At 40.5% G+C, this 144,179-nt stretch overlaps 3 protein-coding genes and 1 pseudogene across 7 annotated transcripts; all 4 read left to right on the forward strand.

Annotated features, from left to right (window-relative positions):
- Nucleotides 1-40,675: 40,675 nt before the first annotated feature.
- Nucleotides 40,676-41,211, forward strand: LOC118828662 (annotated as a pseudogene).
- Nucleotides 41,212-77,867: 36,656 nt separating this feature from the next.
- On the forward strand, nucleotides 77,868-94,787 carry SPATA5L1 (spermatogenesis associated 5 like 1). Of its 4 annotated transcripts, none has more exons than XM_036735979.1 (9): nucleotides 77,868-78,953; nucleotides 81,185-81,370; nucleotides 85,967-86,125; nucleotides 87,653-87,862; nucleotides 87,989-88,217; nucleotides 89,439-89,443; nucleotides 89,656-89,790; nucleotides 93,130-93,255; nucleotides 94,556-94,787. In XM_036735979.1, the coding sequence occupies exons 1-9, from the start codon at nucleotides 77,868-77,870 to the stop codon at nucleotides 94,718-94,720; spliced, it is 2,301 nt and encodes a 766-aa protein (XP_036591874.1). In that variant the 3' UTR covers nucleotides 94,721-94,787. The 4 variants fall into 4 exon arrangements, with proteins under 4 accessions (XP_036591874.1, XP_036591875.1, XP_036591872.1 ...); XM_036735980.1 differs by lacking the exon at nucleotides 89,439-89,443 and adding an exon at nucleotides 89,387-89,405 and having other exon boundaries at nucleotides 87,989-88,173; nucleotides 89,671-89,790; XM_036735977.1 differs by lacking the exon at nucleotides 89,439-89,443 and having other exon boundaries at nucleotides 87,989-88,210.
- A 5,564-nt stretch (nucleotides 94,788-100,351) lies between these two features.
- C8H15orf48 (chromosome 8 C15orf48 homolog) lies at nucleotides 100,352-109,897 on the forward strand. 2 transcript variants are annotated; one of them, XM_036769659.1, is made up of 5 exons: nucleotides 100,352-100,517; nucleotides 104,465-104,527; nucleotides 104,655-104,740; nucleotides 106,245-106,305; nucleotides 109,412-109,896. In XM_036769659.1, exons 2-5 carry the CDS (start codon nucleotides 104,492-104,494, stop codon nucleotides 109,478-109,480), a joined length of 252 nt encoding a protein of 83 aa, XP_036625554.1. In that variant the 5' UTR covers nucleotides 100,352-100,517; nucleotides 104,465-104,491; the 3' UTR covers nucleotides 109,481-109,896. The 2 variants fall into 2 exon arrangements, with proteins under 2 accessions (XP_036625554.1, XP_036625553.1); XM_036769658.1 differs by having other exon boundaries at nucleotides 100,435-100,663; nucleotides 109,412-109,897.
- A 5,637-nt stretch (nucleotides 109,898-115,534) lies between these two features.
- On the forward strand, nucleotides 115,535-121,050 carry LOC118830291 (normal mucosa of esophagus-specific gene 1 protein-like). Its single transcript, XM_036737225.1, has 5 exons — nucleotides 115,535-115,599; nucleotides 115,784-115,843; nucleotides 115,962-116,047; nucleotides 117,026-117,086; nucleotides 120,798-121,050. Exons 2-5 carry the CDS (start codon nucleotides 115,808-115,810, stop codon nucleotides 120,864-120,866), a joined length of 252 nt encoding a protein of 83 aa, XP_036593120.1. The 5' UTR covers nucleotides 115,535-115,599; nucleotides 115,784-115,807; the 3' UTR covers nucleotides 120,867-121,050.
- Nucleotides 121,051-144,179: the final 23,129 nt, after the last annotated feature.

The following is a 144,179-nucleotide window of genomic DNA, read 5'->3' on the forward strand; positions in this document are numbered from 1 at the left end:
TCACATTTGTTAGCACTTTCAGAAGAACCCTGTGAGGTAGTCAGTACTATTTCCATTCTTCAGAGGAAGAAACTGAAGCTCAAAGAAGTTAGTGAACTTACCCAAGGTCAAGTATCTAAGTCCCCTTCTACCATAACACAGCAATTACTAACCTGTAGTCCCAGTAACAGAAAGATAACTAGGTGAGAAAAAGTGGGCGGTGCAGTTTATAACTCACCAGTCTATGAGAAATAATTCAAATGGAGTTGTCCTGTTCGATTCTTTTTTTTACTAGAGTGAGGGCTGGGGAAGAGGATCCACTGGAGCATCGTTAGGAACAACTCGAATTTGTTTAGAGCATTTTTCCTTTGTCCCTATCTCACTCTTTTTTGCATCAAGCTTATTTGTCTATCTGTCTTATTCTTCCATTAGACTATAAACTCCTTGAGGGTCAGGCCTGTTTTGTTTTTCAATTTTTTTATCCTTAGTGTTTGCACAGATATTGCGGTATTTGCATATATCCAGTGTTTGATACATGTTGGTTGAATTTGAGCTTTTCCCATTCCCCTTTGGACTGTCCCACAATATCTTGTTTGTACTCCTCTCATGATCCTTACATTCTGCCTTAAGTTAGTAATTTGTCTTATCTACATTATTAGATTGTAAGCTCCTATTACTTTCCGTCAGAACCTAAAATCCTACTTGCCCTTTCCGTCTGCTAAGACCTGAACATGGACTCTTTTAGATGTTGTTAACCCCTAATTAGAATGTGGGCTCCCAGGAGAGCAGGGTCTCTCTTGCTTTCCTATTTTCATCCCCCATACTTAAAAAGGCACAGTCTGGATACATGGCAAACACTTAATAAATGACTTGACATTCTCTTCATTTCAGGACTGATGGATGGCAACATGGGAGGATGTCGGGGGGGCAAGGGATTCTAGAATGGTAATGAGTACCGATCTCCGATTGGCTGACCCTGGAACTGGCCTCAATGGACAGACCCAAGAAGAGACTAATAGACCGGATAATACAAAGGTGAATGTGAGAGGTCATGATGATGACCAGGAGCAAATTCAATAGGAGTCTCTGGGAGAGGTAGATATGCCTAGTAGGTCATTATCAGAAAAGGAAATGATTGTGAGCTCTATGGTTGGGCCATACTAATGGGTTGCTAAGACAGAATGGATATGAGGGTTACTACAATTCAAGAAATTATATGTTCAGGGTGTTAGGAAGGTCATCAAATGTTGACCATGCAATAACTATGCAGGATGGTAGGTCACAGATTAGAGAAGTTGGTGCTTAGAGGAAGAAGGAATTGAGGAAGCTATGTTGGAAGTCAGTAGCCAATGGCAACAAAGATGAGGAGTCTATAGTATAAGGTGATACTGTGAACTTCCAAGAAAGGAGAGGCCCTGGAAAGATGGTGGCAGAACAATGGTTAGGCCACAGCAGTGGGGAGCAAGTAAAATGTCACATCCTCCTTCTTCCCCAGGGAAGGGGTGTTAGGAAAAAGGGTTCATTTTAGGTGAAATGGTTAAAGGAAGGAGTGGTAGAGGATATGTGGGAATTTGTTCACAATAGAACAAGTTCCCAAGGGCATAATGGAACGAGAGATAGAGGAACTAGGGAAGGGGGAGTATTAGACTGGATAGGGATGGTACTCCTGGAAGAGATAGCAGAAGGGAGGGATAACAGTGTATGATTGTTAATTAGGAAAGTGGGAGGTGGGGAGGTAGGCTGGAGACACATGTTGGCAATAGAGAAGGAGGAGAGCTAAGTAAGTAGAATTCTGATATAGGAGTGTATAGAAGCCAGCCTCAAGGTTGCAAAAGGAATGCTCATTTGACAGTTTGTGCCTCTGCAAAATTTGTTCCCAGGGAAGTAAAACTGGCCTGATGGCTTTTTCCCAGCCTCTGGTGGGTGGGTGGAGAGAGGATTGGTGCCCTGCCTCCACAAAAATGAACAAACAATGGAACCTTATTATAAGACTATTTACTACTTTACAGATTTGGATATACCACAGAGCACACCATGTCCCCTGAAATGTGTAGGCTCCCAGAAAGACGAGCATAAGCTGAAGATTCATGAAGGGGGAGTGAGGGAAAGGGAGAATAGTCCTAGCTCTTTATGTAACAAGCTGTATGACATTAAACAAGTAAATCACTTCACTTTTCTGAGACTCAGTTTCCTATTAGGTCAAATGGGGCTGATGATAGCTTTCCTGCTGTCATGAGGTCCTTTAAGTACACAATCAGGAAGCAAATCACAGTGTTATTAATGGAAGGGACCTCAGAAATTACCAAGTCCGGTCAGACAACGAGCATTTATTAAGTGCTTACTATGTGCCGGGCACTGTGCTAAGCACAGGAGATACCAAGAAACGCCAAAAAAAAAAAAAAGTCCCTGCTTCACATTCTAGAGGGGGAGGTGGGAAAAAGCGGTGAAAAGTATAAAGGTCCCTAGAGGTGTGACATAGGACCTAGCTCCAGATAGAGGATAGAGCTGGAAGGGACTTCAGTCCAACTGCCTCATTTTATAGAAGAAGAAACCAAGGCTTACTAAAGTTAGATGACTTGACCATGGTCATAGAGCAAGTATGAGACGTAGGACTCAAACTTGGGTTCTAACAAGAACCAGTGATTGCTCCACTGTACCAAACAAAGTTGTCCATACCCCTTGACTACTAACCAGCTAGGCTTATACCCCAAGGAAGCCAATAATAGGAAGAAAATCCAAATGTACCCCAAAATATCTATAGCCACACTTACTGGGATAGTAAAGAATTAGAAACAAAGTAGATGCCCATCAGCTGGGAAACAGCACAACAAACTGGATACTTGAATGTAATAGAGTATTTACTGTGCTACGAGAAATGAATATGATGACCACAGAGAAGCATGGAAAGATCTACATGAACTGATACAAAGTGAAGTGAGCAGGGCCAAGAGAACAATGTGCACATTGACTACTAACAATGGAGATACACATACACACACAACCCACAAAAAAAACAAAAAATGAATGTTGCAAAATTAGAAAGAACACACATGGCTCCAAAGAAGATTTAGAAGAAACTACCCCTTTGCAGAGGGAGAGATCTACAAGTTTGGTACACTACATATGTTTTCCAACTTCTTCAATATATTGTTCAGTTTTGCTGATTTGTTCTCTTCTTTTTCTTTCTTTTCTGTCTTTAAAAATATGATTTGTTATATGGGATGGCTCTCTGGGAGGGAGAGGAAGAGGAGGAGGAATATTTGATGATGGAAAAAAACCCAAAAGACATCCATAACAATTTTTAAGCCTGATATAATGGGGTTAGAAGATCAATCCAATACCACAGAGGCTTTCCTTCTATTCTTTAATTTTGCCTGGATACCTGTGAATACTTGGGCTGTCCATCTGTTCCCCCATGTATAATGCCCATCTCCCCCATGACTAGAATGCTTTTCTTCCTCCACGTCTTAGAACCCCTGGTTTCCTTCAAGGCTCAGTTCCAGAGCTACCTTCCTTCCCCCACCCCCATGCCTCTTGCTCTTACCAAAATCACTGTGTAATCTGTGAACATAGTGTATCCCCCTCTTTGAGGACAGGGACCATCTCACCTTTGTATTTGTATGCCCTGCAACTAGGACATTGGCTGGCCCATAGAAGGCACTTAATAACTGCTTGATTTATTAACCTTCAGTTTCTGTAAATAATGGACCCACCTACTTTTCTGATCATGCCTGCCCTTGACTGTGTATTTTATGCTTATACCAGTCTTCATTAACAATGCTTTACAGCAGCTACTTACCAATGATAAGATGGCATGTCAGTGAAAGACATCATAGAGAATATTTATGATGAGAAAGAAGTAGGCTGGTCACAGTGAAAATGAGAGACATCAGGAGAGTCATTCCAATGGTACCCTGGTATTCTCAAGATACAAAGAGGATGAGAGGAAGGCACCCAGCTCTTCAATGGAAGATCCAGGATAAAATAGGAATAAGTGGCATACAGGATGAGAAGACATAGAGATGTTGTAGTCTGCTCAAAGTAAAATATTTAATTTTAACAGTAATAATAAAGTTCATTGCAAGCTGTCAAAAAAGATGAATTCTGCAACCTATTTATACTTGCTTTGTCTTTTTTTTAATCTCCTGCAATTTTGATTCTTCTGAGACCTGAATTTTCCATGATTCATAGCCAAATACTGGTATTAAAATAATAGCTTCTTAACAAATGTTTGCTTAGTTGAATGGAATCAGCAATGTATTATCAGGTTTTCCTAAAATGCTGAAAATCTGTTCTGACAAAAATGATTATTATTAATTAACATGGGTTCTCAGGCAGGGTTGGGGAACCCCACCCCTGGTACAATGTATTCTAAAAAAAAATAACAAATATTAGTCTAGTGGGATTTAAATAAGCCTTGAACTAGTGTATCATTGGTCCTCAGCATCCCCCTTTGAGGCAGATAGATTGTTCTCTCCAAATATATTCAGAACTGCTGTTCTGCGAAATAGCAATTCAAGCCTCAGATTTCTGTTCTTGTAAGCAGAGCCATAACTAGAAATTTGGGTGCTGGGGCAAACTTCACAGAACATGCCCAGGACAAGCAACATGAAATATGCTCTCAAATCAACTGTTAAAGAAAATTTTCTAAAATTTTAAAAAATCATTTTACAGAGCTGGATAAAATAATAACAAAATTCATCTGGAAGAACAAGAGGTCTAGAATATCTAGGGTATTAATAAAAAGAAATGCTAGGGAAGGTGGCCTAGCCATACCACATATTAAACTGTACTATAAAGCAGCAGTCATCAAAACTACCTGGTATGGCTAAGAAACAGAGCCGTGGATCACTGGAATAGGATAGGTACACAAGACGCAGCAGTCAACGACTATAGCAATCTACTCTGATAAACCCAAAGAATCCAGCTTCTGGGCTAAGAATTCACTTTCACAAAAACTGCTGGGAAAATTGGAAAACGGTAGGGCAGAAACTGAGCATAGACCAATATCTCCCACCATATACCAAAATAAAGTCAAAATGGGTTCATGATTTAGGAATAAAGGCAGATACTATAAGCAATTTGGGAAAGCAAGGAATAATTTATCTGTCAGATTTATGGAAAAGGGAAGAATTCATGACCAACAAGAGATAGAGTGCATTACAAAGTGCAAAATGGATAATTTTGATTATGTTAAATTGAAATGTTTTTGTATAAAAAAAGCCAATGCAACAAAGATTAGGAGGGAAGCAGAAAATTGGGAGAAAATCTTTATAACCAGTGTCTCTGATAAAGGCCTCATCTCTAAAATATACAGGGAACTGAGCCAAATTTATAGGAATACAAGTCATTGCCCCAATTGAGAAATGGTCAAAAGATATGAACAGACAGTTTTGAGAGGAAGAAATTAAAGATATCTATAGGCATATGAAAAAATGCTCGAAATCACTACTGATTAGAGAAATGCAAATCAAAACAACTCTAATGTACCACATCTCTCCTGTCAGATTGGCTAAAATGACAAAACAGGAAAATGATAAATGCTAGAGAGGATGTGGGAAAATTGGAACACTGTTACACTGCTGGTGGAGTTGTGAACTGATCCAGCCATTCTGGAGAGCAAATTGGAACTATGCCCAAAGGGCTATAAAAATGTTCATACCCTTTGACCCAGCAATACCACTTCTAGGGTCATATCCCAAAGAGATCACACAAGTGGGAAAAGGACCCATATGTACAAAAATATTTATAGCAACTCTTTTTGTAGTAGCTAAGAATTGGAAATCAAGGGGATGCCCATGAATTGGGGCATGACTGAACAAGTTGTGGTATATGAAGGTAATGGAATACTATTGTGCGATAAGAAATGGGGATGATACGGATTTCATAATAACATGGAAAAACCTACATGACATAATGCTGAGTAAGCAGAGCAGAACCAAGAGAACATTATACACAACCACAGATATATGGATTCTGTGATGACTAACCCTGATAGACTTCTCTCTTCTCAGTAATACAAGGTGCAAAGACAACTCCAAAGGACTCATGACAGAGAGAGCTATCTACATCCAGAGAAAGAACTATGAAATATGAATGCAGATTGAGGCACACTGTTTGCTCTACTTTTTTTCCTTTTTTTTCTCTTTTGTTTCTTTTTTGTTTTTTTGGTTTTGTTTCTTCTTTCCCCTGATTCATTCCATTGGTCTTAATTCTTTTTTATAACTTGACTGTTGTGTAAATAAGTTCAATGTGAAGTTATATGTAGAAGATATATTGGATTCCATGCTGTCTTGGGGAAGGAGGTATGGAGGGGGGAGGGGAGAAAATCTGGAACTCAAAATTATGTGGAACTGAGTGCTGTAAACTAAAAATAAAAAATATTAATTATTAAAAAAATTAATTTATGGGTGGGGCGGAGCCAAGATGGTGGCTGGAAAGCAAGGACTTCCTTAAGCTCTCCCCCAGGTCCCTTCAAACACCTATAAAAATGGCTCTGAACAAATTCTAGAGCTGTAGAACTCACGCAATAGCAGAGGGAAGCAGGACTCCAGCCCAGGACAGCCTGGATGGTCGCTGGGAAGGGTCTATTGCACGGATCTGGGAATGGAGTGGAGCAGAGCTAGTGGGCTGCACCAGGACCAACCAGACCGGGAGCTGGGCGGAGCAGGCTGTAGGGCCCTGAATCATTGAGTTGTGGTAGTTACCAGACTTCTCAACCCATAAACACCAAAGACAACAAAGAAGTTAGTAGGAAAGCCTGCTGGGACAGAGTGAAAGGAGTTCGGGTTGGCCACCACCCCAGGGGGGTGGTGGAGGTAGCGCAGTCCTGAGGCTGCTTCCAGAGCTACAGCTGCAGTTGCTTCCAGCCCAAGGCCCACTGTGGGGGAGGAATTAAGCAGTGGATTAAAGCTGGAATGCAAAGCCTGCTTTGCCCTGCCTGGATCTGGGCCACAATCCTGGTTGGCGGTTCTTCGGGGAGAAGGAACGCTGGTGTGGCTGAGCTTGCTGTGTAGAAGTAGCTCTGAAAACATCAGCACAGCCCTTCAAGCTTGGGACAAAGTACTCTCTACTCTACAAGCAGTCATACCCTGACAAAAAACTCAAGGGTCAAGTAGTTGGCTGGGAACATGAACAGGCAGTGAAAACAGACTCAGATTCAGACTCAGACTTTGGAATCTTTCTTTGATGACAAAAAAAAGATCAAAATATACAGCCAGAAGAAGTCAACAAAGTCAAAGAGCCTACATCAAAAGCCTCCAAGAAAAATATGAATTGGTCTCAGGCCATGGAAGAACTCAAAAAGGATTTGGAAAAGCAAGTAAGAGAAGTGGAGGAAAAATTGGGAAGAGAAATGAGAGCAATGCAAGAAAATCATGAAAAATAAGTCAATGACTTGCTAAAGGAGACCCAAAAAAATGCTGAAGAAAATAACACCTTAAAAAATAAATTAACCCAAATGGCAAAAGAGCTCCAAAAAGCCAATGAGGAGAAGAATGCCTTGAAAGGCAGAATTAGCCAAATGGAAAAGGAGCTCCAAAAGACCACTGAAGAAAATACTACCTTAAAAATTAGATTGGAGCAAGTAGAAGCTAGTGACTTTATGAGAAATCAAGATATCATAAAACAGAACCAAAGGAATGAAAAAAAATGGAAGATAATGTGAAATATCTCATTGGAAAAACCACTGACCTGGAAAATAGATCCAGGAGAGATAATTTAAAAATTATTGGACTACCTGAAAGCCATGATCAAAAAAAGAGCCTAGATATCATCTTTCAAGAAATTATCAAGGAGAACTGCCCTGATATTCTAGAGCTAGAGGGTAAAATAGAAATTGAAAGAATCCACCAATCGCATCCTGAAAAAGATCCCAAAAAGAAAACTCCTAGGAATATTGTTGCCAAACTCCAGAGCTCCCAGGTCAAGGAGAAAATACTGCAAGAAGCCAGAAAGAAACAATTTGAGTATTGTGGAAACACAATCAGAATAACACAAGATCTAGCAGCTTCTACATTAAGGGCTTGGAATATGATATTCCAGAAGTCAATGGAGCTAGGATTAAAACCAAGAATCACCTACCCAGCAAAACTGAGTATCATGCTCCAAGGCAAAATATGGATTTTCAATAAAATAGAGGAGTTTCAAGCTTTCTCAGTGAAAAGACCAGAGCTGAATAGAAAATTAAATTTTCAAACACAAGAATTAAGAGAAGCATGAAAAGGTAATCAAGAAAGAGAAATCATAAGGGACTTATTAAAGTTGTACTGTTTTGTTTACATTCCTACATGGAAAGATGATGTGTATGATTCATGAGACCTCAGTATTACAGTGGCTGAAGGGAATATGCAGATAGATAGATAGATAGATAGATAGATAGATAGATAGACAGAGGGCACAGGGGGAGTTGAATATGAAGGGATGATATGTAAAAAAAATCAAATTAAGGGATGAGAGAGGAATATATTGAGAGAGGGAGAAAGGGAGAGATAGAATGGGGTAAATTATGTCACATAGAAGTGGCAAGAAAAAGCAGTTCTGTAGGAAGGGAAGACAGGGCAGGGGAGAGAGAATGAGTGAATCTTGCTCTCATCAGATTTGACTTGAGCAGGGAATAACATACACACTCGATTAGGTATCTTACCCCACAGGAAAGAAGGAAGAAGGGGATAAAAAAGGGGGGACAATAGAAGGGCGGGCAGATAGGGGGAGGAGGTAATCAAAAGCAAATACTTTCAAAAAGGGACAGAGTGAAGGGAGAAAATTGAATAAAGTGGGACAGGATAGGAGGCAGCAAAATATAGTTAGTCTTTCACAACATGTGTATTGTGGAAGGGTTTTGCATAAAGATACACATGTGACTTATGTTGAATTGCTTGCCTTCTTAGGGAGGGTGGGTGGGGAGGGAAGAGGGGAGAGAATTTGGAACTCAAAGTTTTAAAAGCAGATGTTCAAAAAAAAAGTTGTTTTTGCATGCAACTGGGAAATAAGATATACAGGCAATGGAGCATAGAAATCTATCTTGCCCTACAAGAAAGTAAGGGAAAAGGGGATGGGGGGGGAGTGGGGTGACAGAAGGGAGGGATGACTGGGGAATAGGGCAACCAGAATATATGCCATATTAGAGTGGGGGGGAGAGTAGAAATGGGGAGAAAATTTGTAATTCAAACTCTTGTGGAAATCAATGCTGAAAACTAAAAATATTAAATAAATAATAAAATATTTCTTTAAACTTAATTTATTAATTTATTTAATTAAAAAATAATTCAATTGGAGTAGGAGGGTAACAGAGGTCCAAGGAAGTTAACCAGGATGCCATTGTTAGGAAGTAAACCAGGTCTGAATCTTAGACCTTAAAAAAAAAATCACATTTCAAAAAGTTTAGAGAAATAATAGAAATTGGCTCATGAGCAAAGATTTGAAAAGGGAAGGTGGCTCAAGGGGAAATGATGTATATCAAAATAAAATCCTTACAGTACAATTGCAAATGATCTCAATGAGGAAGCAAATATTGAGGTGAGGGAGCAATGGGCTTTTAAAGAGACTGATGTGGCTCTTACCCGGCGTTTTCCTACAGGCTGAATGTCCCACAGGACATTTATATTCATGGTGCCCCAGAAATAGTTACAGGCAGATAAAAATGCTATAGGAGGAAAGCACTCCTGCCTCTTTTCCATCATCTTCATCAGCTGGCAAGCTCTCACTTAATCAACAAGAATTTATTAAGTACCTACTATGTGCCAGGCACTAGGAACTAGGAATACAGATAAAAAAATTAAACAGTCTCTGCCCTTAAGGATCTTATAGTTACAACTGGTTATCAAGCTATTACTGACAGGACACATTCTAATTTTATAACTCAGCCAGTAATAGGTTATGCAGGAACACTGACATATGATGAATTTTGATTACACGGGAGAGAAATTCAATAAATATTAAGTGTATGCTATGTATATGACACTTATGATACAAAAAAAAGTGACAAGGTCCCTGCCGCCAGGGACTTTACATTCTACTGAGGAGATAGAATGTGGAGGCACTGGAAGTATAACATGTAAGGCATGTAAGTATAACATAAGGTAATTTGAGAAGGGAGAAAATATTAGCCACTGGGAGGGGCAGAGTGGGTAGGAGGGACTCAGGAAAGGCTTCTAGGAGAGGGAGGTGCCTGAGCTGAGCCTTGAAGGAGAGTAAGAATTTTGAAAGAGGTAGATGAGAGAGTGAGTGTATTCCAGACAAGGAGGACAGCATAGGGCACAGCTAGTAGTCCAGCCAGTAGGTCCTGGCCAGTAGTCTAAAGATGTGGAATGTCTATTGTTATTGTGAAAATGGGTAGCAATAGCAGATGCTCCTAGATCCTCCTGTCTCTCCTCATCTCCACCTTGGGACTTCCCTGGCTTCCTTCAAGTAAATTCTGCCTTTTGCAATCCCAGTCCCCTTTATGACTAGTGCCGCCTCTCTGAGACTACTCCCAAGTTCTCCTCTGTATATGGCACTTGTACATAGTTGTTTGTATGTTGTCTTCTACATTAGATTGTGAGCTCCTTGAGGGCAGGAATTATTTTCACTTTTCTTGTATGCCCAAGAGTTAGCACAGTATCTAGCAAATGGTAAGTATTTAATAATACTTCTCGACTTGGCTAAATCCTCAGACTGCTCCTTGGTTTCTATCTTCTATGTTAGGAGGAAGGTTGTGAATGAAGGAGGACTATCAAGTGAACTCAATTAGGAAACTGATCTCAGATGTTGTAGTGTGCTTACGGTCCCGCTCACCAAATAATCAAGGGCAAATTTTCAAAATAGTGCAGCCTTGTGAAAATAGTGCCAAGAAAGATAAAGGCTCAGGATTGGCTGATGTTTGCAAAAGTGATAAGAACAATGAAAGTGGCTTTTTGGGGTTTTTTGTTCAGAAGAACAAGGATGGAACAGAGAGTGCAATGCTAATTAATGACACAAAGAAGGCATAACTTGGCTGCATAAAAGGATACTTAAAATAGTAAATTTTATAGAATCATTGATGTGAAGCTGGAAGGGATCTTAGAGGTCATCTAATGCAATCCCCTCATATTACAAGTGAGGAAACTGAGGCCCAGAGACATTAAGTGACTTGCCAAGGTCAGAGAGTGGCAGAGTCAAGATTCGAACCCAGGCTCAGAATTCAAATTTAGCCCTCTTCCCACCATATCTATGGAGTCCTCACTCAATTCTTTTATCAAGAAGTACCATCCTCAATCTGGAAAGTGTCAAACAAACATGATCACAAAGGAAGTAGAGTTCAAAATAGGCGAGGAGATAGGAAAGAAAGATTGCAGAGACAGGTGTCCCAATTTTCAAATATACCGACTGTCTGACAAGACAAATCGCTTTAACTTCTCAGTGCCCTAGAGAATTCTCTAAGACTTTTTTTTTACTTTGAAATAGTATTTTATTTTTCTAATCATATGTAAAGAAAATTTTTAATGTTCATATAAAAAAATTTTGAGTTGCAAATTTTTCTCCCTCTCCTCCCCCCTCTCTAAGATGGTAACCAATTAGCTATAGGTTATGTATGTGCAATCATGTAAAACATATGTCCACATCAGTCATGCTGTGAAAGAAGAAAAAGACCAAAAGGAAAAAACCATGAAAAAAATAAAATAAAAATAGTTATGCTTCAATCTGCATTCAGACTCCATCAGTTCTTTCCCCCATCTAGGAATTCCTTATATCAGTGAAAACTCGGGCCTATAAGTCACATTGCTCTCTTCTAGAGCTTACTGTTATACATTGGGAGATACTAAGGGCAGGACTGGAACAATGGGCTGAATCTAAGAAGTTCATCTTTTTAGACCTGGAAGATACCTTAAGAGGCCATCTAGTCCAACTCACTCATCTTAATCTCCAGGACACTGGGCCACACAGATAGTAAGTTAAGGCAGTAAGTTAAGATACTGACTCGAGTCCTGCAACTCCACAGGCAGCAGAACCAGAACCACTACACCGAGCTGATGACATGAAACAGGGCCAAACATGAAGTCCCTTACTCATGCTTAAAAAAAAAACAAAAAACAACAACCCTAAGTACAGGACCTGGATGAACAGCAGTTCTTGTGAAAATGTCCTGGGAATTACTGTTTTCTGCAAGGTCAGTGATTCCACGGCATGTTATGGCTACCAAGGAACTTCACGCTGTGTTGTCATAATTATAGTACCAAGGCAGAATGCCTGGAAGAATGGAGTTAATAATATCACTGCATTTCTTTGCCAGACAGGTCTACAAAACGATCCGGTTCTGGGTGCCATGCTTAAGGGAGGATATTGACAAGCTGGAGTGCGTCCAGAGGATGGCTGCCAGGCTGGTTAGAGGACTTAAAATTCCTGATGGAGTAAGGAAAGTTAATGTTGGAGAAGATGCAGGGGAGAGATAATCACTCTCTTCAAATATTTTGAATTGCTATCATCTGGAAGAGGGAATTGGAAGAGGGATTCGATTTAGGTTGCATAACCAGTTCCAGGAGAGAACTAGATCCAATGGACAAATGCTGGAGAAATTCTGATTTTTATTCTATATAATGAACTTATAGATCACAGATCTAGAACTGGAAGGGCCCTCACAGGCCAGCTGGTCCACATTATTCTTTTCACAAATAAGGAAGCTGAGAGCCAGGATTGTTAAGTGACTTGCTGGAGGTCACCCAATTGATAAGTACCAGAGGTGGTATTTGAACCCATGTCCTCCAGCTAGGGGGAGGGATAACAAGTGGAGAGTGCTCCTTCTCCTGTATTATGGAAGAACTGCCTAATGACTGGTGATGTACCAAAGTGGAACAGTCTGCCATTTTAATGAGTCACTCCTCACTGGAAATATCAAAGCACAGTCTAGATGCTCATATGTCGGAGATATTAGAGAAGATATTCATGCAATGGACAAGAATACCCAGTGTGACTCTAAGATGTTGCTGTTGTTCTAAGTTGTATCTGACTCTTCGTGAGCCCATTTGGGGTTTTCTTGGCTGTGGTCTGGAGTAGTTTGCCATCTCCTTCTCCATCTCATTTTACAGATGAGGAAACTGAGGCAAACAGGGTTAGGTGACTTGCTTAGAGTCATGGAGCTAGTAAGTGTGTGAGGCCGGATTTGAACTCAGGAAGATTCATGTCTTCCTGACTCCAGGCCCAGCACTCTATCTACTGTGCCACGTAGCTGCTCCAACCTCTAAGAAACTATGAAATTAAGAAAAGAAATCTGAACCAGAGAGTTTCTGCTGTTTTCTCATTTCTCAGTTCTCATTTTTTTTTAGACCTGAATCTAGCTCACTTTGGGGGTTTGTCTAAAAGCAATGGATACTATCCTGCTCCTTTAAGACTTAACTAAGTCTGAACCAAATGGCGAGGTAGGGCCTTCTCAGCTAAGAATACCTCAGACTCTGACATGACAGTACTGTAACCTATTATTTTCCCACAATTCATTGTGAATTGTGAATGAATCTGAACGTAAAATGAATTTGTGATCTCATCAGTTTGAGTATTCCCCTCCAATGATGCAAATCATAACAGTCCTCCATAAATTCTTGACATGGGAGTCACATACTAGTAGACAGTGCTGCCCTCCACCTGTTATTATTAGCTCTTGCCAGGGGATCTGCCCTTCTTGTTGAATTTTATGTTATTACATGTTTTTTATCATTATTATTACATAATTACAAATTATTACATACAATATATATTATGGGTATTTTATTCTGGTCCCTCTTCTAAATTCCTAATTTCTTTTCTCCAGAACCTCATCATCCTCCAAGATTACATCAGCCCTGAAACACACTTCCTCGCTACTCCCTGTCCCACCTTTTTTCTTTCTGACTAGAGAGGGTGAACTTGGTTGGGTCCTCCCAGATCCTCCATTTCAGAAGGGCACCAGGCAGCCTTCTCCTCATTTCCTAACCTCATCATTCCTCCCCAACCCACACACCTGGACTTCATCATGGCCCCAGCGAGGCACCCCCCCTTTTCAGCTTCTTTTTATGTGCTATCTTCTCCATTAGACTGTGAGCTCCTGGAGGGCAGGAACTATCTTTTGCTTTTCTTTATATGCCTCGCCCTTAGCATAATGGGCCTAGCCCATTAATGGACACTTAATAAATGTTTATCGACTGACTCTATTTTGCAGCTTGCTAGTTTGCTTACACCACCCACATTGTGCTTCTCCACATGTAACATCACTGGTAAGGAGACTCTATGACCCATAAACCATAAGAAGAATATTCATGTTTTAAGAGATGGGCCTTTTTGGAAGAAGCTTAGGGTCTTCAAAAGAGCTTTGCAATTTCCTGAAGGCAATCCTTTTCAACCTTTTCTCCTGCTCCAGCTTAATTCTGGACCCAATGAATGTGTCCATTTCTGTCCCTACGCGCACACACACTCACATATACATATATGTACATATACTTGTGTGCATGCACACATGTGTACATATGATAGTTCAATTATAGACTAATATATTATATTGATGGACAAGTTCTATGGGTTGTCCAACTAACTACATGTCACAATGTGAGATTGGTACCCAGAAGTACTAAATGCTTGTTGATTGAGAAGACAATACATATTCTTCATCCACTTGGCTTATCTATATGAATGATTAGGCCAGAGTCTTTTGGGTATTTGCAGATCTCTGTTCAATGTCTGAGACTGATACAATTAGCACAATGTCATCTTCAAAGACAAGTATCTGTAGGACCTCATAACCCATAGAAAATCCCTCTTAAATTTGAATTCTACACTGGATCTTTTCCATCACAATGGTTAAAACTTTGGCGAGCATGTCCCCCTGTTTTATGTCTTACCTTATATTTATGACTGGAAGTCATTTAACAAAGTTTTCTCTGTTGTTACATCTTTCAAGGAATCAAATAATTCTGATGTATGGATACGAATCATCTTGTTGGAAGAAAACCTTTAAGGCAGTATTTTCATCTACCAAATCAAATGCTTTTAAAGTAATCAACAAACAAAAAGCACCATGCCTGGTGCCTCTTTCAGTCAGTTAAAAAGAAAGCAGAATACTGCCATATAAGACTTTCATGACATTTTACTGAAATCAACCACATGGCCTGGTCAGTGGGTGACCTTGGATCAAGATGGAAGCCCCTGGGAATCTGAAGAGGAGGAGAAAGGAAGGACCAGGACATGTAGAAGGAAGAGGAGGAGAAAGAGATGGAGGAGAAGAAGGGAAGAGAAGGAAAAGAAGAAGAGGAGGAGGAGGAAGAAGAAAAGGAAGAGGAGGAAGATGATGATGGTGTGATTTAAGCTGTGTGGGTACCGCATCAAGGCAGATTTCAACCCCAGTATGCCTTAGTGAGTGATTGCCTTGGCCAACAAATTCAACATCTGGTGACTAATCTTTTGGTTATGAGCTTCTCTGAAGTTTTCTCAACTGATCCTTAGACAACAGTCTGTTTGCTGGGGCGCTCCTCAATGCCTTTGCAGTTTGGAAGGATGTTTCAGAGCTTAGGAACTCAGGGCATAGCCTTTAAGAGCCCAGGGTCACCCTCCTGACACAAGGAGGCATTTGATCAGGATGCTGAAAACCCTGCTGCACTCTTCTCATCGAAACTTTAAAAATTTCTCAGATAAAGAAAAATAAAGTTTAAAACTCAAAGGGAGAAAAAATTACCATATGCAGTCCACAAGATATTAAAATTAAAAGTCTTTATTCCCCCTTTCTTTAAAAAAACCCCAAAACAAAAATATCACCACCCCAGAGAATGACCTCGGGAATAAATGATCAAGAATAAAAATGTTCCTTTAGCCTAGATAAGCAGGACAAAATGGCTATTCACACTTAAAAGAAACAATAGGCTTTTCAGGGACTTTATCATTAACCTTGCTCTGTCTTTTAGAAGTTACCATTCAGACTTAAACAGAGCTTTGTGGGCAGTGTAACAGTTTCAGATCTTTTTGGTTAATGCCGTCATTTGGTACAAATGGATCCAGAATTCACACATGAAAACCTCAATATGTGTGTGTATACAGATGTACACAGATACATATAGATGCCTGCACACATACACATACATAAAATAAATTGAAGGACCATTAATTCAATTCAACAAAAAATTCAACAAGTGCAAGCAGAGAGACAGCATGGTGTCGCTGCTAGGGAATGGGCCTCAAGGCCAGGAAAACAGGTTTTCATTCTGCCAGTGACACACACTGGCTGCGTGACCTTGGGCAAGTTTATCTAAGACTGTGAATTGGGAAGAAGGTGCAGACCTGCCTTGGTGGAGGGACTTTCCTCACCCGGGAGTTCCCAATGCCAATGAATTCACAGGTTCAGTCCCTATCCCTATATATCAAGCACTATGCTTGGCCCCCGGGGTATGAAAAAAAAATTAAATGGTCCCTGCCCTGGCAGAAGTATTTCCCCCTAGGACTCGAAGAGACATAGTACCCGTATCTAATTCCCAGAGCAGCCATGGTGGGAGTGGAGAGGGCAGCCAGTACTGACTCATTAGCCAACGTATCTCACAGTTTTGTGGCATGTTTGGTACTTTGGTCCATTGTCAGGTTTGTAACTTCATCAGCACAGGAACTCCCTTCACTGATGCAGACTGCAACCTCCCCACAACTTCTTATTCTGTGCGGTTCCTGTAGGTGTTTTTGCACAGATTTTTCAGAGGATCCACCCTTCAAAGTAATATCGGAGTCCTGGTGTCCTCCCGTGGACATTTCCTAGTTAGTATCACTCGGGCATGTGCGGAGGGAGAGAGGGTAGCTGTCCTCTGAACACCAGAGGTGGACTTGGGAGTCACAGAGTCCAAACATCTCATTTTGCAGGGGTCCCCCATGTCTAGAACGCACTCTCTCCTCACCACTGCCTCACAGCATCAAGCCCTAGTTTCCTTCAAAGTTCAGCTCAAACGCTGATTCAGTAATGACCCCCTCCAGGAAGTCTATCTTGATTCCCTCCCCCTCCTCCCACATGGTGGTCAGTGTCCTACCCTTCCGAAAATGACTTTGTGTACATGCTGTGTTGACTTTTCTGCATTCGGATTACTGACTTCCATTAAAATGTAAATTCCTCAGGGACTTCATCAGTCTGTGTAACCTAACACACTGGATCAATAGCTGACATTTTATAGCACTTACTATGTACCAGGCAATGTGCTAAATGCTTTATAATTACTATCTTATTTAAGCCTCACGACAACCTGGACGGTAGGTGCTATTATCATCCCCACTTTATAGATGAGGCAAACAGAGGCTATATGACTTGCCCAGAGTCACACAGCTAGTAAGTGTCTGGAGGCTGAATTTGAACTCCAGACTTCAAGCCAGGCACTCCCGCTACACAGCCACCTAGTTAGTTAGTTGAATGAATGAATGAATGTGAACCCTGAAGAAAGCATTGGGAGTTTTAGATGCATCTTTCATAGCTCTTGCTCTTTCCCTGTCCTGCTCTGTTCCAAAGACAAAAAGGCAATGTCTTGGAAGAGAAGCCTCCAACACCCTTCTTGAACCATCTCCAATTCCCACATTCAATATACTGACAGAAATGGTGGGAGATTTAGCGGAAGAAATCACTCCTGTCTGTCTCTTTTATGCTAATTGACTGTCTACTTAAGGCATGAGCTGGCTCTCTCTCTCTCTCTCTCTCTCTCTCTCTCTCTCTCTCTCTCTCCCCCCATCCCTCCCTCCCTCCTTTTCCCTCTCCCCTCTTTTCCCCACTTTCCTTCTCCCCTCTCTACCCCTCCTCTCTCTGTGTCTCTTTGACTTTGTCTCCATTTCTCTCTCCATCTCTGTCCTTCTGTCTCTATTTTTTCTTCCCCTTCTCCCCTCTATGTTTCATAGTGGTTGTCTGTGTCCCTGTCACACTGGCTGGCTAATTCTGTTTCTTTTTCAGCCCTGGGCTTGTTGCTAATATTTCTTTCACTGTTCCCACACCTCTCAGCCTGGACTCGCAACTCCCACGGAAGAGATCTGATTTGGCAGGTTTTGCCAATCCCCAGGTTGGACTCCTAGGAAGAAGCATTTTTCTCCTGGTAGAGGAGACTGAAGAAGTAGTTCTCTCCCATGTCCTACCACCATTTCCCCTGGCACACTTCTCCCCCAAGCCTTGCCCTTCCTGGTCTCTGGAATTCTAGGAAAAGGTATATACACACAGTGCCACTAAGACAATCTTTCCCTTCAGCAGCAAAGTTAATAATAATAGTTCATACACAGGTACCATTTTAATGTTTACAAAGTGCTTTATCTCCATTTTACAGAGGAAAAAATTGAAGCTTGGAGGCTAAATGCCTTGCCTGTGGTCACACACATAGTTAAATGTTAGAAGTGGAATTCAAACCCCAGCCTTTCTGACTCCAAGTCTGGCACTCTCTATGGTGTGGCTTGACTCTCAAAAAGGAGTCTCTCCAAATTAAATTATGATTCCATGCCTGAAATGCTGGCGTCCCCAAAGGGTAGAGTGAAGCCCTTAATCACACACACTATTTGTTAAGTACACTCAGAAACTGCTGCCAGGGACTGAGAAAATCATTTATTTTGCTTAGTTGGCAAGCTTAGGGTCATGATGGAAGGGGGTGGGGGTGGGGTCCTTTCTCTCTTTCTGCATCTCTTCTTAGGAGCCTGAATGTTCTAACTATGCCACTACATTATATTTTGTGTTATTTACACATAAGCACACACACACACACACACACACACAGACCCTTTGCTAAGTAAAAATTAGCACCGTTCAACAAGCCAGAAATGCTAAGCTGGATGATGAAAGTGAAATTAGGGAGTGAACTCATCATGAAAGACTGATTTAGTAATTACAGACATTTAATACATTGCCTTTTCTAGAAAGCTGTGCTGTGCACGTGACGTCAATTAAGCCCCTACCATGAGACACATGTCATTTACACTAACCTTCCCTAGAGAGGCTGTACTAGAAACATGAGAACCCTGTGCATCCCTGGATCAGTACTGCAACAACCAGATTTTCTATCCCTGATGCCAGTCTTTCTCTGGGCTTTGGGAGTGTCTGAGGATTATCCCTTCCCCTCAAATTCTCATACCCAGCCAATAAAAATATGGACTTCCTTATTACAGCATTAAGTCTTCCAAGCCCCTGGGTAGGTTAAGTCATAGTACTTTTATTGTATTTCTTGAGCTTTCCTTGTTCACATCTAGCCTTAAATTCTCTTTTTCCTTTAGTACTGACACTTAAAGCACTTTGTGGCCACTAAAAATGGAAATTATTTTTTTAAATGCTCTAAATCATAGAACTGGAAGCGCCCCTATAGATCATCTGGTCCGGCCTTCTTCAATACTAGTAAAAAGAAGGAGAAGTCCAGAGAACTTACATGATCTTCCCAAGGCCATGCTGCTTTTCAGTGTCATAGCAAGGGACTAAATCCCTAATTTCCTGACTCCTCTTTTAGTGCTTCTTCCATGTGATCATAATGTCTTAGTTATTGTCCTTTTATGTGACTATTGCAAAACTGCCCCCTGGGATTGAAAAAAAGGGAAAAGACATTTTTGGAACTCAAAACCAGGCCAACCTCTAAGCTCAAGATTTACAGAGAGAGCAGTAGTCTTCATTTATTCATCAACAAGTATTTACTAAGTGCCAAAGATAAAGAATGAGGCCATTCCTATCTTCATACCACAGTTTTAGAGCTGGAAGGCACTGCAGTGGTATCTGGTCCAACCCTCTCATTTTACAGATGGGGAAACCGAGACCGGGAGAGATTAAGTGATTTGTCCAAGGTCACACAAGACATACTTGGTAAAGCTGGAAATGTGTCCTGTACATATCTTATTCGTACATAGTTCTTTGCATGTTGTCTTCCCCATTAGACTGAGCTCCTCAAGAACAAAGACTGGTTTGTTCCTTGGTTTGTTTGTTTGGAGGGACAGGGATGGGTTTTTTGGTTTTGGTTTTGTTTTGCCTTTCTTTGCATCTCTAGGGCCTGGCATGTAGTAAGCACTTAATCAGTGCTTGTTGACTTGACTGGGTCCCCTGTCTCCAAATCTAGCATCTGTTCCACTGTACCACACTGTCTCTCCTCTAAACCCTGATTTTATTAGTTGGGATTTGGCATCTTAACCTTGGAGTCAACAAACTGGTGTCCAAAAATAATCATGGTGTTAACCCCGTGATGATTTTAAAGGGGAAGGGGGAAATGGAAGGGTCAGGAAAGCTTTATCTCTTGGCCCCCAAGCCACAGGAAATCATGGGACCCAAATCACAGAACCTAGATAGCCTCTGATTCCATGCCTGCATTTTATGGTCCTCAAAGGGTAGAGTAAGGCCCTTAACAATGTGTACTATTTGCTAAGTACACTCTGAGACTTCTGCCAGAAGGACTGAAAAAGCATGCACCAGATAACATAGTAAGAATCTAGTCCATTCCTCAAGAAGAGACTCAGGGGAAGAAGGATCTATGTGTATATGTGGAATTAAGCCCTGTCAGAAAGTTTCCTTAGGCAATATAAAAACTATATTCATTATTCTATTATCCTCCAAGTTCTTGAAACATGGCTCAGGTGAGGCCACATCCAGCTAATGTGAGAAGGACAAGAAGCCAGTTCTAGGAGGACAGAGTTAATTGTTGAGGAGAAAAAGTCTGCAAAGCGTCTGAGGTTGCACATTCTAACATAATAGCTACAGGTTTTTATGAGGCTCAGGAAGGCATCTGATAAGACAAATTCTACTGCCTTTACCCTCACATTTAGATAGTGTATTTTTCTCTACCTCAGGGTTTAATCCTAGCTTAGGAAAGGGGTTGAATTGCAACACTTCCCATGGAGATGGACTTGCATCCTTTAGATACATGGGGCACATGTACTCTGCCCTCTAACTAAAGGGAATGTGGAACCAGATGCCTCCAGTTGGTCCTATGGTTCCCATGATGGGGGGGAGAGGTAGGTGGTGCTGTGCCAAAGAGCATCAGCAACTAAGTCAAGTAAAGTCACCCACCTTGTGAGCCACTAGGAGAAACGGCTTCCAGTCCCTTTCCAGCTGTCCTCTTTGTTGGAGGAACAGCCAACACTGGATCTTTCTTGGACTTCCCAGTGGTGGGAGTTGGTGTTTCTCTCTACCACCCCTCCTGAGCCTCTTTCCAGCAGCTGCTATGACTTTATGCACACAACAGGGGGAACAAATGCTCAACAAGGTGAGACTCTGCTTTATGTTTCTTTCCCTAAGCACAGATGACTGAACATGGATCCTAAGTTATTCAGCTCTAATGCCTACCTCATAATTTCAAAAGTTCAGAAGCTCTTGGGTGCTGATTGGCCAGAGCACATGCTTCTCCCTGTAAGAATCCAAAGTATGCATGTCCAGGAATTCAATGATCCAATCCACTAATATACTAGCAACGGGTGGGAAGCTGGGGGGCCAGTGCTGAGCTGTTTTCATGCTGAGCTGATGTGTCATGGTCAAAGTAAAGTACAAAACCAAAACTTTAATAAAAACCACAGTATATAATAAGGTAGAAGTTAATCTGAGCTGAAATGTACCTTCAAAATTATCTGGTCCAACCACCTTATTTTACAAATGAAGAAACTGAGGCATGGAGGGAGGAATAGAATGCTTTCTTTAAGGTCACGGAGCTAGTCAGTGGCAAATGTAGGTTTAGAACCCAAGCCTCCTAAGTCTTGGTCCAACACTCTTTCAATTCAATTTGACAAACATTCATTAAGTGGCTATTACTATAGGAGTCATCATAAAAGTGATGAGGACACAAAGAAAAAACAAAATCATCCCTGCCTTCTTGCATCTTTATGATCCCTTTGGGGGTTTTCTTGGCAAAGATACTGGAGTGGTTTGCTATTTTCTCCTCCAGCTCATTTTATAGACGAAGAAACAGAGGTAAACAGGGGTAAGTGACTTGCCCAGAGTCACACAGCTAGTAAGTGTCTCAAGCCAGATTTGAATTCAGGAAGAAGAGTCTTCTCCCCAACTCCAGGCCCAGTGTTCTATCCACTGTGCCACCTAGCTGCCCTCTACATCCCTACTGAATCTTACATTAGAATTAAGACCAGTTTGAACAATAGTTGCTCTTCCAATGAAAGTTCTAAAAGGCTTCCTGGTTTACATGGCACTCTCTTCAACATAACCCTGAGGGCAAATGTCTATTATCATCTCCATTTCACAGATGGAAAAACTGAGGCTCAGGTCTCAGACTTGCCTAAGATAACAAAGCAAGAAAGCTTTGCCATCAAGACTTACTGGATTTCCAGTCATGCAATTAAACATTTCTTGGCCATAAGGAAGTTTTTCATGCCTGCTGATGTGAACTATATATGAAAAGTTGTGTGGAAGTAGGTTCAGGTAGGTGGTCTGTCCTGATCTTTCTAGGACTGCCTGACATAGTGATCAGTTTTACACATATTTGTACCCATGACATTTTTGAAATGTCATTTTAAAAGCTGGTTTTGTTAACTTTGTGCCCAATTCTGTAACAAAGAACTGACTGATCTTACGCTAAGGATGGTGCCGGGTCAGTGGAAAGCTACTGGGATGATTGCCTCCTTTCTTGAGAACAGATTTCCTGGGGTTGCCAGCTGGCAAAGGGCTTGGCTTAGTGATGCAGGGTCATTGATAGTTCCTTGGAGCTTTTTTTAAAGTTTGCTACTATAAATCAAGTAGTTTTTGCAGCTTGAATTATCACCAGTTGGTAAGATCCAGCCCAGCCCATCGCTAGTTAGCAAAAGCTTGTTAAAGTTGGTCTCACGCTTCTCCCCCTCATGTACTCGATGCTCAGGCCAAACTGGCTGACTTGCTGTTTCCCAAAACACTTTGCAAACCTGTAACGACAACCACACTGGCATACCCAGGATGGCTGCTAGTACAGGTTCTTTTATCTGCTTCACTAAGGAAAGACAACTTTTTCAGGGGTCAACAATCTTTCTTTTTTAATCACATTAAATACAAACGCAGAAAATATGGAAAAGAGAAATAAAGACCAACAGACATGGCTCTACTGCCTGAATCAAAGCTTTATGTCCACCACTGAATTGAGAGAGCTTTCACCTCTGAGGAGTTGGGGGGTTCTGAATATACGGACGCTCAGAGCCTTGCCCAGGGAATCACAACATCTTTCTCATAAGCGAGACCCCAAAGCAAAAGCTCACCTCTCAGAATATATACTCTTTAGGCTCAGTGTCTAATTAGAAATTAACAAAAGGTGTGTAAGCCTTCCTGCAAGCAAGCAAGCTTCCTTTAATGGGCTCCGCATGAGGTCTATTGATGGGCAGGGAAGATCGTACTCCCCATTATCCTTACAAAACCTTAAAGCGCTACATAAATTATATTTTTACTATATTTACTAAATTTTATATTATTTCTGCTGTTGTTGTTGTTACTGTATTCCCTAAGTCCAGAGTGACTTCTTTCTAGTTTCTACTGGTTAACCACGTTTGCCTTTCTTTGTCCATTGCTTAGTATGGGCACAAAAGAAACACCTATGGAGTGCTGCGTGATTGATTGATGGCCTACACGTCTTTTAAGACTTAAATAAATCACCACCTCCTCCATGAAGTCTTCCTGGAGTCCTCAGGCAGTAGTGATAGCTTTGAGGATCATCAATTTAGAGACAGAGGACATCTCAGAAATCACATAGTCCAATGCCACATTTTATAGGTGAAGAAACTGATCCGGGTCAAACTCTGATCAATGAAATGTGCTCAAGGTCGCATAAGTAGTAAGTAAGAGAAGCCACTACGTGGCTCAGTGGATGGACTACTAAACCTTGGGTCAAGAAGACCACAGTTCAAATCCAACCTCAGATGCTCACTAGCTGTGTCACCCTGGCCAAGTCATTTAACTTCTGTTTCCTCAACTGTAAAACGGGGGTGATAATAGCGTCTACTCCACAGAGCTGTTGTGAGGATAAAATGGGATAATATTTGTAAAGCATTTGGCACAATGCCCAGCACATAGTAGGTACTATATAACTGCTTATTTCCTTCCTCTAACAGAGCCAGGATTCGCATCCAAGTGCTTGGACTCTAGGTCCTGTACCTCTTCCATGACACCATGCTGCCTCTAAGGGTTTGGCAGAGTCAGCCTGGGAGAACCAGCCGTTGAATTTTCAAGGTGAGTATTTACACCTTGTTGTTATTACAGCCTTGTTGACTGTCTAAACTTAAGAAAGCAATAGAGAAAATGTTAATAATGCAAATTAAAGTATGTCATGGGTACATTTTTTTTAAAGAAGCCAGTTGTTAAACATTTCTGGGCATACCGTGCCTCTCTCAATTATGTATTCCTCTTATGCGTTTAATCAGTTCACAGGCATTTATTATATTTCACTAAGGCTCTACCATGTACTAGCTTTGTGACTTGACCTCTTTGGGCCTCAGTCTCCTGATCCGCAAAATGAAAGACTTGGACCATCTGATCTTCAAGGTCTAGTCCAATTTGAAATCCTTTGATTCCCATGGAATTTGTGAATAACTCATCAGCCCTACTAGATGGTCAATTCCTTGAGTGTAAGGATCGGATCTTCATTATTTGTCTATATCCCCCCACATCCAGCACCATGAATCACATATATTAAAAGCCTAATAAATATTTGTCACATAAATTAATAAACTTCAAAAGTTACCACATTTTTAGTGGCATGATATAACTTGGGTTTTAGTGACCTAATTGTAAAAAGGGCGAATTGTGTCCTTTGTTTTGTTTGGTGGGGAGAGAAGGAAGGGTCCTAGACCTGTGGTCTCATCTACAGCGAACTCTACAAGCCGCAGAGAATTGTCTAAAGCACTAAGAAGTTGTTAATTGCCCATGGTGGCCCAGCTAGTATGTGTCAGAGGCAGGATTTAAAAAGCCAAATGTTCCTGACTCCATAGGCAGCTCCCTATCCCATAAACAATGCTATGTAAGCCCTCGGAAAATCCAGCTCTTTAGATTTACAACTGAGCCCAGCCCTGGACCGTTAGGGAATACTCCACAAATAACTTGTGCTTGAATGATTTCTTAAACCTGTCTCTACTCTAGTTGATTATAACTTACTGGACATACATCCTATAACTTATTGTACATACATACTTACTGGCTTTAAGGTGTTGAAATAACTATTGCCCTTGCCTCAGAATTTATTAAACAAGTTTAATGAATATCATTATCAGTCATACTAGAAAGAACACACATAACACTCTGCATGGTGTGGTTACCAAGTCAATTTTTTATGGTGCTGCTGGCATAAAATGGCTGAAGGTGTGGCTGTTTCCACTTCGGCTGTCACCCTCGTCCTTCCCCTCGGACTTTGGGTAACAAGGGCTTTACTTCAGTGGCTCTGGGTCTGAATTCTGGTTCAAAACACCCGAGCTGGAGTCATTAGCTCTGTGACTATGGATCAGTCACTGGACCTCTCCAAGCTTCATTTTCTCATCTTTAAAATGGGGATAAAAAACACTTTTGACATTTGCACTCCCAACATCAAAAGGGTTGTCATGAGAAAAGGTCCTGCAAGTGCCATGAAAATGGGAGCTTGTATAATCAGCAATCTGATGGAGGTGCAGTAGTTGAAAGTACTCAGGTTCAGTGGGGGAAGCCCTGGCTCTGGAGTCAGGCAAAAGACCTGGATCATCAGCGCACCTTTGTCACTTACTACCTGTGTGACCTTGGGGAAGTCTCTCCTCCCTGGCCCCAGTTTACTCTGCTATAAAGGGGTTGGACAAGATGACCCCAGAGGTCCTTTCTCAGTTCTAAAGCTACCATCTTACTACCCTTAGGGTATGTGTATATATATATATATGTATATATATATATATACATATATATATATAGTAGGGTGGGGATGAAGGGACAGGTGTAAAAGCTCCAGCCCAAGGAGGAAACTTTTCTCCTCCCTCGGCTGTAATCCAGGAGTGCTAGGACTCTGGGGGTGGCTCTCCCAGCATTATTGTTTAATAGTTGTCTTACATGCATGACTCTTCTCTTTCCTCCTCCACCAAAAAAAAAAAGCCTAAAGGAGCTGGGGCAGACCAAGTACAATCTGAAACAGGATGCAGACGAGGCAGAATTGGTGGTCCTTCACCATATTGATTCTTCAGGTTGCGCTAGCTGGCTTCTCTTCACCCTGCACCCTTGCAGGGATTCTTTGCCATGCAAAACATAAGCCAATTTTTTCTTCCAGTCACTTTGATGTGACTAGAAATGTTTTTCTGAGCCATCTTTATAGTCAGGCAATCTCCAAATGATTTTATCTTTCACTACCTAAGACTGATTTGCAAAGAAACCATTAAATTTGGCCTTTAGTCATCTAAAAAAATTAAGTGTATCAAATATATTTTAAAGTTTTGAACAAGCAAAAACAATGAAGAATTAGAAATTAGAAAAGAAGCAGGCAACTAGGAAAAAAAAACATCTTTTCAGGAAGTTTCTCTTAATAAGGTCTCATTTTCAAAATACATACTCATTCAAGTTTACGTGAGCTAGTGTAACCAGAATGGCCTTTGTTTTCTTTGAATGACTCAGCTTACCTCATTGAGCTTCCCTGGACGCTGGGGCTTGCTCTTCCGGGGCAGGACCAGAACTTCCTGTGTGATGAGTCATGGGGCTGGCTGAGGGGAGGTGTTAATGTCTATGCTAGGGGGAGGGGCCAACTCAAGAACCAATCAGCCCTGGTCATTCAGGCGGAGCTTGATGATGTCAAAAACCCTATAAGAGGGGAGAGGACAGCTTGAAGAGCTCTCTTTTCCTTTTCCGGTTGGAGCCAGCGACAGTTACAGCGACAGTTACAGCGACAGTTACAGTTACAGTTACAGCCACAGCCACAGCTGAAGCAGGAGCTGCCAGTAGCGGAGCTGACCTACGGGAGGAAGCTGAACAAAGACTTCAGGCCAGTGGGTAATCTTATTACCATCGAGGGGGAAGCATGATTTTGCTTTACGCAATCATGCTTCTCTGTAGCCTCCTGGTTACTCTTGCAAGGCGTACTTATTGGGCCTGGAAGCTTTTGATCAACATATCAAAATGGGGCTGCTGGTTCATGGGTTGGTTACTGTGGAGCCTAAATAAATGTTTTGATTCTTCTGCCTTCTACTTTGAGAGTTTCTTATATCCGGCGATTCCGAACGTTTCAGACATGTTTATGATCCTCTTTGAGATTATAAACTCTGCCCTCCTGTTACATTTGGCGACGAGGATGGGATCGCTAGGTATAAGATCTCTATTTAGAAGCAGAACAATTCCAGAGGAAGAGATGAATATCCCAGGATGGGAGGATCCATTTTATTCCTCCCTAGCAAAAGAATTGGCTAAAAAAGCTGGACCCTGTGAAAACTGGGAACCAAGGCTACGGAGAGGAGATCCTAGGGATTTGGAAAAGTGTTTACGAGAAGTTGGGATTCAGTCAGGGGCATCACTATCTAGGCAAAGCTGGATAGTGTTATCAGCCTACCGGCTAGTATACGAAAGATTGAGATTAAGTGAAAGACATGGGGGCACTCCTACCCCACAGGAAGAAGGGGAATCTCAGATAGCAGGAGACCAAACTGACTCAAATGAGAACTTTTCTATTAATGTGGCTAAGAGCAACAGGAGACCAAAAAAGCCCAGAGTGCATTTCAACCCAGCCCAGAAAGAGCCTGACTGCCTGCTTCGTCCTAGCCATGGTGGCAGAGGAAGTGAGTGGGGAGAGAATGAGACAATGTTAGGGGCTGAGGCACAAAACACTACTGGGGTTCAGGATGTGCCTCACACAGAGCATAGGAGATGGTTAAATGATCAAACAAGGGCTCGACCCATACAAAGGAGGAAGACAGAAACCCGAGGTGAAGATTCAGTTACAAGGGAAATTCAGGAAGATTTCTCACCGCAAGAGGTCACAGATATTTTGAGTAGATTCAGCCAAAGAATAGGAGAACCATTGATATCTTGGATGGTAAGACTCAGTGATCAAGGGGCCAGTGGAATATCAGTAGATAGGACAGACTGCATGAGATTCATAGGTATCAGCCATGATCCTCTAGTTCAACAAGCTTTTAGGGAACATCATCAGCAAGGAGATGGTGATAGCAGGACTACTCTGTTGGCATTAGCCGCTGTGGGATGCAATAAGAGATATGCTACTGATTCTATGTGGCCCACTGAGCACAGACCCTGGTATTCACTTAGAGATTGTATCATGAGACTAAAGGAGGAGGTAATGAAGACTGCCATTATGATAGGAACTGCAGACAAATATTACAATGATCCAATGGAACTGCCTCATAGGAATTTAATAATTAGGACAGCTCCCCCTGCTTATAAACAACTAATTTTGAATTTATTACTTGGAGAAGTAGGGAGCCGTCTTACAACAGTGATAAATAAGATTTTACAGTTACATGACTTAGGTGACTGGGGAAGGGATAGATCTCCTCGAGAGAGAAGGGTGAATAACCAGCAAACTTGGCGCCAAAGGAGAGTAACAAGGAAAGAAATGTTTACTGCTTTATTGAGAGCAGGGGTAGGTTTTGAAATGATAGATGGAATTCCAACCAATGAATTATACAGAATGTATAGAGGACTTGATAACACGAGAAATAGGGAAATAAGAACTGCTCCTGCAAGCCCACAAGCCACTCAGATTGAAGGTAACTTTGTGTGATTAACGGATGAAAACTTGTACATTTGGGGAAAGGCTGGGAGGACAATCTTAGTCTATATCTAGGGTGGGATCCTCTTGGCTTCCTCATTATGTTCCTTTTGAAAAGAAACATTTCCCACCTGAGTTTGGCTCTGATGTTGAGTCTTTGCATAACTGAAATCTCAACCAAACTTGAGATGATTTTATTTGAAGAATTATAGTCCATACTTGTCTATTCTTTTTGTCCTTTGTTTTGGCTAACCTTGTTGCTAGTTTTGTTTCCTTCAGGCTTAAGCACCCTGCACTTTCCGGTGACTGCCTAAGCATGTAGCATTCTTGGAATTCCTGCCAGCTCGTTAAAGAAATGACCTCTGGAATGGGACTTTTTGGGGGCAGGGCCATCTCTACATCCAATTTCAGCATGAAGAAGCTATGGAAAATGAGACCTTCACCCCTCACCCCAAGATTTTGAGCCCCAATCGTTCAAGGGGGGTGGAAATGATGATAGTGTTCTGTTTACTTATTTTGTGTTATCCTTGCTGTGTTGTTTTATTGTTATGATATTATTGATCCTATGTAATGGATACAAGGATTTAGGGGTGGACATTTGAATTATTAATAATTATTTTGGGGATGATTGATTGAAGAGATTATTTTGCTGGGATCTAGGGGTGGATCGCATTTGAATCGTTAACCAATGTTTGGGAATGTCACTGAATGATATGTTTTGCTTTATAATGAATGATATGTTTTAGTTTCCTTTGTAATTGGATCACAATGTATGTTCTAGGATACATGGCTGATTAGATTATGTATCCTATAACAAGGGGTGGAGTGTAACCAGAATGGCCTTTGTTTTCTTTGAATGACTCAGCTTACCTCATTGAGCTTCCCTGGACGCTGGGGCTTGCTCTTCCGGGGCAGGACCAGAACTTCCTGTGTGATGAGTCATGGGGCTGGCTGAGGGGAGGTGTTAATGTCTATGCTAGGGGGAGGGGCCAACTCAAGAACCAATCAGCCCTGGTCATTCAGGCGGAGCTTGATGATGTCAAAAACCCTATAAGAGGGGAGAGGACAGCTTGAAGAGCTCTCTTTTCCTTTTCCGGTTGGAGCCAGCGACAGTTACAGCGACAGTTACAGCGACAGTTACAGCGACAGTTACAGTTACAGTTACAGCCACAGCCACAGCTGAAGCAGGAGCTGCCAGTAGCGGAGCTGACCTACGGGAGGAAGCTGAACAAAGACTTCAGGCCAGTGGGTAATCTTATTACCATCGAGGGGGAAGCATGATTTTGCTTTACGCAATCATGCTTCTCTGTAGCCTCCTGGTTACTCTTGCAAGGCGTACTTATTGGGCCTGGAAGCTTTTGATCAACATATCAAAATGGGGCTGCTGGTTCATGGGTTGGTTACTGTGGAGCCTAAATAAATGTTTTGATTCTTCTGCCTTCTACTTTGAGAGTTTCTTATATCCGGCGATTCCGAACGTTTCAGACATGTTTATGATCCTCTTTGAGATTATAAACTCTGCCCTCCTGTTACAGCTATTATGGCCCAATTCATAAATGGCCAAAGAGTACAAACAAATAATTTTCAGAGGAAAAAATCCAAGCTATATAAAAAATGCCCCAAATCATAATAATTAGAGAGATGTAAATTAAAACAACTCTGAGGTTCTACTGCAAACCTATCAGATTGGAAAAGTTGACGAAAAGGAAAATGACAAATGTTGTAGGGGCTATGGAAAAGCAAGTGCATTTATACACTGTTGTTAGAGTTATGAATTGGCCTAGCCAGTCTGGAAAGCAATTTGGAACTATGCCTAAAAAGTTACTAAACTGTATACCCTTGACCCAGCAATACCCTTACTAGGTCTCTTCCCCCAAAAAAACATTAAAAAAGAGGGAAAGGACCTGTAGATACATAAATACTTATAGCAGCTCTCTGTTCTGTGGCAAAGAAATAGAAATCAAGGGGGTTCTCATCAATTGGGAAATGCCTGAGCAAATTAAGGTATGTGAATGTAAAGAAATACTATTGTGCTAGAGGAAATGAAATGGATGGTTTCAGAGAAATGCAGGAATAATTGCATGAACTAATGCATCACAAAGAGCAGAACAAGAACAGTTTATATAATAACAACATAGTAAAGCAAGCGACTTTGAAAGACTTAAAAGCTCTGACCAATGCAATGACCAACTATGATCCCAGAGGAAACACACTAGCCACCTCTTTATAGAGAAGTGATGAACACAGATTGCAGATAGAGTCATATTTTTTGTACATAACCAACATGGGGATTTGTTTTGCTTGATTACTCATATTTGTTAAAAGAGTTTTCTTTTTCTTTTTTCCCAGTGGGGGAGGAGGAGATGGGAGAGAGAGAAAATTAGTTTTTGTTTATTAAAAATTTTTAATTTAATTTTTTAAATAATAGGTACATTAGTGCTTTTAACCATGGGTTTAGTTTAGCTTCTTGTCCTCTTCTTGGTCCCTTTGTCCATCATTTCTCCTGATTCACTAATATTAGTCAAAAAGCCTCCTAAGCACATTTCCTCTCTGAAGCCATAAAAGGACATGAGTTTGCTTGCTAAGTCATCGAGGTTGTCCTGGTGGATCAGTGCCTCAAAAACCACTTCATACAAAACCAGAGAAGAGAGAGCTGAAAATGCCTCTGTGGTGTTGGCATGAAATGAACAGAGTGGTTGGCCATTCTACCGCCCTGCCTCAAGGAATCTGGGTTGGCAGTGACTGCAAAGGGAAGCTCTTCTTACATGGGGCTTGTGGACTATCTGTTTACCAGAAGGTGCCACAAGCTGATCAGATGACATGACAGAAAAATTGTAGGTGCCTACCCAAATGCAAAGCTACTGATCGTCTCTGTAGCATTATGCTGTTTATGTCTGCTGACATTGCTAGCTAGCAGCAATGCTGTTAACTGTAATACTACTAACACAGTTACAAGGCAAAGGGTCTTCTGGTAGAGAAAATGAAATGTACTATAAAACTGAAGTGTATTATAGGATCAAAAAGTCAGAGTCAGGAGGGACCTCAGAAGTCATCTTGTTCTGCAGAGGAAGAAATGGAGGCTTGGGAAGTATGCCCATGCTCTCACAGCTTATGAGTGGCAGAGACAGTATTCAAATCCTGGTCTTCCTGGCTCTAAGCCCAGCACTATACTCACTAACTCATACTACCTTCTATTCTTGGCCATTCGCAGATTTATTATCCTCATATGTGCCACTTGCTCCCAAAGCAGTGCTCCTATTGTCCTGATGAAGACGACTCACAGAAATTTAATCCATATTCCATCCAATTCTTCTACCTACAGACAGGAGAGGGGAGTATCTTAAATTAAATGTACTTCCCCCTTCCCACCTAGGGGTAGGGGGGAAACAGAGCCACCCAGATGCCAGAGTAGGACCAAAAAGGACAGGAGGGGATGCGGTGCACAGGAAGCTATAGATACTTCTGAATTCTGGTGTCTGGAAAAGAGATTTCTCCACAGAAGTCAAGGCAGCCATGTAGGACAGACAGAGGAACAGGACGGAATGCCTCTTTGGGAAAGCATTTTGGCCAACTGTCCAGGAAGTGTAGGTGCTAATCAGATGTGTTTGAGGCATAAATAGGCCTGGCCTTGAGCTGAGCAACAGAGAAAAGATCAAACCAAGCAGCAGGCATGTGGCCAATGAGATGCCCAGGTCCAATTCATGTTGTGGTTGAGTCATGTCTGACCCTTCATGACCCTGTTTGGAGTTTTCTTAGCAAAGATTCCTTCTCCAGCTCATTTTACAGATGAGAAAACTGAGGCAAATAGGATTAAATGACTTGCCCAGGGTAACACAGCTGATAAGTGTCTGAGGCCAGATTTGAATTCAGGAAGATGAATCTTCCTGGATCCATGCCTGGCACTCTACCCACCGAACCACCTAGCTGCCCAGTTCACAGGCCTTTGCTTTCCTCTTCCTTTTCCCTAGAGTACTGTCTAGCGAGGCCACTACCCCAATCCGATTATTCCATCTGATTTCTGGTCTCCTTACTTCCCATTTTCCCTCCAACCAGTGGGAGGGGAAGAAAGACATTCTTCTCCTCCTCTGCAACCAATTCATCCAGCATTTGGAAGCTTTGTCCTTTCCATTATTCAGCTCCATTATGATTTCCTTAAAGCTATTATTAAATTAGATGGCCACTTACCATAATTTTGGCAAGTTAAACTAGAAAGAGAGAGGAAAAGGATCTTCCTTAGCTTAGAATTAAGGGGGGGTGGGGGTGGGGGGGGAATAGGTTAGATAGAGAATATAAAATTTTGATAATGTTCACATACTGTACTTTGGACTTTTCTATTTTAAACTTGAGAAAATAAGCTTGTAAGCAGGTATGAAGAGGTGGGGACTGCACATTTTCCCTTTGGCCTGGTTCAAACAAGCCAACTCTCCTTTACCAGTGTTAGAAGATTCCCATCCTGGCTCAGGTACCTTCCCCCTTGGTTACCGATGGGATCTTACATCTGGAGTTTTTAAACCTTTTCTTCTTCTTCCTGCTTTTAGGATTTTTCCCTTCCCTCCCCCTTTTAATTTGTTTCCTCTTGTTATTAGAATTTCCTTTCGAGCAGGTTTGCTTCAGGGATACTGGCACCACACTAGTAACTCACTCTGGAAAATCTCCTCTTCCTTGATGATTCTGAGTTTTCAACTCAACTTCAGTTCAGTTTTTTTTACTGTTTCCTAGAAGTTTAAGGGAGATCTGAGACTGAATTTATGCCAAGAGGGGGTTCCAGAGAGGACAGACAGAGTCTTTCTATATTTCTTAAAGACTGCTGAAAGGAAAAGTTTCCTCCACAAGTGTTTGTCCATCTACCATGATGCTGCATGGTCAATTAACTTGGCTATATGATGACCAATCAGGAATTGTTATATCATTTCAGAAAAGTAAGGTCTATGTCCCCCAGCAAGTGGTCAATGGGCTTGTCCATCCTCATGGAGTCAAAGCACATGTTCCATGGAACTGTTCCTTTTATAGCTCAAAGGAAAATCCTCTGCAGGTTTATTTTAGGAGGAACGACAAGAAAGAAGAGTAAAAGAAACGTGTGTAGAATATCCTCTCCTCTGAGGGAGTGAGAGAATTTCTATTTTCCTATTATCTGTGTGTCACAGAGGGGCCAATAAAAAAGTCTGGACATTCTCTAAGTGACAGGAAAATGGTCTCTAAAAACCTCATCATTGTTTCTCTGTGTGTCTCTAGGGAATGTGCAGAAAGTAGAGGTGTATCCAGTGGCTATATAGACCACTGGTTTAGGGATAGTGACTCTCCCTTGGAAACTAAAGGAATAAGTACAGCTATAGATTTTGAGCTACAAGGGATCTTTAGAGGCCATTTAAGTTCAATCTTCATTTTACAAGTGAGGAAACTGAGGCCCACTTGCCCAGGGTCACATAGGTAATAAGTGGCAGAGGCAAGACTGAATCCTCCCTCTTAGACTTCAAATCCAGTCCACTTACGCTTGTAATGTATAGCATGAGTACCAGCTTGAGAATTGTATGACAGTGGAAAGAGCAGCACTGGCCTCAGAGTCAGTCTGGCCCTCAAATACCCCTCTGACATTTACTATCTACTGGGCCTTGTTTAAAATCATGTAATTTCCCTGGGGCTCAGTTTTCTGTAAAAGGAGGGCATATCAAGTCCCTCCTAGCTCTAGTTTTGTGATCCTATGAACTCAAGTTTCTAAACTTAAAAGTGTATCAGCACAGCCCAACCAAGAACAACGAATCACTCCAACTGTTTGAGTCTTACTTTATGTAAATCTGGAGTATGTTAGCTCCTACATATATTTATGCATTTCCTACTCATCTCTGTTAGTAACATGTGAAAAAGTTAATGATTTTTGTGGGTTTATTATATATCTTGATATTTTACTTAAGCAATTATTTTGAATGAATTTTTTATTAAATTTCTGAGGTTTTTAAAAATAAAATATTTTATCTGAAACAAAAGGGAAAAAAGTACCCTCAGCACTACCTGTAAGACCAGAGGTATCAAACATGTGATCTATGGGCCCCACGTGGTCCACAACACTCCCAAGAGCAGCAAGAAAGAGATTAAAATGTAATTAGGAAATATCTAACAAAATAAATAAAAATACAAAAAAGCACAGATAACATTAATATGTGGTTTTCTAAGTCAATATGTAGCTTGCAGGGATTCTTATGTATAGTTTAGTGATCCCCTTATCTGTCCAAGTTTGACACCATGGTGTTAGAACACATTCCAAAGTCAAGTTCTAAAAGACAGTAAATGTCATGTCTATCTGATGAAATACCAGTGAATCCCTCAGCTAGCTTGGCATTAGGGCACACATTTGATCATTAAACAAAGGGATATTTAAATTAAACCTAGCTCTAGCCCAGCATATTTCAATTCCAAATGACTGCATTTCCTGAATAAAACAATCTTCACAGTGATTATAGCATATAACACTTCCTTTTTCTAAAGAAGCAGCTGTAGTCTGTCACAACTGTCTATTTTTTTCTTACTTTAATATAATAAAAGAACCATTTCATAAATCAGACTTATTGGGTAAGGATATAGAATTGGAAAGTAGATGGATCATATTACTTAAGGGCACTATCATGTCAAAGCTGTAAGTGGAAAACAGCAAGCGACTGAATGTCACTATTCCAGGAAAGGTAATTTAATATTATGTTTAATCTCCCCTAGCCTCTGATGCTTTGGCTCAAGCCCAGAAACCTACTCTAATTCAACCATTTATCATCAGGGCTTAAATAGGGTGAGGTTTCAAAGAATCCCAAATCAATATTTCTCTTTCTCTCTCCCTCTCTTCTTCCCTCCCTCCCTTCTCCCCCAACCCTCCCTTACACCCTACCTCCCCCCTTTTCCTTTCTCTCTCTGGAAATGTTTATTTTTGGTGGGGCATAGGAGGAAAGTTAATAGCTTAGAAATGTGAAAGGAGCCCTGAAAGAAAGGGAAGCTGACTAAGTGTTTTGGTCCAGACCTATGAGATGTCATTGTAGTAGAGATAAGCCTTTGAGACAGAAGAGTCTGCATTAGACCAGCCCCCTACGCTCAAAGGGTGATTGGGCTACACCTTGGACACTCATGGCTTAAACGAGGGACACAAAATCCTACATGCAGAAGCCAATCAAATCCTTACATCAACAATGAAGGGAACTCCTGGTACGGAAATACCTTCCCACTGATGTAGACCAGCAAACTAAAAGTGATACTGTTTGAGTGCTGCCTGGGACACTGAAAGGTGAACTCACTTGTCCAGGGTCACACAGTTATTATGTGTCAGAGGTGGTCTTCTTGACTCCAAAGACAGCACCCAAAGACAACAACCTACTTCTGCATCCCTGGAACTGTCTCATGCATTAAGTATACCAGACCCGCTGATCATGTTCCAATAGGTCACAGGTGATCAGTTGCCATGGACTCAGTATAAAACAGTGGTTTGTCTTTCTATTCTTTCAGATTAATTTTTAAAATCATATCAGAAAGCAATGATGACTTAGTTGATTGAATTCATCTTTCTTCCTCTAAAATTTTCTCTTCCTCCTTACCTTCATGATTGTTGTTGACCACACTACCTTTCTCTGTGTCCTGGGCTCAGAGTCATCTTAGACTCTTTTCCCTTACCCCTAGGATTCAATCAATTCCCAAGTCCTATCAATTCTTCCTCTTCTTTTTCTTCCTCCTTTCCTACTGCCACTTTCCTAGTTTGGGTCCATATTATCTCTCACCTGGGCTACTGGAACAAAATATGATCTGTTCTTTCTGCTCTGACCCATGCTTTACAACATTGCGAAAATGATCTTTCTAATTGATGGGCCATTATGGGCATGAACAGGCTGCAACAAGGAATTATACAAGAAAAGCCAAGCAAGGATGTCATTGGAGATACATATGATGGGGTGGGGGGGGAAGGTCAAGACAAGACAATTGGAACCTCAGGAGCTCTAAGTGGTCTGCCATGCTTGCAGGCAAAAACATTGGTTGCTACATTTCCATGGCAATGACTCTGTGGACATGGCAATGTCTGGGTTAGGCTTAATCGTCATATACCAGAGTGGTTCATGTTTAATTTAGTGCTTTCAATGCTTGTGGATTGATTGATCTGCGCTTTTTCAAAGTACTTTGCCTCCATCATCTTCTCTGGTCCTTCTACAATCCCTGTGAGGTAGGAAGAACCTATTTCTTCTGTAATATCAGTTACGCCCATTTTATAGAAGATTGCTTGGTTTCATTTTCCTTAATGGACTTGACCAGTATAATATATTTAACTAGTGCCAGACACAGAGTAGAACTCACACCTTTTTTCACTGTAACATATTGTGTTTAGGCAGGTGCTTCGATTTGTTCCAGATAAACCATTTCTAAAACAACAGATTAGTTGGAGGATAGGTTTTCATGTGTCTAGGAGACAGCAGTCATCACACTGAGCAGCATGTATTCAAGTTATTTTATTTAAGCAACAAACTCAAATATTTTGTGTGAGTTAGTGTCAGAACCTAGACAAGAACTCAGGTCTGGATTGCAGCCCCTTGACTCACATTGAGTATAATCAAGTCAAACCCCCACAGATCCTCCATATGACTCGATGTTAGGCCAGTTCTCTCCCACTGTGCCCTTCTGTTGTTGGTGTTTGTTGGATCCAGGGTTGTACCCCTAAGCTCTCTTCTTAGGGTAGAACCAGAACCCTGGGACCCCTGAAAGGAGGACTTTCCTGGGGCCTCAGCTATTCCTTAAAAGTAAGGAAGGGAGAAATTGGTCATTGCCATCTAACCAACATTCTTAAACTCAAGAGAGACCCTTTAAAGTTAAGTCAGCTTGCCTTGTAAGGTCAACTGATATCTGGCTGACCTTTGGAAAGCTTCAGTTCATAGGAAAACCATTGTGAATACAATTTTATGAATACATTTTCACTTGCCATGTAGCAACAACCTATGGATCCCTCTTTGGTCTACTTCATTTAACTCTTCTGATTTAAGCCGCATAACAACACAGTCTGTGTCTCTTCTCCATTTTACCTGAGCTGTTCCCTGACTGTCCACATCCTGCCTGAATGACCCAAGGCTTTGCTTGTTGGATATCCCAATCCTCCTTCTGGGTTGCTGACTATCTGACCCTTCAATCTTACTAGTGTTTCTATCACTCCTTCATTTGATTAACCTCAAAAGAGAGAAAAATTTTCTGAAACTTAGTTCAGGTTCTATTAAATGCCATGTTGGCAGATCTGTCCCATTGTTTTTGCCTGTTAAGATCCTTTTTTGGATCTCAAGTCTGTTATAGCCCCACTTCTGTCTGGAATTCTGTCATGTCTTTATCTAAGTTGTGGGCAAAAATGTTGACTAGAGTAGGGTCAAGGAACGAATCTTGGAGTATGCCATTTAAAATCTCCCCTAATGTTGACATTAGCTCAACAATTAATATCTTTCGAGTATGGACATTCAACTGAATTTATCTAGATATACAATCATCCTTGTTATATTTCTTCAGCCTGTGCCCAAGGACATTTTGCCATCTGCCTCAGTGCTGGCCCTTCTTCTCAGAATCTTCCCTTTCCCCTTTACTCTGCTTTCTATCTCCTGCTCAGGACACAGTATTCTACTTTGCTTCTGGAAAGGGGATGATAACTGACTGCCCTTAGAGCACCACTCATAATCCCTACAACTCCCTAGACAAAATCTTCCTGCCTGCCACCACTCAGCTATATATATTTTCTTGTCCTGTCCCTTAGAAGTTAATAAGCTCATGGAAAACTGAGACCATCTCATTTTCGTATTTGCATCCTCTGCACCTAACAAAGCACTTGGCAATAATAGGTACTTAATAAATACTTTTTCATTTATTCATTTGTAAAAGGGGTGGGGGAGACTGAATCAATCAATCATCCAACCACGCTTAGGAGTCATTATTTTAGCAACACTTCTTTATTGAATCAATTGATCATGGGCTTTAGACTTAGTATGAAAAAGTCTTTGATCAGTTTAGATGTCCTTGAAAACCACAGGATGAATTAGAATGACCTTGCACCACTGCATGGGAGCTCTGAGTTACTCCTTTGCCACATTTGTTTTCTAAGCCTGAACCCACTTTCCCCCTAGACTTTGTGTGTACTTGTGGAAGAGTGTGTTAAAGACTTTTGGAGGAAACGTTTTATATAGCTATTCTTTTTTATTTTTAAATTTATTATTTATTTTTAACATTCTTTTCTTTTGAAATTTTGAGTCCCAAATTCTCTCCCTTCCTCACCCACCCACTGAGAAGGCAATCATTATGATATCAATTATATGCATGAAATAATATAAAACATATTTTCATATCAGCCATATTTCAAAAAAGCAAGAAAATGAAAAAAGTGATAAAATTTATTCAATTTGCACTCAGTTCATCAATTCTCTCTATCTGCAGATGGATAGAATTTTTTCATCATGAGTCCTTTGAAATTGTCTTCATTGTATTGATCAGAGTAGCCAAGTTTTTCACAGTTGATCATTATTATAACACAGTTATTACTGTACACAATGATCTCCTGGTTCTTTTCACTTCAAATCAGTTCATATAGGTCTTACAACGTTTTTCTGAAGCCATTCCCCCTCATCATTTCTTATAGCACAATAGTACTCCTTCACAATCTTTTGCCACAACTTGTTTAGCCGTTCCCCAATTTAAATTCAAATTCTTTGCCACCACAAAAACAGCTGCTACAAACATTTTTGTACATAGAGGTCCTTTTCCTTTGATCTCTTTGGGATACAGACCTAACAATGGCATTGCTGGGTCAAAGGGTATGAGCAAGTTTTATAGCCCTTTGGGCATAGTTCCAAATTGTTTTCCAGAATGGTTGAATCTTTCACAACTCCACCAGCAGTTCATCGGTATACTTATTTTTCCCTCATCCCCTCCAGCATTTGCCATTTCTGATAGGTATGAAGTAGTGCCTCAGAGTTGTTTTAATTTGCATTTCTCTAATCAATAGTAATTTAGAGCACTTTTTCGTAGCTTTGATTTCTCCTTCTGAAAACTGCCTGTCCATATCCTTTGACCATTTATTAATTGTGGAATGGCTCTTATTTTTATAAATTTGATTTAGTTCTATATTCAGTATATATTTGGGAAATGAGGTCTTAATCAGAGAAACTTGCCATAAATTTTTTATATTACTTCATCATCTATAGTACCTTTTAGCAAAATGTAGTTTTGCTGATTATCTCTTATTTAGGTCTATTTTTGCTTTTGTTTTGTCTGGGTTATCTCTCTCTTGGACAATGGGTAGAAAATGCTAAGACAAATTTAAGTTTGACCTATGATTTCATTGGTATTGGGAACTCTCAAGTAAGGGAACTCCTTCTACTAATACAGGTCTCCACCTTTTCTGTGATTTATAGTCTTAGAGAGTTGTTTAGAGCACTTGAGAAGTTAAGTGACTTGCCCAGGGTCACACAGGTAGTATGTTTCAAAGGCAGAACTCGAACTGAGATCAGCCTGGTTTTGAGGCCAGCTTTCTATTAGCTATGCCATATTGCCTCTCAGTTAGAGTTGTGCAGAAGTAGGAGCCTTGAGAAGTGGTCTTTAGTCAGAGGCTAGATGACCGACACATTTGAGGCATATTATAGTGGAGATTCCTTTTACATATGAATTGGACTAGATGGCCACTGAGACACCCTCCAACTCTCAAATTCTGTGATTCTGTCATTGGATGTGGTGTCCCTGTTCAAAGGGAGGAGTCAGTTTTGTTTTTTAATTTCAGGTGGGGAGAAGGGAATTCCTAGTCTATTATAAGAGAAAGCTACTTCTTTAGTCCAGTCCACATGATTCACTGGGGACCACAGTTTTGAATCAAAGGGATTGTATCCCATTGATGAAGAGAAATCTGACCTCCAAATCTGTGGCTCATTGACACCTATTCTTGAGCTAGCTGAAGACAAGTAAGGGAGGAAACTCTTCCCATCCCATTCAAACATCTAAATGATATCAGTTGTAAACTATGACATTGCCAAGGATGGCTAAGATTAGGAAATTTCATTACACCAGCATTTACTAAATTAACTCAAGTCCATTAGAGATAAGGAATAGTAGACTACAGATGTCAAGAGTTAAGAATCTTGTCTCTCTTCTGGTTCTTCACCATGGTGCAAGATCAAGAGTTAAAGGAAAACCCCATGCGGGAACTGCGCATCCATAAGCTCTGCCTCAACATCTGTGTTGGGGAGAGTGGAGACCGACTGACCTGAGCAGCCAAAGTGTTGGAGCAGCTCACAGGCCAAACCCCAGTGTTCTCCAAAGCTCGCTATACCGTCAGGTCTTTTGGCATCAGGAGAAATGAGAAGATCGCCATTCACCGTACAATCCATGGAGCCAAAGCTGAAGAGATTCTGGAGAAGGGGCTGAAGGTGCTAGAATATGAGTTATGAAAAATAACTTCTCAGATACCAGCAACTTTGGCTTTGGGATCCAAGAGCATATTGATCTGGGGATTAAATATGACCCAAGCATTGGCATCTACAGCTTGGACTTCTCTGTGGTGCTGGACAGGCCCGAGTTCAGCATTGCAGACAAGAAGTGTAGGACAGCCTGCATTGGGGCCAAACACAGAATTGGCAAAGAGGAAGCCATGCACTGGTTCCAGCAGAAGTATGATGGCATCATCCTTCTTGGCAAATAAAGTCCTGTTTTCTATTAAAAGGTCAACAAAATGAAAAAAAAGAGTTAAGAATCTTGCTCTTTTGATTTTGTAATCTCTCTGGACCAAGAGATGTGAATCATTCTAAGCAATTCTCTCTTCTTTATTGATCTATTTTATCTTTACATCACCTTCATTTCCAAATCCCAAGTCCCAGAGAGCTATTCTCTATAACAAAAAAAGAAAGAAAATGAAATTAACCATGCATTTATTAAGTGCCTTCTATGTGCCAGACACTCTTAGGTGCTAGAAATACAAAGATGATGGTGAAATAGTTCTTGCCCTCAAGGAGCCTACATTCTACTGGGAAAGACAACACATATTTGTATAGGTATATACAAAGAAGGCACAAAGTTACCTTGGAGGGGTAGGCACAAGCATCTGGGGAGACCAAAAGAGGCACCATGCTGAAGGTGATACCAGCGGAGTCTTAAAGGATATTGAAGGGATTCCCAAAGGCAAAGGCAAGGATGGAAAACATCCCGGGTATATGAGAAACCAGTGCAAAGGCATGTAGATGGGAGATGGAGTGTTATGTGGGAGAAAGAGCAAGAAAGCTAGTTAGTATGGCTGACCTATAGACTGTAAGTAGGGGAAGAATGTATAGGATGGAGATGAGTTATAAAGAGCTTTCAATACCAAACAGAATTTTACGTTTGGTAAACTAATAGGCGACAGTGAGCTGCTGGAGTTTAATGAATAAGGGGGTGACAAGATCAGAACTACTAGACTTCAGGAAACTTACTTTGATGGCTGTGCAGTAGACTATTTGTGAGGAGAGGCGTGAGGTAGGGAAAGCAGGAGGCTACTTTAATGCCTTAGGGGAAAGGTATCTAGGGCTTGAACTAGAGTGGTGGCTGTGAGGGGAGTGAGAAAGGAATGTAAGTGAGAGAAGGTCAAGGTTGAGCAGCCAAATGGATTTGTAGGGTGAATGAGGGTGATGAGTGGAGGAAAACAGCTGGATTTCAAAACAGCACATCAACCAAGTCTGTCCCACACCCACGGTCCCTCACCTCTGCAAAGAACAGAGGAAGGTGCATTTTCTCATTTCTTCTTCAGGACCAAGCTTGGTCTTTACAATCACAATGTTCAGTTTCAAGGGTTTTTTGTTCTTTCCATGTCCTTTGTTGGTGTCATTGTTCATATTGCTTTCCTATTCTCCCTGTCTCATTTTACATCAGTTTCTATGTCTTATCATGGGTCTTCATATTCTTTGTATTTATCTTTTCTTTCAGCACATAAACATTCCAATTAGTCAGGCATCATAATTAGGTTGGCCATTCTCTAATTACAGGCCATACTCAATAAACTCCAGGATCACGTATAAAATCCCCAAGTACTCTTGGATCCAATGATGGTGGCCTCCTGGCTGTTCCACAAACAGGACCCTCCATCTCTCAGCTCCAGGCATTTTCTCTGACTGTCCTCCATGCCTGGAATGTTCTCCTTCCTCATCTCTGCCTCCTCCTCCCCTAACTTCCTTCAAGTCCTGACTAAAATCCCACCTTCTAAAGGAAGTATTTCCCAGAACCTCTTAATACTGATGCCTTTCCTCTCTTAATTATACCCTATTTATCCCATTATATAGCTTGTTTTTACATTTTTTGTTTATTGTCTCCTCCATTAAATTGTGAGCTCCTTGAGGGCAGGGATTGTCTTTGGCCTTTCTTTCTATCCTAAACACTTAGCACGGTGTCCAGCACATAGTAGGTGTTTAATAAGTTGTTGTTGTTTGTCCTTTGTCAAAGAGGACCATGACATCGGGAAGGTGACAGACACCATGACTTGCAAGTGAATTGGATTTAAGTAAGGAAGGGCTGAGCAAAGTCACCAGCCTTACTTTCTTCTCTGGAGCCACCTGAACCCAGTGGTCAGATACAGATCAGTGATTAGTGACTGATGGGCATCTGCTTTGTTTCTGGTTCCCAAGCAGCTCACATCTTGTCTCCTCATCTACCCTGATCATCAAATCCCTCTTAACTCTGCTTATTTTACTCCTTCTTGTTGAATATTATTCACCTTAACAGAGAAGGGAGATAAGATATGGAGAATGTACCTGTGGTTTCTTTGGTATAAGGAAACTCACTCTACCAATGCTGGGCAGCATCTTCTCCACCATTTGTAGCTGTTAGGGAGCTGCCTAGAACAATGAGAAGTTGACAGAGGAGAGAGAAGCAAAGATAGAAGTCTTTCTCTCAGTAACAGGGGGCTGGCTGGTAAGCAGGCATAGTATGCTGAGCTAGCATGTTCTCCACATGGACTTTGGGGCACCAGAGACAATAATCTATAACTGGTTCTGGTCTACTAACCATGGTGGCGAAAACAAACCTTTTTAGTTGGCTTTGTAGCTGGAGCAGGGGTGCATTTGAAAGGTATGAACCAGCCAGAGGGAAAATGTATTCTTGGTCTCTTCCCCCGTGGTAGCATTTGAAGAGGGACACAAGCTATAAGTGTCTGGATGGAAGAGGCCATCACGCAACCTGTGAATACTGGCTTCCATTCTTTGCCTCTTTGCTTGTTTCTGTTTCAGATGAAGGAATATAGGAGATAGCTGTGATGTGGTGAGCTTTAAAAGGTCAGAATGGCAAGTCATCAGAGGTTCAAGAATTGGAGCCTGTGCTGGGTTTTGTAGAAAGTCAGCCCAGTAGTAAGGTCCTGATTAATATTCTGAGGGACTCAGTCCAGTGGTTGCTGAGATGAGGACTCACCCATTCAGTTATGCCATATTTGGAAATGAACCCGATGGACTGAATCTTATGTAGAAATTTCTTTAAGTTTGACCTACTCTTTCCTGGGACCAAAGGGATATAGGAAAGAATGCTTCCCCATGCATTATGGGGAAATATTTGTTATTTCTTGTTATATTTTTGTAGTAAATATCCTCTTGTGAAAGCTATTTGATATTAACTGGTTAAATGAAACTAAGGTACTAATTACTGGTGGTTAATAGTGGTGTAAACAAATAGATTAGAAACCAGAATCCAACAATACGTTGTTTGTATGAAACACACTTAAAGAGAGATAGACACAACGTTAAAATAACGGGCTGGATGTGCAAGATCTTAAACTGTATTATAAAGCAGCAATCATCAAAACTACTTGGTACTGGCTAAGAAATAAGAGTGGTGGATCAGTGGAATAGGTTAGGTACACAAGACCCAGTAATCAATGGCTATAGTAATCTACTGTTTGATAAACCCAAAGACTCCAGCTTCTGGGATAAGAACTCACTGTTTAACACAAACTGCCAGGAAAAGGAAAATAGTATGGCAGAAACTAAGCATAGTTTACACTGTATATCAAGATAAAGTCAAAATGGGTACACGATTTAGACATAGAGGCTGATACTATAAGCAAACTAGGAGAGCAAAGAATAGTTTACCTGTCAGATTTAGGAGAAGGGAAGAATTTATGACCAAACCAGAGATAGAGAACATTATGAAATGCGAAATGGATAATTTTGATTACATTAAATTGAAATTTTTTGCACAAACAAAGCCAATGCAACCAAGATTAGAAGGGAAGCAGAAAGCTGGGAAACAATTTGTATAACCAATGTCTCTGATAAAAGCCTCATTTCTAAAATATACAGAGAATTGAGTCAAATTTATCAGAATATAAGTCATTCCCCAATTGACAAATGGTCAAAGGATATGAACAAACAGTTTTCAGATGAAGAAATTAAAGTTATCTATAGTTATATGAAAAAATGTTCTAAATCACTATTGATTACAGAAATGCAAATCAAAACAACTCTAAGATACCACATCATACCTCTCAGACTGACTAACATGACAAAAAAGGGAAATGATAAATGTTGGAGAAGATGTGGGAAAATTGGAACACTAAAGCATTGTTGGTGGAGTTGTGAACTGATCCAATCATTCTGGAGAGGAATGGGGAACTATGCCCAAAGGGCTATAAAACTGTGCATACCCTTTGACCCAGCAATACCACTTCTAGCTCTATATCCCAAAGAGATCATAAAAATGGGAAAAGGACACACATGTACAAAAATATTTATAGCAGCTCTTTTTGTGGTAGACAAGAATTGGAAATTGAGTGTATGTCTATCAATTGTGGAATGGCTGAACAAGTTGTGGTATATGAATGTAGTGGAATACTATTGTTCCATAAGAAATGATGAGTAGGCAGACTTCAGAAAAACTTGGAAAGACTTACATAAACTGACACTGAGTGAAGTGAGCAGAACCAGGAGAACACTGTACACAGTAACAGCCACATTGTGTGATGACTTTGATAGACTTAGCTCTTCTCAGCAATCCAAGGATCTAAGACAACTCCAAAAGACTCATGATGGAAAATGCTATCCACATCCAGAAAAAGAACTATGGAGTCTGAATGCAGATCAAAGCATACTATTTGGTCTCTTTTGTTTTTTCTTTCTCATGGTTTCTCCCGTTGGTTCTAATTCTTCTTTATAACATGATTAATGTGAAAATATGTTTAATATGAATGTATATGTATAGCCTACATCAGATTGTACACTGTCTTGGGGAGGGGGAGAGGAAGGAGGGGGAGAAAATTTAGAATTCAAAATCTTATGGAAATGAATGTTGAAAACTAAAAATAAATAAATAAATAAATTTGACAGAACTCAGACAAAGTAAAAACAAAAATGGACCAAACTAAAAGAGATAAGCAGGGAAACTACATTTTGCTAAAAGGTGCCATAGACAATAAAGTAATATCCATACTAAACATATATGCACCAAATGGCAAAGTATCCAAATTCTTAAAGGAAAAGTTAAATGAATTACAGGAGGAAATGACAGTAAAACTATACTAGTGGGGGACTTTGCCCTCTCAGAGCTAGATAAATCTAACCATAAAATAAATAAGAAAGAAGTTAAAGAAAGTAATAGAATTTTAGAAAAGTTAGATATGCTAAACCTCTGGAAAAAATTAAATGTGACTAGAAAGGAGTCTACCTTTTTCTCAGCTATTCAAGGCACTTGCACAAAAATTGATCATGTATTAGGGCATTTAAAAATCTCACAAACAAATGAAGAAAAGCTGAAATATTAAATGCGCCCTTATCATACCATAATGCAGTAAAAATTACATTCAATAAGAGGCCATGGAAGAATAGATTAAAAATTAATTGGAAACTAAATAATCTAATCTTAAAGAATGAGTGGGTCAAAGAACAAATCATAGAAAAAATTTATAATTTCATTAAAGAGGAAGACAACAATGAGACAACATATCAAAATCTATGGAATGCAGCCAAAGCAGAACTTAAGGGAAATTTTATATCTCTAAATGCATACATCAATAAAAGTGAGAAAGAGCAGATCAATGAATTGGGAATGCAACTTAAAAAAAACTAGGAAAGGAACATTAAAAATAGCCAATTAATCACCAAATTGGAAATCCAGAAAAATCAAAGGAAAGAGTAATAAAACTGAAAGTAAGAAAGCAATTGAACTAATAAAAACAACAACAACAACAACTAGGAGTTGGTTTTATGAAAAAAATTCAGTAAAACAGATAAACCATTGATTAATTAGATTTTAAAAAGGAAAAAAAAATCAAATTACCTGTCTCAAAAATGAAGAGTGAATGTAACACCAATGAAGATGAAATTAAGGAAATGATTAGAAGTTATTTTGCCCAATTATATGCCAGTAAAACTGACAATGTAAGCAAAATGGAGGGATATTTACAAAAATATAAATAGCCCAGATTAAGAGGAGAAATAGAATACTTAAATAATCCTATATTAGAAAAAGAAATTAAACAAGCCATAAATGAGCTCCCTAAGAAAATATCCACTGGACCAGATGAATTTACAAGTGAATTCTACCAAACATTTGATGAACAATTAATCCTATATTAATATGATATAAACTATTTGAAAAAATAGATAAAGAGTCCTACCAAATTCCTTTTATGACACAAATATGGTTTTAATACCCAAACTAGAGAGGAAAAAAACCCCAACTATAGACTAGTTTCCCTAATGAATATTGATAAAAAAATTAAATTAAACACTAGCAAGAAGATTATAATAATATATCACAAATATCACATACTATGACTAGGTGGGATCTAAACCAGGAATGCAGGACTGGTTCAATATTAGGAAAACTAAAAGCATAATTGAACATATCAACAACAAAAGCAAAAATCATATGATTATCTTAACAGAAAAGGCTTTTAACAAAATATAACATCCCTTCCTATTAAAAACATAGAAAGCATAGGAAGAAATGGAGTCTTCCTTAAAATGATAAATAGTATCTATTTAAAACCAAGAGCAAGCATTATCTGTAATGGGGATAAGCTAGAAGCCTTTCCAATAAGATCAGGAATGAAGCAAATCTATATCTCTAAATGCATACATAACCACTCTTATTCAAAATTTTATTAGAAATGCTAGCTACATTAACATATATAATTGGCATCATGTTGCTTGTCTTCTCAATAAGCAGGAGAAGGGCCAGAAAGAGAAAAATAATTTGGAACTCAAATTTATAAATAATCAATTAAAACACACAAATAAGAAATGCTAGCTATAGCAATAAGGAAAAATAAATTAAAGGAATAAAAATAGGCAATGAGGAAACAAAACGATCACTCTTTGCAAATGATATACGATGGTATAATTAGAGAAACCAAGAGAATTAACTAAAAAACTAGCTGCAACAATTAACAACTTTAGCAAAGTTGCAGGACAGAAAACGAACCCATATAAATCATCAGCATGTCTACATATTACCAACAAAACCCATCACAAAGAGATAGAAAGAGAAATTCCATTTAAAATAACTGCAGCTTAGGAAATTAGATATCCAGGCAATGGGGCATAGAAATTTATCTTGCCCTACAAGAAAGTAAGGGAAAAGGGAATGGGGGAAGTGGGGTGACCGAAGGGAGGGCTGACTGGGGAACAGGGCAACCAGAATATATGCCATCTTGGAGTGGGGGGGTAGCAATGGAGAGAAAATTTGTAATTCAAACTCTTGTGAAAATCAATGCTGAAAACTAAAAATATTAAATAAATTAAATAACTGCAGGAAATATAAAACACTTGGGAGTCTACCTGCCAAGACAAACCCAAGGACTAAAGGAACACAATTACAAAACACTTTTCACACAAATATAGACAAATCTAAACAACTGGAGCAATATTAATTGGTTATGGATAGGTCAAAACAATATAATAAAAATGATAATTCTATATAAATTACTTATTCAGTGAGATACTAATCAAACTACCAAACAATTATTTTGCAGATCTAGAAAAAATAATAACAAAATTCATCTGGAAGAACAAAAGGTTAAGAATATTAAGGGAATCAATGGAAAAAAAATGTGAAAGAAGTCAGCCTAGCAGTACCAGATTTTAAACTATATTACAAAGCAGTAATCATCAGAACAATCTGGTTCTGGCTAAGCGATAAAGTGGTGGATCAGTGGAATAGATTAGATATACAATAAATATATAATAGTAAATGATCATAGTAATCTAGTGATCCAAGCTTTTAGGCAAAAACTCACCATTTGACAAAAATTGCTAGCAAAACTGGAAAGCAGTTTGGCAGAAACTAGGCATAAACCAACATCTCACACTGTATACCAAGATAAGGTCAAAATAGATAAATGATCTCAACATAAAGAGAGATATCATAAGTAAATTAGAGGAACATGGAAAATTTTTCCTGTCAGAGCTATCAGTAAGGGAAAAATTTATAACCAAACAAGAGCTAGAGAGGATTAAAGGAAGTAAAAATGGACATTTTTGATTACATGAAAGAAAAAAGGTATTTCTTTTTTCAGAAACAAAACCAATGTAGCTAAAATTAGAAGGAAAGCAGAAAACTGGAAAGAATTTTCACATCAAGTTTCTCTAATAAAGACCTATTTCTCAAATATATAGGGAACTACATCAAATTTATAAAAATAAGTGCCATTCCACGATTAATTAATGGGCAAAGGACGTGAACAGGCAGTTTTCAAAAAAAAAATAAAACTATCAACAGTCATAGCAAAATGCTCCAAATCACTATTGATAAGAGAAATGCAAATTAAAACAACTCTAAGTTAGCACCTCATACCTATCAGATTGTCTAACCTGACCAAAAGGGAAAATGACAAATGCTGGAGGGGATATGGAAAAATTGGGACATTAATGCATTATTGGTGGAGTTCTGAACTGGTCCAACTATTCTGGAAAACAATTTAGAACTATGTCCAAAGGGCTATAAAACCGTTCATGCATACCCTTTGACCCAGCAATATTAATAATAGGTCTATATCCCAAAGACAGCAAAGAAAAGGGAAAAGGACCTATTTATTCAAAAATATTTGTGGCAGTTCTTTTTGTGGTGGTAAAGAACTGGAAATCAAGAAGATGCCCATCAATTGGGGAATGGCTGAACAAGTTGTGGTATATGATTGTGATAGAATAGTATTATGCTATAAGAAATGATGAGCAGAAAAACCTCAGAAGTCTTACATGAACTGATGCAAAGTGAAGTGAGCAGAACCAGGAAAATATTGTACACAATAACAGTAACATTGTAACAATGATCAATTGTGTAAAACTTAGATACTCCAATCAACACAATGATCTGAGACAATTCTGAAGGACCCAAAAAATGTTATCCACCTCCCAAGAGAGAACTGATTATGCAGAATGAAATACAGATTAAAGCATACTTTTTTACTTACTTTATTTTTCTTGTGTTTTTTTTCAACATGGCTTATATGTAAATATATTTTGCATATCTTCACATGTATAACTGATACATTGCCTTCTCAATGGATGGGGGAGGGGCAGGAGGGAGGAAGAGAATCCGGAACTTAAAATTTGTTTAAATGAATGTTAAAAATAAATTAAAAATAAAAAAACCAAACAACAGTGGTATGAACACACTGAAATGGGGGTTCAAGGCAATAATATTGAAGAAAGATACCCTCAACCCCTAACTGGTACCTGGTAGAGGGAATAGCAGCCTAGCTCTGGAAACCTAGGGCATTTATGAATATTTTGCTAATGTACTTAGGGGTTAGGAGACTAAGGTGAGAATCTCAATACATCTTAACTTTCATAGCCTTCAAAATAGCCTTTCAGGCTTTCATAGCCTTTCTGCCTTAGTAGTGGACAGGGGTGGGGAACCTGCGGCCTCGAGGCCACATGTGGCCCTCTACGTTCTCAAGTTTGACCCTTTGACTGAATCCGAACTTTACAGAGTAAATTCATTTGGGTTCAGTCAAAGGGCCATACTTGAGGACCTAGAGGGCCCCATGTGGCCTTGAGGCTACAGGTTCCCCACCCCTGATATATTCCTTCCTTGTTCCTCTTGCTCTTGGCACACCTTAAAAAACCCTTTTACTTTCCTTGGTATTTTTCTCAAGCTTCAATGCATTCTGGCCTTCAGACATCCTAACCTTCTTACAAAGTCATGTTGCTTTTTGATATTCATTCTGTTTTATTGGGTTGGGTTTTTTTTAAGCAAAGAAACCCCATTTATCCAAGTTGATAGCAAAAGAGAAATCAGACAAAGTTTACATAGGAGAATATATATATCAGACCATACAGAGTGAAGGAGCTCTCCCATTGGGAGTGAGGTAACTCTGCTCAACCAAAAGAGAGTCCTGGATCTCATCCAAAGGAAAATGCCTTCATTTTGTACATATCCTTTTAAATCTAAGTTCACAGGAGACCTCCCTCTGTGAACATGTTTCTGACTTAAAGTGTATCTTAAAATTTTTGATTTGATGATTTTAAAAAAGCAATATTGAATATGTAGCTACATGGGGTGGACAAAGATATCTGTTATAAGCCCTGGCATACTGAGAGAGAGCCTATGGTACTAAAAGGAGGAAGCCAAAACAGCTGAATTAATGCTGGATAGGCTCAGAAATCTTAGTACTAATATTGGTGAGCTCATACATCTGCTAATAGATAATTAGGTGAAAATGTCAGCATCTACTGCTTCACTCTCTGACACATCAGTGGGAACCACAGGGGCCTCCACCTGAGTCCATTCTCTCATCCCTTCCCTTCCTTCAGGGCTATGCTCAGGATGCTTCTTCCTCCCCCCAAAACACCTTCCAATCACTGAAATGACTGCTCACAACAATAACAGCTAACTTCCCTTAGGTAATTAACCATTTAGGATCTTAACAGACTTCCCCCAATTCCTTCTACTCTCTTCTTGCGAGCTTGAATAGAAGTCTCCAAGAAAAGCATCCAAAAAGACATCCCCAAATCCATATAATCCCTTCCCTCGGTCATCCAAGGGACAAAGCAACACTGAAGTAGCCCAAATAGAATTCTAAGGAGTGCCTGGCAACACGCACACAGTCTGGTCCTACACTTTTTTGCTCATGGATGTGGGAGTAGTGACCTTTATTTCAATGAACAAAAGAGGTATTCAACACCAAGGACAATGATGTTATTCTAATGAAAGCTCTGTAGCAATATGAGGAAACTTGAATGTGTATATTTGCTTTTGCCTTTAGTTTGGTTCCTTTGGATCCCCAAAGATCAATTTCCTTCAAATGCAAGGTTCTTACTCTCTCAGAACTTTGAGTTATCCAGAAACAGATTTGCCAAAAGGTGGGCTATTGGGGGAGCGGTGAGGAGAGGTGTGCAAGAGACGTTTCTGAACTCGTTCTGTCTGATCTTAATGCTTTACCAAATAAACGAATGTCAAAATTCCATTCCATTCCTAAACGGTCTCCAGCAAATCAACAGTACCTATAGTTTTCAAGGCACTGGGCTAGGTACTGACGATACAAAGATGAAAATCAAAACAACCCTTGCCCTCAAGTGGCTTACAATCTAATAAGGGGGATAAGACAGGAATATAAATTAGTTTCCTCATTGTAAAATCAGGATTTTAGCACCTACCTCCCCTGGTTGTTGTGAAGATAAAATATTTACAAATCATTTTACTTACCTCAAAGTGTTATATAAATACTAGCTATTATTATTAAGGGCAAAGAATGGATCTAGACAAAGTAAGATAAGAAAACTTGAGGAGGAAAAAATTACTTTCAGGCTAGGGGAATCACACAAAGCTTCACAGAGGATGTGGTACCTTAACTGGGTCTTAAAGAAAATGATTTTAACAAGTGGAAATGAGATATTTTCCAAAAATGGGGGAGGCCAGAGTGGGCAGGGCAAAGTCAGTGAATGGTGAAAGATCCAGTATGGCTGGAAAATAGAGCACATGAAGTAAAGGGCAGGGGAGGGGGAGAGAGAAAGAGGGTGGGTAAGGCAGTACTAAAGGAATGACAGCATCTCAGCATCTTTCCTCCTGGACACTGCTTTGGTCCTGGCTCAAGTTTGCAGGGGGCAGGGGGGTGCCACAGGTCGCTGTCAGACTGGGCTTAAGTCCTGTCACTGACTCCTTAAGTGGGTGACCCTGGGCAAATCACTTTAGCCTCTCAATGTTCCAAGGCAACTTCTCTAAGATTCTAAGTTACAGAGCTATTGCTGATCTGCCTCATGGATGGAGTTCCCACACCAGAAATTCCCTACCATGATGAAGTCAGAGGACCAAAAAAAAAATATGCTTAGTATCATTTTATTAAATTTAGTGTAGACTTAGTATTGTATAAACTAAAAAAAGTTTAAGACATGACCCTAGCCCTCAGACTGGCTTAATAATCTCACTTGGGGAGGCAACACACACATGAAATAATAAGAAAACAATTTAACATCTAAATGAATGAATGAATGAATGCATGGTACTAATTCAGATGTAACCTTGTTAGACCAGAGGGGTCAAACAACCTGCCTGGTGCTCACAACACTCCCTAAGGTGGCCCAAAAGAGATTAAAATATAATTGGGAAATATTTGTCAAAAATATATAAACACATAATAAAACACAGACAATATTAATATGTGATATTCTAAGTCAACTCAAGCCCACAGGGATCTTTATGTACGGTTTAGTGGTGCCTGTTTCTATTTGAGTTTGACACCACTGTGTTAGACACTTGGATGGCACAAAGGGCCTCAGGTATACCTCGGGGGATTTTCTTAAACTCTTGGCTCTTAGCTCACACAGAGAAGCTTCAAAGTAAGTATGCATGATACTCTTTTTTACTCTTTGTTTTTCTTGGGTTTGTCTGTTTTCTTTTGCAACATGGCTAAAATGGAAATGTTCTGCATGACTTCACATGTATAATCTATATCAAATTGCTTGCTTTCTCAAGGAGAGAGTGGCACGGGAGGGAGGGAGAGAATTTGGGACTGAAAGTTTTTTTAAATGAATGTTAAAAATTTGCACATATAATTGGGAAATATTTAATGAAATAAAAATATGTTAAAAAGAAAAAAGTGTGCATGAGTGAGGCCACCTCCCTATTTATAAGCATGCCAATCATAATTTTAACAGAAGAAAGTTGTATTAGAAGAAAACAAAATGAAGATGTTAGCATGAGTTCCATTAGTTCCAAAGAAGCATGTAAATCTCCAGTCCCTCCCATAAAGGCTCCTCTATCCAAGGACTGTTCCCACACCCTCCAACCACAAATCCTGTCTTGGAACATTGCTCCCAATCACTCAAAGGAGAGGAAGAAGGAATATGTCACTTGCTTTCTCTTCCCTACTTGGTGCCATTCTTTATGGCTCTATAATATGGCCACTTAGGCCCCCAGTTTCTCAGGCCTGGAGAGCTCAATCTAATGATGAGAGATAACATGCAAGCAACTATGTACAAACAAGATACATTTAGGATAAACTGGGGATAATCTTAGAGAGAAAGCACTGAAATTAGGAAAGACTTCTTGCAGAAGGTGACATTTTAGCTGGGGCTTGAAGGACTCCAGAGAAGCCAGGAGGCAGAGATGAGGAGGGAGAGAGTTCCAGAGATGGAGGACAGCCTATGAAAATGCCTGGAGTTGGGAGATGAAGTGTGTGAGAGGAATAGTAGGAAGGCCATTGTCACTGGATCACAGTATATGGGGAGAGAAGACAGGACAGGAAAGGTAGGAAGGGGATAAAGAACGAAGGACTTTTAAGCCAGAGGATTCTGGAGGTAACATGGAGTAAATGGAGTTGGTTGAATCGGTCTGACTTGGGCTTTATGAAGATTAATTTAACAGGTGATTAGAGTATGGGCTATAGTGTTATAGGGAGAGACTCAAGGCAGAGCTCAGAGCAGAGGAGAGAGAGAAGCATCAATCATCTCCTGGGAACCGAGGGTCAGAGTCTGAACTGGGATCCAAGGGAACATAACTGAAGGCCAAATGAAATAAGAAAACCTGGCACCAAAATCTTTGTTGATGCAGAAATGATTGGGAAGTCAAATGATGGGATGCAGGTTCAAACCGAGGAAGGCAGAACTAGATCAGAAAGTGAGGAAGAAGATGTCTTGGTAAACTAACTGTTGGAGTCAGTCTGCTTCCTAAAAGCTTTGGCTTTTACAACAGTGTTGTGTATTCCCTGATGACATGAATGTTTGAGGGGCATATCTGTGCTCCCTTGTCTGACTCAATATACCAGTATGGCCAAGGACTTATATGGGAGGAAAATTTAGAATTTGGTTTTGAACATTTCAAATTTGAAGGGACAGTAGACGTGCAAGTGGAAATGTCTAGTAGGAAGTTGGAAATACAGGATTAGAAATCAGGTCAGAAGTTCGAGAGAGAGAAACAGATTTGGACTCCTCAACATGGAAGACAGTCAGCAATTAAGCACTTACTTGTGCCAGGCATTGTGCTAAACACTAGGGGTACAAAGAAAGGCAAAAAACAGTCCCTTACCTCAAGGAGCTCATATTCTAATGGGGGACCAATCATGTAAATAACTAGGTACATATAGGATATTATACAGAATAGATGGAAGGCAATCTGAGAGAGAAAGGCATTAGCAGATGAGGAAGGGAAGGGAAGTGAGAGAGGCCTCCTGCAGAAGGTGAGATTTGAGAGGAGTCTTGAAGGAAGCCAGGGAGACTAAGAGACCAAGATGAGGAGGACGTACATTCCAGGCCTGAAATGGGTGTGCTCTCCAATGACTGAGCCCTGGGCAGCGCCTACATTTGGGGTGTCTATGAGAAAAGGAAAAGAACACAGCGAAAGAGCAGTCTGAGAGGGAGTAGCAGAACCAGGATTATGTAGCCTGAGTCCTAGCTCTGGCATTTACCGGTTTGGAGATTTCAATTAAGACTATTCACCTCTTGAAGAATCAGTTTCCTTATGTCTAAAATAACAATTATTGTGCTTGTACTGCATGTACCTCAAAGGGCTCACAGAATTAAGAGCTGGATCTTAGAAATCATTTAGTTCAGCCCTCTTATTGGGGAACGAGGCCCAATGTGGTAACTTCAAGTTACAAATCTAGAAAGCAGAAGAGTGGGAATCAAACCCAAGTCCAGTCTAGGGCTCTTCACATAAAGAAAGCGCTCTGCAAAGCCATTACTATGATCACAGAAACTAAAAGGAGAAGAAATTTTAAAAGGGAGAGGGGATGGTCAGCAGTGTCAGAAAAGAAAAGTAGTCAAGGAAAATGAGGCCTGGGAAAAGACTACTGGATTTGTCGAGGATGTCAATGGTGAGCAATAGTACATTAACTGCAGTATAATGGAATCCTGATGGCAGAAGGTTAAGGAAGGATTATGTGGTGAGGAATGGAGGTAAGTGTAGACAGTCATTCAAGAAAATTAGCAGTGAAAAGAAGAAAATGAGAAGCAGCTAGATCAGGATCAAGCTCAAAGTCTTCTGACCGGACTTTTTTAAAATATGGGAGACTTGTATAAGTTTGAAATCAACAAAAGAAGGTAATGGTTGATCAGGAAAATATCTTTGTATCAAATATGTCTGATAAGGGACTGATATCCAAGATATACAGGGAAACAACATAAACATATAACATCAAGAACCATTCCCCAGTATATGAGGGTCAAAGGATATGAAGCAAACAGTTCCCCAAAGAAGAATTGGAAATTAGTGATATCCATATGAAAGTTTGTTCTAGGCCACTAATAATAAGGGAAATGCAAAGCAAAATAATTCTGAGCTTCCATCTCACATACAGCAATTAAAGATCACAAAGTGGGAATGATAGAGTCCCAATGGGTGGTGGAAAGACATTAGTAACTGTTAGTGGAGCTGTGAATTTGCCCGGCAATTCTGGAAAGCAATTTGGAATTATTCAAAGAAAATAACTAAAACATTCTTACCCTTTGACCCAAGGATTCTACTTTCTGTGGTAGTTAAAAAAAAAATTAGAAAAAAGTTGATGCCCATCAATTGGGTAATTTCTAAACAAATTGTGTTACGTTAATTAAAGGAATGCTACCACATTCTAGGAAATGGTGAATATGAAAAATAGAGAAAAGCATGAGAAAATATGTGAACTAATGCAAAGTGAGGTAAGCAAAACCAGGAAAACAATATATACAATATAAATGGAATAAAAAAAAATAAAAACCAAAAGCTGTGTAATTATAATGACCAAGTTTAGTTCCAAAGATGAGATAAGAATGTAACTCTCTTCCTTCTTTGTGGAGGTAGGTGCCCACAGGTGTGGAACACTGCATATGAAGCCAGGCTTTATTGATGTATTTAGTTCTGTTTTTCCCTCCTCTTCCGTTTTTGTTTTTTCTTCCTTTTCCTTTTTTGTTTTTGTTATGAGGTATAGGCTAGCACTTCATGCTAGTGCCTTCCCTCTATTGATTATCTGCAATTTATCCTGTACATATCTTGTCTGTATATTGTTTGCATGTCATCTCCCCCATCAGACTGTGAATTTGAGACCAGGGACCATTTTACCTTTCTTTGCATCCTCAGCACTTAACAGGGGGCCTGGTACTTGGTAGACTCTTAATAAATGATTGCTGACTTTTTGTTGACTTGGTGGAAGCAATATACTAACGCCCTGATCCCATTCAAATTGAAGCCCATCCTCAACTCCTAGAGTGGCCCAGGGGACTAATGGCCTAGGCTATTAACATCACATACTAGTCACCTGAGTACAACAAAACAGTCATGAGGCACTCCAGTGGTGGACAATGATGGGCAACCCAGAGCCTCTCAGGAGATTTGCTCAGCTGAATCAGCTCAAGGTATAATCCTCTACATATCCTTCTTCTGATGACTGAGTAACTCTTTTGTTAACTGTTGAATGACATGTGCAAGTGTCTCATTTTGTTCTAATATTAAGCTTAAACTACTAGGGGCCTGGCCTGAATCAAACCCAGTCCAGATCATGAGGGATAGCTATGTGAGAGGGACAAGGAAGGGATAGATTGAAATGTGAAGGTGATATAAAATCAGGACACCAATAGTTTTTTAAAGACCAAAAAATAACATGTGACATGTGGCTGGGGGGGAAGAAGAAGTCAAAGGAGAAGAAAATTCCCTAGAAAAAATGAAGATATATAGAAAAGGAGGAGTAGGGGAGCAGAGTCATTTAGGTATGGTAAAGGAGTAGGAGCTAGAGTGTAAGTAGAAAGAATTCTGACTCTTATTTGCATTGTGCTTTTAAAAATGTATAAAGTGCAATCCTCCCAACAGACCTGTTAGGTAGGAGGAACAACTATCATTACCTCTATTTTACAATGGAAGAAATGTGTCTCTGAGAGGTTAAGTGGTCTGTACAATCAACTTTAAAGAAAGGAATGTTGAGAAAAAGAAACCTAGAGGAACTGCTATTAAGATGACCAGTGTCCAAGGCTGCTGTTAGCTCTGACTGTGGGAAAGTCACTGAATATAGTAGTGTTCTTACAAATGGGCTGCTGTTATCTTTTCATTCAAATACATTCATATCCCTTGACCTCTGTCAATAAAACATGCTCTAAAGTCCAAGGCTAACTGGTGAGAACCTGTTGATTTCTTTATCACCTACACCATTTTCTAACTTAGGGCTTTGCTAAACTTGTTTTTATGTTTCCCTGGGTGGGAGCTGGGGATAGCTCCTAATCTGGGTCAGTTCTGAAATTATGATGGTTTTTCTTATCTTTATTCTTTTTGTTGTTCTTTTATCCACTTGTTCGTCACAATTACTTTTTTGATGTAAATAATACCTAGTACAGTATCCTGGCTATCTGGGAATGCTTAACTGATGATAATGTTAAACCCAGGGCATAATCAGTAAAAATAGTAACTTATTAGTAGTACAGTGTCACAGGTATTTACTAATTGGTTTAAAAAAATGAGTGGTGTGACTATAATATAACTATGGAGTGACTTGGCTTCCTTCTATAGGCTATTCTAAGGCAGGGGTTATTAACCCAAGATCCATGAACTTGTTTTTAAAAAATTTTTGATAACCTATCCAATGAAGCTGCCACTGAGGAATGATGTTCAGAGAACTGTCACAGTCCTTTGAATTTTCTCAATAGTAGTGATGAGGTTTGGGGTTGAGGGGTGCTCGAGACCCCAAAATACCAACAAGCTGGGTCCTGCTGAATGAATTCAACTCGAGCCTTCTCAGCCAAGGAAAAAGACAAAGTTTATTAAAGATTCACCATATTGGGTAGATTCTTAGGGAGCCTAAGCATTTGTGACACCAGTGCCAGCGGGCGAGATCAATCTGAGCTGAGCTAGATTGAATCTGAGTGCCTTCATGGAGGCAAGATGAAACTTATATACAGAAAGATTGTAGGCGGGATCTAGGGCGGTCCTGGGGTGATGGGAGGAGGGGTTTAGGGAGGGTCTTGAGGAGGAGTCTAAGGAAGAGCTTGATGGGACTGGGATGAGGTCAGAGTCCAGGAACCAGGAGAATGGGATTAAGGGTGGGAAGTAGCTGAAGGCTACCTGGAGATGACAGACAATAAGAGAGCTAGGGTATAGATATTTTTGATCAGGATCAAGGGTGGGAAACATCCAGAAGGCAATCCAGAGGTAGCCAGACTATGGAAGGCTAGGCTAGGCTATTTGGGTATGAAAAGCCAGATCAAGTGGGAAGATTCAGGGTGGGGTTCAAGGGGGTTCCCACACTCTAAACCCCATCAGTAGCAAATATTTGCTTTTGATTTGGGACATAGGCCCAAAGTTATTTGGAATCAAGTCTGGTGAATAAGATAGATGATAATTATCTACCTCACATAGCTGTAATGAGGATCAAATGAGATAATGTATGTAAATGTATGCAAAGCACTCTGCCAACCTTAAAGCACTATGTAAATGCTAGCTATTGTTATAATTAGTCCAAACAATATGGAATTCTATGAGAAAAATCACTGAACCACATAACTTTGACCCAGTGACACCACTACTGGGCATATCTTTCAAGGTGGTAGAAGACAAAAAGAAAGGCCCCACATGCACATAAATTTATTGCAACACATTTTATACTAGCAAAAAACTGGAAGCCAAATGGCTGAACAAACTGTGGCATATGAATGTAATGAAATTTTCTTATTGTGAAATAAGAAATATGAACATGAAGAATTCAGAATGATTTGTGAAGACTTCATTAACTAATGTAAAGTGAAATAAGTAGAACCAGGAGGACAAACAATAATAGAGGTGAGGGCAGGAACAAGATTAAAATGTAACTTTTGAAATATTTAACTAAATTTATAAAAATACAATAAATCATAGATAATGTTAATATGTGGTTTACTAAGTCCATATGCAACCACAGGGATCTTTACGTGATTTAGTGGCCCCATTTCTATTTGAGTTTGGATATAAGGAAGATAACATCAGAAAAACATCAGAACTCTGATGACCCCCATCTTGACTCAGAAACGACTAAGAGTGAAGCATGCCTACTACCTCTTCTTGGCATAGAGACGTTGGACCGCAGCTGAAAAATGAGACATATGTTGTCAGACAAAGTGAATGTGTTGGTTTGTATTGCTTAACTGTTCTTTGTTACAAAGGAGGATTCTTCGACGGATTGACAGGAGGAGAGGGAAGCAACAGTGGGAAGGCACAGCGTTGTAAGAAAGAAAAAACATTAGTAAAGCATTTGGTTTTGTTTGCTGAAAAACTAAGGTGGATGATCAAACCGAATGATGCTAAGTCTAAAATAAAGTAGGTCTATAAAAGTGACTATTGTTCTGAGGCTTTTAAACTGACTTTGAAAGCAATTCTAAGAGCTTCAAAAATGTTTTCAACAAAGGTAGTATCCCCACATGGCTTCCTAAAGTGGCAACTTTTAAGGACAATGCTCATTGGGATGTATAAAGTCTAGTAGGATCACAAGATCATAAATTTAGAATTAGAGGGCCTTTTTGAGGTCGACTAGTCCAACCCCCTCATTTAACAGATGAGAAAAGTGGGACTCAGAGAGGTTAGTGATTGTCACAAATAGTCAATAGTCACAAAGATGGTAGGTAGATGGGCTGGGATTTGAACCTAGATCTCCTGACTCCAAAGTCAATATTCTTTTCATTACAACTGGTATTTTAGTTAAAATACCAATATACAACCAATCTCAGTCAGTCTACAAGCATTTATTAAGAGCTTAAGATGTGCCAGATGCTATGCCAAGCACTGGGCATACAAAGAAATGCAAAAACCAGTCCCTGACCTCAAGGAGTTCACAGTCTATTAGAAAAGACAACATTTAACAAGGATGTAAGACAAGACAGACAAGGGATAAACTGGAGATAATCCCAGAGGGAAGATAGTAAGATTAAGGAGGACTGGCAAAGGCTTCTTCCAGAAGGTAGGACAGGAGCTGAAACTTGAAGAAAGAACATACATAGTTTTGCTTTGTAAGTGTTCTCTTTAAAATGTTCTAATTTACCAAGAAGCAAAGTCTGTATTTATTATGCTCAAGTACCATCTTTTTCAGGAAGCTTTTCCTGATTCCTCCAACTGCTAGTACCCTCCCTCTCAAACTACCTCGTATTTTGTACATATGTATTTTGTATATCTATCTATAATACACATATGTATAGATCTCTATTATACATATTTGTATTTATTCACCTTATATTTATGCTCTGTGTATTTATGTACGTATTTGTTTCTTCCCCTCCCCCTTGCAAGCAGGGATTATTTCTTTCTTGGTACCCTGTATCCCTGTTAGCTTAGCATAGTACCTTGCTCATAGTGGGAACAAGTAGGAACAACAATTCTTGTTGATTGATTCCCTGGTTATTACTGATTGGTCATAATCATGTGGCAGTTTTTTTTTTCCTGAGTTCAAAGTTAGATACAAATATTCTCATTTCTCCATTAGTAAAAATGGGTAGGAGTTGATAGTATCATCCTTAATTTTTTTTTTTTTTTTTGCTTTTTGGCAGGGCAATCGGGGTTAAGTGACATGCCCAAGGTCACACAGCTAGTACATGTGTCAAGCATCTGAGGCCGGATTTGAACTCAGGTCCTCCTGACTCCAGGGCCAGTGCTCTACTCACTGCGCCACCTAGCTTCCCCATCCTTAATTTTTTAAATAAGGAATCCAACACCTGGGGTAATAAATTAATATTGTAAAGCATTGTATGTGATCCAGTTTAGATCTATAATCTTTATAGCTCACTAGACTCCACAAACTTTGCTTTATGGGCTAAAAAGCCCAAATGTGAAATCTAGATAAGAATATGCTAGTGTTATATGAAGATATAAGTTATTGTGTAAGTATACTTACAACCCTACTATCTCAAATGATGGATTCAGAGCTAGAGCGGACTTTGGAGGTAGTTCCACTTGACTATGACCCTCAGGAGAATTCTAGTGCAAGCCACTATTTCAGCACATTAACAATACTGTTATTGCCTTCATGTAGAAGACAATGGACTCCCTCTAGTGTCTAAATGCCCATTAGGTTCTTTTTCTATACTTAAGTTCTAATCCCTGCCCAGAATAACTTTTTTATGGTTAATCCAAGAAAAGATGATACTGTTGATTCATCAAGCAAACTGAGTTGTTAAAATGGCTGGAATAATGGTACTAAAAATAGAATGTTCTTAGGAGGCAGCATGGATTCTTAAACTCACTACTGATGAGGTTCCATGTAAATACTTGTAGGCCTATTGGGAGTAAGCAAAGAAGGGTCAAAGGCCCTATTCACGTCTCCCTATGACTCAGAATGAAGAAAAGAGCTGGTATGTAAAGCCCTTCTAGTTTTCCATGTATGTTGGTAGGGTATATATAGATATACCTTGATAAGGTTTATATGGTTCCAAAAGGGCCAAAGAATGTTTGAGCCTTTGGTAAATTAGAGATAGGACTATAATTTGGGCAGCTGTGTGGTACAGTGGATACAGTGCAGGGCCTGAAGACTGGAAGACTCATCTTCATGAGTTCAAATTTGGCCTCAGATACTTCCTAGCTATATGACCCTGAGTAACTTAACCCTATTTGCCTCAGTTTCCTCATCTATAAAATGAGCTGGAGAAGCAAATGGCAAGCCACTCCAATGTCTCTGCCAAGAAAACCTCAAAGGGGGTGACAAAGAGTTAGACACACTCTGAACCACAACAACAATTATTTGAATTTCCTCAAATAGTCATTAAATATATAGTAAGGGTTGGAGTATTGTATGGGCAGTATGACTCAAGTTGGGTTGGTGCTTCAGGTTTAGGATCAGAATGCAATGAGATACTTGTAGACCACGTGGTTGGCTGCTGTCCTTCATTCTTGAAGAGAACCAAAATGACATCAGCGTGTTAGAGTCAGGTCACAGTGTGTCAGCTGTGGCTGATCAGACCAATACGAGCTCAGAATGCTCTACCTTAGATTGGGCACAAGTAGTCCATGTGAACATTTGGGGTGGATTCTCTAAATTTGCACATCCTGCATTTCCTTTAAGCTACTTCAATTCTGCTTTGCTCATACAGCATAGCACCTTCTCTGATGAGGGCATGCCATGCTGGGCAGTCCTGTGCCAGTGTCTCCCATGTCACCTAATCAAGTCCAAATTTCTTAAGAGAAACCTCAAGAGTGTCCTTGTATAGCTTTTTCTGACCACCATGTGAGTGCTTGCCCTGTGTGAGTTCTCCATAAAATAGTCTTTTTGGCAAGTGTGCGTTTGGCATTTGAACAATATGGCCAGCCCATCAGAATTGTGCTCTCTTTAGTAGAGTTTGAATGCTAGGCAGTTTAGTTCAAGAAAGGACCTCAGCGTCTGGTATCTTATCTGCCACGTGATTTTCAGAATCTGCCTAAGACAATTCAAATGAAAGCGATTCAGTTTCCTGGCATGGTGCTGCTGGTAGACAGTCCAGGTTTCACAGGCATACCACAATGAGGTCAGCACAACAGCTCTGTAGACTTTCAGTTAACGAAAGGAAGTTGACTTAAAGCACGGAAAGGAAATACAGCATTGATTCAGTTGGGTGCAATTTTGCTATCTCTTTTGGCCATGATGGTCTCTCAAACCAAAGAAAGAGCTACTCACCATGTAGATTTTTTTCAGGCAACCAGAAAACCATGTCAAAGGCTGAATCTTGATGCTCTTAGCTTATTAAGTCTTAAAATTATTTTTAATAGTTTTCAAGCAAAAACTGGGCCTGACAGATAGTGTTATTACCTCAAAAGATGATCAGGGAAATCTCCGATTTGTTGGACTGGCATAATTTCCTTGGAGTTGAATATGTTCTCTGGCTCCTGGATGAAGAACATGGATACCTTGCTGGAATGAAACAGGGAACTGCTGATTGTTCCTTAGTTACTAATGTTTTGAGAAGATGACTGTCAAGAGGATAGATTTTTGTTGAGAAGAGCTGCCCCCTTTATGGTCTACAAGAAATTGAGGAGAAATATCTTTACCTAAGGCGGGGTGGAGGTGGGGGTGGAGAATGATTTACAGATATGGAATATTGCATATATTGTCAGATTTTTTTCAATGTATTGATTGGTTTTGCTGATTTTTTCTCCCCTTTTTATTTTTCTAAAAAAGTATATGTTATATGAGATGGCCCTCTGGGAGAGGGGGAAAAGGAGGAGAGATGCAGAAGGAAATTTAGGTTATGTTAAAACAAGAGATATTAATAAAAATTTATTTTTAAAAGCTCATTAATAAAAGAACAAATTAATGCAAAAAGGAAAAGAAATGGCTCTGCCACTTTGGCGACTCTCTTCCTACTCTCTCACTCTCTCTTTCTTTTCCTTGGACTTCCAGGAAGGACCAAGGTAAAGGGAGAGTATTTCTCCCCTCTTCTTTCCTCCTCAAGAATTGCTGTTTGTGGCATAAGTACATTCTCTTTCTCCACTCTCTGGAAGTCCAAGGGAGAAAAAGAGCCAGAAAAGAATCGCAAAAGAAGACAGAGATATTTCTCCTTGTTCCCCTGCTAGACCCTGTAGGGAGCATCTATGGTATCAGGAGTCTATTCCTGACTCTTTCATGACCCAGCTACCAACCATCTTCACTAAGTTCTAGTCACTGGGGACAAATATGGAGTTCCTTGTGTCATCCCAGCAAGATCCATGGCCCTGAGCAAGGAGCCAGAGTACATATGCAGCTCCGTGGGAGGTGCCCCACTCTGGCAAGCCAGAAGTTTCCTATTCATCCCTGCTATGAATAAATTAAACTTCAAGAAGTTACCTTCAGACCTGGGCACACCTGGCTCGTGGATGAATTACAGTCTTGGGCTGGTTTAACCTTTTTGCAGAAATGAATTACCATCCCTAATAGTTCAGCTTCCCTTTCACTTGTTTTAAACCATGAGGCTAAACTCTAAGATCCGAGAGCTTTAGGCTTAGAGTAAATCTTATCCCTTATTGCTGCCCTTCCTGGGTACACCGATTATCCATGCAAGCCCAGTAGCTTTAAGAGAAACTTAAAGCTTACTACAGCATTATGAGCCCTGCTGACCTTTCCCAATTCTTTTCACTTCCCCTGAGTACTGACTTGGCCCATTTTTTTGAACTTTCGATTGTCCCCTTCTCACCTATGTCAAAGACTCATTTTTCTAGATGCTCCTTTATAGTATAATGTCTCCTAAGGCAGGCTATAGGAGATGACAGGTGCTATCTTGAGAATATAACATGCAGTATACTCTTTATTAATTCAGGTCTCCCTGAATTAACATGGGTCAAAAGGTTATAGCCCTTTATGGTAAACTTTATCATAATTTGAATTATATCACAGAGCTTACTATATAGTCAGTAATGCCTAAGCCAAGTTATGGCAATGTTGTTAAATATGTGAGATCAGAAGAGAAAACAGACAAAGAAAGGAAGCACCAGAATTACAGTTTTAAACATTAAATTTCAAGTAGTAGTTATTAAATTTATGAATGCTGATAAATACCCAATTGAATTCAACAAACCTTTGTTAGGATCCTAGTAGGGTACAGAGCATTTTGCTAGGTCCTGGAAGATACAAAGAGACACGGTCCCTGCCCTCATGGGATTTGCAATCTAGTTAGGAAATCCTTAGTTTGCCAGGTTCTCCACAGTGTCTGGAATATGCGGGATGGAATCCTGCAAAGACCCTTATTCCACACACTGAGAGGTTTCCAATGGATGTTACTCCAAAGGCCTTTTGTGCCATGGCTCGATCTTGTCCCACTGATAACAGGGTAATCAGTTCCTCTGTTTTATGTGAGGTGAGTCTCCGGTTGGGTGAATGGTCGGAGTGAGTTGGTCTTCTGTTTCTGAATTTTCTTCATGAAGTGGCCCTCTTTAGAGTTATCTCCATTCTTCTTAATGTCTTTGATGTTCTCTGGGCAGATGGACCTTAATCACTCATTTGTAGGGAAAGAGGTGATATTGGTTGCTGACAAAGCCTGTCTACTTTACCAGCTGGTGGCTGGCGTCCTCTGCTGGACCATTTCTTCTGGTGAGCTGCTAGCTATGAGGAACCTGTTGGCTTTTTCTTGCCTGCCATCTGCTGGTTCTTTGTTGAACCGCAGCTATCATGAGGCTGATTCCTTGCAAGAGAAGGAGCTCGGCTCTTTTTAGGCCATAGTCTCAGGGGCTATTTCAGCTCTTCTGTGAACCAGACCTACAACTAGCAATTGCCCTAGCGTTTCAACAATCTGTCTGGTAGCTGCTGTGAGGGCATAAAACCAACAACAATCAGCTCACAGAATGCTGCAAGCCCAGGTCCTTTTGATCTGCTTTACTAAGGAAAGCAATGTTAAGGGGTTAATAATCTTACTTTAATCCAGCATACAAATATCATTCACTTAGTTCAGGGGAAAGAGCCAGCACCCTGAACTTCAGAGCAGATACAAACAAATTACAAACAGACCCAATACAATTCATAGTTATGAAGAGCTGAGTTCAGCCAGGGAGCTCGACAATGGCTAGCTCAGAGTCACATATCACTACTGCTACAGCTTAGAGCTCCAAAAAAAGAAAGCCAGTGCCTGGTTTTATATATCTTATTCAGGGTCAAAGGTGAGTCACACATGCGACTCACCCATGTGACCTAAAATCATCACAAAAATGCGACTTAAACCTACCTGGTCTAAAAGCTTCTCGTATCACAAACATGTCACTCAAACCCATTTTGATTACCAATACACCTAGTCTTAAATTAAGTTTGCCTTTTGAAATTCTTTGCTGCTGCCTCAACTGCTATTCCCTGAAGTTAACAAGTATTTATTATTTATTATGTGCCAGAGTCATCAAAGTCCAATAGCAAGACAAAAGTCAGGACAATTGGTGATAGCCTGGGATGCAGCGGATGACCTTGCTGCCTTCCATGTCTGACCAAGCTCTAAGTGCTCCATGATGCCTGCTTCAGTGTCTTTCATGGCTGTTGGAACAAATTATTCTCATCTTCCCATTCCTCTGGGAAGTCTTCCCATGGTTGGGGTAGACATTTCCCTAACTCACTGACAGGTTTGAGGCCTGTCAGTTACCCTCACCCTGGTTTAGTCCATCTGCCAAAAGGGTTCTACCTGGGTGTGGCTGCTGCTCATGCTACAGCTTCTTGAAGCCACAGGTGAGAGCTAGGGGACACCAAAGGTGGATGAACAGCCCTGAAAAGGGCTCAGCAAGCCCTCATGGCAGAGGTGCCAGTCTTCCCAAACGACCCATACACCCATACAGATGGCTGAAAGAAAGAGTGAGAAAGAGATGACTTTGTGGAACTCTGCCTCGCTTAAATCCAATTCACACACAAGTCAAGACATCACCTGGTGATGTCATTGGTCCTCTCTGAAAAGTAAAAACAAACAACAACAATGTGCCGGGCATTGGGCAGTCAAACAGAAGCAAAAACAAAATACAATTCCTGCCATCAAGGATCTTACACTCAAATGGGTGAAGACAATACATAAAAGGAAACTGAAAAGGTAGAGGCAGGGGAGCAGGGAGATGCACAGTGGAAAAGGAAGTATGGGGAATCAGTGGGAGAGCATGAAGAAGAATGAGTGGTCTGGGTTACTTAAGATGGAAGAAATGACCATCAGAGAAAGGAGCTACAGGGGTGGAGGGATCTTCCAAGATGAGAAGACCACAGGTAGAGAAAGTCATACACCTTGTCTAAGAAATGGAATCTTTGAGACTTCACCAGAGAGATGGCTTCAGAAAGCACTTCAATCAATGGCTCACAGCATATGGATGCATTTTTCATTTATATATAGTACTGCATAACTTCATTGTCCAGGTAAAAGAAACCTAGTCAGTATGGGACCTTGCCTTCTATTGGAGTTGGGATGAGGTCATTGCTTTCAAAGTCCATCATGTCCCTGGACACTAGTCTGGATCCATGCAAATCCTGGGAGCTTTGCTTAGCAAAACTGAGAGGCATCAACGAACATTGCCTTGCTGTGGGCACCAAGATTGCTGCTTTCTCCACACATTCATTGACTCGATGAGGACAGAACCGGGAGCAATGAGTGAAAGTTTCAAAGAGACAAATTTAGCTTTGATGGAAGGAAAACTTCTTAACAATTAGAAAGGTCCAGAAGTTGAGTGCCTCAGGAAGTAATGGATTTCTTCTCACTGGAGGAAAGCTTTAATGGCAAGGCTATATGTACCTGAAGACCCTTTGTCAGGTGTGTCGTTGAGGGAGTTTTGTTTGAGCGTAAGTTGAACTAGAAAACTGCTGAGGTCTCTTCTAACTCTGAGACTCTAAACTTCGTAAGCTTTCATCCACACAAGACAGTCCCTGCCTGCCAGATGCTTATAGTCTAGTAGGAGTGACTGATCTCACTTGATCCTCAAGACTATCCAGTGAGGCAGGTTTTGTTATTATCCTCATTTTAACAAAGGAGAAAACAGGCTGAGGGAGGCTAAGGTTCACAGAGCTAGTAATTGTCTGCAAGCTCGCTTATGGACTGAGGTCTTCCTGATCTCGCCCCAGACAAGGATGAACAATATTAAGAAAACTTATCCCCCTAAGGAAGGTACACTGTGGTGGGTAACTAATAACCACTGTGAGCACAGGCACTGAAGAAACACCAACCCCTTTTCCCCTCTGAGGCTGTCTGCTGGCAGCAGATAAAAGCAAGGAGAAACAGAATTTTGGACACTGTATTACAGGATGGTCCTTTATGGAGGGTGTGCCAAAAGTCTTAATGCAGTTTTAACCTCTCTCAGTAGCTTTAAAATGTATTTAAAATTTAATTTAAAATAGCTTGAACTATTTTAGTATCTTAAGACTTCACTAAGACTTTTGTACTAAGACTGTACTAAGACTGTAAAATTGATTGTCTTGGAAGAAGGGAGAGATTAAGTCAGGTGAGATCTATTAATTGAAAGCTGGCAGTTCTCCAGACCTGTTGTTCCTGGCCATGTTGTCTGTGGCATGTGTACTCTGTGATAAGTAATGAAGTGAATTCTTAAGGCCTTAGGCCAAAACAAACAAAAACTACACTTTTTTCCCTCTCTCATTTCTGCCTAGCTCTCAGCCCTATCCCTCTTCAGAACTTAGTCTTTGTGGCTTCTGGCAATTCTTCTACTCCCTACCTCTGCTTGTTAGATTTTCCTTCATCCTAGATCTCTTTTCTCATATTCTTTTTGTAAAATAGATTTTTATTGAAATCTTTTGTTTTTATATCTCCTAAATTTTCCCCTACATCCCTTCCTCTCCTAGAACCCATCACTTACTAATAATATTTTTGGGTTTGGTTTTTGGTTTTTAAATAGAATTCCTCCCACATTCTTTCCGGTTTTGTACTATCACAAATCTGGTTTTCTCCAGATGACACTTTGCAGGTTCTTTCTTCTCCTCCCTCCTTATGGTATCCCAAGAGGGAGAGTTGGCATAAGTCTTGCCCGTAATGCTCTCAAACCCTCATTCTGCCCAGCCCCTCTTCCCCCCAACTGTCCCACCCTGTCGAGTGGATCTTCATGGTGGTTATCTACTGAGCCACAATCACTCACGTGGCCTAGAGTAAATCTTTCTACCTTTCTTGAGTCTCAATTCCCTCATCTTTAAAATAAAGGGGTTGGACTAGATGGCCTCCGAGGTCTCTTCTGGCTCAAAACCTACAATCTTTTTATCACTCTGCCTACAAAAGTGCCTAGGCCTCTACCTTAGCTTTAAGAAAGAGTTCCCTTGATCTTGTCACTCCCTCAAGTTATTTCCCTACAACTCTCCTTCCTTTCACTGCCAAACTCCTAAAAAAGAGTCTTCAACACTGGCTGGCCTCCTCCTCTTCCTCATCACCCACTCACTTTCCAACCCTCTGTAATCTGGCTTCTGACTCAAACAAGCAATTCCTCATACCATCTTCAATTTAGCCTCTCAGAAATCATTATCTTCAAACAAGGCTCAGGTGCCATCTCTGCCATGAAGCTTTCTTTAATCCTCCAAGCTATTGGTGTGCTCTTCCCCCCAAATACCTTGTATTTACTTATCTAAGTAAACTTCATATGTCCCCAGTGGATTTCTTGAGGGAGGGCCTAAGAGAGAGGTAGGCAAGGTGTTATGGATGTTCATTGGATGGATGGGGAGAAATTACTTCTGAATGGGAAGGGAAGGTTAAACTCAAATGTCATTTCCCAACCTTCCACATGTGCATAGTCTCATATGCCTTCAGGTAGGGCTTCAAGGAAGAAATAGAATGTTGAAAGATGGGTAGAATCTCAAAAGGCAGAAATGGGAGTGTTCCAGGTTTACTTAATACCAGGGATAAAGGCAGAGAGGCAAAAGAGTAAAAATTAGAAAAACAGCATGGAGAAGTAGATTGAGTGTGGTCCTGGAGTCAGGAAGATCTGAGTTCAAATCCTGCCTATGTCACTTGCTAGCTGTGTGATCCTGGGTAAATCCCTTAACCTCTCTGAGCTTCATTTTTCTCATCTATAATTATGGGTTGGACTAGATGACTTCTAAGCCAGCTCTAAATCTATGATCCTTTAAAGTTCAGAATGTATTATAGGGACAATGAATAGTCCAGTTTGACTGCAACATTGATTATATAAAGGAGAAAAATGTAAGATAAAACTGGAATAGAATGATACTGTGAATTATAAAAGACATTTGAATGACATTTTTAGGAATATGGACTTTGTTTCATAGCCAATTTATGATTTTCACCATTGGGCCATTTATGATTTTCAACTATTGGAATAACACAACTAGTGCTATTCATTAGGAGGATTAATTTGGCAAATATATGTAGGATTGGCTTGGGAAAAGACTAAAGGGAAGGAGATCAATTAGGAATTTATTATAATAGTCCAAAAGGAGGTAATGGTAAATGGAACTGGGTAGTAATAAAAAAGAGAGGGCAAATTATCTAATGAATGTGGACAAAGAATAGCACTCAGAAGGGTTGCAACTATTAACAACTATATAAAAGATTGATCCAAATCACGAATCATGAGAAACACAAATCAAAACCCTGAAGTTTCATCTTGTACACACCAAGCTGGCAAAGATGACAAGAAACCAATGTTGGAAAGCTATAGAAAAACAGGCTCGCTGGCGCTGGTAGTGGAATTCTGCATTGGTTTAACCACTCTGGAAACCAATTTGGAATTATGCTAAGAAGATGACTAAACTTTCCACAGTTCTTGACCAATAGATCCCACCTAGGTTTCTACTATTAAGGCCTGGCAGCAACTTCTTAGTCTTCTCAGAAATTCTTGTGTCAGTGGTCAAGTGATCTCAAAGACATAAGACTCCCACATGCACCAAAATATTAATTACAGCACTTTTTGTGGTAGCAAAAAACTCAAAACAAAGTGTGTGCTCATGCATGGGGTATTGGCTAAATAAACTGTGATACCTGAATGCAATAAAATATTATTGTGCTGTAAAAAAAATGAATATAAAGAATCTAAGAAACATAAAAAGACCTATGAACTGATGCAGAAAGCAGTATCAGGAAAATAACGTATATGATAACTATAACGATATAAATGGCAAGAATGACAAAGATAACAAAATAAAACAGAATGCTATGTAATGTCCAGGCTTGGCCTGAGAGAAGAGATGAGAAAGTGTACTTTCCTTCTGTACACTCTGGGTCTGATGTTTCTGGAAAATATGGCAACTCAAAAAACAAGTTCAGGGGGCCTCTTAGCACTTCCTGCCAAGGAGAGGGACTGTGGGTATAGAATAGTACATATACTGTAAGTCTCAACTGAGATATTGGATCAGTTTTGCTGAAGTCAGGTTTTTTAAAATGTTTCTTTTTTATTATTTGTACAAAGAAATGATTTGATGGTGAGGGGAGTAGGGAGAGATATATTTGGAAATAAAGGCAATGCAAAATAAAAGCTCAGGAGAGGATATTGAGCTGGATTTGAAGTCAGGAATTCAAGAGCAGCCCCAAATACTTACTAATTGTGTGACCATGGATCACACTTTACCTATACCTCAGGTTCCTCAACTGCAAAATGGGGATAATATAATACCATCTGAAGATAAAATGAGATATTTATAAAGTGCTATATAAATTCTATCTATTATTAAAATCAGCAGCTGTAGAGCCGGAAAAAAAGAAAAGAGGGGGCAGGAGAAAGAGATTTTGGAGACAGAACCAACAGGACTTGGCCACCAACTGGATATTGGAAGAGAAGTCAGGTTCGACAATGACATATTTTGACAGGTAACTAGGAAAACCATAGTTCCTGAGGGATAGAGGAAATAGGACCAAGAAATAGGTTTGGGAGAAAGATGATGAATTTATTCTTGACTTTGTTGAGTCCAAGGTCCTACAAAACATCTAGGTTGGTGATATTAAGTAGCAGACAGTCAGAAATGCTGGGCTGATGCTTGGGAAGGAGATTAGAGCTGGATAAACAGATGAGGAATTATTTTCATAGTGTTGATAGGAATCCATGGAAATAGATGAGACTGACAAGGTTCTTAAACTATGCTAGTAGGAAGAACCTGAAAAGGAGTGCTCAGAAAGAGAAGAAAAGAACCAGGATTTACTATAATATTAAAGAAGCCAAGGAAAGAAAGGGAACCGAAAAGGAAGGGGTGGTCAGCAGTGTCAGACTCTGCAGATGTCACCAGATTTGGCCACTTTCATCAGAGAATCGTTGGGGGAGGAACTAGATTGCAAAATTTGGAAGAGCAAATAGGTAGTAAGTGGGAGTAATTAGTACAGACTAATTTTTTAAAAAGTAAAAATAAAAAAGGGAGGGGGGAAATAATTAGACATGTAGGGTTTTTGTTTTTTAGGACAGGGGATATTTTATCCCCAGCCCTTAGGACAGTGTTTATGCACTGGTAAATGCTTAATAAATGCTTGTTGATGATTATAATGATAAGCATGTCTGTAGGTATAGGAGAAGGAATGAGGGAAGAGGGAGAAATTTAAGTTGCAAAGGGAACACAATAATAAATGACTGTTTCTTTTTTCTTCAGAGATTTGCAAATTTTCCCTTCCTCTTTTCCCCAGCGTCCAGAGCCCCATTTATTTAGCCCTGTGATACTCATCAATGAATCAAGAAAGACATGTGGACTGTCTGCATAATCAATCATGCTAAGTACATTGTGTCCTGAAGGTCTCCTCGTGTTTGCAAAACCCAGACCAAGAAAAACTGCCCCTTGAGCCAAGAGATTTTATTTGCTAACGAGGAGAAACAGAGCCAGATTGTTCTGAACACTGTTCCAATTCTACAGCTTTAAATCTAAATGTATGTTTAAAGGGGGAAAAGTCAAGGATGTTATAACATTTTGCATGTTTTCATTCTAATTCTATGATACCCATGTTTTGTATTCTAAGACATTTTGCCCCACAAGCATCCCTGCGATTTCATAGGAATGTGCTTGTCTTAATCAGTTCTTATTGTCAAGATTCCTGATTCAGGGCAGTGTCAGTTCTGCATCAAGATGTATGCTTGAAGATGGGGTTGGCCTTGTTCAGTACAAGCTTCATCGCTAGTCATTCATTCAATCCCCTAAACCACTTCTAGTTCGAACTGACCTCTTGATCTGGATTAAGTGGTCAGACCTCACTAATTCTCTCACTTGTAATTGATTCTGTGTCTGTCTCTGAGGACTAGCCTAGCCAGATTAGGCAAAGCTTATCAAGTCCCAGAATGATTTCTCTGTCAGTGAGCTCACAGCCCACTTGCTAAATTGCATAGAAAGGTTGCTGTTAGAGCCCTAACTAGGAACTTTCTGTACCTTGGGCAAGCAGGCTAAAGGATGTCACCTGAGATGTGGACACTAACAATGAGGAACACCATGAGGTTTTTGAGCTTCTGAAGGACTGAGGAATGTTGGGACAAGGGTGGGGTGCAGGTAAGGATGAGGGCTAGCACTCCCCTCCTAGGCTAGGTTGAGTCTCAGCAGGGAACAGTTCATCTGAACACAGTCACTAGGAAGGGGTGGGGGAGCACACCCCCAGAGAGTGTTCTTTTGTACCCTCTAAATTTGGGGCCTTTCAGGAGAAGCTCCAGTTACCTGTCCTAGTTACCACTCTAGTTAGCAGAGGGAATACCCACATTGCCAAAGTCACAGATCCTTGAAATACTAATGAACCAATAAACTGCCCAATCTGGTCAGCTCTTCCTCTGAAATATCTATCATAGGAGGGGTATGGTTTCAGAAAAACCTGGGAAGACTTACATGAGCTGATGCAAAGTGAAGTGAGCAGAACCAAAGGAACATTGTGCATAGTAACAGCAGTGCTGTAATGATGATCGACTGTGAAAGACTTAGCTACTCTAATCAATACAATGACCCCAAACAATTCTGAAGGACCCACAGAACACTGATTGTACAGACTGAAGTGCAGATTGAAGCATACTTTTTTCACTTACTTTATTTTTCTTTCTTTTCATTTTTGCAACATAGCTAATATGTAAATATGTTTTGCATGACTTCATATGTATTACTGATATATTGCTTGCCTTCTCAATGGAGAGGGGAGGGGCTGAAAGGAGAGAGAGAACTTGGAACTCAGCATTTTAAAAAAGGTTAAAATAAAGCATAATTATATTTTAAAATGTCTATTATATGCATGTTCCTTTTCCTTCCAATTCTATTACTGGAAAAGGTAGAGTTTTCTTTTGGGGGTGTTTTGGGGGGAGAGGGAGGAGTTTAGCTAAATATAGCTACATTGGCTTCCTTTCTTTGTTCCTCACACATAGCATCCCACCTCCTGTATCCCTAGCCCCATCCCCTGCCTTTGCCCTGATTGTCCCCCATGTCTGATATGCACTCCTCATCTCCATTTCATACAATACCTCTCTTCCAACAACGCAAAACTCAAGCACTACCTTCTATACAAAACATTTCCTGATTTTTCCTCTCCTCAAATTCTCAAGTCTCCTTAATTAATAATTATTCTGGATATCTATTTCTATTTGTACATGTTGCATTCCCCAATAGAATGTGAACTCCTTGAGCATGGAGATAATTTTTTAAAGTTGTATCCTCATCAGAATAGTAAAGTGCCTGACATTTAATAAGTGTTTAGTGATTGCTGATTCATTGAAAAAGTAACAAAATAGAAGGTAATGGGTTGCTTACTTACATCTTCTGGACTTCTTCCTACTCTTAAGTTGATCATGCACTGTGGAAGATGATACTGGAAGGCTGGAGACAGGAATAAGGAGTCAGTCATAAGCCCTATGTAGCATCAGCTGGTCTAGCTGCTGCATTAAAGTGTGGATAACACTGATTCAGAAGTTGTTAACCTGGGGTCCAGAGATCCCCAAGGGGTTTGTGAAGATATTTCAAAGGGTCCATGAACTTGGATAGGAAAAAATACTTACTTTTTCATAAAAATACATTTTAATAAATATATAAATTTAAATGGACAGTTTTTTAAAACATTACATTATTTCATTATTAATATTAAATAGCACCATTTTATTTTAAAATAAATTTTAATAAAATAATTAAAGTTATGAATTTAAATAACATTTAAATGTTTATCAAGTTATTATTTGATCATTTAGATTTTAATAATTATAAATTTGAAAAATGTTATTTTAATAAAATATACATATATCAAAATTTTTATTTTCACTGAACTAAGTAAAATTTAGCATTTACTTCAATTATTTAAAAATCTTTTTCTGAGGTTTTACCCAACCGTGAAAGAAGTCCATGACACAAAAAAGGTTAAGAACCCCTGCTGTAAAATGACTTTTAGTTCCATAGATGTGGTGTCATGGAAGCGAATGGAAATAAAGGTGGGGAGATGCAATAAGTAAAGTGAAAAAAATAAGGCATGATTTCATGAGTTCGCTTATCTGTAATCCTTTTTGATGAATAACACTTAGATGGGATAGGAAATGTCAACACTGGTAAAGACAGAAGAGCAATCCTCTAGCTTTGGAAGGGGCCTCAGGGGTGTAAAGACAGTGAAAAGAGTAGACAGTAATCTTCATATAAAAAGCATTTTAGATATAGGCCCTAGCTTAGTGTTTTGCAAAGTCATATTCACACACATACCTGTTGGATGAAGAAGAAAAAAAATGTTAAAACTATATTTTCCTAATATTTTCCTATTGAATCTTCCATCTATTTTACTCTTCATTGCCCTGTAGGCATATGGATCTGGAGGGCACACCTTCCACCTCCTCTAATAGGGCCCAAAACAACCTTCCTAAGGCACAGCCCTAACCATATCACTGCCTGGCTTAGACACCTTCACTGATTCCCTATTGCCTTATTTCACACTTCTCCCCTTCCTGGACCCTTATGCTACAGCCAAACTGGACTACTAGCTATTCTCTGGCCTCAGTATGGCTTCTCTTGCCCATTCACCAGCACCTACAGACACTGCCCTCATGTCTGGAATTTACTCCATCTATCTCTTTCAAAGTCCCACCCCACCCCCATGATTAATGACCCTCCCTCCTTCAAATTACCTGGCAGCATGGAGTAATGGATGGAGACCCCCAAAGCTAGGAAGGTCTGGGCTCAATTCCTATTTGTGACATACTGGGAAATGAGATCCTGGACAAATCACTTAGCCTTGAAATGCTCTAGGTAGCTCTCAGAGACTATAAATCGCAGAGGTGGTACTGATCTCCATTGGTAGAGGGAGTTTCCTCATGTGGAACTTCCCTATAATCAGTGAACTCACTAATACAGTCTCTCTCTCTCTCTCTCTCTCTCTCTCTCTCTCTCTCTCTCCCTCTCTCTCTCCCCCTCTCTCTCTCTCCTACTTATCTGTGTACATACAGTACTTTCTCATTAGAAAGTAAGGTCTTTGAAGACAGAATCTGTTTTTCTTTCTCTCTCTTACTTCCTTCCTTTCTTTCTTGTCCTGCACATGGCTAAGGAGTAGTATTGATAAAGCCAAATTGGCCTTGGAATCTTGAAGACCTGGGGTCAAATCTCACCTGTGTGATTCTGGGGAAGTCAGCCTCCGGGCTTTGACATCTTCATCTATGAAATGGAGATGGTACTATTTCATAATGTTAGTGTGGGGATCAAGTAAGGTAATATATGCAAAAGTCCTTTAAAATGCCACATAAATGTGAGCTAGTGAGCAGTTAGATGAGATCAAGAAAGCATTTATCAAGCCCTTGCTCTGCTGAGCATCGAGCTAAAGAAATGAGCTGAAAAGGATTGTACTTCTGGGCTCCCATGGGCATGACAGCAGCTTAAGAACTAGGGAAGAAACTTCGGAGATCTGGAGTCGATAGAAGCGGGTTTGAACTTGGCTCTACACGTTTGGAGTGTGACTTTGAGCAAGGCACTTTACCTCTTGGGCCTCTGTTTCATCGTTTGTAAAATGAAGAGTAGAGGCATTATATGAAAATTCTAGCAGGGGGCAGGCACAGGAGTAAATGTCAGTAAGCATTAACAAATGCTTAATAATGAGGGCTAGCATTTATTTATATGGCACTAAAAAGGCTTGCAAAAAAAAAGCATCATCTTCCTAGAGCCACACAACCCTGGGAGGCAGGTGCTATTACTTTCCCCCTTTTAAAGATGACGTAAATAAGGTAGAGAGAGGTTAAGTGACTCGTCCGGGGTCACACACCTGTCAGTGTCCAAGGCTGCATTTGAACTTGGGTCCTCCGGACTGCAGGTCCAAGGCTCGGCCCCTGGGTGCTCCACCTAGCGGCTTATCATTTGAGTCACAGATTCCAGCTCTAAACGTACAGACCGAGTCTCTTACTGCCCTGGGAGAAGCCAAGTGTGATGGAACCAATCAGAAGCCATAAGTAAATGTTACGCTACCACTGGAGAGCAGAGGCTTCCTCCATCTCGCCCTTCGAAGCGCGCTGGCTCTGTGCGCTCTAGTCAGAGTCCGCCACAATTGCTCGGCGCGTGCGCAGCATCGGTTTCCGGCCCTCTCGCGGGCACCAGGGTGAGGGAAGGAAAGAATACGTCATCGCGCTGGGACGCGATTGGCCCAGCCAGTGAGCTCTATGGCGTGCGGGTAACCCGCTGATTCCGCCGAGCTCGGCGCAATGGCTCTGGACTCCGGGCTCCCCGTGGCCGATCCGCTTCTGAAGCTGCTACCGCCGGACTCCAGGGACCGCGGGACGCAGCGCTGCCGCCTGGGCCCTTCTGCCCTCCGCGCCCTGAGGGTGCGCTTGGGCGCTACACTTGTAGTCATCCTGCCGGACGGCGGCTCCTGCATCTGCACCGCTTGGCCGCGGCGCGACTTGTCCGACGGCTTCGTGCAGCTTGACCCGGGGTGCGCGAGCCCCGGCGCAGCCACGGAGCCGTGGGGTCCAGGCCGGAGCATCCGCTTGAGCAGCCTCCGTGCGGTGCCCTGCCCGCCTCTACGGAGCGTCACCGTGTGGCCCGTGCTGCGAGAGCCGCCGGCTGCGGACGGGGCCTCGGTTCTGGAGGCGGCGCAGGAGCTGCTGCGGAACCGGCCCGTCGGGGTGTGCTCAGTGCTGACGGCTCCTCCGGGCTCCGCCGGCCCGGTGGCCGCCGTGCACGTGCTCGGAGGCGACCCCAGTCCAGAGCCCGCTGGGCTAGTCACGCCACGCACCCGCGTCGAGCTGAGGGAGCCCTCGGTGCCCCCGGCCCCGGAGCCACCCGCGGAGGCGACCCTGGGCGGGCTGGGGGAGGCGGCCTCCGCGCTGCGGGAGCTCCTGCGCCTGCCGCACCTGCACGCCCGCGCCTTGGCGGGGCTCGGCGTTTCTGTTCCCCGCGGGCTCCTGCTCGTCGGGCCGCCCGGCGTGGGCAAGACGCAGCTGGTGAGAGCCGTGGCCCGGGAGGCGCGTGCCCGGCTGCTGGCTGTGAGCGGCCCGGAGCTGCAGGGTGCGCGGCCCGGCGAGACCGAGGAGAACGTGCGCCGGGTGTTCGCTCGGGCCCGGGAGCTGGCACGGCGAGGGCCCGCCCTCCTCTTCATCGACGAGCTGGACGCGCTGTGTCCCCGGCGGGGCGGCTCGCGCGGAGCCCCCGAGAGCAGAGCCGTGGCCCAGGTGCTCACCCTGATGGACGGCGTGGGCAGCGAGCGTCGCGTCCTCCTGGTGGCCGCCACCAACCGGCCCGACGCCTTGGACCCGGCGCTGCGCAGGCCTGGCCGTCTGGACCGCGAGGTGAGAGCTCCGAGGGAGGGCGTGCAGGCTTGGCTTCGAGGCTGTGCCACCCGGGACGCCTCACCCGACCTCTCTGTGCACCGAGCATCTCTAAGGCGCTAAGTTACGGAGCAGGTGCCAGCCTGCCCTGGGAAAGGGAGAATCCTCACCCGGGGGTGCCGTATGCCAAAGAAATCATAGGCACACTCACATTCACACACACTGAAGTTCACACTTTTAAGGTATTTGATAAGTGCCTGACCTGGTGAAGAAGACGAGGTCAAAGGTGGCCTAGGACACTTTTAATAATAATAGTTAACATTTATGTAGTGCTCAATATGTGCCGGACAGTGTGCTGATCACTTTACAATTATTAGCCCGTTGGATCCTCACAACTCTGGGAGGTAGGTGCTGTATCTTGCAGAGGAGGAAACTGAGGCAACAGGAGGTTAAGAGTACACAGCTGTTAAGTGTCTAGGGTATGATTTGAACTCGTCTTCCCAAATGTAGCCGCTCTGCCACCTAGCTACCTAATTTTAGCTGAATGAGCCTGGGCAAGTCACTTAACCCCTCTCAGCCTGTTTCTTCATTTGTAAAATAGGGATCTCTCTCTCTCAAGGCTGTTGTAGGACTCAAGTGAGATATTGTAAATTCCTTTGCAAACCTTCAAGTGGTAGTCATCATTATTGTCATCATAATTTTGCAAATTGGGTTCAGCTGTTAACATCTCCGGTTTTTGCAGATGAAAAATTAGAAGCTAAGTAGTTTCCTCAAGGATCAGTAGTAGTGAATGAGTGTCTGAGGCTGAATTGGAACCCTGGTCTTTCTGACAACAGCTTTTAAACCTCCTGCTAGGATGAGTCCTTCCTGGCCCTGAGGGTGTAATCTCCCATTTCGATCCATTTATGAAGGACTGGTACAAAAAAATTTTACCCTTAGGTATTTAATCTGCAATTCCTCTCTAATTTCGTTTTGGAGACTAGGTACTGAGAGATTAAATGTAATGGTTCACCTTAAGCTAGGACTGCATACCACTTTTTCTCAAAACTGGCCACTAAGGCAGGTAATGTAAGTATTACCCTCTTTTTAAGATGAAGAAATGGAGGTTCGCATCACATGTAGTAAGTGGCAGAATCAGAACTAAAGGCCAAGTTTTCTGACACTGGATCCTGTGTTTTTTTGACTGCTAATAGATATTAAATGCTCATTTCCCTCATGGAGGTTGAATGGTCCTCTAAAGTTGTGATATACATGTCCCCGCACAGGCTCATATCAGCGTAAAGCTGTCTCCTTCATTTCCCAGCTGTTCATTCCTCATTAATATCAGTTTACTGAAAATTAGATTGACGCATGCAACACTGCTTTTTAAAATCGTTTTTCCATATTTTCCTTTTGAATGTTTTAGGTGGTGCTTCCCGCAGTGTCTAAAGATATACACTATGGACATGTGATGTTTTGATTTGTGTGTCATCACATGGAAGGAGGGAGGGATTTCTAAAACTGGATTCCCTCAGAATGCAGGTTACCCTACACAACTTTTGGTTTGCCATCCTATGGGGAAACTTTTAGAACTGTTGCAACTAAAATCTTTGTTACAGGAGATGGTACGCTGAGCCAGTGAGGACAGAAATTTAAGCGACAAAAATAGCAACAAAAATTTATTTTAAGAAAAAAAACTTACTATCTGGACTTTCAGCAAAATTGGGCCTTTGTATTTAGCATTAGTACTAAATTAAATATTTTGCTAGAGTTGTAAAGGACCTTTAAAGAACATTTAGCTGAACAACAAAAAAATCTGAGTCCGGTTTCTACCACCATACTACCTAGAATTTATGGTTCAGTCCTTTTCAGTAGTGTCCAACTCTTTTGTGACCCCCTTTGGGATTTTCTTGGCAAAGATACTGGAGTGGTTTGCCATGTCTTCATTTTACAGATGAGGAAACTGAGGCAGAACAGGGTGACACAGCTAGTCTGTCTGAGGCCAGATTTGAACTCAGGAAGATGAGTGTTCCTGTCTTCAGGCCTGGCACTCTATCCACTCATTTGTAAAATTTTCAGCTAATGGTCTTCTGGTAGGAACTGTCCAATTCTTTTTTTTTTTTGAACTGTCCGATTTTTTTTACATTCTTTGTAGTGGCTGCTAAAATTCCTGTTGACTTGAACCGCCAAAAAAAAAATGAGGAAAATAGAAAAGCTATAACTTCAAAAAACTACGTGTAGATTTCAGTTTTTGAGGGTTTGTTTTACTTTAGATCATCATCGGGACACCCACCCTGAAGCAAAGGAAAGATATTCTGCAAGTGATAACTTCCAAGATGCCTGTCTCCAGTAATGTGGATCTGCTTCACTTGGCAGAAATGACAACTGGCTACGTCGGAGCTGATCTGGCAGCCCTGTGCAGAGAGGCTGCCATGCAGGCCGTGCGTCACTCTGGTAAGGTATGAAGTTACTGGAGTGATGGAGCCTTTTATTCTGTAGATTTTAGTTATTCAGCAAGCACTTACTAGACACCTGCTGTGTGCTAGGAACTGGGGCAAAAACAGTCCCTACTCTCTTTGTTTGTTTTGTTTTTTTAGCAGTCCCTACTCTCATGGCACTTATAATCTAATGGGGGAGAAAACATGCAGAGAGCCATGTACAAACAAGATATATTTGGGATAAATTGGAAATAATCAATGGAAGGAAAGTTCTAGCATACAGGGCAGTCAGGAAAGACCTCTTGTAGAAGTGAGGATTGAAGAATCTTGTAGAAGGTGGGACTTTGACTGGGATTTGAAAGAAGCCAGAAGTGGAGAGAATTCCAAGCATTAGTGTGGGGAGGGATACGGCTAGTGAAAATAGCTAGAATCAGGAAACAGGAAATGTAGTATTTTGTGCATAGAATAGCCAAAAAAAAGAAGAAGAAAAAGAAAACCAGTGTCACAAAATCACTGAGGGAAAGGAGAGCGTAGGGTGGATAAAGTGTAAGAAAACTAGAAATGATAGGAGGAAACTTCGCTGGTTATGAATGCTAGAGGCTTTTATATTTGACCCTGGAGGCAACAGGGAGCATTGTCAGATCTCCTGAGCTTTAGGAAGCTCGGTTTGACAACCGAGTGAAGAGTGGATTGGAGGGGAGAGAGTCTTAAGGCAGGAAGCCCAACAAGCAGGCTATTGCAGTAGTCCAAGCCTGAGTGATGAGGGCATGGACCAAGGTGGTGACTGTCATAGGAGAGAAGGGAGTGGATATGAGATGCTCTGAAGGAGCCAACTGATTGGGGGGTGGGGAGAGAGAATTCTTTAAGATAACTTTGAAGGTCTTTATTTTAATACTAGTTAATCAGCAAGCATTTAAAAAAAAAATACTGTGAGGTGCTGTGCTCATCATACAGAGAAAGGCAAAAACATGGTTCCTCCCCTCACAGAATTCACATTCTAAAGAGAGACAACATGCAAACAACTGTGACTATATAAGATTTATACAGAGTAAATGGGAGATAAAAGCTATGTTAGAGTGTTTAGAGTAAACTTCACCTTTGTGTGAAAGTAATGTCTTTTCAACAGTGCCACACATTTTCCCATAATTGAATTGGATGGAGAGGAAGCATGATTCAGTTCTGCTTGGAGGTGGGTGGGTTGAATGTGTCAAAATTCTAAAATTTTTTGGTAGCCATTCTAAAGTCTAACAGCTAGGCAGGCAGGGCTTCACATTTTAAAAATTTCCATCATTCCTGTATTTTCTTTCTCACTTTCTGTAAAACATTTTCCAGCTAGTTTGGGTTTTCCTCAGAGCTGAAACCAAAACCTGACCTAAATTTTGGACCTGTATAACAGATGGTCACATCACTGAATTGAAACTTGGTCCACTTGGTGCTGAAAGGGGTGGTTGTAGGAGAGGAGAGGTACCAGAGATATTTATGACTAGGCCCAGGGAAGGAGAATGGGAACCTGGGCTTGACATTTGCTTTCTTCTTCCCTTCGAGCTAAAATACCCCTCCTCTCCAAACTTGTCTAACTGCCCTCTCTCAAATAGAATACAAGCTCCTTGAGAACAAAAATCTTTGCCTTTTTTTTTTTAAATCCCCAGTGCCTAGCTAGCACATAGTGCATAAAAATGCCTTTTCATTCATTTATTCATGTTGAGTTTTAGCCTCTAGGTCACAACCAGTGTGACTCACCCTCAGTCATTTTGCTAGTCCCTCCTTTTACCATCTCCATTGGTGTAGTGTTCGTTTCTGTTTCTAGCAGTTTTTGAGTGCCTTCCAGAAAAGGTTCCTTTTTCTTTAATAAAACAATTTCTAGATTAGGGGTGCCTAGTGGTTAAAGTGTTTTTCTTGGAGTCAGGAAGAACAAAATTCAAATCCTGCCTTAGACATTTAGATGATCCTGGGCAAGTCACTTAAACTCATTCAGCCTCCTTTTCTCCATCTATGAAATGGGGGTGATAATAACACCTATTTCCCAGAGTTATTTTAAGTGTTAGATGAGACATGTCGAGCCCTTTGCAAACAGCTGTATAAGTGCTAGCTATTATTAGAGGAGTAATAATAGAATGAAATATCAGTGGAACAAAAAGAAGCCTGGGGAACCTATCAGCTTCTCCCCAGGGAGACTTTCCCTTATTCCATTTGTGACTGCTATTCGCTGATTAGTTTCTAGAGTAGCTATCTGTTGTGGGGCTAAGGAAAATACAGAAGGGCCTGACCCAGAGTAGCAGCACAGTAGAAGCCCACCAGTCATCTAGAATTAAAATTAATAACTATAATAGCCTCTGGCATCCCACTTGTTAATACCATAAGTGTGGGAGAAGATTTGTTTCTTCTGGGCTATTTGAAGCAAGTGGCTTATGAGAACCTGGCTAAGGTTCCAGCACTTTCTAGTAGATTGTGTTTTAAGGGCTGGTCAGAGAAGGTTGAGCTGGTCCAGTCATGGGTGATCAGGAAAAAGTGGTCTCACCACACCAAGGAGAGAGCTAGCAGAGGCCCCTCTCTTCTCCTCGCTCCCTCCTTTCTGTAGCACATTGCCTTCACCCCTGTGCAAGGTCTATTTTCTTGTCCCCAGGATACTGGATGATAGAAGGAGGAGGGCGTTTAAAGATGTGAACACAAAGACTTGTTACAGTGCCTAGTTTCTGGCCAGGTACACCAAGAAAGAGGAGCCTTTTCCTGTCCCTTTAGTGATGGCATTGGTGCTCTCAAGTTGGTTATCTACAGTGGTTTGAGTTCTTGTCTTACACTCTTCCATGCCCTGGTAGTATGTTTGTGCTTAGCTAGGTAAAGGGGATCAATAATTATAATGACTCACATTTGTATGACGCTTTAAGATTTACCAAGTAGTTGGTCAACTGGCTGAGTTGGTGCCCTGTTTGGGAAAATATTTGAATTGTCCCAGGTTAGAGGCTTTGAAATAAAAATCTTAGCTTGGCTAAGATCTGCCCACTTTTGTTTTCTTCTTTAATATTCCTCTTTCAAATATCTCTCTTTTCCAAATACTTGATCGAATTTGAGTCAGACACTTGTTGTTGCTGTAGGGAGGCAGTGGAAATTGAAATAGGCTTTCTCCAGGTGGCTTAGAGGTTGAAACTTGAAGGGAACTGCCTCCCTTCCCTCCCTCTCCCCTCCTCTTTTAAACTATTCATAAAGCTTCTGGTGGTGGATCCCACCATCTTTCCCTGTACCTGAGTCTTTATTTCCTGGAGAGAAATGTCCCCAGTATTAAGCCTGTCATTAAATACTTCTGATGTTTATTTAAAAATGAAGACTTGAACTGTTATCTCTAGTGTGCTATGTGAGTTTATGTCTCTGCATATCTTGCACTTGGAATATGGAATATAGTTGAAAGAACACTGGACCCCAGAGTCAGCTGACCTGGGTGCTGGTCCCAGCCCTACCCCATCAAGCTGTGTGGCTTTGGGCAAGGGATTTCACCCCTCTGGACTCAGCTTCCTGACCAGTAAAATGAATTGACTAGATGGTCTCAAAGGTTCCCTCTAACTCCAAAAGAAATTGTGGTCTTTCACTTTGTACTGTTTTTCTCTAGTATGAATTGTTATAAAATGGAAATAGTACTTCACCCTAAATTGTGAAAAGTATTCTATCTACTTGTGTAATTCACACATTTCCATACCCTGGTCTTTTAACTCAAAAAGTGAAGGGGGAGGGATTGAGTTGAGTCTCAGTTGAGTCTTGATCTGTTGTGAATAAAGAGGAGAAACAAAGCATTCAAAGAACTTTCAGTGGACATTTCATGTATGAAGGTCTAGGAATTTGTAAGGAACAGAGCAAGCACAATCAATTGTCATATTTAAGTAGAATTTCCTGTCCTTAAAGTTTCAGGTTGAGAACTTAAGCATCTTTTTGGTCCAGGGAAAGGAGGATTGAGCAGCTACCCCTGTGTCACTTCATGAGGTTGGTAATGGATTGGGAGCTTAAATAAATGCCTTATTAATGGCAACTACCACAGTTCATTGCTGATCAGACTCAGGAAACAGCACAGGTGGAGGGAAGGCAAGTTGTCAAGGACCTAAAAGCGTCCGTGTCATCATGCAACTGGATGCTATTTGTTGCCTTATTAGTTTGCCCTTTGTTTTTAGTGGCACAAATAAAGTATATCTAGCTTTATGTAAAGTGTCTTCCAATGGAAATAGGAAGTCACTGTAGAAATATAGTAGGAATTGCCAGATTATAAAAACTGGCATTTTTTAACATCTCAGGAAGTCTTTGCTGAAAGCCATAGTTTTGTTTTTTGTTTTTTGTTGTTTTTTTTTTTTTAAGTAGAAAAAAAAGGAGGGAAGTAGAAAATTGTTGTGGGTGGCACACTTTTCTTGATTTTCTTAAAAATTGATTAGGGACAAGATAGAAGAGGACAGTGCTTGAATAATTACGGAAATACAAAAATAGTAAATACTAGTATATGATGACCATGACTGCTTCACTAGATGTGACAGGTATATAATAGTTTTCTGTTCAGGGAAGTTTCAGCAGGTACTTTAAAAAGATTGTTTATACTACTAGCCCTAACCCTTGACTTCTGGTTGTGCCTTTCCTGCCACACAGAATCCTGAAAATCCTGTGATTGATGCAGCAGATTTCTTTGAGGCCTTTAAAAAGATTCAGCCTTCTTCCTTCCGAAGTTTCATTGGACTAACAGACATTAAACCTGTTAGCTGGGAACAGATTGGTGGCCTTGAAGATGTGAAGTTAAAATTAAAGCAGGTAAAACACAGAATCATTTTAAGATAGGAAAAACCATTGGTGTTTCATAGTAGAAACAAATTTAAATAGTTCCTAAAAGGGATCATAGATCTTGAGGTGAAAGGGATCTCAGGGACTATGTAGTTCAGCCTCCTCCTTTTACAGTTGAGGAAATTGAGGCCAAGGGAGGTTAAGGTCACACAGTAATTAATAATCATCAAAGGTAGGATTTGAACCCAGACCATGAATGCCCTCCACTGCTCTATCCTAGGCTCACTCCTCTTTTCCTTCTATACTGTCTCACTTGGTCATGTGAGCTCCCATGGCACCAGTTCTATGCATGTGATTCCCAGAGCTCTGTAGCCAGCACTCATTCTCTCCTGAGCTCTGCTGCACATCACCAGCTATTCTTTTGACTATCTCAGACTCCATATGCACAAAACAGAACTCATTATCTTCTTCCAGACCCTCCCTATTTGTATTGAGGGCACCGTCATTCTTCCAGTCACCCAGCCTTTCAATGTCAGTGCCGTCTTGAACTCTCACTCACTCCATAAATCCATCCTGTTGTCAGATCTGGTCAAATCTACCTTCACAACATCTCTGGCACGCGTCCCCTTCTCTCCTTTCACACAGCCATCACCCTTATACGGGCCCTCATCACCTAGTCCTGAAATATGAAATGGCCTGCTCATTGGTCTCCCTGCCTCACACCGCTTCCCAGATGGGTTCATCTTCCACTGCGTTTCCAAAATGATTTTCCTAAAGCAGAGGTTGGGCCATGTTTTGCCCTGCTAAGAAAACCCCATTAGTTCCCTGTTACTACCTCCAAGAACAAACATAAAATGTTCACCCTGGTATTTAAAGCTCTTCACAACCTTTGCAGTCTTAAGTTTTTTTCCCCTAATTTTATTTTCAGTAGTCCTTTTAAGTTTAACTTAACCTCTACACATTCAGAGATCCAGCACCGTTGGCCTACTTATCATTATGGCTCATACATCGTACTCCATTTCCCAGCTCTGCATTTTCAGTGACCGTCCCTTATGCCTGGAAGGCTCTTTCATCACCTTAGACTCCCTAGATTCCCTTTTAAGCCTCCGCTCATATCTCACCTTCTGCAGGAGGCCTTTCTTGTTTTTTTCTTCCTTCTCTATTCCAGTCTCTTTCCTCTGAGATTTCCTTCCATTTACACTTCATATATCAAGTATGTAAACCATAATTTGCTTGCTGTTTCATCCATTAGGTCGTGAGGTCCTCGCAGGCAAGAATAGCATTATTTTACCTTTATACGCCTAGAACTTAGCACAGAGCCTGGCAGTTGGTAGGCACAGAAGCTTGTTGACCGAGACTCTTTCCACTGTACCGTGCTGTCTTCCCTCTTTTTAGATGGGGGCCCCAAATTCATGAGAAATTAGAAACAATGAAATCTTTTCATGCACTAAGGGTTTGGATCCTAACCCCTTTAAATACACATTTGAGTTGTTTTTAAATGTATTAAGTATCTTACTGTTTTATGCTAAACTGCCATGGGGGGTGGTGTATTTGCAGAGTGTTGAATGGCCTTTGAAATTCCCTCGGGAATTTGCTAGGATGGGCCTGAAGCCACCTAAAGGTATCCTTCTTTACGGACCCCCGGGATGTGCTAAAACCACGCTAGTGAGAGCTGTGGCCACAAGCTGTCATTGCTCTTTCGCTTCAGTAAGTGCTGCTGATCTCTTCTCGCCTTTTGTTGGTGATTCAGAAAAAGTCTTGGCTCAGGTATGTTATCTGTGGTTGGGGTTTTTTTCCCCCACAACTTTATACTTTTACCTCATTTTCCCCCTTCATTTCAGGTAACTTTGTAAAATACATTTTAATAGACATAATTATTTTCTTTTGTAATAGGTTTTTCGACAAGCAAGAGCTAATACTCCAGCAATTGTATTTTTGGATGAAATTGATTCAATCTTGGGATCCCGATCCATCAACAAAACTGAAAATGGTATTCAGGAGAGAGTTCTTTCTGTCCTCCTCAACGAATTGGATGGTGTTGGACTCAAGACAATAGAAAGGAGAGGAAATAAATTGAGGTTGCAGGATAACTCTGAGGAGCAGAGAGAAAATGAGGTACAGTGTGTGTGTACACACACATATATAAAACTATACCAAATATTTGTCTGCACTGTAACAAAGCCTTTCCTATGCTGGATTCATCACATAAAAACAGCAAAGTAATTACTGTCCAGTTTGGCCACATAAAATGTGACATGGATTGTAATTCTGCTAGAATGGCAGGGGCAGATTTTATAGCATATTATATTGGTTCAGTCTAATTAGGCCTTTGCCCTTTCTGAAGGTTTAGAAACAGAAAGTACTGTGTGAACACAAGCAGCTGTTAGGAGAGTCAGCACAGGATAGAGGAGAGAGAGGTCTGAAGACCCAGGTTCAGTTTCTTAGTCAAATCACTTACTCTTTGAACTTGTCTTTCTTCATTTGTAAAATGGTGCCTGCTTCTCTGGATTGTTGTGAAGAAAGTGGGTTGTTAATTGTAAGCATAAAGTGCTGTGTCAATGCAAGATATTATTTTTATTATCTAGCTATGAGATACATTCCTGCTGTTTTTAGTTCCCACTCTTTCTTCAGAAAGGAGCCTTTGCCCCAGACTGCTGGGCTGTGGAATTCTAGTTTGTGGTCTTATATCAACAGTTTTGGGTTGCTGCTGCTGTTGTTTTTAAAGAGAAGGAGAGTCCCACAGAATCTTAATTATGGTATCTTAGAGTTTGAAGAAATTTTAGAATAGTAATTTAATGTAACCTTTTTTTTCTAAGAAGTCCTTGATGGATGATCAGCTAGTTTCTGCTTAAAGGCCCCTCCAGTGACTGAGAACTCATTACTTCTCAGAATGACCAGTTCCATTGGGTTGACTCAGTAAAATTTCTGAAATCTCTTTCCTTGTAACTTTCCACCTACTAGGAGGACTGATTCTGCTGTTTGGGGTAGTAGAGACAATCTCTTCTCTTTTCCACAAGGCAGCCCTGCAGTTATTTGACTACAGCTATCATGTGTTTTCATTCTCTTCATGTCTTACCTTTCCAGGATAAATCTTCAACCTTATGTTTCCTTTTGTATTTTATTCTGATTCTTAGCATGTAGTAGGTGCTTAATAAATGCTTACTGGTTGATTATTCCATTATTCTACTTACACTATTCAGTCATTAGTAACATTTTTATTCTCTGTATTCTCCTTTGGTCATTATAGTAGTCCTGTCATGTAGGTAGTGTTATCACTATTTTATAAGTGAGACAACGGAAGTGCAAAGAAGTTACCTGACTTCCCACAGCTAAGATAAAGGAGCAGAGGTGGGATTCAAATCCAGATCTTTGGGCATCCTGTTCATGATCTTGCTTGCATAACCATTGAAATCTTACGTGATGTTTCCAAGTGTAATTTTCCCACTATTTACCTGGTTCTTCCAGGATCCTTCTTTTTCCTAATATAGTACATTTTATATTTGTATGTTTGTGTTTTAAAATTTGGTGACTTTCATCTTTATGCATGTCTTTTCTTTCAGCTAGAGTTTCAAGAGGTTTTTAATCAAAATGTCATGATAATTGCTGCAACAAACCGACCAGATGTATTAGATGATGCCTTATTACGACCTGGAAGACTAGACAAGCTTATTTATATTCCACCTCCAGATCAGAAGGTAGATTATGCCTGTGTCTGCATGTGTGTGTGTGTGTGTGTGTGTGTGTGTGTGTGTGTGTGTGTGTGTATAACAAACTGGATTCCAAATGTTTTTGCCTCTGTGATTGTGTTATGGGGTCTTACTTGACTGAAGACCTGCAGTACCTGTGGCAGATTTCGGGCGGCCACCTGATCTACTGGTTTACATCTTTTCCCCTAGCCTTGTCTCAGGCCACATTTCGTTCTGCCTCTTGGTTTTTCTGTCATTGTTTTGTCAGAGAGATCCAAGCACACATCTAGGGGGATCATCTCCTTCCAGTCTTGCAGCAGCCACTGACTTAGTATTTTGCAGCTAGAATGGGAGAACTATAGAATCAGGGAATGTTGGCACTACCCAGTCCTTGGGGATAATACAGACTCAACTACTTGCTCGTTTTGTAGGTGAAGAAATTAGGGCCTAATTAAGTTTCAGCAATTTGCCCCAAGACAAACTAATCAGTCCTTTGCCCTAGAAATATTCCCTGGTGACAGAGACTTTACTTACTCTGACAATAAATGCTGAAATAGGCAAGAGATTTCTTTTTCTTAGAATAGGCCTTGGTTAGTGAAGGAGGGCTTAAAAAGCAAAGTAAAATTTAAGGGCAAAATCAAACAAGTCAGCAAGCATTAAGTACTTCCTCCGTGTCTGGTGCTGTGTGAGGTGCAAGGGATATAAATACAATAGATGAAACGCCTTACTTGCCCAGAGTTTATACTCTTAAGGGGAAGACAAGTTCACATGAAAGTATTTACAGAATAAATGCAAATTAATTCACTATAAAAGTCACGCAAAGAAACCTGAGGTCTAGAATTTTGAAAGTACAGGAAAAAAATAGGATTGAGGGGGCTATTGCATTTCAAGTTTCCAGCCATGTATAAATTAGAAATCATCGAAATTAGTCAAGTACTGGTTAATAAGTTTAAGAGCAAAGCAGTGGAATAGACGAGATCAGCAACATCCTATCCATCTGTAGCAACAATCTGGCTAGCAGCTACTGTGGCTGTGTAAGACCAACAGCAACCAGCACACAGGAGGCCTCTATCACAGGTTCTTTGATCTGCTTTACTAAGGAAAGCAACGTTAAGGGGTTAACAATCTTACTTTAATCCAACATATAAATATCATTCACTTAGCTCAGGAGGAAAAGCCAGCACCCTGAACTTCAGAGTAAATACAAACACATTACAAACATACACAATATAAACAGATCAAATCACAATTTGTGGTTACTGGGAAAGCCTCAACATCTGGGTTTACAAACTGGGGTGCTCTTTTTAATATCTTGATTTCTCATAAAGTCACCAGCTTCCACTTGCTCCAGTATAATTTTTAAGGTAGTATTTTCTTCAGTGGTCTTTTGGACCTCCTTTTCCATTTGGCTAATTCTGCCTTTCAAGGCATTCTTCTCATTGGCTTTTTGGAGCTCTTTTGCCATTTGAGATAGTTTATTTTTTAAGGTGTTATTTTCTTCAGTATTTTTGGGGGCCTCCTTTAGCAAGTCATTGACTTGTTTTTCATGATTTTCTTGCATCACTCTCATTTCTCTTCCCAATGTTTCCTCTACTTCTCTAACTTGCTTTTCCAGATCCTTTTCGAGCTCTTCCATGGCCTGGGACCAGTTCATGTTTTTCTTGGAGGCTTTTGATGTAGGCTCTTTGACTTTGTTGACTTATTCTGGCTGGTATGTTTTGGTCTTCTTTGTCACCAAAGAAAGATTCCGAAGTCTGAGTCTGAATCTGAGTGCATTTTCGCTGCCTGGCCATGTTCCCAGCCAACTACTTGACCCTTGAGTTTTTCGTCAGGGTATGCCTGCTTGTAGAGAGTACTTTGTCCCAAGCTTGAGGTGATGCGCTGTTGTTTTCAGAGCTATTTCTACACAGCAAGTTCTGCCACACCAGCGCTACTCCTCCCCCAAGAACTGCCAACCCGGACCAGACTCAGATCTTAAGTAGGCTCTGTACTCCTACTCTAATCCTCCACTTAATTCCTCCCACCAGGTGGACCTGGGGCCAAAAGCAACTGCAGCTATAGTTCTGTCCTCAGAACTGCACCACCTCTGCTGCACCCCCCACCCCACCCAGGCGGTGGCCGACCGGAACTCCTTTCACTCTGTCCCAGCAGCTTTTCCCACTAACTTTCTCTGTTGTCTTTGGTGTTTGTGGGTTGAGAAGTCTGGTAACTGCCACAGCTCACTGATTCAGGGTGCTAGGGCTTCTTCCGCCCGGCTTCCAGTCTGGTTGGTCCGGGCGCAGCCCATGCTGGGCTCTGCTCTGCTCCGTTCCCAGCTCTGTGTGATAGACCTCACCCAGCGACCATCCAGGCTGTCCTGGGCTGGAGCCCTGCTTCCCTCTGCTATCACATGGGTTCTGCAGCTCTAGAATTTGTTCAGAGCCATTTTTTATAGGTTTTTGGAGGGACCTGGAGGGGAGCTCATGCAAGTCCCTTCTTCCCAGCTGCCATCTTGGCTCCACCCCCCAGGGGTGCTCTTTTAATAGCTGCCTAGAGTCCCACACCACTCTTCCAGTGACTGAGAGCCCCAAGGGAGAACACCAATCTCTGGGTTTATATATCTTGTTCAGGGTAAAAGGGCATCACAATGTGAGACCATCAAATGAGCAAAAATGAAGAGGCTGAAATAAAGTTGGTGAGGCTGTGAGAAGATAGGACCTCTAATGTGAATTGACCTGGCCATTCTGGAAAATCATTTGGAATTATTTGTAAAAACCCCTAATCTGCTTGTATTCTCTGACCCACCACTGAGCACATACCCCAAAGGGAGGTCAGTAACAGGAAAAAAAGTCTCATATGTCAAAACATTGACAGCAACACTTACTGTGATAGGGGGGAAACCCTCTTAAGTGGATACCTGTTTATCAGAATATGTCTGAGCAAATTGTAATATGAATATAATGGAATATTGTGTTTTAAGAAACGATGCCCTCCCCCCAAAAAAAAGAAATGACAAATGTTGAGGAATTCAAAAAAACAGGATATGAAACATTAACATTGGAATTCATGAGTTCTCCATCAAGGCACTCATAACCAGCTGTGTGATCCTGGCCAAGTCATTTACCATCTGTCAGCCTCGATCACTTCATCTATAAAATGGAGATATTAATGGTGCTTACTTCACAGGTTGTTATAAGAATCAAATGAAATGCATATATGTCAAGCCCTTTGAAAATCTTAATGTGCTGCATAAATGTTACCTAATAAAATTTATTAATATAAACAATAATCTCATTTCTCTGTGCCTATGGTAGAACAATTAAGTATGGTAAATGTTCTTGAAGGAGTATTTTTTTACCTCTACCCTAGGACAGACTTTGTATTTTGAAAATCTGCACTAAAAATACACCTCTGGGTCCTGATGTATCTTTAGAAAACTTAGCAGCAAAAACTGGCTTTTTCTCTGGAGCTGACCTTGGAAATCTCTGCAAGGAAGTAAGTTTTATTTGATAATCAGTGAGTAAACCTGTTATTCAGAATGGTGTGTAATGAGTTGTTCCAAACCATCTATAATAATCCACCCATCTCTAAAGAGCAAAGTCTGATAGTTTGTCCCATATCTTTTTGCTTGATACTTCCGGATAAAGGAACCACCATCTTCCTCAAGCTCACCTTCTTCCTCAAGACATTTTCCCTAATCATAGAAGGGGGTTGGATTGAGGTAGTTGTAGCCCACACAAACCTTGGTGATGGCATCCATCCTTTTAAGGATTGAGAAGGCAAACTGGAACAGCATAAGTTGCCTACAGAAAAAACCCTGCTTAGTCAAGCTTCATCCCCACTGTTACTCTCCTCAGTTGCCATCTACTAGCTAAGTACAGTAATGGAAAAAAGATAGTAACTCCATTTAAATTGAATTCTGACATTTACTTTTCCTACATTATGACATAAAAAAGAATTTTTTAAATGATTTAATTTGTTGAAATAGGAAAGTTAATCTTGTTTTAATGACTATAAATGCCTGCAAGTATTAAATTGAGCCTTATAAAGTTTGGGAGAGAACATCTCACAAAATGTTAGGAAGATGGAATACTCTATTTTTAATATTTAATTTTTTTAAAAAATTGCTGGTCATGTCAAATCATTTTCCTGGTTTATAGTAGCTCTTCACAGCAAACTTAACTTGTATTTTTGTTCTGTTGAGGCCCTATCTTCTCCTAACGTCTGCCTCTGTTCTTCCTGCTTTACTGTTTAATCAAATTTACTGTCAGTTCCTTTTGTATGTTCGCTGCAGACACATTTCGCTGTGTGACTGCAGTGGCATAATAACTCCTGTCTGATTCTCTCATTTGACTCTTCTTACATAGGTAAGATCATTTCTCCTAGTGATCGCTCTCATCCATACACACACTTTTCTCCTACCCCTACGTAGTAAAGGTATAATCTTCCCCAACTCTCCCCTACCCCCCAAAAAGTGAGACCATAACACAGAAGCATCACACACAGGGAATGCAACATATTTATTTATATGCAATTAAGTTTTAAGTGTTTATGGCAGGAATTGTTCTGAGTATATTCGTAACACAAGTAATTTTTTAAGAATTGAAAGTCTGGAATTAGTATAAAAGGAATAAAGGCTTATTGAGTTTTTAGGCTGTTTAAGTAGCTTTTTATAAGTGAGGTCTTCATAGCATTTCATGAATACTGGATTGACTAAAATAACACTTTGCATTCAGATTATTTCTTGTTATAGATAAAAGGTAAAAGTTAACTTTATGGGGTTTTGTTTTTATAGGCTGCTTTGCTGGCTCTAGAAGAAAATGGACTGGAAGCAACCACAGTGAGTCAGGAGCACTTTCTGAAATCACTGAAAACTATAAAACCATCCTTATGCCATCAAGATTTGGCTCTTTGTGAAGGATTTCAAAAACAAGAATTCTCCAGTTTAGAAAATCTTTAGTTTACTTTTATAGTCTTTTCCATGAATAAACTAAAATATGTGGGGTTTTTTCCCCTACATTTCAGAAGGCTTTGTTATGTTTATGGGTTTGGAGAGGATGGGGACTTGGGTCTCAGATCACCAGTTGTGTCTACAGAGGGCTCTTAGTAAAACATAATCTTACTCCAGTGGTTATTTCTCCCTACCCACTACACAAACTGTTGGATTAGGTAATGGTGCCTGGAAAAGACAGTGAGTGGGGCCTAAATTCAAATAACAACTACCTGTGCTGATCTGTGTGGACAAGTCACTAAACATCAGTGGGCCTCATTGTCCTTATCTACAAAATTGAGAGGGTTGGACTGGGTGACCTGAGCTTCCTTTCATTTCCTTCAGACCTGGTGTCCCTGTTGTCATGCTGCTTGACCACGTCAGTCACTTTCTACCAGCAGCTAACCCTAAGTCTCATACTAGCCTATGTTATCCCATTTTGGAGACAGTAGCAACTTCTAGAAGGAGCAAAACTCAGCTACAGCCTTCTGTCCCCAGATTAGGAAGAAAGGGATGACAGCTGGAATTGGATTCAGTGGAAATACTCAGTGGAGTAAATTGGCCAATATACAACCTGTGGTTGCTCTGAGAAGGTTGGACAAGAGTAAATAAAATCTATTGACAGATACAGGTCATAAACATAGGTATTCCTATAGTGTAGCACCTTACTAAATTTTATGGATTAGTTGGACTAGTTCACAGAGCACTACAGCCATATTCATTTTTAACATACCAGCACAAGGACTAAGATATATCTTAGGTTTGTTACATTGACTACTTAGCCCAAGCATTTCCAGTCCCCATTCCCAATATTTCAGTCCGGTTCTCCAAGGCTTTGTTTTAGAGGTCCGGGTGCCTTGTTCAACTGGAGCAGAGAAACACTGGGAGAAAGGGTAATATGGTTTGCCCTCCTTCCCCCCCACCCCCATCAACTCATGTGGCTTCCAGAAGCTGTTAATGTAGGACCCTGAAACCATCTCTTCTTTAGATCTGAAACACCCTGGCTATGCCAACTCCCTATAATCTAGGATGGCAGCTTGCCTCTCCAGGTCTGGGGCTCACTTCATGTCATATCCAGAATCCTGAGCCATGACTTCGATAGTGTCCATGCCCTAAAATGCCACTTGATCAAATGTATTTACCTATCATGTGCCCAGCACTGTACTAAACTCCAAGAATAAATGGGGGGTGGGGGGGTGGAGAGAATACCTTCTATTGAAGAAAGATATATAAATAACTGGGTACGTAGAAGATATATACAGAGTAGATGGAAAACATTAGCATCTAAGGGTATTGGAAAAATATTCCTACACCTCAGCCAGTACGTAATTGAAATGGGTTTTTAGCTAAAATTAATAAAACATGGAAAAGGATTATGAGCAAAGCCTTGAAGGAAAGTAAGGCAGAGAGAAATAGCCAGAGCATCTCATCCACAGGGGACAGCTGATGGAAAAGTACATTTGTGGGAGATGGAGTATTAGGAAATGCAAGTAGGCCAGTGTATCTGGATCAAAGAATTCTAGGAAGGGAGTAAGGTCTAAGAAGACTGGAAAGGTAGAAAGGGACCAGGTTATAAGGAGCTTTAATGTCAAACAAACAACTATATTTGATCTTAGAGATGAGACACTGATGCCTAGTTTAGTAAGGAGAGTTAAAATCACCTGGATAGGAAAATGGAGAATAGATTAGAGAGGAGAGAGAATTGAGACAGACTGATTAGAAAGCTGTAGCAGCAGTCCAGGTGATGAGAGCCTGAGCTGGGGGGGTGGCTGTGTATAGGAAGGTAGATGTGAATGGAAAAATGGCTAGATTTGGCAATGAATTGGACATGTGAGGTGAGTGAGAGTGCGGGGTCAAAGATGACACCTGGGATTTCAGGCTTGGTTACAGAGTGGAGTAATGCCTTTGACGTTAATGAGCAACTTTATAAAATAGGGAAGTTAAACTTATTCAGAGGGGAGAGAAAGGAGGGAGAAGTTCTGTCAGGCCTTGATTATCAGATATTTGTAAATGAATTCAAACTTTACTTTCAAGTTCAGTATTTGAAATTCCTTCCTTAATTAGTAGATTAGAATAATCTATCATTAGCATATTTTATGTAAATTAATGTTGGCTGAAGTGATTTTATAATATTTAACAACTGTTTGTCTCTACGCGCTTAAGTAAAATATACCTCTCCCTACAATTTTCCTCATGTTCCAATTAGCAGTAACTCCATATTGGTGAGATACAAATGAATTAGGTTTTACTATCATTAAATTCAGGTATTTACTTGATGGTTCTGAAGTAATATTGTACAATATGGTATTTTAAAACAAATTTTTATGTCTTTTGCTTTTATATCACCTTCATTTCTGATGATCTCACCTGCCCTACTCAGTAAGCCCTCTCTTGAAACAGAATAAAAAAGAAAGAAAAAAAGCAGTTTAGCAAAAGCAACTAATAAACCAACCATATAGAACAATATAGTCCTTAGATATCACCAAGTGTTATCCAAGCTCCTGAGAAGTGATAGCTTTTCAAATATCTTTTGTTCTCACATGCCTCTCCTTGGCTCGATTGTCTAAAGAAATTTTGTTGTTGTTTGGTTGTGTCTGACTCTTTGTGACCCATTTGGGCTTCTCTTGGCAAAAATACAGGAATGGTTTGCCATTTCCTTTTCCAGCTTACATTTTACAGGAAACTGAGGCAAATAGTTTAAGTGACTTGTCCAGGGTCCCACAGCTAATAAGGGTCTGAGGCCAGATTTGAACTCAGGAAGATTAGTCTTCCTGATTCCAGGCCTGGCACGCTTATCTATTGAGCCATATAGCTGGCCCTTGTCTAAAAAAAGGGGAACTAGATTAAAAGCTTAGAAACTTCAATTCTTGTCCCAGCTCTGCTATACGATCTTGATAGAGTCGCTGAGTCTCAGTCTTCTCTTCTGCAAAAAGAAAAAAAAAAGTATTGGAACAGATCTTCTCTAACGTCCCATCTCCCCTTAGCATTCTAATATGCTTTACATTGGCTATGGTGAATTATGCACTTATATGCCTAATGCTTTTATAAGCATTAACATGTGTATAATCTTCAAACCAGATTTATCACTAGTAGGCATATGCCCCAAGGAGGTCACTGATAAGATGAAAGTCCTTTTATACACTAAAATATTTACAGTAGTATGTTTTGTTGTAACCAAGAACTATATATACAAAGTAGATGCCCAGAGGAGTGGCTAAACAAACTGGTACATGAATGTAATGGAATATTACTGTGCTACAAGAAATTATGAACACAGAGGCACATGGAAGGACTTAGAAAAACCTATGCAGAGTGAAGTAAGCAGAGCCAAGAAAACAATATGCAGACCACAATGCAAATGGAAGAACTACAGAACAATCCAAAGTAAATGTTGCAAAATTATGAAGAACAAACCTGGCCTCAAAGAAGAGAGAGGGGAAGACCCTCCCCACTGCTTCTTTGCTGAGTGGGAAGTCCATGATTGTGGAACATGGCATATTATTTTCAGATTTTGTTTTGGATATATTAGTTGGATTTGCTATTTTCCCTCTTCTTCCTCTTTTTCTTTGAAAAAACATTTTCATATGGGATAGCTCTATAGGAAGGGGGAGGAGAGGATACTGGTGATGTAAAACAGGGTATCAATAAAAATCTACTAAAAACAATGGCTATGCTCAAGTCAACATTACAAAGGTACTTGGAGAGACAGGTCTGTTGCTGAGGTGTCCTGCTTCTCCAGTCACTGCATCAGCCCACCTAGTCCCCATACAACCTCTACTACTTCTTCTGATATTATCGGGTCTAGGCCAAGGGATATGTTGGTAAATGTTTACTAATTGGTTCTCCAGGGGAAAAAATGTCAGCACTATACACTTTTAAGTTTAATATGCATGATTAACATTTTCTCCATTACTTTGTGAAGTCTAGACAGTCAACAAAACAATAAATCAAATCCTGAATTGTAGTGTAAATAAAAATTTAACAATTCTCTCTCCTGAGCCGGTTCAGACTGGTTCCAGCACACCCTTGGGTCTAGTCTAGGACCTAAGGAGACAATTTGTGGAAGCCCATTAGCATGCTGAAAAATTATTATTCCAGTGGGAATTTTGGGGCAGGCTTGTTCTATAAACTTCTCCATTATGATAACTTAGTATCCCCACTCCCTAGCCCCCTACCACCATCTACATACTTACAGCCAACCTGTCCCTCAAGCCCACCTCCCAGTATCTTGCCTCCTTCATCCTTGTTAAACACAATCACTGCCATAGGTGTAACGTCCTTTGTTTCCCATGCCCTTTCCATGCTTGTCCAACTTGGGTTGCTTCATTTCGTCTCCCCTTCCCCTTCCTAATAGCTTCCATTATACCCTTTAGAATCACTGTCCTACTATGAGCAAATCCATTTCCACCTTTCAGTTTTTCCACTAGCCGTCCTTGTTTAACTAAAACCAGGCTTACCACCTAATGATACGACTTTCCTCAACCATCTTCGATGGAGGGGCAATCTTTCTTCTACTCCTCCCGACTCTCAGGCAAGACAGAAAATAATATGAAAATATAAGAGCTAGCTCTCACTGTAATAGCTACTTCCTTTTTAACTATAAATATATTTATGCCTCCCCAATCTTGAAATAAATGGCCAAACATTTCTCGAAACTCATTCTTTTCTTGGTTTCTGTGACACACCTACCTGGTTCTGACTCTGTTCCCTTGTGGCCTGCTTTCCCTCTGTGTTGGGCCCGGAGTCACAAAGACCTGAGCTCACTTAGTAACTGTGTAACCCTGGATAGGTCACTTAACTATATTTGTCTCAGTTTCCTCATCTGTAAAATGAGCTGGAGAAGGAAACGACGAACGATTCCAATATCTTTGCCACAAAAACCCCAAATGGGGTCACGAAGCATCAGACAGGATTTAAACAACTGAACGGCAAAGAGTTCTGTGGTTAGTAATCTATTTTTCCCAGTCATTCGGTCTACATTCAACTCTATTTTGGCCACCATCTTCACCCCATTCCCTTCCACCTGAGAATGGGACTGCCTCAACAGCCACACAGCTTTGAAAAGGCCAGCTTTGACCCTATCTTGCTCAGAATTTGATAGAAGACTTCGAAGTCACGGATTGCCCCATATTCATCCCAAATAGGATAAAACATAATAACATACCCGAGCTTAAGATAAAATTAAAGGAAAGAACACTGGCTTCAAGACCAGGCTCTATCCCTGCCTGGCTGTGGTTCATTGGGCAAATCATTTCTTTTCTGGGTCAAGTTGGCAATCAATTATCACATGTCCCTGATGTGCCTGGCACTGTGCGAAGCACTGAGGTCTACTAAAAGAAGTGTGGAGAGGGATGGGCGAGTTCCAGTATTCTGAGGCTCTGTGTCTTTTCTTATTTTGATCGATTACCCATTGGCAGGCACGTTGAGCTCGAACTGGACAACGCTAGTCTCACCCAGTCGGCAGCTCCGTGCACTTGGGAATGCCAACTGGGCAAGTGGATGGGGGTGGGCGGGGAAGAAGGGCATGTGGAGCAATATCCCCACCCCTGCAGTGGCACACATGGGCCAGACTGGTCACTTGGGGTGGGTGGGGAACGTTCTAGAAGTTCCTGACAGTTAGAGAAGGGAAGGGGGTGAAAGAAAGCTCTCCCAAGGGCTCATGGGTAAATTCCCATCGTTTGATTGACAGCCCTGGCGCTCCCTCAGGAGGCTGCTTCCTGCCTGGCCCCAGCCAGTAAGAGCCTCCGGAAGGCGGGGTCTGCCTGAGGTGGGTCTGGAGCTGCCGGGCTGCGGTCGCGGCCTAGAGGCACCTGGCGAGGGGCGCGGAGGAGGCGGTGGGACCTGCACCCAAAAGCTGCCGCCGGGTCTCCTCGTGCAGTGTGACCCGAAGCTTTCCTCTCCTCACAGGCCTGGGTAGGACGGAGGCCCGGCCTTCTGGATCGCCATCTTGGAATCTGTGTTTTGGAGGGGAGGGCGGGCCGTGTGCGTAGAAGGATGCTTGTATATCCTTTTTTATTTTTTTTTAACTAATATACTTTAAAGTATCTGATTTAGTTGACATAGGAACTCCCCATCAGTGAGGCAGACACGCCCCCCCCCCACCTTACACCTTAGTCTAAATCTTTAATTTGATCAGTACGGGGAGCTCCCAGTATGGAAACGCCCCTTCACAGCAACCCCTCAGTAACGTATAGTCTTGGAGAGACTGGGGGACTTAGAGTTAAGTGACTTGCCCAGGGTCAGGACTTGAACCCAGGTCTTCCCGACTCCAAGGCCAGCTCTCTTAACAACGACATTATGACGCCTCTCTGTCTTGGTCTTCGTGAATGGCCGTGGCCAAAATGAAATCATGGAATGTCACCTACAAGCCCCTCCAGAACAGGCTGGGCCAGCAGCGTTCCGGTGATACCTGGCTGCTTTGGGCCTGTCTTCTTTGGGTAACAAACAGGAATGGGGCTATGCCTTGTCAATCAGTCAGTAAACATACATGAAGGGCCTCCTCTGTGCCAGGCACTGGGCTAAGCGGTTGGAGGGAGGGGAGAGCTGGGAAGGGTTACAAACAAACCCTGCCCTCCAGGAGCTTACAACCCAGTAATGGGAGAAGAGGATACACCCCGGGGCTGGGCAGTGAGGCCAGGCGGGAGGGAGAAACCGGAAGGAGCCCAGCTGGGTAGGAAATGGAGAAATCACCGTCCTGGGCACCTTCCTGAAATGGAGGACTGGGAAAGGACCAGGCTGATGTCCTGTTTTAGGATGACGAGGTTCCTGGATGCGTGATGGAGAAATCCAAAGGAGGATAGTGAGGCAGGAAATGAAAAAAAAAAAAAAAAAGGCATGTTTACAAACATTTTTCTTAGGTGCTTTATATAGTCCTAGAATTTTCTTGATATTCCCTCTGAATAAGCATGCTCAAATATGGGTGTTTTCAAGCCTTGGAATTCTATTTGATAAAGAATAGGAAACCTTGAAGTACTTAATAGACCATAGATTTTAGACCTGGAAGGACCTTATGGGTCATCTTGTATTGTTCAATCTTTTTCAGTCATATCCGACTCTTTGTGATCCCATTTGGAGTTTTCTTGGCAAAGGGGTGGTTTGCCATTTCCTTCTTCAGCTCATTTTACAGATGAGGAAACTGAGGCAAACAGGGTTAAATGACTTGCCCAGGGAGGGTCGCACAGCTAGTAAGTGTCTGGGGCCTGATTTGAACTCAGGTTGTCTTGACCCACTGTGCCTTGTTTACTCCTGGTATAACCTTGGGCAAGTCCCTTCTCTTCTCAGTTTCCTCACCTCTAAAGTGAAGGGTTTAGAGTTGTTGTTCATCGTTGGTTCTCAAAGAGGATGGGGGATGTCTCTCTAAATACCTTCCAGGTCTAGATTCTCTGATCTCTGGCAGTATCTCACCTCTGACAGTCCTGTGTGCCCTAGCAAGATACTTTAAGTCACTCCCTAGGCCCTTCTAATCTACTCAATCATAGCGGGGCATGCAGCCCTTAAAATTTGTGATGATCCTGTCCATATTGACGTGGCTTTATTTGGCCAAAGCGTTGCCTTTCGGTTGATAGGACTTTGAAATTTATTTCGGACAGTGGCACTTTCTTTGGAAAGGTTTGTTAGGTTTGTTTTAGAAGAGCTCTGTGGCACAGTGGTTAAGAGTGCTGGACTTGGATTCAGGAAGATCTGAGTTGGAATCAGGCCTCAAATACTTAGTAGTTATGTGCTCCTGGACAAATCACTTCATCTCTCACCTGTGAAATGGGTATAAGACTTTCACTACCTCACCGTAGTAAGCCTTTAGTTGGTTGAAAGGTAGAATAGGACCTGGATACATGTTTTTCTGGAGTGGCCAAAGTGATGGGGAGCATTGTAAAGCTGGTGTAGCTTTTGCAATCAAAATTAATCAACAAGTTTGTATGCCCCCCAGAAGAAATGATTGACAGACTTGTGACAATGAGATTGCCCCTTGCAGGAAAGCACCATGCCACCATCATCAGTGCATATGCTCCCACCATGATGAACCCTATTGTGGTAAAAAAAAAAAAATTTTTTTATGAAGACTTTGAGGCCCTCATCATCAATGTGCCAAATGAGGACAAGCTTATAATTCTGGGTAACTTTAATGCCAGAGTAGGCACAGACTGACAGACATGGTAGGAAGCCCTTGGGAGGAATGGAGTTGGAAACAACAACAGCAAGAGTCACTTACTACTTGTTTGTGTCTCATGACCTTCTCATTACCAACACTGTTTTTTTGTGTTTACCTAAATGCAATAAAACTTTGTGGTTGCACCCTCTCTGCAAACATAGGCATTTAATAGACCATGTCATTGTAAGGAGAAGAGACAGACAGATAGGATGTGAGAGTGATGAAGGTGATGTGTGGTGCAGAGTGCTGGACTAATCATAGACTTATCCTTTCCAAGTTAAACATTCAAATTCAGCAAAAACAGCTACCCCAAGGCAAGACATCTACCAGAAGACTTAATGTCAACACATTAGAGTGCTTTCTGAGCGTGAAGAGTTTGTTGCTAACTTGGAGGGAAAGCAACAGTGCAGCAGAAAAGGAGTGGGCACCTTTCAGAGATTTTTGCATTTACTCATCTGGGCTAGAACACTCGCAGACATCAAGACTGGTTTGATGAAAATGGTGAGGAAATTTAGAAGCTGTTAAATGAAAAAAATGAGAACTCTACAGGATAGTTCACCCATCTCTAAGAAGGCCGCATTTAACTCCATCAAAAGTAAAGTACAAGCAGGGCAGCTAGGTGGCGCAGTGAGAGCACCAGCGCTGGAGTGAGGAGGACCTGAGTTCAAATTTGACCTCAGTCACTTGACACACTAGCTGCGTGACCTTGGGCAAGTCACTTAACCCCAATTGCCCTGCCTTCCTCCAAAAAAAATTTTTTTTTTGAATTTATAAGTAAAGTACAAGTGAAGCTTAGAGAGATTCTTGGCTCATTAAAAAGACAGATGAATTTCAGTTTTACACTGATGGTTACATTCCAAAGTGCTTTTATGATGCCCTGGAGACCATTTATGGGTCAAAGACCCATGGTATATTTCAGCTACTCAGCAGTGATAGAGCCACATTGATTAGTGATATGAACGTGATCCTGGAGAGATGGGCTGAACACTTCCATAGCATAATCAACAGACCATCATCAATGAATGCTGAAGCCATTGACTGTATACCTCGGGTTGAGTGACAGGCATGTGACAGGTGAGCCACACACAAAACACACACGATCAACACGCAAATGTCATGAGAACTACACACCAGACACATGCGAGTGACGTGCGCCACATACACGTGACATGTGACCAACATGCTAGTGACATGCGAGTGCCACGTGAATGACATGTGTTGACACGTGAGCGACACAAGCCGTACATTGCCTCCATGCAAGTAACATGTGAATAACATGCGAGTGATAGGTGAACTGCACAGAGCTACATGTGAATGACACGGGAGTGACGTGCAAACGACGTATGAGCGGCACGTGAATGACATGCGAGTGACATGTGAACTCCATAAGAGTGACGTGTCGACATGTGAATGACATGCAAACGACATGTGAGTGATTGGATGCTAGAGACCTGCATTTTAATGAAGTTGATTTCAGAATCTTATTTGAGTAAAATGCAAGTCTCTGCCCAATTCCATCCCCTCCAAAGAAGAGGAAAACCAACAATGACCATGCTTCTTTATCCTAGGCTACTACTGCTCCAAAGGTTGCAATCATGAACATCTTTAAACTCATGATGAAAAAGAAAGAAGTAAGTATTGTCATTTTTTTAACATTAATACAGTAAGTAGATATTTAAAGGAAGAGCATCTTATTATTTTGTATCATTTAACATTTTAAAGTCTCATCTGAAGGTGTTTCAACTTTTTGTCCATTAGCTTATTCCTTTGATCGCATTTGTGAGTATTGCTGGAGTTGGAGCAGCCTATACGGGGCTGTACTCTCTTTCCAAAAGTGATGTGATGTAAGTAATTGGCATTGGATTGATTTCTGGATGGTGAAACATTGCCCAGTTCTCTTACATGTGTTGTCTCTCCTATTAGAATGTAAACTTCTTGAAAGCTGGAATTGCCTTACATTGGTTTGTACCCTCAGTGGTAATCACTTAATACTTTATTTATTTCTTCGTTCATTCCTTCTAGTGTGAGAATATTTTTGGACAGATTCATAATTGAGGAAAACCCTTAAATTCAGAAGGATTAAGAAAAATGACAGAAATTCATTAGTTTAACTTTTTATAAATATTGTTTATTCCATGATTCCTCAAATAGGGTACAATTTTGGATTTCACTTTTCATTTTCTAAACTTAACAAAGAATTTCCTAAAATGCAGTTATTAGACTTATATAATCAAATTATAATTTTAATGGAAAGATATTGTTTTCCCATTTTATTTTTAAGCTGTTACAAGCATCTTTCTTCCCAATGGAATATCGAATCATTCAGCTGCTAATGGAAATTTATTCTCAGCTTGGGATTTGGTGGTGCTATATGCCCCCTTTGGAACATGGAGGAGAAGAAGAAGCTATGAGAAAACACCCTTTTTCAGTCGTGTCTGGACTATTTGTGACCTTATTTGGGGTTTTCTTGGCAAAGATACTAGAGTGGCTTGCAATTTGCTTCTCCTTATTTTTCAGATGAGGAAACTGAGGCAAATGGAGTGAAATGACTTGCCCAGGGTCACACAGCTAGTGTGTAAGGCCATATTTGAACTCAGATCTGCCTGGCCTGATGCCCTATCCACAGTGCCACTTAACTGCCCCCAAAGAGGCTATACTCTCTTTCAGCTCCCCTTTTTCTTTCCTTTTATTCTCCAGGCTAGTTAGTGCTTGGTTTTACAGCTAATGAGAGAAAGGGCAAAGTATATTTACTTCAGGGGTAAGCTGAGTTTTTAACCCAGACTGATCAGTACAACAGAATAATTCCTGGATGGGGTAGGGATAGTTGACAGTTATGTCTAGAGTTCTTAACTAAGTAGCTGTGCACACAAAAAATGTTTAATAAAAGCTTAGTTGGGGAAGACAGGAGATACAGGCAATAGGGTGTAGAAATCTGTCTTGCCCTACAAGAAAGTAGGGGGAAGGGGATAAGAGACTGTGATAGAAGGGAGGGCAGACTGGAGGAAGGGGTAATCAGAATGCATGCCATCTTGGGGTGTGGGGGAGGGGAGAGACGGGAAGAAAATTTGGAACTCAAAATCTTGTTGAAATGAATCTTGAAAACTAAAAATGAATTAATTAATTAAAATTGTCCAATAGATATTTCCTGTGCCTTTACCCAGTATGTTAATTTTGAAATTAAAATCTTGAGGTTATGATGTCATTAGAGTGTAAACTCCCTGTGGGCAGGGACTGTCTTTTGCCTTCTTTTATATCCCCAGTGTTTAGGTAATGCTTGGCATATAGTAGGCAATTAATAAATGCTTGATTGTCACAATGTTATCTAATTAGTTTGATAATTTTTTTTAGCATTAACAGGAAGAAAAATCCAGAACCGTGGGAAAATATAAATCCTAACAAGCCACAAAAGGTACTGATAAAATATGCTATCAAGTTATTTATTTAATTCCAATTTATAGGCATTCTTCTAAGCAAATGGAGTTAATAAAAGTATGTAACAATATTAAACCCAATATGTGGCAATGATGGAAATCGAAAGTCTAGAAGCCACCATTGGCAGAATTTGGTCACTTGAAATTTTAAAAATACTTTGTTGATTATCAGAATAAGCATATAGGAAAACCATGCTTATTTATAACTGTCTTGTTCCAGGTAATAAATAATGCTTACCTACAACACAGGAAAATATTAATATCAATGTGAAGATAAATGACATCTGTAGAGTCTGAAGAGACCTTAGTTGTCATTTAGTCCACATTCTAACACATTCCAAATTTGAACGGTGTCCCTTATTCATTTTGGTGGCTGTTTATGTTAATATGTAATAGTTTCCTGCCTGTTCCCTTCTCATGCTTTTGTCAAAGATAGTTAAAATGTGGTCCTCTTAATGACCTTTGTCTTGTAACAACATCATCAGTGTTTTCCTATTTTCCTAGAGAACGAAATATAAACTTATTAGTCTGGCATTTCGGATCTCCACAATCTACCTCTGAACTATCTTTCTGGTGTTATTTTTTTTTTAACTATTCTCCTGCATTCAGTCTTTTAGTCAAACTAAAGAATGTACTGGCTGTTCTCCATTCTCATCCTACATTCTTTGGCTCCTGTATTATTGTTGCTTCTGTACGTTGCAAAGGCTGTCTCCATCCTTGGAACCCCTTAAATTCTCATAAATACTCTTCAGTGCCCAAGTTGCCACCATAAAGCACTTCTTTGATCCTCCCAGCAGACAATGATCTCTCCTTCTTCAAATTTACCTGGCCCACTTTTTTGGGGGGGTCTCCTCCTCTCCTTTGCCCTTAAGCATATTCTGCCTTGTCTCATATAGTATGTATATGGTGAATTCTTCCTGTCAGGGTGCAAGGTGCCTTTTAATGGGTGGCTCTAAGGGAAGGTGACTTTTATAATGCATTAAAGATCATATTTAATTTCAAAATATTTTTTATATTGATAGGGGTTTTTTAACATTTAATAAAATCCTTCCATTTTCATTATAACATTTTCTGGCTCATTGCAAATTGTCAGGTTGTGGCCCAGAAGGATTGCCCTAATTTATGGTTCCATTCACAGCATGACGGTTTCTCAACTCTATACCTCCTTTGGAGCATTTACTTTCCTGGCAGTAATTACATTGATTCCTTAAATTTCTAAATTAAAACTTGGCTCTTTTTCAAACGAATATTTTAAGCGGTCTTTACACCTGTTCTTATTAAGTTCCATCTTGTTCAAGTCATCTTGTAAAAACTGATTCTGTCCTATCAAATGAGTTCTCTCTCCCTGCTTTGTTATTCTGATTGGATTAGAGTGACTTTTATCTTCTCATTCTTGCCCTCGGTAAGAATGGGTGGAATGGGAAGCAGAACTTTTTTGCCAGATCACTTGAAAACTCCTCAGTTTGGAGCAGCTAGGTGGGACAGTGAGTAGAGCATCAGCCCTGGAGTCAGGAGGACCTGAGTTCAAATCTGGCCTCAGACACTTGACACATGTACTGGCTGTGTGACCTTGGGCAAGTCACTTAACCCCAATTGCCCTGCCAAAAAAAAACCAAAAAGGAAAAAAAAAGAAAACTTCTCAGTTCTGTATTTAATCCGTGACTAAAATTGGTTGTGGTCACTCAAATGCTACTACCATCTCCCTGACATTTCTCTTTTGTCTGTAAGGATGTACTGAGATACTAGATCAAAATGTCTTGCTGAAGTCTATAGTATTCCTGGGATGTAGTAACCCTTTCAGAAAAGGAAATGAAATTAGTTTGACATGACAGTTCTGAATGAACCCATGGTAGCTTCTGCTGTCTTCTAAGTGCACACCAACCAGGTACTTAATAATATTTGTTATAGAATGTTGCAAGAAAGTGATATTTGTTGTTCAGTCATTTCAGTTCTGTCCAACTCCTCGTGACCTAATTTGGGATTTTTGTGGCAAAGATACTGGAGTGGTTTGCCATTTCCTTCTCTAGTTCATTTGACAGATGAAGAAACTGAGGCAAATAGGGTTAAGTGACTTGCCCAGGGTCACATAGCTAGAAAGTGTCTAAGACTGGATTTGAACTCAGGTCTTCCTCACTCCAGGCCCAATTCTCTATCCACTGTATCACCTAGCTGCCCAATATTAGGTGTATCAATTTCTACCTTCCTTAATTTATTTCTTTCCCTCTCTCCTTTTATGCAAATTGGAACATTTGCCCATGTCTAGTGTTTGGGTAGAACTCCTTTTTCTGTGACTTCTGAGGGAACACAAATGATGCTTTCATGATTCCAAGCTCTTTGAAGTATCCTGATATATAATTCATCCAGGCCAAGCATTCTTTATCAAGGAAGTGTAAGCTTGTCTTTATAGATATATTTATATGTATGTGTGTGTTTACATATATGTAGGGAGAGACACAGACAGATACAGAGATAGAGAGAACTATATCACAGTGTACCTGATTTCCCTTGTAGTCTAATGTATTTTATTTTATATATTTAAAAACATTAGTCTGAGAAGGGATCCATAGGCATCACCAGACAGCCAGAGGGGTTCGTGATACAAAAAATGTGAAGAACCTCTTTCTTGACCAAAGATTTTAACCCATTTCAACTTGTGGTGAACTCTGCCTCTAAACCATTTTTGCTTAACCCTTTCCAGTTTCAAGAAATTCTCCTTAATGAAGCAGAGAAGTAAGATGCTTTGTGTTCCAATTGCTGTCAACTCTTAACATCACTGTTATTGTCCCAAGCAGTGAACTTCAGCCTTCTCTCTTCTTCTTCTTCCAAACATATCACAAGAGGCACTTTTTCATTGTGCTAATTTCTTCTTACAGTCATGGTTCATTATGGGCAATTTCTACAAGCTTGAGATCATTACAAATACTGGATTTCTTTTTTTGTATATAATATACTTCTCTGTGCATTGCTTAATAAAATGCCTGGCCTAAAGTAAGCACTTAATACATGCTGTTGATTGAAAAAACTAATTTCTTATTTTAGAGTTTTTCTGTCTGAAATAATGTTATGTGTGACTTTTTTTTTAAGTTTATCACAATTAGCCAGAAGTGGAAGCCCGTTGAAGAACTACAGAAGGTCAGAAAGTTGACCAAGTGACAAGACTCTCCTTGCAAAGTGCACTCTATGAATCTAGCGGCAACATCTCTTCACAAACTAGGCTACTGAAACCAGTGTTCAGAAGTGCTTCTGCTACATTTTTAGGATCTCCTTACATTTTGGGGCTCTGAATGAGGAATTCCATTTTGCCCTAGAAGTGGCAAGCTTAACAAAATCCACTTAGTCCAAAAATACCGTTCTCATGTTTGGTGTCTTGTTGTAAAGTTGAATTTTATATAATATACGATGTTAGTTCATTAGAATATTCATGAGAAAGAATTGTTGCATGCATTTGTACCTATGTATTCTTTCATTAAATTAAACTATAATGATTTGTAAGGTAAATTATATTCTGTAATAAAGTGGCACTATGTTTAGTTTCTTCCAAAGATTAAATAAATATTTATTTCATCATTGAACCGGTCAATCATTAGAAAAATATCTAATATAATAATATCTAAATATATGTGCAGCTTTATAATATGAATTTTTGTATTTGACATGAACTTTATAAAATTTAAGTACTTTCCATTCACATCTTCTGCACAATTGAAAGCCAGCAGGTAAAAATGATTAATTGCATCTAATTCTTGTTAATTCTATACTTTAGAGATCTTTTATTTCATTGGTGTACATATTTACTACTTTCCTAATGCACATCACAGCCTCTCTGTAGATGGTTTTAATAAATAGGGGAGGCCAAAAAAATTTCATCATCTGTTGGTCAGACTTTTGGTGATGAGCTACATAGAATGTAGACTGATTTTTGGAAGGCAGATAAAATCTATCACCAGAGGTTTTCCCAGCTTATACTTGGCATAGCCATCAAGAACCTATAGCCACTTCCAACTGCTTGCCTTATGTCCATTTTCAAAGTATGATCTTAAGTAGGTGACCTCATTAATAAGAATCTTTTCCATTCAGAGATGTGGTAGAAATAAATGAATGAAGACAGTAAGTATAGTGCAGTAGAAGAAGTGTCAGCCTTCAGAATCATAGAACCTGGGGGGAATTGCAATTTTGCCATTTACTACTCATGTGACCTGGGGCAAGTCACTTAACCTCTCTAGGCTTCAGTTTGAGCTAAAGTGAGGATCCTTCTTCATGAGAACAGTTTTTAAATACTACCAGGCTTCCACAGTCACTAACTCTGGATGTCCCCCAAGGCTCTGACCTAGGGCCTCTGTTTTTCTCCCTTTATATACTGTTTCACTTTGTGATCTCATCAGCTCCCATGGATTCAAATATTATCCCTATACAAATATTCTCAAATCTATTTGTCCAACCTCAAACTCTCTGCTGACCTCCACTGTCACAGCTTCAACTGCCTATTGGACATCTTGAACTAAATGTCTTATGGACACATACTCAGCATGTCCAAAACCTGAACTCATTATCTTGTCTCCCCAAGTTCTCCCCTCTTTTCTTAATGCCTTCTTTCTGTTGAAGGCATCACCATTCTCCTTCCTGGTCTCTAAGCCTCCCAGCCTAGGTATCATTCTCAATTCCTCACTTTTCCCTCATATTCAGTTATTTAACAGGTTCTGTCTTTCCAACCTTCATAGCCTAAAAGAGAGCCTGTTAGCCCCAGAAGCAGTGGAGAAGAGTTTAAAACTTCAGAAACTTTTCAAACAATAGCTAGCTTCCAAACCAGATCAGGGCAAAGTGCATTGTTACCACTGTGGCTTTGGTCTCTAATTTTCTTAATGCATAAAGGAGGACCCTATGCTTTATAGCCAAGGCTTGAGTCTCTTCTTACCAAACACTCGTTCCGTAATGAACATAACACATAGCAGATAGCAAAGAAATCCCATTTATCCAAGTTGGTGGAAAATCAGAAGTCAGAGAGAGTATACATGGAAAAGTAACAGACTACAGAGTAAAGAAGCTCTCAACTTTGGGAAAGAGGTAACTGGGTTTTACCAAGAAAGAGTCCCAGATCTCACCCAAGGGGAAATGCCCTCAGCTCGCCCCAAGGGAAGGGAAGCAAGCTGAGGAGAAGGACACGATGCAGAATACTAACTCCTCTCACACTGGCTTCTTCCTAGAGTCTTCAGGAACCTGAAGTGGGGTTGGCATTGTCTATATTCTCTCTCAAGCTGGAAGCCAGAGACTGCAAGGCCCAAAGATACGGAAGGGCTGGAAGAGACTGCTATAGCTGTCCCAGACTAGGGTCTAACCCTCAGGGCTGGCCTGGGCCCTAATCTCCATCACTGAGGACTAAGTTCCATACCAATGGGTTTGAGGACTCTGGTTACACAGGCAATGAACCAAGGCAGTTTTTTAAAAATTCGTTAAAGAGTTTTACCTTAAAAAAGCTATTGTGCTTTGCTGTGAATTTTGAATGTGAACAGGAAATGGAGAATATTTATGGAAATGTAGGCAGTTGAATTACAAAGTTGGTGGGAAGCTGGGGCAGAGTAGTCATTTGGTGAATAAACATTTATTTAGCACCTACTAAGTGCCAAACACAGATCTAAGTGCCGGGGATACAAATACAAAAAAAAAATAGTACTATTCTCATGAGTTTACAATCTAATGAGGGAGACGGTCATATAAAAGAAAGCTGAAAAGCAGGGGAGGGGGAAGGAAGAGATGATATCTGATATGGGGATATAGAAAAAGTCAAATCCCAAAATAGTGCAGCCAGGTGAGAAAGAAGTCCTGAGCTATGTTCCCTCAAATGGAGGTTTTAGAGTTCATGGCTCCACCCTATAATCAGGACAGAGGTTGACTATGATGTGTAGTCTCAAGGCTGATGGGTCCTGCTAGATGGTGAGGTTTTCCCAACAATGAGCATCCTGTGTCAGGGTGGAAAAGTCACAGAAAGCCCAAAGTAGTGCAGCCAAGTGAAAAATGATTGAAGCTCTGAGCTGGGCTCACTCCTTAAATGGAGGTTTAGATGTAGCTTCCATTCATGTCCTTGATTATCTCTATTAAGTATTTCTTCTTTGGAAGACCACATTGATGTTAGGGATTATTGTCTGAGCTAGAGATCTAAGGGATCTCTAAAGGCCATCAAATCCAGCCACAGCTAGGCCACGCAGTGGGAAGTCTAAGCCTGGAATCAGGAAGACCTGACTCCTTCACATACAGCCTCAGACCCTCTAACTCTGTGATTCTGGGCATACTCTCACTCCAAGCCCACCCTCCAGTTGAGAATACGAGACATTACAAACAAGTAAAACCAATCAATCAATCAAGATTTATTAAGGCCTACCATGTGCCAGGCTCTTCCCTAAGCCCTGAGGATACAGAAAGGCAAAAGATAGTGTCTGCCCTGAAGGAATTTACAACTTAAATGGGATTGCAATCCAAACAACTTTTCACACAGGCCAAGTCCAAAAACAATGAGTCTGCCTCTGTTAAAAGTCACCTAACATGTTTTTATTCTTAGTCCTCTGGAAGTCATTAGACTGACAAGAGTTTTTAGCATAACAGTATTCCATCACATTTATATACCATAACCTGTTCATCAATTTCCCGGTTTATAAGCATGCTCAAATTCCCATTCTTTGCTACTTCAAAAAAAAGAAAGCTAGAAATATTTTTGTACATGCACAAAGCATTTGGGTTGGGGGTGGGGGCCTTAGAACTCATCTCTTTCTTAACCTGCCCACCCTCTTATTTCCCCTTCCCAGGCCAAAGTGCTTTGAGACTGGATACACCAACAGTGAACCTAGATGGTGTTCATTGAAGGGCTTTTACCTTTCAAAAGCTATGGTGCTTGGCCTGAGTTTTGAGTGTGAATAGGAAATGGATATCTGTGGAAAAATGCACATAGTTGAATTACAAAGCTGGTGAGAAGTTGGGGTTGAGGTGTCAGTCAATAAACATTAATTAGGTGCTTACTAAATGCCCCCTTCCCCCACTACTGTGCTAAGTGCTGGGGATCCAAATACAACAACAACAAAAAAGCAGTCCCTGTTCTGAGGAAGTTTACAATGTAAGGGATAAAGAAGAGAACCCACAAAAGGAAGGAAGACAGAGAAGATACCTCGCCCAGGGCCATGTAGGAAAAGCCAGGGAAGCTGTGCTCCCTCTTTAAACGTAAGCGTAGCTGTAGCTTCGAACATATTCATTATATTTCCACTTTGGAAATCTACATTGGTTTTAGGGATTATTAATTGACCTTCGGATCACAAGATTAGAGTCTGAAGGAACCTCGGAGGCCTTGACGTCCAGTCATAGCTAGGTGGCAGTGCTGAGCCTGGAGTCAGGAAGACTTGAACTTACATCTGCTTCTAACTAACTAACGGCGAGACCTTGAGCACCGCCCCCTCCCCCCACCTCCACGGTCCCCACCCTCTCCAATTGAGAACACTAGGAGGAAAAAACCAACAAATTTGTAGAATCAATCTAAACAACTTTCTACATTGGCCATATTAAAAAAAAAAGTCCTTCACCTCTGTAAAAGTGGAGAAAATGCTTCAGCCTTAGTCTTCTGGTTAGTCATTCGACTGATAAATAGTATTCGATCGAATTTATATACCATAACTTGTTAATCAATTTCCCAATTTATGAACATCCCTTCGATTCCTATTCTTTGTCACTTAAAAAAAAGATAGAAATATTTTTGTGCATAGAGCATTTTTTTTTCTTAGAAAAATCAGCCCAATTCAACAGATGAAGCAGATTCCACACGCTGATCAGAGCACAATTCATTATCTTTCCTACTAAACACTTCCCACCTGCTACTTTCTCTATTACTGTAGAGGGCCACACCATCGTCTCGATTCCCCAGGTTTGCAAAAAAGGAGTCACCTTGAATTCTTCAGTATGTCTCCCCTCCATTATCTAAATTGTTGCCAAGGCCAGTCGATTTCACTTTTGCAGCATCTACTAAATACACTTCCTTTTCTCCTCTGAGGCTGTCACCTCTGGTGCTTGGCCCTCATCACCTTACACCTGGATTATTGTGATAAGTGTGGGTGGATCTGGCTGCCCCAAGTCTCTCCCCACTTCAATCCATCCTCCATTCAAATCACTAAAGTGAATTTCCTAAAAGCAGGTCCGATCATATCCGGTCCCACCCCCCCATTTCCCCCCCACTCAATAAACTCCAGTGATTTCCTTTTGCCTATAGGATCAAATACAAAATTCTCTTTTTGGCATTCAAAGCCCTTCATAACCTAACCCCCTCCTACCTTTCAGTCTGCTCACCCCTTACCCCCTGACAAGTACTTTTCGATACAGTGACACTGGCCTCCTGGCTGTTCCATCTCTCATCTTTGGGCATTTTCTCTGGTTGTCCTCAATGCCTGGAAACACTCTCCCTCCTCCTCTCTCAAATATTGATCTCCTCGGCTTCTTTTAAGTCCCAATCTAAAATTCCACCATCTAGAGGAAACCTTTCTTAATCTCTCTTAATTGCAGTGCCTCTTTTAATTATTTCCTATTTATTCTGTATATGGTTTACTTGGTATATATTTGTATGTTGTCTCACCCATTAGATTATAAGCTCCTTGAGGGCAGAGGCAGTCTTTTGCCTTTTTTTTTTTTTTTTTTTTTTTTGGTGTCCGCAGCTGTCTGGCTCATAGTTTTCTGACCAATTGATTGATCAGATTCCACTGGCTTCACACCACTCACTAACCAACCGAATCGCCTATTCGCCCTCTTTTCCGCTGTACAATATAATAAAATAATTCTCACGGTCCCACCACACTCTCCTGCGTTCCTTAAATCCGTTCCAGAAGCCAAAGCACCCAAGCCTAGGTTCCCAGCGGGCGCGCGCTGGAGAGGGTTGGAAAGTTGAGGCTGGGAAGAGATACCTGGAGCTCGCTTGCCGCACACCTGAAATTATTCCGTTTCCGGCAGGGGGCGTGAGGACTACGTTTTGTTTCTCTCTCCTATACTTAATCTTAAAAAAGCATACTTGATCTAGTTACGCCCCGGGACTCACAAACCTAAAGACAGTCTGGGGAGGTGGAGAGAGGGAAGTGCCCTTTAGGAAATGAAATTAAGTGACCAACCTATGACTAGGGCTTTGGCCGGCCTTCTTCCGGATGCGTAATCTTCGGTATATAAAGTTTAAAGGCTGCAAGCATCCTGGATGCAGTTCTCAGCTGTAGCAACCGTCGCTCAAATACCTGGTCGTCCGTCCTAGCTGGTTGGCAAAGGTTGGGTCGTTTTATCGTCCTCGGCTGCAACTAGAAATCTTTAGACTATTCCATTTTTTTGTTTGTTTGTTTTGGTAGTGAGTGGTGGGTGGGTAGGGACTGCCCTTTACAGGCATCGGATGCAGGTACTTATTTGGGGGTATCAGTGACTCGTTTGACCAATAACTGAGCTTCTTTGTTCTAGACCGTCACCCCAAAAGTCGCAATCATGAACGTCTTCCAACTCGTAATGAAAAAGAAAGAAGTAAGTATTGGCATTTTTTTTTTACATTATTACAATAAGCAAAGTTTATTATCCTGGGTCATTTAATATTTTAAAGAGTCCTCTGAAGATATTTCTTTTACAATATTTTGTCCATCAGCTTATTCCTTTGATCGCGTTTGTGGGTGTTGCTGGATTTGGAGCAGCCTACATGTCCATATATTCCCTTCTCAAAGCTGATGTGATGTAAGTAAGACGGGAATGTAGTTGGGAGACTTTAGGTTTGTCTTTAGGTTGATATCTGGATTGTGAAAAGTCCCCCAATTTTCTTATTTGCGTTGTCTTCGGGCGGTAGAATGTGAGCTTATGGAAAGCTAGGATTGGCTTTTGAATGTAGTTCTCAGAGTTTTGCACATAAAGCTTAACAAATGCTTCATTTATTTATTCTTTCTGGTGTGAGAATAGCCGTTTCTGGACATGAAGTCAAAGCTGGGAAAATTTTTCAAATTCATAAAGATAAAAAAATTGAGAAATTCATTAGTTTAACTTTTTTACAAATACTTTTTAATCCATGATTTCAAATGGGGCACAATTTTGGAATTTATATTTCAAATTCTAAATTTAAAAAAGATTTTTAAAAAATGCAGTTTTGAGAATTGCTTCATAAAATAATGATTTCATTCATAAGATATTTTTCCATTTTTGAAAAGCTGTTACAAATAGATTCCCGATGCAATACTCAACAGGCTGGCAATTGAATCTTATTCTCAGCTTGGAATTTGGTGCTATTGTATATGATCCCTTTGGAACCTACTCCCCCTTAGTTTCCCTTTCCTTGTTCTCCCAGGCTAGTGTTTGGTTTAAGCTACCAGTAGTCTGCTCAGCTGAAGGGAGAAAGAGAAAACTGCTTACCTAGGGGGAGTGAGCTCGCTTTTTGCTCCCGCGGAGCTCTACAGTAGAGTAGGATAGGAATTGTTTCAAGATACATAGCTGGGCACATATCATCTCTAGCCAAATTGAAATGTGTGAACCTAATACCACCGGTGGTTGCTTCAGGTGACTTAGCAGTTCTTGACTAAGTCAATTCTATGCAACTGGTGTTAAAAGATAGATTAAATAAATGCGTGTTGGATGTTCCCAAAGTGGAACTGTGTCCGTTTTAAAATAAAAAGTCTTGAGGTTATGATGTCACAATGTCATCTAAATTTCACAATTGTTTTTTAGTGTTAACAGACACACAAATCCAGAACCATGGGAAAATGTGAATCCTTCCAAGCCTCAAAAGGTACTGACTGATAAAATAACTTGACAAGTCAATTTAGGCCCAAAATATAGGAACTTATTTAAGCAAAATAAGATTAAGAATTAATAATAGAATTGATAAGTGTGTGTTATAGCTGTCTTGTGCCAAATAATGAATATTGCAACATAGTTCTAACTACTACATAGGGAAAACATTATTCCTGTGAGGATAAATGAGATCTGTAGAGTTGGAGATTTAGGTGTCATTTAATCCAAATTGTCCCCGACTTGAGAAATCCTTTCTAAAGCTTCTCTGACAGGTCATCATCCAACTTGTTCTTGAATACTTAAGGGAATCTTAAGAAATAAGTCATAGGTCAAATCCCTTTCCAGACTTGTATCCTTAGGGTGGATTAGGGAGTAATAAAAGACCTTTCTTTGGGAAATGGATTAAAAGTGATAGTCAAACTTAGGATAAATTGCCCTCCTCCACACCCATTGGCTATTCACTCATTTAAGTTTAGTCTCCTTTTTTCTATCCGTGGAATCAGTTGGTCTGCAACATTCTAAAAGAAAGTTCCATGAAATGGAAGTTGTCCTCCATTTATTGAGAAAGGGTTCAGATTTGTTTAGAGGTATGAATTGTTCTTGGTTACTCCACATGGAAGCCTCATGGGGGTGGGGGTCGGGGGTGGGGAAGTGGCCAAGGAAAGAATCAGTGACTTATTGCTTTGGACCACGATCACTAAACTGTATTTTAACTTATTATAACTTTCTTCGATCAAGAGTCCTAAAAACTTACTTCATATTTCACTGGGAAAGGGATCTCCAAGGGTGGGTGGACTATGCCACACGTTTTTCTCAGCTAGAAATGGCTTAGATTGAAAAGTTTGTTTCTGGACTACTTGTGCCTAAATGTACATTATGGATAATTATGTGGCATAAGGTGTAAATGTTTTTTTGTTGTCTTTTTACTTTGCTGTAGTCTTGATGTATATTGTCTTCCTGGTTCTGCTGACTGCTTTTTGCATCAGTTCATGTAGCTTGCTGTGCTTTTCTGTATTCATCCTTTTCATTGTCCTCCAGACTTTTAAGGCCAATCATATCTAGGTAATCAATGAAAAAAGCGTGAAAGAAGCTGACCTAGCAGTACTAGATTTCAAATTATATTACAAAGCAGTAATCATCAAAACAATTTGGTACTGGCTAAGAAGTTGATTGGTTGGTCAGTGGAATAGATTAGTAAATGTTCATAGTAAGTGATCATAGAAATCTAGTTGCTTTAGAAGCAAGTATTCAGTATTTGACAAAAATTGCTAGGAAAAACTCAAAAGCAGTTTGGCTGGAACTAAGCATAGACCAACATCTCACACTGTACATTCAGATAAGGTCAAAATGGGTATACAATTTAGACAAAGGGTGATATCATGGAAAACATGGAAAGTAGGAAAACATGGAAAAATTTACTTGCCAGACTTTATGAACAACAAGAAATAGAGAGGATCACAGGAAATGAAATGGATAATTCTGATTGTATGAAATTTAAAAGTTTTTGCATAAACAAAACCAATTCAGCCAAAATTAGAAGGATAGCAGGAAATAGGAAAAAAAATTTCAGCAAATTTGTCATGTATAGGGAAATGAGCCAAATTTTATAAAAATAAGAGCTATTCCCCAATTGATAAATGATAGGAACTGGCAGTTTTCAGAAGAAATCAAAGTTATCAATAGTTATATGGAAAAATACTCTAAATCACTATTGATTAGAGAAATGCAAATTAAAAAAATAAAACTCACCAGATTGGTTAACATAACAGAAAAGGAAAATGACAAATGCTGAAGGAGATGTGGGAAAGCAGGCATGCTAATACACTGTTGAAAGCATTGCGATCTGGTCCAAACATTCTAAACAGTTTGAAACTATGCCCAATGGACTATAGAACGAGGTAAAAGGAAAAGGTCCTATATGTTAAAAAAAATATATGTTGGTAGCAGCTCTTTTTATGGTGGCAAAGAATTGGAAATTGAGAGAATGTCTATCAATTGGGCAATGACCAAAAAGATTGTGGTATATGATTGTGATGGAAGAAATTGTGCTATAAGATGTTATGAGGGCACTCCAGGACAATTCTGAAAAACTCGTGATGAAAAATGCTTTCTACTTGCAGGGAAAGAGAACCAATGAACTCTTGAGTACAGATTAAAGCATACTTTTTTTCATTGCTTGCTTTTTTTTTTTTTTTTGCAGCATGGCTAATAGGAAATGTTTTGCATGACTTCATTTGTATAATGAGTATAGTATTTTTTACCTTCTCAATGTGTGGGAGAAGGACCAGAGGAAAGGAGACAATTTGGAACTGAAAGTTAAATGAATGTTAAAAACAAGTAGATGGGACCAAGCTAGGTGGTACAGCAGATAGAGCACTGGCCCTGGAGTCAGGAGGACCTGAGTTCAAATCCAGCCTCAGACACTTGACCCTAGCTGTGTGACTGTGATCATGTCACTTAACCTCAATTGCCTTTGCAAAAATAAAATAAAAAATAGATGGATAGTTTAAAAAAATCAGAGAAAGATGCTCCTCATGGTTCTGCCTTGACTGAGCTTAGTCATTATAATTTGCATAGTTCATTTTCTCTTATTTTTTTCTTCCCTTTAACATTGTTGTCCTAGTCCATTATGTATATTGTTTCCTTATTTTACTTTTCATTAATTCCTAGAACTCCTCCCATGCTTCTCTGTGTTCATCATATTCTTCATTTCTTACAGCTCAGCAATATTGTTTAGCTGTCCCCTAGTCAAGACATCTACTTGTTTCCAGTTCTTTGCTAATACTGAAAGGGCTGCTATAAATATCATGGTGCCCATAAGACCTTTGTTTTTAATCATTGTCTTCCTTGGGGCCCAAGGGTAGAGTATATACCTAAAAGTTTTGCTTTCGATTGCATTGCTCATATTACTGAGAATTTTTTTCCTGTGATGCTTTCATAAATCCAAGTCCTTTAATATCTTCATAAATAATACATTTAGGCTAGGAGTTTCTTAACTTAGGGAATGCGAATGTGTGTAAACATGCACACAGATCTCTTTATATACATATAGAAATAGAGAGAAGCAAATTCCAATATCCCTGGTTTCCTTTGTATTTTATTTTAGGAATTAAAAACATTCTGAGAAGGAATCCATAGGCTTCACAAGATTGCCAATGGAGTCTATGTCACAAAAATAATTAAACCCTGAACCTCTCATGATCAAAGATTTTAACTCGTTTTGAAGCATTTCGTATCTCAACCTGTTCTGAACTCTAATTATCTTTAAATGATTTTTGTTTTACTCTTTCCAATTTTAAGATAATTCTCAGTGATGTAACAGACAAGCCAAACAGAAACTGTTTGAATTTCTGTCATCTCTTAACACGATTATATTGGTCCTAAGCAATGACCTTCAGTCTTCTCTGTTCTTCCAAACATATCCCAAAAGGCCCTTTTTAGTTGTCCTTATTTCTTCTTACAATCTCACTCCGTTATGGACAATTTCTTATAAGCTCTAGATCAGTATAAATTCTGGGTTTCTTTTTGGGAAGAGGATATACACTTCTGTGCTAGGGCTAAGTACAGTGTCTTATGAGCATTTCATAGTAGTAAGTAATAGTGAGCATTTCATAAATGGTTAATTATAAAAAGGCAGTTTTTTATTTTAGAGCTCTTTCTGAAATAATGTTCTCTGTATGTGTGTGTGTGTGTTTTTTTAAAATAGCTTGTCACAATTAACCAAAAGTGGGAGCCTATTGAAGAACTGCAGACTGTCAAACAGTTGACCAAATGAAGAGTCTTCATCTAAAGAACACTCTATGAATCTAGCGGAAACATTTCTGCACAAACTATACTACTGAAACCAGTGTGCGGAAGTGCTTCTGCTACATTTTTAGGGTCTCCCTACATTTTGGTCTCTGAATTCCTTTTTGTATAAAATGTATGTAGCTCATTAAAATATTCATGAGGATTGTTCGCATTTATTTGTACTTATGTATTCTTTGGGGGGCAAATGTATAACGACTTGTAAGATAAATTGTCTACTACAACAAATGTTTTTTCCCCAAAGGTTGGGTAAATATTTATTTCATCATTGAATTGATGAGTCATGTATCTAATCAAAAAAAAATATATATATATATATACAGAAATTGCTTTATAATTTTAATTTTTATATTTGAAATACATTTCCATTTAAGAACCCCATAATAACTTTTCACACACATCTTTCCAGTTGAAATGTAAAAATTATTACATTTAGCCTAATAGAGCTGTTACTTAACTTGATATTTTGAGGATCCTTGATTTCATTGGTTTATAAAGACGTACTTCAGAGATATTGCAGGTTTAGTTCCAGACCACTGCAATAAAGCTAATATCTCAATAAAGTGAGTCACATGAATTTTTTGGTTTCCCGTTGTATGTAAAAGTTATGCTTACACTATATTACTAAAAATGTACATATCATCTTAGTTAAATACTTTATTGTTTAAAAATGCTATAATCTAAGCCTTCAGTGAGTTTTTTAATCTTTTTGCTGGTGGAAGGTCTTGTCTCGATGTTGACGGCTGCTGACTGATTAAGGTTGGAAGTTACTGAAGATTGGGTTGGCTGTGGCAATTTCTTAAAACAAGACAATGAAATTTGCCTCACTTGAAGGCTATCAATTGGTTATTAATTGTAAGGTTATTAATTGGTCTAATTTCAACATTGTTGTATCTCAAGGAATAGGGAGGGACAAGGAGAGGGAGAGTGGAGCAGTCAGGACATAAACATTTATTAAGTTCCATCTTATATGGGTACAATTCATGGCACCCCAGAACAATTACAATGTTACAGCAACATCAAAGATCACCATAACAGATGTAATACTAATGAAAAAGGTTTGATCCAAGGCAAAATATGGACTTTCAATAAAATAGAAGACTTTCAAGTTTTCTCAGTGAAAAGACCAGAGCTGAATAGAAAATTTGACTTTCAAACACAAGAATCAAGAGAAGCATGAAAAGGTAAACAAGAAAGAGAAATCATAAGGGACTTACTAAAGTTGAACTGTTTTGTTTACATTCCTACATGGAAAGATGACGTATGATTCATGAGACCTCAGTATTAGGATAGCTGAAGGGAATATGCATATATATATATATATAATATAGGTATATGTGTGTGTGTGTGTGTGTATGTAGGTATGTGTGTATAGAGCGGGCACAGGGTGAGTTGAAGATGAAGGGATGATATCTAAAAGAAATAAAATCAAATTAAGGGATGAGAGAGGAATATATTGAGAGAGGGAGAAAGGGAGAGATAGAATGGGGTAAATTATCTTGCATAAAAGTGGCAAGAAAAAGCAGTTCTGTGGGAGGAGGGGAGAGGGCAGGTGAGGGGGGAATGAGTGAATCTTGCTCTCATCAGATTTGACCTGAGGAGGGAATACCATACATACTCAATTGGGAATCTTACCCCACAGGAAAGGAGGAGGAAGAAGATAAAAAAGGGGGATGATAGAAGGGAGGGCAGATGGGGGAGGAGGTAATCAAAACCAAACACTTTCAAAAAGGGACAGGGTCAAGGGAGAAAATGAGTCTTTCACAACATGAGTATTGTGGAAGGGTTATACACAATGATACGCATGTGGCCTATGTTGAATTGCTTGACTTCTTAGGGAGGGTGGGTGGGAAGGGAAGAGGGGAGAGAATTTGGATCTCAAAGTTTTAAAAACAGATGTTCAAAAACAAAAGTTTTTGCACGCCACTAGAAAATAAGATACACAGGCAGTGGGGTGTAGAAATTTATCTTGCCCTACAAGAAAGGAAGGGAAAAGGGGATGGGAGGGGAGTGGGGTGATAGAAGGGAGGGATGACTGGGGAACAGGGCAACCAGAATATATGCCATCTTGGAGTGGGAGGAGGTTAGAAAGGGAGAAAATTTGTAATTCAAATTCTTGTGAAAACCAATGCTGAAAACTAAATATATCAAATAAATTAAATAAACAAAAAAAAATCAGCAAAAAAAATTTTGAAATATTGCTAGAATTACTAAAATGTAACACAGACACAATGTGAGCACATGCTGTTGAAAAATGGCACCAATAGATGCAGGGTGGCCACAAACCTTCAATTTGTAAGAATCTCCATATCTGCAAAGCTTAATAAAACAAGCTAGGCCTGTATGTCTTCTCCTAACGTAGACCATAGCCCCTTCCTTGCCTTCTGCGGTATATGGTTTTATAATAAATAGTGGAGGTCAGAAAAAAATCCACCCAATGGCCAAACATAATTCCATGAACAGCAGAATCTAGCTTGATCTTTGGAAGGCAAACAATCTCACCACGCCCATAATAGAAGACACCTTCTCATCTTCTACTTTGACATAGCCTTCAAGAGCAAAGGGTCACATCATGTTTGTTGGCTATTTATTGACTGACAGAACTACTTGTCCTGTTTCCACTTTTTTTTTTTTTGGTTTTGGATGCAGTTGGGGTAAGTGACTTGCCCAGGGTCACATAGCTAGTAAGTATTGGAGGCTGGATTTGTATTCAGGTCCTCCTGACTCCAAGGCCTGTGCTGTATCCACTGTGCTACCTAGCTGTCCCTGGGTCTAGTCTTGCAAGGTGAGTAAATGCAGCTTTCAGTAATGGATACTGGTTGAAATGATATTGGAGGTATTCAGGAGAGACTATCTGTTGTGTGATATTGCTCTGAGATATGTTAAATTTATATCAATCCAACCCAAACAAAACTGCATGAAATCACTATTTCAATGCAATTCAGTCCAACAGATAATTTTTAATGCCTCATTTTTTTCCCTGCCCAAAGATTCTGTGACAATTTAGCAAAGCTAGTGACCCAAGTATGTTGCAATTTGAGTTTTAACTACATTTTCATAACTATCTTAAAAATCAAAATGAAATCTTAGATGAACAAATTTTATAGCACTAAGCAACCATGGAATAAGATGGGATCAGACACATTAACAACCATCTTTTAACTCCCTGGAGTGATTCTCATCGTTTTTGTTTTTATGGGGTTAACATGACAGCCTCCATACCTAGGGGTTACTAACATCCAGGACCGCCGCCCCCAAGTTTATGATTCACACAAAGCAAATCCTACCCGTCTTCTCTCTGTCCCTCCCCATTCTAGTTTCATTCCTGCTTCCTAGGATCAAGTTACAAACCACTGAGCTAGAGCATATACATACCTTATTTACTTGCCCCCATATGGGTGTGTACTCATAGATAAAAGTACAGTGTAAACACATTCATTCCTGTCGCTCTCCAAGGTCACACAGCTAGTTTGGTCAAGACAGACCTGACTCCCTAACCAGTATTTTCTCAGCTACAGCACATGGCCTCAAATTGGTTATGCATATATACACTCAGAAATACATTTTTTGTATTTGTAACCCCACGTACATCAATTGAGAAATTGAAAAGACTGAGCTCCTTGAAAAGAGGGATTTTTTTTTTTGCCCTTTTTATGTATCCCTAGTGCTTAGCACAGTGCCTGGCACACAGTAAGTGCTTCATAGATGCTTCTTGTCTTTTTGGAGAGAAGAGACAGGTGAGTGGATGTGGAAGCTGAGCAGGAAAGGGTCAAGAAAGAATAGTAGAGTACAAGGAAAAGAAGTATAGTCGCTGCAGGGAGGAGGAAAGGATCAAGCATTAAGCTCCTACATTCCAGGCACTATGCTTTACAAAAATTATGTCATTTGATCCTTCCAACAACCCTGGGAAGTAAGTGCTATTATTGTCCTCATTTTACAGTTGAGGAAACTGAGGCAGAGGTTAAGTGACTTGCCCAGGATCACAAGCTAGGTTGGATTGAGGTTGGATTTGAACTCAGGTCTTCCTGACTCAAGGCTCAGCACTACTGCCATGCTACCTGACTGGAGTCATTTAGTGTTTTTGATAGTTTCACATTATGTTCTGTTACCATAATTCAACATTTCCTTGAGCAGTAGGGCCACCCTCTCTCAATCCTTGATGCTGTCATCTACTGACCTGGATGTGCTCTCACCTGTCTCTGTGACGCTGGCACTTGACTCTTCCACCTCCCACCCAAGTCTTGACTCTACGAGCTTTCTCCTACCATCACTCTCAGAGATTCCAGCTCTTCTGTTTACACAGGTGCGACCTTGGGCAAGTCACCACCTCTCTGGCTCTCAGTTTCACTTTAACTCTCTGGACCTAGGTTCCTTTGTCTTTCAAATGAAAGAGTTAGATCTCGGTGAGTCATATTCATCACCAGTCCTCTGGAATTATCTGTTTCTTTTAGAACACAGCCATTGTAGGAGTTTGTTTGGCTACACTACGCATATCTGTTACAAGAGTTTTGTCTTTCTTTTTTGTGTTTTAGTATAGCTTATAACTTTTATATAATAGTATAAGTGTATAACTTTTGTGTTTCTTTTTCCAGTATGGGAATGGGGGCAGATGACAGGGAGAAAAAATTGACTTCTGTTAATTGAAAAAAAGTGTTTTAAATAAAGTGGTTGGATTAGATGATTTACAAAGTCACTTCCAGAGCTTGGCACATAGGAGACACTTAGTAAATGCTTATGGACTTGTTTTGACTTCCAGGACCAAGTCTTGTGAGGGTTGGTTATGTCAGTAGGCATGTAGATAACTTCTAATTTCCTTTTCTCACATTTCCTTAAATTCTTCTTTTCCTATGACCTCGAATCTACTTAATGATGGTACCCACTAGACTGGGCACTGCGTATGCCATACAATCTAGCAAAACAATTTCACCCCTAAGATCCTTTAGTTGAAATTCTCTTCTGCTACAAGTCTTCTGTCTTTCTTCCTCTCCCACTTTCTTATTCCTCCCATATCTGTTCTTTGTCCTTGATATGACCTTTTGCCTTTTTTTTTGCCATATTTTCCCAGCCTATCAAGCCTGATGTGACCCCCAACTTCTTTCCCACCTAGTCTATACCCTATAGTCAGTCAGCTACTACTATAGTATTTCCTTCTCTACTCTTGAATTCATTGCTAACTTTCAATCCTGGGTCACTCCTATTCTCTTCTTATTCTACCCCCTGTAGACCAAGATGGCACTGAAGGAAATCACAAAGTCTTGCTGACTGTATTCATTACAAATGAATATTATCAACTATGTCACTATGACATGACAAACTTTTAAAAAATGCCTATCCTTTTATTTTTTAATAGTATTTTATTTTTTCCAATTATATGTAAAGATAATTTTTAACATGTTTTTTATGAAATTTTGAATTCCAAATTTTTTCCCTCCCTCCCTAAGACAGTAAGCAGTTTGACTATATATTATTAAATTATTAATTGTAATGATTATTATACTATAATTATTATTAAATATTTAATATATATTTGACAGCTTATATATGTGAAATGATGTAAAATATTTCCATGTTAGTCATGATATGAAAGAAGAAATGGTTTGCAAAAAAATACTGTTTGCAAAAGGAAAAAAGCAGAAAAAAAAAAGAAAGAAAGTGAAAATAGTATGCTTTTCAGTCTGCATTCAGATTCCGTCACTTCTTTCTCTGGATGTGGACAGCATTTTCCATCATAAGTCCTTTGGAATTGCATGACAAACCTTTTGATCATCTCTTATTGACTCTCACATTCCTTACAACAGTTATTCCATATTTTCACTTATATCCTGCAATCCTCAATTCTACCCTTTCCCCTCTCATTCTCAGCATGATAGAGAGAGAGAAGAGACCTGTGATTTTGATCCCTGTGATTTTGCTGGTATAGAGAACCCTCTACCAATAGAGATTGGCAGCTTCTCTGTATCTTATAGTCTTAGAGATTGGCCTAGAGAACCCAGGGGTTGAATGACTTGTTAGTGTGAGTCAGTGTGTTTCAGAAATGGGATCTGAATCCATTTCCTATCAAATACACCTCTATGTCTCTCCATGCTCTGCAGATGAATCCCAAATCTCTATTTCTACTCTCGATTGCTTTCCTTTTGCTTCTTATTTTACTGAAAAGGTTAAGGTTATGCACTCTTCTAAACGTTTCAGTGTTCTCAGCTATCCTTTCCTCTTCATTCCAGGTTCTTTATGGGTTTGTTGTGGGTTGTTTTTTTGTTTTGTTTTGTTTTTTGGCAATTGGGGTTAAAAGACCTGCCCAGGGTCTCGCAGCTAGTAAGTGTCTGAGGCTAGATATGAACTTAGGTCTTCTCGATGCCAGGGCCAATGTTCTATTCACTGCACCAACTAGCTGTCCCCATTCCAGAATCCAAAGCTGATCCCTCCATCACACACTCAATTCCATCCTTTCCCATCTTCTTGGTTACTTTGCTCCATCAAATATCCCTTCTCTCCATATTTCCCCCTTTTCCCTGTCTGTTGGCACTTATACATATGCTCAGGTCTCTTTTAAAACACACACACACACACACACACACACACACCCTCCCTTTGAACTTCCACTCCCCTAAATTATCAGTCTTTGTCTTCTCTTCACTGCCAAATTTATATAAAGAATGTCTTCACTCCACTCCCTCATCACCCACTCACTCCTTAACCTTTGGCAATCTGTCTTTTGTCCCTTAATATTCTACTGAAATAGTTCTCTACCAAGTAACTATTGACCTTATCTCAAAATCTATCATCCTGGGTTTTTCAGCCCCCTCCTCCTTGGGCTCTCTGCAGCATTGGACAAGGTTGACCATTCTGTCCTTGACACTCACCCTCGGCTTCTGTTACACCGAATTCAGGTCCACCTCACTAACTATACTCCATTAAGTACTGGCAGTGTGACTCTCCTCTTGGGGTTCTCATCTCAAGTCTCTGATTATTCTTTTTTAATGTCCTTTGAGATCTTAGAGCTTCTCAGATGAGATATTTGTAAAGCATTTAGCACAGTGCCTGGCACATAGTAGGCATTTAATAAATGTGTATTGCCTTTTTTCCTTCCTTTCTTCCTTCCTTGCTTCCTCCCTTCCTTTCTTTTTCTTCCTTCCTTCTTTTCTTTCTTTCTCTTTCCATCTTTCTTTTTTCTGTCTTTCTTTCTTTTTCCTTCCTTCCTTCCTTCCTCCCTCCTTCCCTCCTTCTTTCTTCCCTTCCTTTCTTCCTTCCTTCCTTCCTTTCTTTCTTTCTTTCATTTCTTCCTTCTCTTCCTCCTTCCTTTCTTCCTCTTGCTCCTTAAATATAGCTAGACCTCTAGGGTCTGCCCTTGATTCTCTCCTGTTCTACATACTCTCTTTTGGTGATTTCATTTCCCCCAGCGGCTCCCTACATATAACAATAGCTAGTATTCATATGCCTTGCATCCATTTGCAAATATTTTGCAGTTTGCCAATATTGTCTCATTTGACCCTCACAACAGCCCTGGGAGGTAGGTGCTGTTATTTTCTCCATTTTATTAGTGAGCAAACTGAGGCAGACAGAAGTTAAGTAACTTGCCTAGGATCACACAGTGTCTAAAACCAGATTTAGCATCGAAATACCCCAAAGAAGAGACAGGAGGCAGCATGTAGCAGGCAAATCAAACTACCATCATCACCTTGACCCCTCAGACGCTGGAGGAGTTAACACAGGACTCGGAAGCCAAGAACCTTGAAAATGACAACACCTTAAGGCCAACAGTTCCCTCAGCCAGCATCCTGGGAAGCAGTCCCTATGGAGATGCAGGCTGGCAGGTAGGTGGTGCAGGGGATAGAGTGCTGGACCTGAGGTCAGAAAGATACATTTTCCTGAGTTCAGTTCTGGCTTCAGACACTTACTGGCTATGTGACTCTGGGTAAGTCACTTAATTCTATTTACGTGAGTTTCCTCATCTGTAAAATGAGCTGGAGAAGGAAATGGTAAACCACACCAGTATCTTTGCCAAGAAAACCCCAATACAGGGCCGTGAGGAATTGGAGGCGACTGAAACAACTCAACAACAACAACAGAACTTCTCCTACAGGTGCTCTAGAGCCATAGCTACTGAAGGCCCAGAAAATGATGTTTCTTGTCCCCAAAGACCTTGGCACTGTCAAATAGTTCAATGTCAAAAACCGGTATGATTTTATCAGTGGAAATGTTTCTAAAGAAGAGGCATTAACCTATATTTTGCTGCTACCCTAAGATCCGCAGAACTTTACCAACTGCCTTGCAGCAGAATCCTTCCACATGTGTTAATTTTCCCATTAGACTATGAGCTCCTTGAGAGCACGGGCTCTCTTCCTTTTCTGTTTATTTTCCCAGATAAGCACTTAATAAAGGCTTCATTCATTCATTCATTCATTTACCTCATTCTCTGAAGGTACTGGATAAATGGTTTGCATCACCTATGAAGTAGAAAAGGAAGGCATTTGTGTGGTGAGGTTAAGTGAGTAGGCCTCCTTTCCTGTGACGTTCAAATAGGTTGTAAGGGAGATGAGTTCATCAGCTTTATTATCCGGTTGGCTGGACTAGACTGGGACTGACCACATAAAGGATAGCATGGAGGGATTAGACACACACAACACTATACTATAAATGACATAGTGCTTTGAGTTTGCCAATCACCATCACGTGTGTATGTATGTGTGTGTACATACATGCATATATATGCATATACATATATGTATATATACATGCACAATATACATATTATAAGCTTATTTGATCCTCATAACAACCATGTGAGATCAATACTACAGGTATTTGACAGATGAGGAAATTGAGACTCAGACTGGTAAAGTAATTTACACAGGACTTCACTGCTAAGTTTCTGAGGCAAGATTCAATCTGAACTTTCTTGACTTTAATTCCAACACTCTTTATCTTCAACCGCATGGACTGAAGTCCTTAACTGAGTTTATAAAAATGGGAAGATCCATGACTATCCTCAGTCTTGCCCTGCCAGTAGCTTATGAAGTATTTATGCTGCTGCTGTTGTAACTGTCCATGGTTAGGTGGTATCATGACCAGAGCGCTTGACTTGAAATCGGGAAAACCTGAGCTCAAATCCTGCCTCAGACACTTACTAGCTTTGGGATCCTCGGCAAGTCATCTCTCAAGCTCCTCGTCTGTAAAACGTTGATAACAATAGCCCTGAACTTCATGGGATTTTTGTAAGGCTCAAACAAGGTAGTATCGGTAAAGTGTGAGATTGTCGTCATCATAATTTGTTGTTGTTGTCCAGTTATGGACGACTCTTTTCGACCCCATTTGGTGTTTTCTTGGCAAAGATACTGTAGATACTGCCCTTTTCTTCTCCAGCTCATTTTTATGGATGAGGAAACTGAGCCAAATACAGTTAAGTGACTTGCCAAGGATCACACAGCTAGTAAGTGTTTCAGGCAGGATTTGAACTCAGGAAGAGGAGTCTTCCTGGCCCAGCACTCTATCCACTGGACTATCTAGTGGTGGTGGTGGTGGTAGCATTTGTATAGCAATTTAAAGTTTGCAAAGTGCTTTATAAATATTTCCTTTTATCCTCATAACGACCCCAGGAGATAGATGCTATTATTATCCCCATTTTACAGATAAGAAAACTGAGGCAAATAGTGATTAGTGTCTGAGGCTGAATTCCAACTCAGGTCTTCCTGACTCCAGGTCATGCCATCCATGGTACCACTTGTGTACCTTTTGTAAATTGCTTTACAAACTATAAAGCTCTTCATGTAAGCAGCCAGCATTTACAGCTATTATAGGAGCTATAATAATATTATATTATTGTACTGTTATCATAATAATGTCATATTGTTATGAGCCTTGGAGCAACTGAGTAAGCATATTGAGACAGTCATCAGTGACTTCAGGGAATTGTGGCAATAGAGCCTTATTAGACAACATTATTTGCTTTTTAAAATAGCACTGGGCCTGCTATTTTACTATTTCCTAGGGGAAAAAAGTTGCTGGCTCAAAATTGTAATGTAAAGGAGCATTTAATTAGTGGCTCTCCCCTTCTATTCTATGAGAAGAAGTGGCAAATTATTATAAGAACTCTACCCGGGAACAAATTAAACTGATGCTCCTGTAAGGACCAGAGCTTTTAATTTGGGGTATCAGAGTGGTCATAGCAGAAGGGCTGCAGCTCTGGCTTCATTTAGCAATGAACAAGGGTGTGGAGGTGGGAGCAGCTGACTTTAGGTTGTTGCATTTTTATGTCTCTAGGGACATAAAGAGATACCTGGAGCAAGCTATGTGGGGTTACCAGAGCAACAAGGTCGAGTTCAGTAAATGGTCTTGATATTGGTGTTGTAACCAAGAGAAGATGGAGATAATAATACTGCAGTGATGTTTTCATTGGTAAGCTTGTTATTCAGCATTTCATTGGACATTGTATTTGGTTTTAATGAGCCTGGATTTCTATTTACATTCCCCAGACCATTTACAATTTTCTTTTCTGCATAATACTCCTCCCTTCTGAGTCTATTGCCTTCTTTAAAAAAAATTATATACATACATATATGTGTATGTGTATGTGTATATATATTTGTGCATATGTATATATACATATATACACATAGATATGCATACAGATGGATGGATGGATAGATAGATAAAGAGAGAGAGAGATGGAGGATAGATGGATAGAAGATAGATGGATAGATAGATAAAGAGAGATAAAGAGAGAGAGAGAGAGAGAGAGAGAGAGAGATGGAGGATAGATGGATAGAAGATAGATAAATAGATAGATAGATAGATAGACAAATAGGTAATCCCTCTCTTTGTAACTACTCCTTTTCTATATTTCAAAGAACACTGAGGTTTTTGGACTGGGAGAAGCAAGGGAGAATGTAATGAAGCACCGTGACATTGGAGAGTGGTGGTTTGAAGGTCACAAGGAAATGGAAGGATGTTATAGCTCCTTCTCACTGTGGCTAGCTACTAATTCCATGTACTCCAATATATGATAATGTAGCTATAGTTAGAAGAGGTCAGAGGTCTGTACCCATAACCAGACAGCCTAAATGGGGAAGTATCAGCCCTCCTGAGTTCCAGTTGCACTGAATCCCTGTGTTGTGGGTTAGCTGAGACCCTGGGTACAGAGTTGCTGTCTGTGACTCATATCTTTGGGGAAGTGTATTAACCATCAAATGGGGTGCAACAGCTAGGAGCCATAATAGATGGAATGCTGGACTTGGAGTCAAAAATTCTTGGAGTCAAATCCTTCCTTAGACTCTTACTAGTTATGTGACCCAGTCACTCTTGTAGCCTCAGTTTCCTCATCTATAACATGGGGACAAGAATATCACTCACTTCACAAGAACTGAATGAGAAATGTAAAATGTAAATTGTAAAATACTTTGCAAACCTTAACACTCCATGTAATTCCTAGCTATTAATGTTGATGATAATAATAATAACAATAAAAACCAAGTATCCCATGAAGTACTTATTTGTCTGCTCTAGAACTTGAACTGTATATGTCCTAGAACTCAAATCCATATTGGTCTTTTGTCTTTGGGACTTCTGAATAGAGATGGACTTGTCATTTTTGATAGGTTATTTTTATTGTTTGTTATTTTATTATGCATTGTGTTCTCTGGTTATTACATATTGATTCTCTACTAATATGCAGCATTTCAGCATATGTGTCCATTTCCCTGAGAGGCAACTGCATTATGACAATGTCATGTGATTAGCTCATTAAGGTACAGCGCCATCAAAGGGAGGTGGAGTTAGCCAATAGATTGGAGCTCTACTTGGTAGAATAGTGAATTTATATATCCTTAGACTACAGTCATGACCTCCCCACAGAGGGAGGTGGAGTTTGAGGGACAGACAGTCTTGGTCTTGGACTCTCTGGTAATTATAGAGAACATAGTACTTATTCAGCATTTCAGCCCCTGTAGAACATGTACAAAGCAAGGTAAATGTGGAACTACCAATAAATAGTTATCAAGTGGTCAATTAATCAACAAGCATTTATTAAACTCTTGCTTTGTGCCAGTCACTTTGCCAGGCCCTGGGCACCTGTTGGTTAAAATATAATTATAATAACTATTAAAAATATTAACTGTATAATATTAATATTGGTAATGTGCAAAGACCATTATTTCTACTTTTAGATATACAAGTATTGTAACCTCTCCCACAGAGAAGAATGGTATGCTCATGATCTTTTGCCTTCATTGGATATTGTATTTGGTTTTAGTGAGCCTGGATTCTATTTACATTCCCCTCCCTTGTCCCCACCTACCAACCTGAACTGATTCCCAGGGCCTGTTACCTCCACTTGCTTTCATGTGATACTATTTGTTTTTTTCACCCTGCAATGATTTCCTTATATGCTACCTTTCCTTCCCTAGCACTTAGCACAGTGCCTGGCATGTAGTAAGAGCTTAATAAATGTTTATTGATTGTTTATTCAACCTTTCCTTGGAACTAAGGAGAACAGCCATGGGATTGGAGAATCACAGGCTCATTGACTGAGAACTGGAAGAGATCTTAAAAGAATGCAAACCAATCAAAGCAAAACCAATCCACACAGCAACCACATCTGTGGGCATATCCAACTATAACCCTTGTTTTGAAGCCCATTGATATGGGACTGTACTTATTGGTGGAGATGAATGCGAAGTTGACAAGAGGCGAGAGAGCTCCAGCCTTCCAGACTCTCCCAAGTTTTGCGTCCCCTTTCAAGACTCAGCAAGCTGAATCTTCTTCTCAACTCTTCAAACATTGGGATCTTGTAGCTTCCAGTTTCAAGAGAGAGGATGGAAGAAGTCAATCTCATTTCCAGTTGTCTGGGAAAGCATGAGAGGAACTAGCGGTCTCCATCATATCCTTATTCCCAGCTTGCTACTCTAGAGACTTTGGGGAGTTTCCACTTGGGTGAGATCCAGGACACTCTCCCTTTGTTGAATTGAGTTACCTCACTCCCAATGGGAGAACTCCTTCACCATCCAGTGTATATTCTCCTATGTATACCTTCTCTGGTTTCATCTACCATTTAGTTGTTGACAGTTTTTTGTTTCTGCCTTTGAAAATTGTTCATATCCTTTGTTCAGTTATCTAATGGGGAGTGGCTCTAGGTCTTAAATATTTGTATGTGTTTAAAAATAAGGATGATAAATGCTTTTTTTTTTTTTGCAACTGTAGTTATTTCTGGATATACACCTCTCCATGAATCCAGAATTTAAACCCTTCCTTGTAACAAAGAAAAGCAAATAAACACAAATAACAGATAAAATGACCCCCTCTGACAATGTGTGAAACATTCTGCTGAGAATTATCTGTTCTCTGGGACCATTAGTGGCTTTTTAATTATTCAGAGTTTGGCTTCTTTTTAATGATCTTTTCATTTGCATGGCTATAGTCATTGTATATATTGTTCTAGGGGGTGTGTGTTGCTCATGGGAAATGTGTATATCCACGTAGGTCTAAATGTAGCTCACTGGGGAGGCAAGGATAGATATCTTTGGAATCTCGCCCATCCCCCTCCAAGGGAGACTTTGATTCCCAAATGGAGAGGAATAGAAGGGGCTGTAAGAATGGGTAATCTGTTCTTCTCTCAGAAAGCATAACAATAATAATAGCTAACATTTATATAATGCTTATATGTACCAGGCACTGACTTGCCATTGAGGGGGGAGGAGTCATCTTTGCCAATTTTCAGAGTGTGAGGTGAAATCTCAGAGATGTTAACGCTTTATTTTTCTTATTATTGATTCAGATCATATTTTCATGTAGCTATGCCTCAGAGGGCCCTTAAAAGGTTGAGTTGCTAGCTTTACAGGTAATTTTGTGAAGAAGCACAGAAAAGGAAGACTACCTCACACGGTCTGTTTATTGAAATGAAATAGCTCTTGTGGAGAAGAAGGGGATTTCTCTCTCCTTCCCCCGCCCCACTGGCCAGCCTCAATAGCAGAACCACCCTCCCAGAAGGTAATCCTTCGTCAAGCAACTGGAGAGTGCATTGAGAGAGTTCAAGGCATAGATTCAGAAGCAGAGACACGTGTGCTCTCCCAACTGACGTGGATACTGAGAAGCAGTCAATACAGAGACAGCATTTAAGCAAAGCCAAGCAGTGGGAACTCTAGCAGCAAAGTAAAGAGCCAGCCATGGACTCAAGTGAGAGCTCAGCCGGGCAAACAAGACTTGAGGTGCAAAGGGAAAGAAGACTCTAGGAGCTGACTTAGCACAGAGCCACCCAGCAGGGACATTGCACCCAAGGGGAGGCTTTGTAAAGACAGAATGAGGGGAAAAAAGCAAAGCACATCAAGGCCCTGCAACTCCAGGGTTGAGTTGTCTTGGCAGCGTGGGACGCACTGACATTGTATTTGTTTTGGGCCCCTTCTTCCCACAGAAGCTGTGTGTAGTCATAGGAGAATGTGTCCTAGTTTTAATGAGGGGAAATTCTCTATAGCTATTCTTACTTTACCATCTTAGTAACTGCCTGTGCTAAGAACTAATTTTGTATACTGGCTGATGGTTAATGAGAAAGTATAATGGAGGAAGATCTTGAGTGATAGTTTTTAGGAGTATAGGCCCACAAAGGCTACCCTAGAACCTGAGATAACAGCTAAACTCTATTAGGGACCCAGCCTGAGACTTGGAATATGTGTTGGGGGTGCAGGTGGGGGAACAGGAGCAGGGGTTGGGGAGGGGGAGGAATAGACCTGAAGGTAGTGTTACATATAAAATGGTAGAATTGGACCAGAGTATCTCTAGTTCTAAATCTGAAACTTTAGCCTCTTATGTCTTACTCCAGAGATATATTTTCCATTTTTTCCCTTTAATAAATAACTCCTGAGAAGAAATTATTGTTTTGTTTACTTATATTATTTACATATACTATTTACTTCCATATTGTTTACTTGCCTTCTCCTTAACGTTAAGGACAGAAGATTTAGAGGAGAGAAGTAGTGTATGACGAGAATTGGGAAGAGATGAATGTACGAAATCTGGGAACTCGATTTATCTTCCACTGGTGCATTTCAGCCCTAACTCAAGGTGGAAAGACATGCTTTTAATTATAGATCTTTTATTTTTATATCAATTCATTATTGATATCTTTTTTATATCATCTTTATTCTCCCATTCCTTAGGCAGAAAGTCATCCTTCATAACAAAGAATAAACAAGGAAGGGGAAAAAACGTACCACAGTCAAACAAATCAGTTCATCTCTATCAATCAAGTCCAATAGTCTTCTCCTTCTGCAAAAAAGGATGGAGCTGTGTTCCCATTCCAAGCTCAGTTATCATCATTACTCTGCATCCAGTCTTGATTTTGTTTTTGTTCTTTCTGTTTTTATTATTGTAGTTGCAGAGGCATCTCCATTCCAAGTGCTCACATAGACTGGACTGTTTGTGCTGACCCACGGTAGAGCTTATTGAGCTCATATTGGTCTGATCAGCCACAGTCAGACACACTGCACCTTGGACCCCGACATGGGGATGTCATTTTTGGTCCTCTGCAAGCACAAACGACAAAAACCTTTGCAGTTCTTGTTTTCTTGGTTCTTATGATTGGCAACTATTTTGTGCCTCCACTCCCCCCCCTCCACCCCGGTAAAAAAAAGTTTACTTTACATCTATTTTTTTTTTTTTTTTGCATAAAGCAATGACTGCTGATGTTCACAAGGACTGGGATACCTCCCCCTCCCTGTTCCGTATCCAAACAGGTGGTTTGATTATTTTCAGTGCTGGGGGAACCTAACCCCTACTGAAAGTGGCATTAGACTCTCATTCTCATAATCATTAATTAGTTCATTAAAAACTCCAACTTTGGCATTCCTTGACAATGCTATTGTAGTAAGAGTTACAGCTCACAAATCTCTAGGGCAGGGGTGTGGTATCTGAGGCCTTGAGGCCACATTTAGTCCCCTAGGTCCGCAGGCCTCACTTGAGGACCTAGAGGGTCACATGTGGCCTCAAGGTGGCACATTCCCCACACCCGCTCTAGAGCTCCCCAGTGTAGGGATTAAAAGAGAGAGATAGAAACATGAATAAGATATGAGACAGGTGGTTTTCGGGGGGCGGAGTCAAGATGGCGGCTGGTAAGCACGGACTAGAGTGAGCTCCGTACCCGAGTCCCTCCAAAAACCTATAAAAATGGCTCTGAACCAATTCTAGAACGGCAGAACCCACAGAACAGCAGAGGGAAGCAGGGCTCCAGCCCAGGACAGCCTGGATGGTCTCTGGGTGAGGTCTATTCCACACGGAGCTGGGAGCTGGGAACGGAGTGGAGCAGAGCCCAGCCTGAGCAGCGTGGACGATCCAGAACAGAAGCCGGGCGGAGGGGGCCCTAGCGCCCTGAATATGTGAGCTGCGGCAGTTACCAGACCCCTCGACCCACAAACACCAAAGAAGGTTAGTGGGAAAAGCTGCAGGAGTGGAAGGAGTTCGCGGTTCGGCTTCCAGCCCCGGGGGCAGCGGAGGTGGGGCAGCTACAGCTGTTGTTACTTCCGGCTCCAGGCCCACCTGGTGGGAGGAATTAAGTGGCGGATCAGAGCAGGAGTGCAACAGCCCGCTGAAGATCTAAGTCCAGTCTGGACTGGGGGTTCTTGGGGGAGGAGGAGTGCGGCTCTGACAGAGCTGGCACCTCCCCCCCAAACGTAGAACATAGAACTCGTTAGTCTACAAGCAGTCATACCCCACTGAAAAACTCAAGGGTCAAGTTAGTTGGTTGGGAATATGGCCAGGCAGCGAAAACGCGCCCAGATTCAGTCTCAGACTTTGGATTCTTTCTTTGGTGACAAAGAAGACCAAAACATACAGCCTAAAGAAGACAACAAAGTCATAGAGACTACAACCAAAGCCTCCAAGAAAAACATGAACTGGCCCCAGGCCATAGAAGAGCTCAAAAAGGATTTGGAAAAGCAAGTTAGAGAAGTAGAGGAAAAATTGGGAAGAGAAATGAGAAGGATGCGAGAAAACCATGAAAAACAAGTCAATGACTTGCTAAAGGAGACCCAAAAAAATACTGAAAAATACACTGAAGAAAACAACACCTTAAAAAACAGACTAACTCAAATAGCAAAAGAGCTCCAAAAAGCCAATGAGGAGAAGAATGCCTTGAAAGGCAGAATTAGCCAAATGGAAAAGGAGGTCCAAATGACCACTGAAGAAAATACTACTTTAAAAATTAGATTGGAGCAAGTGGAAGCTAGTGACTTTATGAGACAGGTGGTTTTCTTCCTATACAAAAAGAAATGCTAAGTACAAAAGAACCACAGAGCTCATTAACAGATTGATTAGGATTCAGTAACTTGGCATCTAAACACCCAGCTCTCTGGGCACAGAAGCGGGACAAGAAGAGAGTAGTAGCTTGTACTTCCACTGAATTATCCTCCAAAGCCAACAGGAAGATTCTGTAATCTCCCTTTGCAAGCCTCTCGTGACTAAAGGAAGGTTCCCCTCCCTCTCAGCTTCCATGTGATCACCTAGAAGAAGACAGAGAATATCAATGCTCGCTCTGCACAATCTATCAGAGTATGTTCATTGCTTCTATTAGATATAAATACATGCACATACATAGAATTTCCTTTATATTGACAGAATATATATATGAAGAAATGTAATGTACAATACATTATGTATTAATGCATTATATGTTATGTATTAGAGGCAGCTGGTGGCTCAGTGAATAGAGCACTGGGCCTGGAGTCAGAAAGACCTGAGTTCAAATCCAGCCTCAGACACTTCCCAAGATGTATGACCCTGGGCAAGTCACTAAACCTCTGATTGCCTGACAAAATGGATCTACTGGAGAAGGAAATGGCAAACCACTCTAGTATCTTTGCCAAGAGAACCCCAAATGGAGTCATGAGGGGTGAGACATGACTGAAATGATTAAACAACAGCAACAAATATGTTATGTATTAATATAATATATATTACATACAATATACATTTTATATGTATACATATATACACATGTGCACACATACATACACACAATATGTATGTGTGTATGTGTGTATATAATATATGTACACATATATCTATATCTATCTATCTATCTATATATGCCTGCTAAAGTCCTGGAATCTGAGGGAAGACTTTTCCATACGGCATTTCTCAGCTATTTTTAGGCATCTCTTTATTTAATTTCTTCCAGATCTAAGGTCAACCAGATTAGGTTCAGCAGGTTGGACCTCAGTTTCTGGGGAAGGGAACATTCCAGGTAACAGGTAGGGCAATAATAAATATCTAAGGCTAGCAGTCTTAGGACTGATTCCTCAGATTGGAACAAAGTCTTATCTTTTAACTCTAGGACATGTAACAACCATAGTCCTCTCTTCCTTATAGCGTATCTCTGCTTTCCATCATAGTAACTAAGGCACACAAAAACCTCTGGCACACTGTTCTACCGATCTCCTCTTGCTTGCTTTTGACACTATTTGCTTAAATCATAGAATTGCAGAACCTGGCGTGACCTTATTTTGTAACTGGTTTCTGAGAACAGTTTCTGATTGGGATCCCTTGCTTTTATCACTCCAGCATTTCAGTCTTGGCCTTCCAAAGTCCTAGGCAGGGGAGCCTTGCCACTTACTTTGTCAGTGAGTATTGTCAGGCAGCAGCTAATAAGTAAGTTGTACCTATATTGTTTACATTTATTTGCCATTTCTTTTGTTTTTCTTACTCTCCTCTCAATGTTTACCTGACTGCCATCATTACAGGAAGCTTTAAGCACATCAAAATTGGGTTTGTAAAGCCTGGTCAAGCATCTACTACTTGCTTTTAACTCTACTGTCTCTTGGGATAAAATTTTATGTGCCCCATTTTAACATGCTATTAATGTACCCTAAGAAAGGCAGTTAAATGAACAACCATTATTAGGTTGAAAACAGAAGTGTTAATCTGGAAATAAAATTCTATTTTTCTCATCTGGCTGGTTCTGGATGTCACTCATTAATTCAAGCTCTTCTGTTTATACCAAATTCAAATTCAAAGGAAAGTCTGGCTCTGCTACCACTTCTGGCCTTGGGTACATCATATAACCTTTCCAGGTCTCATCTATAAAATGGAGACATGGGACTGTTGCTGTTTGTCCTTCATTTTCAAAGAGGATCGATAACATCATGGGTGGCTTCATGTCTGTTTGAAGAAATTGTTCTCTTCTATCCATTCTCCTGGGGAAAGTCTTCACATACTTTAGATACACACCTCCCTAGCTCACTGACGGGTTTAAGGCCCCTCGGTTATCCTCAGTCTGGTTCAGCCCATCTGCCAAGAAGGTTTTCCCTTGCTGTGGCTGCCATGTATCCTACAGCTTCTTGGAGCCACAGGTGAGAGTTTAGTGCCAGTTAGACACCCAAGATGGATGAGTAGCTCTGAAAAGGGCTCAGGGAGGCCTCACATGGAGGAGTTCTTACTGTTGTTGTTGTTCGTCCTTCATTCTGGAAGAAGACCAGGACATCCAGAAGATGATGCTGTGACTTGCAAATGAATTGGATTTGAGTGAGGGAGGGTTGTGCTGTCACCAGCTTACCTTTCTTCTCTGGAGACATCCAGTGGCAAGATATACATCAGGAGGACAAGAGATGGCTGGGATGCAGTGGGAGATCTTGGCCTTTTTAAGCTAAGGTCTTTCCGAGTCCTCACTTTGACTGAAGCAAGGCCCATTCATTGAAGAAGCCTGGTTACGAAATGAGCCAAGGAATGGCCCCTTTTATCTAAAAAAAAAATCAATCTGGGAGGGAATCCTCTCTGGGTTTCTGGCCAAAACAGAAACAATTACTATTTACATTCACTCTGAGCCAACTGGGACCCAAACAATAACCACTAAGCAGTGCTTGGGCTGGGTTGCTATTATTGGCCAGTCAATGAAAGTCTGAACGAATTTGGTTTAAGGTATGGTCCTTAAGAAAGAAATATAGCCAGTAAATTCCAAGATATTTTGACAGGTTTCAGCCATCAAAATTTATATTCATTCGGGCAGAGCACCTGCAGGTAGAGGAAAGTAGGAGAGGGGAAGGGAAGGGAGGGGAACTGGCCAGTTGGGTCCCCAGTGGGACAGCTTGAACTACTCACAGGTTGTTGTTTGTCCATCATTCTCAAAGAGGACCATGACATCAGGAAGATGATGCCAAGACTTGCAAATGAATTGGATTTAAGTGAGGGAAGGCTATGCAAGGTTACCAGCCTTACTTCTTCCTCTGGAGCCATCTGGGTCCATTGGAAAGATATAGATCAGGACTACTAGAGCCAGCCCTACAGACTTCAGTTTAGTCTGCAGTGGCTTGGTTGTATACTTGAATTTGAGTTAAATGGGCAGTGGGTGAGGTTATAAAGGTGGACAACTCCAGAGATTCAAATTAAAATAATAGAATTGAGACTCGAACAATTGGAGGCTACTTGAGTAATGGGTGGACAAAAGATGAAGCAAATTTCTCCAGAATGGAGGTGAAGGGCAAAGTTACCAAGGGTGAGGAGTTTAGACTCACATGGTGTATTAAATCTGTGCCAGCTTGATTAAGTCTTAAAATAGAATTAAAATCAATTTTCAATTTTACACCAGACAGCACAATTGTGTGACTTCTTCCAGCTCCATTCAGCAACACATGAATAAGGGCTGAGAAGGTATATGAGAGGAGTAATCCAGAGCTGAGGTTTGTCAACATGTAAGCCACAATAGAGCAAGATGCCAAAAAGGATTTAATAGTAAGGGACGGTGTATAGTTGAGTTGGCTTGAGATTGGAAAAAGAAGAAAGGTAAGTCAGAGAGTAATGGCCTGACAAAGTATCGAGGATGTAGAGAGATTATACAGAATGTCCCAAAAGTCTTGGTGCAGTTTTAAGCTAAATGCTTAAAATTGCACCAAGACTTTTAGGACATGCTGTATATTGCAATGACAGAAAAAATGTTATGGGTGTAAAGAAAAGGGAGAGATAGAATTATAAGACAGGATGATATAGTTAAATAGAAGAACGTCAGATTTTTTTTTTAAGGAAGTAGAACATTTCTGGGTGGTGATCAGATCAAGGCAGTAATATCCCTGTGTGAAGCAGAGGTGGAGTGAAGGAGTACATCATGAGACTTAAGGAGACAGTAATTGAGAGGTTTAGGGAGGTTTGAGGAAGCATCTATATGGATGTTTAAGTCATTTAGTGTAAGAGCAGGTGTGGGAAAGGAAAGGAGATGGCCCTGGTTCTGACTTCCTTTAGGAAATGCCCTGAGAAACAGAACACAATAGCAACCAGCAACCATTAATCTGGATTGGGTGGACATTTTTAATGGATTTAATTTCATTAGCTTCAAAAAGGGAAAGTGAGTGTTAAAAGGAGTGTCAACAGGGAACAAAGAGTATTCTGACTCTTCTTTCAAGATGAGTGTGTCAGTGGAATGAGTAGTGGAGAAGATCTGTTGTTCCCTCATTTTCGGTAGTGTCTGACTCTTTCATGACCCTTTTATGGGTTTTCTTGGCAAAGATACAGGAGTAGTTTGCTATTTTCCTCTCCAGCTCATTTTACAGATGAGGAAACTGAGGCAAACAGGGTTAAGTGACTTGCTCAGGGTCATATAGCTAGTAGAGCAGCTAGGTGGCACGGTGGATAGAACACCAGACCTGGAGTCAGGAAGCCCTGAGTTCAGATCTGATCTTAGACACATACTAATCCCAGCTTCTAAACTAATTTAATTAATTATGTTTTTTCTCTTACTTTTTAAGTATTTTGTTTCATGGGTTGTAAAAACCCTTTAAGGGATGCCATAACATAAAAGATTTCTGCAGAGAAATGTATAACTGGGGGAAAAAAGGTAGGTTCCTACATAGAAAGTGAACACACATCTAGCCATATACGTTTAAGTGTTTACCCCTCCATTTTGCCTTTCCTAGATAGATTTGTGACTTTTAAGATTAGCCACCCAGAATTACAGAGTTTTGGAGTTGTAACAGACCTCATACATCATGGAATTCAACTCATACCAGAAAGAAAAACACCCATTATAATGTATCAGACAAGTGGTCGTTCAATTTCTGCTTGTAGCCCCCCAATTAGACGATGCCTATTTCCTCCCCAGACAATCCATCCGCTTTTAAACAGTACTAATTCGTAGCAAGTTTTTCGTGATATCAAATTTAAATTTGCCTTTGCATAACCTACATAAGATGGTCTTTTCCTTTTAGGGTTTCAGATCCCATCGCCCTCAGGTGACGGGGTAGGGACCCCGAGTGGAGACCTTTTTCCCTTCCCAAAATAATCTCAGTCCCATTTGTCTATAGGCCCTGGGAACCCCCCACCTTCAACTCTCCTTGAATTTTCCCTCTTGATCTGGCCTTGGCCTGAGGCCATAAGCCTTTCATTATCACAAGGCCCAAGTCTCCACCTAGCCTGGCCCTCTATTGTCCAGCTACTTCCCACTCCTGATATTATCAAAATATCTATGACTAGCCTAGCCCACTGTTGTCTGTCATCTCCTGGTGGCCCTCAGCCATTTCCCGCCCTTCGCCTCATTCCTGGAGTCTGACCTCTGGTCACCCTAGTCCCATCTGGATCCCCCTTACATCCTTCCTCGGGTCCTTCCCTATATCCCTCCTCTGGTCATCCCAGACTACTTGGACAACCCTAGATTCCTTCTACAATCTTTCTGTATATGTCTTATCTGCATTCCATGAAGGGGCTTAGATTTCTTAAGAGTATAGCCCATGGTGAGATCTCTTAAGAGTCTGGCCACTATAACAAATCTTTAATAAACTTTGTCTTTTTCTTTGGCTAAGAAGGCTTGAGTTGAATTCATTTGGCAGGACTCAGTGCGTTGGTATTTTGGGGTCCCGAACACCCCTAGAAACATATGGTTCTCTGACCTCATCAGGTACTGAAAGAATTAGGCATGGGTCCAGATGATGTCAGAGGGCCCTTTCAGCTCTAAGATTGGAGATCTTAATCACTTCCATCAGTTCTGAAAGGAGCAGCCTCTATGTACCCACCTCACTCATTATTAATACCCAGGCAATATTTGGGTATGATGGTCGTGGGCTTGGCTCTTGTGCCAATTCTGGATTTGGGGGATACCCTCATGGAGTGTGGTGAATTGTGACCAGAGGGAGAGGCTAGATTGGATATGCTTATCAAATCCATCTATAACATGGGTGTGTCTCCAAAGTAGCTGAACTTTGTCCCCAGGTTTTCTGGAATCTAAGCTCGTCCCATATAATGGCCCATTGAAAGCCTCCTCATAGCCCCACCCTGAGGTGAGGCTCAGCCAGAGCTGCTTTGAATAGGAAAAATATTTCTATTTCCT

Source organism: Trichosurus vulpecula, chromosome 8, assembly GCF_011100635.1.
Source record: "Trichosurus vulpecula isolate mTriVul1 chromosome 8, mTriVul1.pri, whole genome shotgun sequence".
In the NCBI taxonomy this organism is placed as follows: domain Eukaryota; kingdom Metazoa; phylum Chordata; class Mammalia; order Diprotodontia; family Phalangeridae; genus Trichosurus; species Trichosurus vulpecula.

Excerpts from the sequence above, each read along its gene's own strand:
- SPATA5L1 (XM_036735979.1), top strand. The coding sequence starts at position 77,868 with ATGGCTCTGGACTCCGGGCTCCCCGTGGCCGATCCGCTTCTGAAGCTG. Across the intron at positions 86,126-87,652 it reads TGAAGTTAAAATTAAAGCAG|AGTGTTGAATGGCCTTTGAA; the intron begins GTAAAACACAGA and ends GTGTATTTGCAG. Across the intron at positions 93,256-94,555 it reads TTGGAAATCTCTGCAAGGAA|GCTGCTTTGCTGGCTCTAGA; the intron begins GTAAGTTTTATT and ends TTGTTTTTATAG.
- C8H15orf48 (XM_036769659.1), top strand. The coding sequence starts at position 104,492 with ATGAACATCTTTAAACTCATGATGAAAAAGAAAGAA. Across the intron at positions 104,741-106,244 it reads CTTTCCAAAAGTGATGTGAT|CATTAACAGGAAGAAAAATC; the intron begins GTAAGTAATTGG and ends AATTTTTTTTAG. Across the intron at positions 106,306-109,411 it reads ATCCTAACAAGCCACAAAAG|TTTATCACAATTAGCCAGAA; the intron begins GTACTGATAAAA and ends TTTTTTTTTAAG.
- LOC118830291 (XM_036737225.1), top strand. The coding sequence starts at position 115,808 with ATGAACGTCTTCCAACTCGTAATGAAAAAGAAAGAA. Across the intron at positions 115,844-115,961 it reads TCGTAATGAAAAAGAAAGAA|CTTATTCCTTTGATCGCGTT; the intron begins GTAAGTATTGGC and ends TTTGTCCATCAG. Across the intron at positions 116,048-117,025 it reads CTTCTCAAAGCTGATGTGAT|TGTTAACAGACACACAAATC; the intron begins GTAAGTAAGACG and ends ATTGTTTTTTAG.